The 144179-nt window shown below is 38.5% G+C and overlaps 8 protein-coding genes across 12 annotated transcripts in view; 5 read left to right on the top strand and 3 right to left on the bottom strand.

Annotated features, from left to right (window-relative positions):
• The window catches only part of LOC131348962 (putative C-type lectin domain family 20 member A), a 6038-nt gene extending 2365 nt beyond the window's left edge, over nt 1-3673 (top strand). Inside the window, exons 3-6 of the mRNA XM_058384221.1 lie at nt 742-1107; nt 2101-2433; nt 2550-2638; nt 2826-3673. Coding sequence (XP_058240204.1) covers nt 742-1107; nt 2101-2433; nt 2550-2638; nt 2826-2939 — 902 coding nt within the window. The 3' untranslated portion in view covers nt 2940-3673. The remainder of the gene's footprint in view (nt 1-741; nt 1108-2100; nt 2434-2549; nt 2639-2825) is intronic.
• Nucleotides 3674-37318: 33645 nt separating this feature from the next.
• LOC131349331 (putative C-type lectin domain family 20 member A) lies at nt 37319-41281 on the top strand. The gene is made up of 6 exons (XM_058384934.1): nt 37319-37375; nt 37591-37640; nt 38502-38867; nt 39776-40108; nt 40186-40274; nt 40456-41281. The coding sequence occupies exons 2-6, from the start codon at nt 37604-37606 to the stop codon at nt 40555-40557; spliced, it is 927 nt and encodes a 308-aa protein (XP_058240917.1). The 5' UTR covers nt 37319-37375; nt 37591-37603; the 3' UTR covers nt 40558-41281.
• Nucleotides 41282-68264: 26983 nt separating this feature from the next.
• On the top strand, nt 68265-73169 carry LOC131349116 (putative C-type lectin domain family 20 member A). The gene is made up of 6 exons (XM_058384510.1): nt 68265-68368; nt 69075-69124; nt 70291-70656; nt 71566-71898; nt 71976-72064; nt 72246-73169. Exons 2-6 carry the CDS (start codon nt 69088-69090, stop codon nt 72357-72359), a joined length of 939 nt encoding a protein of 312 aa, XP_058240493.1. The 5' UTR covers nt 68265-68368; nt 69075-69087; the 3' UTR covers nt 72360-73169.
• Nucleotides 73170-82467: 9298 nt separating this feature from the next.
• Nucleotides 82468-88763, bottom strand: ripk3 (receptor-interacting serine-threonine kinase 3). Of its 2 annotated transcripts, XM_058384507.1 has the most exons (13): nt 88232-88745; nt 87137-87292; nt 86185-86506; nt 85930-86081; nt 85781-85830; nt 85518-85673; nt 85007-85089; nt 84748-84808; nt 84289-84344; nt 84121-84154; nt 83336-83397; nt 83224-83242; nt 82468-83093 (listed from the first exon to the last, which is right to left on the bottom strand). In XM_058384507.1, the coding sequence occupies exons 2-13, from the start codon at nt 87286-87288 to the stop codon at nt 82924-82926; spliced, it is 1317 nt and encodes a 438-aa protein (XP_058240490.1). In that variant the 5' UTR covers nt 87289-87292; nt 88232-88745; the 3' UTR covers nt 82468-82923. The 2 variants fall into 2 exon arrangements, with proteins under 2 accessions (XP_058240490.1, XP_058240491.1); XM_058384508.1 differs by lacking the exons at nt 84121-84154; nt 84289-84344 and having other exon boundaries at nt 88232-88763.
• Nucleotides 88764-88968: 205 nt separating this feature from the next.
• LOC131349114 (protein KHNYN-like) lies at nt 88969-95501 on the top strand. 4 transcript variants are annotated; one of them, XM_058384506.1, is made up of 10 exons: nt 88969-89237; nt 89668-89715; nt 89849-90125; nt 90224-90358; nt 90467-92064; nt 92459-92589; nt 92675-92771; nt 93251-93358; nt 93800-93901; nt 94090-95501. In XM_058384506.1, exons 3-10 carry the CDS (start codon nt 89889-89891, stop codon nt 94415-94417), a joined length of 2736 nt encoding a protein of 911 aa, XP_058240489.1. In that variant the 5' UTR covers nt 88969-89237; nt 89668-89715; nt 89849-89888; the 3' UTR covers nt 94418-95501. The 4 variants fall into 4 exon arrangements, with proteins under 4 accessions (XP_058240489.1, XP_058240488.1, XP_058240486.1 ...); XM_058384505.1 differs by having other exon boundaries at nt 88969-89244; XM_058384503.1 differs by having other exon boundaries at nt 88969-89275.
• Nucleotides 95502-104839: 9338 nt separating this feature from the next.
• Nucleotides 104840-108895, top strand: LOC131349117 (putative C-type lectin domain family 20 member A). The gene is made up of 6 exons (XM_058384511.1): nt 104840-104919; nt 105311-105360; nt 106273-106638; nt 107509-107841; nt 107932-108020; nt 108177-108895. Exons 2-6 carry the CDS (start codon nt 105324-105326, stop codon nt 108258-108260), a joined length of 909 nt encoding a protein of 302 aa, XP_058240494.1. The 5' UTR covers nt 104840-104919; nt 105311-105323; the 3' UTR covers nt 108261-108895.
• Nucleotides 108896-110467: 1572 nt separating this feature from the next.
• Nucleotides 110468-117414, bottom strand: LOC131349349 (putative C-type lectin domain family 20 member A). The gene is made up of 6 exons (XM_058384958.1): nt 117369-117414; nt 116933-116982; nt 112230-112594; nt 111042-111374; nt 110863-110951; nt 110468-110706 (listed from the first exon to the last, which is right to left on the bottom strand). The coding sequence occupies exons 3-6, from the start codon at nt 112345-112347 to the stop codon at nt 110623-110625; spliced, it is 624 nt and encodes a 207-aa protein (XP_058240941.1). The 5' UTR covers nt 112348-112594; nt 116933-116982; nt 117369-117414; the 3' UTR covers nt 110468-110622.
• An 18095-nt stretch (nt 117415-135509) lies between these two features.
• Nucleotides 135510-137286, bottom strand: LOC131349315 (NEDD4-binding protein 1-like). The gene is made up of 3 exons (XM_058384912.1): nt 136969-137286; nt 136419-136520; nt 135510-136238 (listed from the first exon to the last, which is right to left on the bottom strand). Exons 1-3 carry the CDS (start codon nt 137070-137072, stop codon nt 135911-135913), a joined length of 534 nt encoding a protein of 177 aa, XP_058240895.1. The 5' UTR covers nt 137073-137286; the 3' UTR covers nt 135510-135910.
• Nucleotides 137287-144179: the final 6893 nt, after the last annotated feature.

The following is a 144179-nucleotide window of genomic DNA, read 5'->3' as shown; positions in this document are numbered from 1 at the left end:
TCATAACGGCTCTAATCTGAGGTGCTGTTAATTGGTGATTTCTGAGGCTGGTAACTCTAAATGAACTTCTCCTCTGCAGCAGAGGTCAGTTTTGGTCTTGCTTTACTGGGATGGTCTTCATGTGAGCCAGTTTCATCATGGTGCTTGATGGGTTTTGCAAATGCACTTGACAATACTGTTCTTGCAAGAACTATTCCAGAACACCTGACCTTCGTGTCTTAAAATAACAACTGACTGTTTTTTATGGTCATTACATATGGATTACTTAAGTCCATGTGTGGTATTTCATAGTTTTGAAATCTCCAGTATTCTTCTAGAGTGTAGAAAATAAATCCCTAAACAAAAAACATTGAATTAAAAGGTGTCCAAACTTTTGACTGGTAGTGTACACTACATGCAAGTACGAAGTGTTTCTGAAACCTTTGTAAAACTGACAAAGATCTTTGGTTCAGCCTGGCTTACACATATTTACACACTATTTTAATTAAAGATTGATAAAAAAAGATTGATACCTGACCTAATGCCACAGGCAAAATTATCCGTAATTTTTCTAGTAAAATAAAATTGTGTTTCATATTTCTTTGTAAAAGAAAGAAAGAAAGAAAGAAAGAAAGAAAGAAAGAAAGAAAGAAAGAAAGAAAGAAAATCATCTTCCACAATGAAAAGCACAGATTAAATAAAGAAGCTAACAGATCTCTTTTTAACAGAACTAGTGTTGTTCTTCTAATCTGTCATCTACAGAAGTCTTCCTTTTCGTCTTGTCTGTACCGTATGAGTACATCCTAGTCCAACAGGGGAAAAATTGGAATGATGCTCGGACTTACTGCCAAGTCAAATACATTGACTTGGCTATTGCTGGAGTCAGTGATGACATGGTCAAGCTTCAAAATGAGGCACAGAAGCAACAATTGACTTCCAATGCTTGGATTGGCCTATACAATGCTATTAATAGCTGGCACTGGTCCCTGGGAAACCAGCCACTCGGAAATGTGACAGATTGGTGTGCCGGTGAGCCGACCTATGCAATGGAAGCTTGTGGTGGGATAAAGCCAAGCTGTTGGTTTGACTATTTTTGTACAGCAGCATTTCCCTTTGTGTGCTTTGATGGTGAGGAGCAATAATTCACTTTTATTCACATTTATTAGGAAATTAAGGATGTATTTACAAAAAAATGAATGTGCTTAGTGAACTTGTTATAAGGTGCCAAAAACGTTAACCATCTTAAAAACAGCTGGGCCTGTACGTCAAAAGGAGACACTAGACAAAATACTGCTGGATTAATAAAATTCAGACAGGAAATTTCACCTACATACACTCAGTCTGAGACCTTCCAATAGCGGGTACTAAGTATCATATACTTAACATCATTGTAGAAAATTAGAAAGTTTAATACAACTTAAAAGTTTTGATGCATTGGCAGATGGCTGTGATTGGTGGTATTGATTTAAAAGTGTCCATAGGAATCTAAGAGGATTCATTTTTGACCTATTTTACATAAAATCTGTATTTTTGAGATTTTAATGTTTGAAATTTGTATTTATTGTTCTGAAATTTTAAGTTCTAAAATACAAATAGACAAAATGGAAAAGATAGCTTCATGTTAGCAGTATTTATTGCAAACTGTGTCAAATATCAATTTCTGACTTATATATATCAAAAGCCCTCATCTTGTGTGTACACATGCATAGGAATATATCCAGGTGAATTTCACCACCCCTTGTTGTCAAGCAAGGAAATTAGAAACAACAATGAGCCTCAAAAACAGCAAACAGAATGATCTCTGTGAAACTGTATATCTGAAAATATAATTTTCATTTTCAATATCAAAGTTCTTTTTTTTAATTCCATAAAAAATAATAATCAGTTGTGCAATTCAAATATCAATATATACCATGATGCACTTTATTGCATTAGTCCTGATTATACACAAAATACTCTGATCCTTGAGTAAGTTGAAGAATTAGAACATTCAAGGATTAACATGTATAATGTCTGACAAATTAAAAAATGTCAATAAAATGTGAATGTTTTTAATTAAGCAACCTGTTTACATTTTAATTTTTGAATCAATAATTAATCGTGTGTTTTTCATTTTGACAGACAGGAACACTGGGTCCAGCAGATACATTGTTATTTCTACTTCTAAGTCTTTTTCTAATGCTCAGAGTTACTGCAGGCAATATCACACAGACCTGGCCAGTGTTACAACCATAGAGGAAAATACACTGATAAAAGGAAAAGTCTCTGGTGATGCTTGGATTGGTCTGTCCAGAGACACCTGGAAGTGGGTAGACCAGAGTACATTCTCTACCTTTAGTTGGGTGACAGGAAAACCAAACAATATAGGTTCATATGATAATTGTGGTAATTTTCTTAAAGGCCTTGTTGATGCTGCACCATGCTCTGATATAAAGCCTTTCTTCTGTCTCAGAGGTAAGCTAAAATACAATTCAGGCCCATATATTTTTTGCCCATATGTTTTTTCCAGACTTTTATAATGCAAGTTTACTTTTGTCTATGTTTATGTTTATATGCATTTCTGCCTTCAGATTTTACAAAAAAACAAACCATAAGAATGAAGATTAGATCGAATCAGGATATGAATGATCCTGCAGTGAATGCAGCAATCTCACAGATGGTGAGACAAATCCTCAGTCCTCTAATATACAATCCCCTCTTACAGCACGTGCAACATGAGGCACATGGTCTTTGTTGTAATTAGAATCTTTATGTTCAATTCAGTCTGAGTAGCATACAAATCTCACAAGTTTTTAATGTCTATATTCTGAATTATATAGTAATAAATGTCATATTTTGTTTTTCAGGTAAAGCAAAAACTGGAGGAACATGGGATATCAAATAACACCACAATAAAATGGATTGTGCAACCAGATGGCATGGTCTTTCAAAAGTTAAACGTAAATAATAATATTTTATAAATCAGTTAATTTGAGCATTCTGTTCTAGTGCTTTTTTGACTAAATTGCTACATGAACATCAGTTTCAACTTGTAAACATAGATAAGCATTAATATGCATTTTTTAATGACCATAAATGTTTAATGTGCATACAGAGGCCTGTAGGTCAAATGAGTTATCTCTTTGGTTTTACTTTATATTTCTGACCATGGACTGAATTTGATGGGACACCCACTCCTGGGAAAATGAGCAACTCTCTGGGGAACTGTCTTGTAGGCTCTTCATTTGTAAACAATCCTTTTAACTCAGTATGTTAAATAATCTGTTTGTAATCAGATGGAAAAGTCTTCATGTAAATACCTCAAAAAATACCTTGAATTTTAAATTGTTAGGAGAGGTTTTTCTAACCCTTCCCAGAGCGATGAACAGCAACAATTGCTTCTCAGAGATCTTTGCTGATGTCCTTTTTTTCTTGCCATGATGTAGACATGTATCTCAATGCTTCAGAATACAACACTGCTTTTATAGAGGTAGTTACACTTATTTATGATTAACTAAACTTCTGTATTTCTTATTAACACCTAGCCATTAACTCTCTTAATGATTGAGGATGTAGGAAGGGTGCAAATCTTTTTTCACTGGATTCTAAATGTTGATTTAGTTTTTGGGAAAAATTACTACATATTGAAGTCTCTGTTTTTTCTTTATTTTTTAGTTGGTGAGGGCTACACAATTGTTATTTAATCTGTGTAAGAAGTATAGTTTTGCTGTATGAAAATTGTTCATAAGTAGTTAATGGTTGTAAACATGTGTATCTTTCAATGAATATACACTTTTGATGTTGATGCAATGTTAAATGAATAAATATGGTTATATCTGTTTTTAGGTATGTGCTTGCATTATATACAGTCATGTATGACTAGGCATCTCTATACAGTACAGCAAGCTCATGACAAAAAAAACTCATGCTTGCCAGGATGAAGCGAACTCTGAAAATGAAATAATGAGAAAATGAAATAATTATGAACATACCATTAAAAACACCTAAACTAAGGCTGAAATTAATCAAAAGTGCAATGTGTGGAATCCAATATAAATATTAATATCACACAAATTCAAATTACAGAATACTCCAAAATGGCCCATAAGTGATGTGAACCAACCTTTATTATACTTACAAAATAATGTTTAAGAACATATTCAACCCCCAGTTCCACCATTTAATTAAATTAAAGTGTACTCTTTAAAAATGGCTGATAGTTTAAAATACATGGATAGTGCTATAATTACAAAGCACAAATATACACTACTCACAAAAAGTTAAGGATATTCGGCTCTTTATCATGCTGTTCACATTTTGACATCATGAGACCAAGATGACACCTAACAATTGATCAACACTACCTCACCATTGCAAGGCTTCAAACAGGATGTTCTCAGAGGGCCACTGAGCTTAGAGTGTCACAGAGTGTCATCAGCAGGTTGTGACAGAGATACAGAGAGACTGGAAGAGTCACAGAAAGGCATAGACGTGGACATCCTTTGGCCACATCCCACAATGATGACCGCTTCATTGTGAACACTTGCAGGTCGTCTAGCACACAGACCACGCTGATGTAAATGGTTTCGAATGGTCTTACTTGACACTTGGGTGCCTCTCACCTCCCTTAAATGTGCCTGGATTTGAGTGGCATTCATCATCTGGTTCCGCAGGGCACTGTTCACAATGAAGCGGACATCATTTTGGGATGTGGCCAAAGGACATCCACGTCTATGGCTTTCTGTGACCACACCACCAGGCACAGGCATCAGGCCAAAGGAAAGATACATTATGCTGAAATTAGCATGCATGCTACTTAAATGTCCATAAAATCCCAGAAGTAACCAGCCCGGAATGTGACTCAATACTCGGGTGAAGGTTCCCTCAGTTGGGTATGAGAGGGCATAGCAGTTTGGGATATTACAAAGCCCCAACCCCCCAGATGCAGAATATCCAGAATATCAGCTGCATTGACCGGGGACCATTCTGCGGGGCCATACCACTCCCAGTCTACCAGGTATTGAAGAATACCTCTCCAGCATCTTGAGCCGATGATAGAGTGCACTAGGTAAGCTAGGGCCCCTTTAGTGTCTAGTGGGATGGTGGGTCAGAGGTTGTGCTTTCTTGGTTGGGTGGGACATTCCTTGTCCTGGTACATGTCCAATCTTATAATTTGGGTGTGGCCATCTTCAACAAGCTGCAACATAGCTTCCATGGCAGTAGGCAGGCCCTTCAGAGGTATAAGACTGCAGGCTTTGGAAAATCTGTTGATGGCTACAAGGATCATGGTGTAACCATTGCAACTAGGGAGGTCTGTGATAAAGTCAACAGAGATGTGCGACCAGGGACATTGAGGCAATGGGAGTGGTTCCAGTAGCCCCACTGGGAGTTTCTGACTGGACTTGGATTGGGCACATGCCTGACATGCTTTGACGTATGTGTCATGAGCTAGAGAGGGCCACCAGAAGGCATTCTTGTGTCTGGATGTGATTCTGTGGATGTCTGGATGGCCTGAACTGCGTGCTGCATGAGCCGAGTGAATAACCCAGAGACGTAAATCAGGGGGTACAAATTGTTTAGAAGGGGGACACTCCGGTGGTGGGGGTTAAATCATTGAGCTTCATCCTGGGGTGGTATGTCACAGTAAATTTAAAGCATGTGAAGAACAGAGCCCATCAGGCCTGGCAGGGGTGGAATCACTTGCCATTTCTAATGTATTCAAGATTCTTGTGGTCAGTGATCACCCTGAATGGGTGTTTTGCCCCCTTTAGCCAATAATGCTATTTCTCTGAGGCCTCCTTAATGGACAATAGCTCATGGTTGCCAGTGGCATAGTTGGCTTCAGCAGGAGTTAACTTGCATTAGTAGAAGGCACAAAGGAAGAGTGGTTAGCTATGCCGCTGGGAGAGGATTGCCCCAATTTCTCAGCTAGAGGTATCCACTTCCACTAAGATTGGTGTGCTTCGGTCTGGGTGTTTCAGGATGAAGCTGTTGTAAAGCAGGTTTTTAGTTTTTAAAAACATTGGAATTTTTTGTCCACTGCAGTTTCTAGGGATTGCACCAAAGGAGTTGAATGATTGGGGAGGCCACTGAAATGTAATTTCAGATGAACTGGCAATAAAAGTTCCCGGGACATGCTGTAATTCTTTGACTGTGGTAGTTAGGGCTCATGCCTTACTTAAATCCATTTCTACTCCACCTTTCTACTCCAAAATGTGATGGAGTTCCCATGAAATTCGCACATCTCAGCCTTAACTTAGAGTTTGTGCTGCAGGTGGCATGAGAGTACTGTGCTTACAAGACACACATGGTTGTTCAGAGAGTTGTCATCCATATAGACAATCACATTGCAGTTGAGCAAGTCTCTAAAAATCTCATTTATGAAAGCTTGAAAAATGGCTGGTGCATTAGTTAGTCCATACCGCATTACTAAATACTCATAGTGTCATCTTGTGGTGTGGAAGGCTGTTTTCCATTCATCACCCTCCTTGATTCTGATAAGGTTGTATGTGCTCCTTAAGTCCAGTTTAGTGAATATTTGTGCCTCCCGTAGTTGTTCAAATGGGTAATGTACTGTGAGGGAGTTGAGACCTCTGCAATCAATATATGATCGGAGACCTCCATCCTTCTTCTCAACAAAAAAGAAGCCTGCGGCAGCAGGGGAGATGGCCAGACAGATGTATCTAGCTGCGAGAGCCTTCTCAATGTACTCCTCAAAAGCTTGGATTTTGGGTTTAATAGAGAGTATATCGGCATTTTGGGGGCATGGCATTAGGCAATATGTCGATAGAACAGTTTTATGGCCGGTGAGGTGGAAGATTGATGGCTTTTTCTTTGCTAAAATCGTCCTTTAGCTCAGTGTACTCTATGGAAACCAGAGTTTGTGCATGAAGTTCAGGCCTTTCCACAGAGATAGTTAGGCATGGATGGGTTAAATGGTTGTGGAAGCATTGGTTTAGGCAGTAAGGGGACCACTAGACAAGTTCTTTGTTCTTTCATGCAATTACATGGTTGTGTACCTAGAGCCATGGGAACCACAAGATGATTGGTTTGGCAGGAGAGGAAGTGACATACAGAGAAAGCTGTTCTTGGTGAAAAAAGTCTGACATGGAGAATGATGGGGACGGTTTGGCAGGTGATGTGCACAGCAAAAACACAATTGGAGTTGGCTGTGATGTTAATGTTCTTCAGGGGAGACACATTTATGATGTAACTGCATGGGTAACTGCACCTGCCAGGTGGTGTTTAACTTTACTCTGAACCTGGTGGGAAACTGGATGTCCCCACTGAAGCATTGTTGGCACATCAGGTTGTCGAGTTTAGTGGCCATGGTGATGTACTTAGACAGAGGAGTGTTGAAGTCCTGGCAGGCTAGTTCAGCTTGTAAGGCTGGACATAGTCCTTTGCAGAAGACAGTGTGGACAGAGAGTACATTCCACCTGCTTTGGGCTGCAAAGGTGTGGAACTTCAGATATAGAACCTTGGTGAAACTGGAGGAGTTGTACAGCAATATATCGGCCACCTGCAGGGTATTCAAACACCTCTTGTATCATGCTAGAGAAGTGAGCAGCAGACACTCTTACCTGTGGGTCATTGTCCCATGCAGCCGAAGCCCAATCCAGTGCTTTTCATATTAGCAATGACATGAGAAAGACACAATTAGTACTTTCATCTTGATAGACATCAGGCTGGTAGGAAAAGAAGATGTCACATTGCCATTGAAATCCTCTGCAATGGACCACTGAGCCAAGTTTCTCAGGAAGAGACATGCCATTTTACTGTGGGGAGAAGTCTGTGGGTGAGGGGGGAGCCTGCTGCTGTGGTTGATTCTGTCAGATCTGGGTGTTTTCTGCTTGTAATGTGGTTATCTATTCCTGTTCCACTGGATCCATTGGAGGCAAAGTATTCTGTAACAATGGCTCAAAGGTGGAGGATATTTAGATCCAAATGCAAAGTTTAATAACCACACATGAAGCAAACAAATATAAAACGAGAATCAAGAGAACAGTGATGGAAAAAACAGGAAAAAACGTCAAAACCCAAGCAACAAATCTAAAAGGAAAACAAATCCAAAAAATGCATAGCAAAATTTTCAGCCTGGGAGGAAGGAATGAGGAGAAGAAGGAAGTCTGTAATTTTCTGACTTAGTGCTTTTGGTTCTTCATTATTTTGAGAGAAAACAGTTATTTTGATGAAATATGGTCTCTGTCACCCCACAAGTATTAGATTTGAGTAACACTTACTTGGATTTGAGAATTGCCAGGAGAGAGAATGAAAGGTTTTAGTCCACCATTGTGTACTATTTGTATGATAGCATATAAATAAATGGACTTGAACCATTTCTGTACTGAGTCTGTGCCATTTGGAGCTGCAACTTCTTAAGGTGAGAGATAACAATACTATTTGTTATTATATCTCTGCTTTGGCACAGGTTTATAAAATGGATTAGTTCCAATACTGGGCACACATTGGCCCTAATTTAGTGTCTTTGGTCCTAATTTTGTGCATTTATGTACATTTGTTGTCTGCAATCAGTAGCCTGGTTCATATTACCTGATCCATTAGGAGTAAGGATGGGACCCATTTCTTAAATCAGACAGCATTAATAGAGCACATACTTTCATTAAAAATAGTTTGTTTAGAGATATTCTTTAGTACGAATTTTAAAAACATAACACAACACATAACTTGTTGACTAACTTATAGTGTTTTTAAATAATTGCATAGCACACAAAAAAAAGGTCAGTATCAGGTCAGTCAGGATTATAAATAGAATAATAAAAATATTACACCAGTCAGATAGTACAAATATTATGCATCTCATAAAAAGTAATTTAATGTCTTATAATAAATAATCATTTAAACAAAGCCCACATATGGCTGTGTGGGTCAGATGTCTTCAGACATAGAGTTGCCATATATCATTAAGGAACTCATTACCATTAAAGGTCCTTCTAAGTGCATGGCTGCAGATGAATATTTAGTAGCCCAGAGCACCATCTGCTGGTCATAGAAGTGCAATAAGTATCACTTCACAAGCAAGTATGAGTGTTTTGAATTAACCTTCGATTACATTCACTTTATTTAAAGATTACAGAACCCATCCTCTTGGGAACTTTTAGTAAATGAAGATCCATTCATCATTGGAACTCCTGCAGATGCTGACTGTAAAATACTGCCATTCATTATTGTAGTAAAAGAACTTCACCTGGCTACAGTATGTATGTAACCCGGTTCCCTGAGAAGGGAACGAGACGCTGCATCTTGGCTGATGCTATAGGAACACTTCTATGTGGAAATTGTGTCTAAAGCTCTGTGTGAAATCACGGCAATTTATCGACTTGGGTAGGCCATGTGGCAAGACCATAAAAGGGCATCTACGTCACATCACTACAGCTTCTACTTGTCTGAAGGAAGCATGAGTGGATGCCTGTGGTGTGGCTAGCGACACAGCATTTCATTCCCTTCTCAGGGAACCAGGTTACATACATAACCTGATGTAGTTCCCTTTTGAGGGAACTCAACGCTCCGTCACAGCTGGTGCTATGGGAATGCCGATACCAATGCCGCTACATGCGGGGAGATGTCTGTCTCGGAGGTCATGAAAGAGCACAAACAAGCCAGGAGCATAGCATCATTAGCCCTGTAAGACGCAGGACACAGGAGTGGGGTCCAGGTCTAGGTTATAGAACCTGATAAAGGTGTGCGGAGAGGATCAACTGGCCACAGCACAAACATCCTGGGGGGATTTCCCCTGGACAAGGTGATACACCTAGTGGAGTGAGCTGTAAACCCTAAAGGTGAAGCCACATAGCACACCTCATAGGCCTAGGAGATAGCTACCACTACCCAGCACAAGGTGCTGCTTGGTGACCAGATTGCTTTTGTTGCGGCCGCCAAAGCAGTCAAAAAGGGAGAGGACCTATGCCTTACACTTGAGCAATAGGTGTAAGTCCCAAGAACATGAACTGGGCACAGCAGGTGCAGTCTCTCCTGCTCTGCCTACTTGTGGGGCGGAGGGCAGAAGGCCTGCAGAAAGGCTGGATGACTGGCTTATAGCAGAGCCATTTCCAGGGTCAGAAACTCCTCAAACCCCATTGTCTCAAAGGGGGCTTGGAGAAGCCCCCCCAGGAACACTTAGAGGTCCTAGGAGGGGAGACACAGTCTAAGCCACCACAAGCCTCAGCCACCTGGCTTTGTGCAGGAGTTGAGAGACCAGAGAACAGGCATGTGACTCGCAGCAATGGTTGGCATGTCTGCAGGAACTCTAGCACTGTACTAATAGGGCTGTGAACTAGATCCTGATCACGACAATTACACCAAAAGTTCTAAATAGTCTCCACAACCTCCATTGGGAGAACAGAGTCTAGGAACTGGTCCACCTCAGGGGCCAGACCAGCGGTTCTAAATCTCAGGGCGGGGGTGGAGAATCACCCATGCACCAGAGAGAGGAGGCTCCTCCTGATGTGAATCTCCCAAGGAGCACAATCCAGAAGGGAAAAGAGAAAATCACAGGGCACAGTGGGTCGACTCCTCAGATGCGAACATAGCCACTTCTGGCCAAAAATTGCCATATGCATTCCACCACCTGGGTGGAAATGCCATTTCCAGACCTCAGCCCCTGCCTCAGCAGGAAGCCTGCTTCCCGAAGCTCTCAGTGAGAGAAATATGGTCTCTACCCAGGGCCAGACCCAACCTGAACAGGGGCCACAAACACAGATCGACCTAATGATTGAATAAGGGAAACCTAAGGGAAACCTCCAAAGGTAGCCCCTGGCCATGAGCAGGGTGGCCATCTAGGGCCAATCCCCAGCTTGAGAGGGGGGCACCTGTCGAAGGATTCCTGTGTCAAGGACACGCCGAGGACCAGAGTGGGACCTAAGGTGAGAAACCAGGGTCTGTCCACATAAGAAGGGTATGAAGCTCTTGGCACTTGAGACACTGAAAAGGGTGTCTGTGGATGTGAAAACCCCTGCACCTGAGCCAGAGTTGAAACAGTCTCATGTGTAGCAGATCCAAAGGAATAGCTTTTGGACAGTCATGAGCTGAGCACCCTCTAAGCCTGAGAGGCAGAAAGGCATTGGCCTAGTCAGATTTTAAAGTCAGATCTTTATGGCAGAAAGGATGGAATTCCCCAGAGCGGGAGACAGACGTCCCTGCATCATGACTGAGTCCCAAACTATCCCCAAGAAGATGGTTTTGAGAAAGGGAGAAAGTACACACTTCATTGGGTTGAGGCCTAGGGACCTCATGTGGGCCAGCACAGCATCTCAAATTGAGTACATGGATGCTCTGGGGTGCAGTAATGCCAGAGCAGTTTCTAAAAAGACTAGGCCTAAAAGGAGAACCCAGCACTGGTATGCTTCACCCCAAAAGCAAACCAGGGGGTTCTCCTTTGCTCTGGCGAGATGCATATGTGAAGGAGGAATGAGGTTCTGTCTATGCCATCAACAGTAGCACACCCTTAAAGAAGGAGAATGGGAGGCAAACTGGATTCTGTAGACTTTTCCCACAGAACCTATTTTGGTGCACCTGGCAGAAGCTTATAATTAAATATAATTAATTAAATTATTAAATATAATAATATAATAATTTAAAATAAACAGAAAAAGCTGTTTTTACAGCATAAAATTTTCAGTTATGTTCTTGACTACAGCCCTATGTTCCAATTCTCAATGGCTAGAAATTATCTTTATTCCAAAATCATCAATATTTTTATTGCAAAAACATTTACTTTTTTATATTGTGCTGTAAAAAATATTGAATTGTAAAATTACAGGAAAAAAACTATAAAATGTTGAAATGATATTGATGTTGTGTTAAACATAATCAAAGGATTTTGCCTTTCAAATGATAGTAGGAAGAGTCAAGACAAATTTACATATGATCTCTCTTCTTTTTTGTTCACTTAGTAAACCTGAACTCCATTGACCTCTTATTAAGATAATAAGACAAAGAGCTTGTCTTTTATGAGAGAACACAGACTGGCTCCCACCTCAATGTCCTCCAACAATACTTTTTGCAATATTTCAAGATCCAACAAGATTTCATATGATTTTATTTCAATAATGTCTTGCTTCTCAACACTCTTTTATAAAGACATGCTAACAGCAAACTTCCATAAAGTCTGCTATTTCTACACTGAGGAACCATCACTATGAGCTAACAGTCACATTCTATAATAAATGACCATATCTTTATCCAATATCTTTATCTTTCAGAAAAATTTGTTCATATCAGGGGTCAATGATTATTTGCATTGCTTAAATATTTGCATTGCTGCTTTGGCTCACTAAATATTAGAACCAAGCTGGTTTAATGGGGAAACATGGGTGAAATGGATTACCCAAATACAAGCAATCTACTGTATTTTCAATATTAATAAAATATAATAATTTAAAATAAACAGAAAAAGCTATTTTTTAACAGCATAAAATTTAAATTTTTATAGTACTACCAAGGGTTGGGCTCAAAAGCTCTTACTCTCTAGCTAGCTCAGAACTGTGTCATTTTGGATAGAAGACATAGAAATTGGTTAATTTGGATCATTGTATTCCACATGGTCTCCTTCCATAAAAGACTATCGAAGTAAAATAGCAACAGATGTATTTAAAGCAAAAAAAAAGGTGTTGAAGAGCATTAACTGAAAAAAAAATGCATCGTATTAACAGTGCTTGGATTTTAAGCTTCTGAAATTCAATATGGCTGCATAATTAAGCTGTGAATTTTTCAAGTGGAGACACAATATTGTTTAAAATTTCAATATTAAATATTCAATTATTGTAAAATACAACTTTCTCAATTTCATTGTTCAAAATTTCAATACTAAATATTCTGATTTTTAAAATACAAAAGTGAATAATTAACATGACATTTTGGTGTGTATTATTTTGCTTCTACAAATTTGATTGATTCAAAGTGATTCAAATTCGCCAATAAATTCAATGTTGCACATCCGGGTATCGCAGGAAGAGCAATCGAACATGGATGCATAATCAACACCTGCTGCTCTTCTGCTTCACTGGCAGGTGGTGCAAGCGACTTTGATGGGATAATAGCAACAGGTGGACTGAGGCTATCACATCACACTCAGGGATTTGTCAAAATGGGCCAATTGGTGTAAGTACTGTACCTTAAGCAATGAAATGAAGAAATGAAAAACCATGGTAATTTTTAGTAACAATGGTTGTACTACAGCAACCATGTTTTTTTGTTTGTTTCAACTGTAGGCAAACCATGTTCTTTGTTTGTAAACCATTGTAAACCATTGTTAGCAATGTTTCCATTTGTTGTTAATAGACATATGTTAATAATAACTGCTTATAAAAACAAATACAGTTAAACAATGCTTTCGTGTCTTCATTGGCTTAAGGTACAGTACTTACATCTTGGTGCATTTTGGCAAAACCCTGAGTGTGATGTGATAGCCTCGGTCCACCTGTTGCTATCTCATCAAACTCACTTGCACCACCTTCTGGTGAAGCGGACAAGCAGCAGCTTTTTTTTGCTTCAAATACTTGGCTCTATTTTACTTCCATAGTCTTCTTTTCAAAACAGCCTCAATTTTCAATGTTGGAAACCTTCATTGTGACTGAATTTAGAACTTATTTAGACTCGGTCTTAGCTTGATCTCAACTATTTCTGTTCTTGACTACAGCCCTATGTTCCAATTCTCAATGGCTAGAAATTGTATTTATTCCAAATTCATCATTATAAAAAACATTTATTTTTTTAAATTGTGCTGTAAAAATATTGGATTGTAAAAACACAGGGGAAAAAATGCTGACATGATGTTGTGTAAAACAAAGGATTTTTTCTTTTAAATGATAGTAGGAAGAGTCAAAAGACAAATTTACATATGATCTATCCTCCTTTTTGTTCACTTAAGTAAACCTGAACTCCATCCATCCATCCATCCATCCATTGTTTATACCTGCTTTATTCCTAATTAGGGTTACGAGAATCTGCTGGAGCCTATCCCAGCACACATTGGGCGAAAGGCAGGGATACACCCTGGACAGGTTGCCAGTCCATCACAGGGCCACATATAGACAGACAACCACACACACTCACTCATTTAGAATTACCAATCAACCTACATGTTATTGGGCTGTCGGAGGAAACCGGAGTACCCGGAGTAAACCCACACAGGCTCAGGGAGAACATGCAAACTCCACACAGAGAGTCCCCTGCCTGTTCGAACCCGGGATTCGAACCTAGGACCTTCTTGCTGTGAGGCAACATTTGTTCATTTTTTTTTTTTTTACTTTTAAAAAATGGATAGTGTTATTTATTTTTCAAATAATTTATTTAAAAAAATTTGGATATTGTGACCAAATTAGCCATGCATGACCCAACCTGGATGAGTAATATGATATTGCTCAATATGAATACATTCTCACCCTTTTCACACGTGTGGTGAACACATCCATCAACCAAACACACACAAACACACACACACACAAACTTTTCCTTTGCTTCATCCTATGTATGCTTTCTATACATGCTACTTCTAAATCACCAGTGATCCAGACCATTTCTGCTCTCTTTGGCTGGCTTGGGATTGCAATAGCCAAATGTGTTGCACTCAAACTCCATCAGCAAGCTATGAATTTCAACAAAATAGACTTCACGTTAAAATTAGAATGATTTGACAATTGCACTTTTTGACTATATAGTATAATTTTATAGTTGTTCTTTCAGCTGCTGCCTGTTCGGGGTTGCCACAGCATATTATCTGGTCCACATATTTGATTTGGATGGCCTTCCTGATGCATCCCTGCCCGGGAATCAAACCCAGTCCATGGCAACAAGAGCACTGGATCCTGCTGCTGTACCATGTGGAAAATATTTTTATCCGATACTATAACACTCTATTTAATACTACTCAATTAATACTTTGCTGTTATCTGACTCCAACTCCACATTGACCCGACAGCTCAGTCAAGCAAGGCTCTAACTAAAAAAAAGCCAAACTGCCCAGACTGGATGAATGCAGATACAGTGCTGGTTACAAGAATTGAGCTGCTCATGAGTGAACATCCCAACAACCTCCATAATAATCATCACAAAACATAGCCTTTTTATTCTTTTCTCTTATCTTTTCATAATATTCAAACCAAACCCTCTTTACAGAGAAAATCCCACCTATTTTCTTCCTGAAATATCAGGTTCTTTTTTGGACACCATTATCTCTTACTTTTTAACTCTTACACGTTCCATTATAATCAGACTTCCAAGGTCAGTTATAAAAATAGTGGGCATCTGTGCACTTATCAGTAGGACTCTTCCAGCTTGATTTCATTAAACAGTTCATTTTGACCTCTGACGACAGCATGGGTATGCTTCAGGCCACTGCTCTGTCTTAAATTGCTTAGCTTTAATTCATTGCAAACAATGCACTTCTACACCTGTTGTAGTGTTAGTCGCAGTTTTCTCCCAATTATCCCTAACTCTATCTCCTGCCACCCTTGGCTTCCTATGGTGCACTGCGCTTCTGCTCAGTACCTTGGGCACAGCTCCAACCCCGGCCATACCCAGATTGAAACTCCGTCCAAGTCTCATCTACTGTCAACAAAGTCTGCCAGACGGACATTACTCCCACTGCTACTGATTCTACACAGGCCGTACAATCTCGCACCCAAACATCGTAGTGTTAAACCCTTTGTTGTTAAAACTAAATAGAGGTGTCCAATAAATTAAAGTGGTGCCTGACAACCCAAAGCATACTGTCCTCTGATTATTTTACACAAACACAAACAAGAATGCTTTCAAAAACACTTTAAATGCTCTGAACCATTCAAAAATCACTCCCACAACCATCAGAAGGATATAGTACACAGTTATAGAAGGGAAATTGTTTATAATCATACTGTACCATCAGGTGTCACCCAGAGGTTCTTTCCCCATCATGCTGTGTACATGTTAGAACTGGCTCAAATGTTTTCTGGAGAAGCAGAAGATGGATAGGTTTTTTCTAAAACGTTTTTAAAATTGTGCTGTAAAAATTCTAAAAAGATGGGAAAACATCATAGTAAAAACATCATCAAAGGATTTTGCCTTTCAAATGATGGTAGGAAACGTCAAGACAAATGTAAATATGATCTATCCTCCTTTTTATTTACTTAAGTAAACCTGAACTCCTTTAACCTCATATTGAAATGATTACATAAAGATAGTCATTTATGAGTGAACACAGACTGGCTCCCACCTCAGTGCCCAGCTTATTCTCCCTCAGCTGTTGTTATTTCTATGGGTGCAATTTATTTAAACATTTGTTCTTTTCTTTCTTTCTTTGTTTTTAGGATAGTGTTATTTATTTTTCAAATAATTTGGTCAAATTATTTGGATATTGTGACCAAATATATTAGCTATAATAGCCATGCAAGACCCAACCTGGATGAGTAATATGATATTGCTCAATATGAATACATTCTCACCCTTTTTACACATGTGGTGAACACATCCATAAACCAAACGAACACACACACACCCAAAGACTTTTCCTTTGCTTCATCCTATGTATGGTGGATCTCAACTAGTTCTGTTCTTGACTACAGCCCTATGTTCCAATTCTCAATGGCTATTTATTTATTATATTTATTGCTAAAACATCTTTTAAATTGTGCTGTAAAAATATTGGATTGTAAAAATACATGAAAAAACTATAAAATGCTGACATGATGTTGTGTTAACCATCATCAAAGGATTTTGCCTTCCAAATGATAGTAGGAAGAGTCAAGACAAATTTACATATGATCTATACCCTCCTTTATGTTCACTTGAAAACCTGAACTCCTTTGACCTCTTATTAAGATGATTATATAAAGATATTGTCATTTATGAAAGAATACAGACTGGCTCCCACCTCAATGCCCATCTTATTCTCCTTATTTCTGTGGCCCCAATGTGTCTGAAACACCATGATCTAGAGGGTTCTCAGAGTCTGCCAAATGCCATAAATGTAGTGTTTACCACGTTTGTTTGTACAGACTCCAACATTCCTTTTTGCAATATTTTGAGATCCAAGCAAGATTTCATATGATTTAATTTCAATAATGTCTTGCTTCTCAACATTTTTTTTTTATAAAGACATGCTTCTAGCAAACTTCCATAAAATCTGGTATTTCTACACTGAGGAACCATCACTATAAGGTAACAGTCAGTACACATTCTATAATAAATGGTAATCTACTGTAAAAAGGTAATCTACTGTATTTTCAATATAAATAAAATATAATAATTTAAAATAAACAGAAAAAAGCTAAAAAAAAAAAAAAAAACAGCTTTTTTACATTATAAAAGTTTCAATTTATGTAGTAGTACCAAGGGTTGGGCTCAAAAGCTCTTACTCTCTAGCTAGCTCAGAACTGTGTCATTTTGGATAGAAGACAGATCTAAAATCCTTTAATAAAATCATCCAATCTGATTGTGGACGCATTTTCTTTCCAAGGGTGATCAACAGGAATGTTAACAATTCCACCGCTAAATCTGAACCAATCGCATTCACAGCCTGACCAGATAGCAACCCCGCTATCCAGTCTGGTGTAGTCATGCGCAGAAGAATCACGTCAATGTTCGCTCTAATCTCGCAGCAACTGCAGTAGACTCCCGCAAACATCCGTCCACCCATCATGCGTGTTGCTCGCCCATGGGGCTCCACGAACCGATAACCCTTCTGGCATTACTCACAACATTACACCTTCACACAGCCATAGGCCACCACGCTGTATACAGAGCACTCCTTACTGGAAACACTGGCGCAGAATCTCTTCTTCTTCTCGCTTCTCGTTAAGCCAGTTCCAATTTCGCACACACCGTGCTGCCATTGCACACATAGTGCTGCCACTTCACATGATGCTGCCCTTCACACCTGTGCCCAGTCACAGCTGCTCTTTTAAAGAAACGAGCGCTAATCTATCGCTAATCCATCATCCATCCCATCGCTAGTCCAATTAACCTGAATACGCATGGGGCTTGGAATACTGCCTACAACAAGAAAAGAAAACACAGCAACCCACTCAAAAGCAAAACACCCAAAGCAAGCACAATGCACAAAAAAAGAAAATACACACATATATACACAAAACAAACACCATGCAACACAACCAATTCTCTCCTTATCACACATGCATGCAACTGTAATTAGCAATAACAATTTACTGCTGATTAATTTCACTTGCATTTACCTTTACTATTAGTGCCATGTGAATTGAAAAAAAATAATACTTCTTCTGCATCTTCAAAAAAGGTTTGAGCCAATCTTAACATGATGTACAGTGCACAACATGATGAGGAAAGCCTATCTCAACATAAATTGTTGTGATTCCTATTAAACCAACTTGTAAATATTTGGTTAAGCTATCTTACGGAAACCTTAAGTTTTACAGCCTGCTTTGGGGTATAGCCCTCGACTAAGGAGTTGCGATTATCAGTTAGCAGTCTTACACTATTTAAGTTGGATTGCCTGGTAATCTCAAAATATTTATATTTTATTTTCCTTATTTCCTCAGTGCCAATTCAGTGATGGGGAATCACGTGTTTCAACTTCATTTCGTCTCTGACAGGTGAGACGAAATTAATTCCTCTTTTTTCAAAGACTAAAACTATGTCAAATATTTTGTCAAATCATATTCTTTTAATGCTGTGCAACAGTTTAAGAGACCTACACCAGGTTACATTTGTAACCCAGTTCCCTGAGAAGGGAACAAGATGCTGTGTCATGACTGACACTATCGAGGACTATGTCGAGGAAGTTGTGTCTGAAGCTCTGTGTGCACACACAGCAATTTACTGGCTCAGATAGGACATGTGACGGAGGAATATGTGCCAGCAAGTCCATATAAGGGTATCTACGTCACATCAGTCCAATGGCCATAAGTTGTCAGGGCCCTTACCAGGGCAAAGCAAGTGCAGCCTATCCTGTTCCACCAACTCATGGGGCAGAGGACAGAAGGCCTGCAGGATGACTGGACGACCGCCCATCCTGGGTACCTTGGGAACATATCCCACCCTGGTGTGCAGGAAAGCCTTGGACATGCCAGGGGTAAATTCCAGGCAGATGGAGGCGACTGATAAAGTCTGCAGACCTCCTACCCTTCAAAAGGAGGACAAGGCTAAGAGCAGAGCCGTTTTCAGGGTCTGAAACTTCTCAGAGGCTGACTCCATGGGCTCAAAGAGGGCTTGCAGCAGCCCCTCCAGGACCATAGAGAGGTCCCAGGAGGGGTGGAGTGGTCTGCAGGAAGGCCTCAGCTGCCTGGTACTGCGCAGAAAACGATAGACCAGAGGGTGCCTACCCAAGGAGGCCCCAAGGATAAGGATATAATGGCGGCCAGGTACACTTTTAAAGTAGAGGGGGACAGGCCCTGAAAAAGGCGAGACTGCAGACTGAATTCCAGCACTGTACTGACCAGGCAGTGCACCGGGTCCTGATCGCACTGACCGCACCAGAGACTAAAAAGCCTCCACTTCAGAGCATACAGCTTCCTAGTGGAGGGAGCCCTAGCATTCAACCGAGTCTCCACTATCTCAGATGAGAGGCCTGGTCTAGCAGGGAGACAAGGTTCGCAAACCAAACTCAAGCAGGCCAGTGGGGAGCCACTAGAAGAAGGTGGACCCGATCATGGCACACTCTGGCTAGGACTTCTGGGAGCAGAGCTACTGGAGGAAATGCATATAGATGCAGCCTTGGCCAGATCTGTACCAGAGCATCCAGGCCCAGAGGGGAGAGGGAATACCACAGCAAACAATGGGTCGACTCCTTGGAGGTGAACAGATCCACTTCCGCACTGCTGAAAATCTGCCAGTTGCTCTCCACCACCTGTGGATGGAGCGGCCACTACCCGGGCCTCAGTACCTGCCTCGACAGGAAGTCTGCCTCACAATTTATGCACAATTTATGTTAAATCACCCTCAGTGAAAGAAGCCTGGTCTCTGCCCAGAGCAGGATCTGCTGTGTCAACCTGAACAGAGGGCATGAACACAGACCGCCCTGATGGTTGATATTAGAACTACTGTGGTGCTGTCTGTGCTCACCAACACATGGAAGCCCCTGGGGTGTGGGAGAAAGTGTTTCAATGCTAGAAACATGGTCCTCATGGCAATTTATGTGCCATGAGAGTTGCGGGCCTTTCCAGAAACCCTTAGCAGGATGGCCATCCAAGACCGCTCCCTAGCCAGAAAGTGAGGCATCTATCAAAAGAGTCCTGCAGTGATGACATACCCATAGAGTGGGACCCAAGGTCAGAAACCGGGGTCTTCTCCACATAAGAAGGGTACGAAGCCGGCACCGTGTCACCCTTATGGCACCGATGGGATGTCTGTGGGAATGAAAGCCCAAATGTCTGTGCCAGAACTGGAATGGCCTCATGTGAAGCAGACCCAAAGGGATAACATTGGCTGCTGCCGCCATGAGGCTGAGCACTCTCTGCAGCGAGGATTCGGTCTAGCCGAATAGCATTCACTGCTAACAGTATGGAAGCCACCTGAGCAGGAGGTAGACATGCCTGCATCATGGTGGAATCCCAAACAACCCCCAAAAAGGTGGTTCTCTGAGAAGGAGAAAGTACACACTTCTCTGGGCCCTGAGGCAAAAATGGGGCTTCGAGGAGAAAGGACTTATCTTTGTCCTTAATCTGTGTTAAATTAAGCCACAGGTGCCTCTCCATGGCAACTAGGCCACCTGCTTTGTGGCATGGAGCGCAAGATCTGTGTCACAACATAGCTCAGAGACTGTCTCAGGGTTAAGTCCCTTGCCACAGTCAAGCTCTCTCAGCAGGTCAGCCTGGTAGGCCTCCAAAACTGCCATGGTGTGCAGAGACGCACCAGCTTGGCCTGTTTCTATGTAGGCCTTCCCCACAAGGGCTATTGTGGCTCTACATGGTTAGAAGGGAGCGCCGGCCTCCTCCATGCCGGTGATGTAGGGGAGAGATAGCTTGCAAGCGTCTCTCTTCAACCCTGGGCATGGCTGCGTAACCATAATTTTAAGCCTCATAATGGCTGAATAATTAGAGAAGGCCGGGGAAAAAAGGCGTGCAGAATAAGGATTCTTCCAGGACCTCGATACCTCAGCATTTGCCGACAGCTTGCGTTAAAACATCAATAAAGCTCCTCGAAAACCACTGACTGTGGTGGCAAATCAATTGAGAAATCCTCCTCAGAGCCCGACATGGACAATGAAATGTCCACTTCTAGGTCAGGAGAAATCGCAGCCCGAGCTCCTGAAACTGAAGCGGGGATATCGGAGTCAGGAGTCAAGAGTACAGGAACCCCATGATTTAAGCTATCATGCCGCCTCAGAGGATGCAGGACCTAAGGTATGAGTAGCAGAAGCCTAGCTGGAAAATGCAGCCAAGTGGGATCAGAGCTTGCAGAGAGGAAACCTGCCACAATGCATGCAGCCGGCTACCTCGAGAGCTGACCGGGCATACTCTTCTCCCAAAAAAATTCAAAGAGCGTGTGTGTCATCCTCAATCATAAAATGGGGGCACGGATGCACACATGAATTTCTTGTCTTGTTTCTCATCTAGAAAGACAGGACAAACAATTGACACATACACAGAGAGCTTCCTGAAAACAAAAAAAGCTGGAGTGATGTGATGTAGATGCCCTTATATGGACTAGCTGGCACGTATTCCTCCATCACGTGTCCTATCCAAGCCAATAAATTGGGAGTGTGGGCACAGACACAACTTCCTCGACAAAGCATTCCCATAGCATCAGTCATGACGCAGCATTGAGTTCCCTCGAAAGGGAACCTCTCCCTTTCCCTCCCACTGTTCATGGGACACTTAAAAATAGTTGAAAAACAGTTTCCCAATATGCGTTTTGTGCCCCTGAATACCTGCCTAGTTTTCTTCTAGTTTTCTGCACTATTTACATGCAATTTTATGACTTGAAATTAAATAAACACAAATGAACTATCTACGGACTCGGAACATGCTCTGCACTTTAAAGGTGAGTAAAATTTACCAATATACACATGCAAGTGTGAAGTGTTTCTGAAACCTTTATATAACTGGCAAAGATCTTTGGTTCAGCCTGGCTTATGCAACTATTTACAGATTGATAAAAAAGACTGATAAAAAAGATTGATAAAATTACTGATATATGACCTAATCCCACAGGCATAATTAAGTGTAATTTTTATAGTAAAATAAAATTGTTTTTCATATTTTTTTGCTTTAGTAAAAAAAATGAAAAATATCTTTCACAATGAAAAGCACATATTAAATAAAAATCTAACAGATCTCTTTTTAACAGAACTAGTGTTGTTCTTCTAATATGTCATCTACAGAAGTCTTCCTTTTCGTCTTGTCTGTACCTTATGAGTACATCCTAGACCAACAGGGGAAAAATTCGAGTGATGCTCGGACTTACTGCCAAGCCAAATACATTGACTTGGCTATTGCTGGAGACAGTGATGACATGGTCAAGCTTCAGAATGAGGCACAGAGGCAACAATTGACTTCCAATGCTTGGACTGGTGCCTGGGAAACCAGTCACTTGGAAATGTGACAGATTGGTGTGCCGGAGAGCCTACCAATGCAATGGAAATTTGTTGTGGTATAAATACAAAGTGTTGGTTTGATTATTTTTGTGTAGGATCATTTCCCTTTGTGTGCTTTGATGGTGAGTATATAAATTCACTTTTCCATTTATTAAGAATTGAAGGATGTATGAAAAAACCTGTATGTGCTTAACAAACTTAAATTATAAGACGTTAACCAGCTTAAAAAACAACTGCACCACTGTTTCAAATGGAAACAATAGACAAAATACTGTTGGTTTAATAAAATCCAGCCATAAAAAGAAAATCACCTAAATACATTGTGTGTGACATGCATTCTGAGACCTTCCAATGGCATGAACTAAGCATCAAGTGCTTAATGTCACTGTAGAAAATCAGACATTTGAGTACAACATAAATGTTTTGATGCACTGGCAGATGGCTGTGGTTGGTGATATTGAGTTTGACCACTTAAAATTATCTACTACTTCCTAGAAATTTAGGATGATTCTTCTTTTATTTAATTTACATAAAATGTGTATTTTTATATCTGTATGTTTGGAATTTGTATTTATGTTTATAATATTTTAAAATCTGAAATGCAAAAGATGGCTTCATGTCAGCAGTATTTATTGCAAACTGTGTCAAATATCAATTTCTGACTTATGAAAAGCTCTCATCTTGTGTACACACATGCATCTATGTAAATTTCACCACCCCTGGTGGTCAAGCAAGGAAATTTGAAACAATAGTGAGCCTTGAAAAACTGCAAATAGTATGATCTCTGTAAAACTGTATATCTGAAAATAATTTAGTTCATTTTATTTTATTCCATAGACATGTGGAAATAATATACATTTGTGCAATTGGTCTGTCTAGAGACCGCTGGAAGTGGGCAGACCAGAGTACGTTCTTTACCTTTAGTTGGGTGACAGGAAAATGGTGCAGGTTCATCTCATAATTGTGGTAATTTTATTAAAGGCCTGGTTGATGCTGCAGCATGCTCTGATCCACAGCGCTACTTGAATACCCCAATCCTCACAAGCAGAACCCGGCTGGAGATGGTCCATCTCCGGATGCCACTGGAGCCGGCACAATCTCTGTATGCCTCGGGATGGGTAGAAGAAGGGAAACAATGGAACAGCATTAGCGTAGCTGCTGTTCACAATATTAGCAGCACTAGATGATAATGTGCATTTAATCAGATGTACTTGGGCACAAGGTTATGGGAAGTGTTAGATGTATGCCAGGCTGAAGAGATAAGTCTTTAGTCTACATTTAAACTGGGAGACTGTGTCTGAGCCCCGAACACTGTCAGGAAGACTATTCCAAAGTTCTGGAGCTAAATATGAAAATGCTCTACCCCCTTTTGTGGACTTTGATATTCTGGGAACTACTAGAAGTCCGGAATTTTGCGATCTTAAAGAGTGTGGTGGATTGTAGTGTGTTAGAAGACTGGAGAGATAGGTGGGAGCTAAACCAATTAAAGCCTTGTACGTAAGTAGAGCTAAGTCAATTCTAAACTTAACAGGTAGCCAGTGCAGGGATGATAATATTGGGGTTATATGATCAAAATAACAGATGCTACAATCAGATGCTACACCCCTGGTGGGGTGGGTCCTGATAACAAGAGGCAAGGTCACTTTGGGCACCGCCCAAAAGAATGGGCTATAGCATCTACAACTCAAAGAGATGATGTGCTGATAGGTGACAGGGATCTGAGATCTGCCATGGCAGTTAGGGAAGGGTTGCTAGCACAGCAAGAAGGTTTCAGGTATGGCGCAAGTTGGTTTATGTGATATCCACAACACTAACCATGAACCATCAGAAATGAGCAACTGGACAATGACTATTAACTTTGAACAGATCAATTCAACTCAACTCAACTCAATTCAACTCAATTCAGTTCAATTCAATTCAATTAAATTCAATTCAATTATATTATATTATATTATATTATATTATATTATATTATATTATATTATATTATATTATATTATATTATATTATATTATTAACAGTCACATACTCTGCACATAAATAAAAGTCAATAAAGGGCAAAGTTCACACAGCTGAAAATGTAAAGGACAAAAAAAAACAATTTAGAAGTTAGACTGACATTTATGCCAAGAAAAATCAGCATAACATCTGAATTTTTTATTTATTTTTTTTAGAAATTGTTTCAGTAACTCAACAGCTTACAATATATTCATTACATTTCTGTGTGTAACTCAAATAGTTACAATTATGTGATTTGAAGCCAGTCACTTAAAGTTGACATTAGTTGGGTGTAACTGGTCAAGTGTCCAGACAGATTTGACAGTGTAGTGTAGATTTAGATCCCAAATGAGTGGCAAGAGTGGAAGTAAAATCTCCTTGAGATAACCCAAAAAAAGGCCATTTAGGCTTTCTTTGGCGCTCCTAGGTAACGCCTATATGGCAGCAGGTCAGACTGGTGCTTATCTGCACACCACAACAGGGTGGCAGTCCTACCACGCTGACCTGCTGATGGAGCTCTGCCAGGCCATAGATTTAGCCTTCTGTTCCACCAAGCTGTCTCACTCCATCAGCTGTCTATGGCAGCCATTTTAGACATAAAAAGGCATTTGTGGCTCAACCTCCCTGGGATTAAGGACAAGGAGAAATAATTTTTTCTGTATGCCCCAATTTCTCATCAGGGCCTGTTCAGCAATGCTGAGGGCATTATTGTCAACAGGTAGCAGCGGGTCAAGCATCAGTCAGTGACGTTCAAGGGGCTTTTCCATCACTGTCCCCAGGAGCTGAGGGCTTCTAGCAGCTGTTTCAGGCTCTAGGCTGCAGACAGGAGCAGAAGGCTAGTGTGGCCCATCATCTCCTCTAGACGGGCCAACAAAAGAACCCCCTCCTTCGGGTAGCACCAACAGCAATTCCTTAGCACCCAAGAAAGTCCTGTTTTTAGATCTGCTTTCAGTGCTCTGAGGTTGTATGGGCCTAAAATTGATGCTTATACTCATCAAGTTTCAAACCAGGTCCAATGATAGGTTTGTCACCAGGGGCCTAATGGGTGCATACTTCCATATCAAAGTACAGCCTTAACACAGGAAGTCCCTTGGGTTTACTTTCGTGGATGAAGCCTACCTACACAGGGTCCTTCCTTTCAGTCGAGCTCACTCTCCCATGTTTTTTTTTGCATCGAGCATTGGTTCTAGCCTAGGCCCAGTGATGGCCTCAGGGCATCCATGCACAAATGTGCATCAGTGTAAATAACCTCAAGCTGGATCAGCACCAAGAGCCCCATAAGGTGTCCTTATCTTCCAGATGAGAAAGGGAAATATGGAGGGCAGCAGCAATGGCATCTGAGGTGGACCTGTTGGGCCAGTATGCATACTGCAGGGGGTCTAATGTGTCTGATATGCTGCTCTGAATGTTGGCCAGCACCACTCTCTCCAAACACTTCATGATGATTCGAGTGAGTGCTACTGGGCTGTAATTGTTCAGGCAGGTCAGGGGGCCCTTCTTGGGAAGGGGGGCGATGGTTGTGGTCTTGAAGCAGGTGGGTACGGTGCTCTGACTGAGGGAGAGGTTGAAGATTGAGGTAAGTACATCAGCCATCTGCAGGGTATTCAAACACGTCTCGTATCATGCAAGAGAAGTCTCATACTCAGCCGAAGCCCAATCCAGTGCTTTTCTCATTAGCACTGACATGAGAAATACGCTTTTAGTACCTTTATCCTGGTAGACATTGGGCTGGTAAGAAAAGAAGATATCACATTGCCATAGAAATCCTCTGCAATGGTATGCTGAGCTGTCAAATTTCTCAAGAAGAGACCTGCAGACCATTTCACCACGAGGAGAAGACCGTGGGGGAGGGGGAGCCTGCTGCAGTCATTGATTCTGTCAGAGCTGTGTGTTTTCTGCTTGTTACACGGTTATCTGTTCCTGGCATACACGTAGCAGTTCCCCTTGTTGTGCTAAGACGGCTTGGAACTGTCGAATCTCCACTGGATCCATCAGATGCAAAGTATTCTGTAATGACGGCACAAAGGCATAGGATATTGGATCCAAATGCAGAGTTTAATATCCACACACACAAAGCAAACAAATACAAAACAATAATATGGAGAACAGAGTTGGAAAAAAAACAGGAAAAAAGGTAAACACCGAAGGAGCAAACATGAATCTGAAACATGTGTAGCAAAATTTCGGATGAGGTCAAGATTGAATACAAACAGAGGTCATTCACTCATATTAACTGCTTTGTTGCGTGTAGGGATGGGACCCATTTCCTAAAACGGACAGTTTTAATAGAGCGCATATGTTCATTAAAAAGGGTTTGTCTTAAGATATTCTTTAGTAAGAAATTGAAAACATAACAACACAACTTATTTTTCTAATTTTTAATGTCTTTAAAGAATTGCATAGCACACTAAAAAAATGTCAGTATCGGTCAGTCATGTTTATATAAATAAATAAATAAATAAATAAATAATACACCAGTCAGGTAATACAAACATTATACATCGCAAAAACAGTAATTTAATGTCTTATAATAAATAATCATTTATTCTTTGAGGGTCAGATGTCCACAGACTTAGAGTGGCCATAAGTGCATGGCTGGAGATGAATAATGAGTATCCCAATGCGCCATCTGCTGGTCATAGAAGCGCAACAGGTTTCACTTCACAAGCCAGTATGAGTGTTTTGAATTAAGCTTCGAGTACATTCACTCTGTTTAAAGATTACAGAACCCATCCTCTTGGGAACTTTTAATAAATGAAGATATATTCATCACTGGAACTCCTGCAGACACTGACTGTGTAATATTGTCATTCTGTAAAATTTTGTAAAATAACTAAAAAAAAAAAAAAGCAAGAGAAAACAGTGGGGCCATTACCTGCCTAAATCCAGCCACAATATTTCTTTTTTGTAAATTTACTTTAATTTTCTCGATCTATATTTAATGATCTTTATCAAGTAACACAGAGGTTAGTTCTGTAATATCTTTTAATATCATGCAATAACATTTGCAGCTCAAACATAAGGTTCATATCTGTGACTTGAAATGAATTAGAGTGAGTTTAAAGAAGCAGTGCAAAAACGGTTATAAACCTTGTGTGAAATGTAAATGTAGAAGTACACAGACAGATTCTTTTTTTCTAATATATTCAGACTTTTATATATTGGCAGTAGAGTTAGGATTTCAAGATCCAAGCAAGTTTTAATATGATTTTTTTTTAGTAATATCTGTCTCAGCACTCTTTCATTTGTTAAATTTGTAAGAAAAGTTTACAGCAGAACGCTGTAAATGATTCATGCAAATTTGATTGGAAAATGTCAAATGCATTTTACTGGGCTCAAGTCTCAGTAATTTTCACTGCGCCCAAGTCTCAGTTAGGTGAATATTCATAAGCCTAGACTGCCATTTCAGCTCAACCCAAAACTGTCAATCCCTTTATCAACTACATCCTTTTATTTAAATCATTTTAGATTTTTTTTTTAAAATATAAGAAAGTTTTATATTTCTATTTTATCTAAATCTCTACATTTTTATGTCTATACTAAATGTAATCTATTTTAATCTAATCTATTCTTTCTCTTGAAACAAGGACAGTCGTTAAAAAAAGCATTTCACTACATGTCGTACTGTGTATGATTTTGTATGTTAAAATAATACTGTAGCCAGCCACTAGAGGACCATTCAGGTTCACTTTTAAACCCTTGTTACAACATCCAACTCTATTTCCACAAAGCAAACATGAATGGTTAAACAAGCATTCAAATTCTGAATTCTGAGCATTTTCTCATTTTAAATTTCAAATATACTTTTCACAATAGAAAATTATTTTAAAAGCAACATTTGTAACTCTGTTTTCAATATATCTCCAGCGATTGGAGATATTACAAATTGAACAAGGTATTATGCCATATCTAACATTACTTTCTCCTCCCCACTGGTAGGTGCTGTTTGACATAGTTATAATCCAGTCTGAATAGTTAAATCCAGTTTGACTTTAACTTTATTTCTTTATAAACTTTAAAACTTTATTTCTTATGTGTGATAGTGTAAAAGCATGCAATGCACAGCAGCCATTTTGCAGCAGAGAGATTGCATTTGTCTTTCATCTTCCTCCATCTGTTGTGTAAATTCCCGAAGAAGCTTTGCTTCTAAGTTTAATCATCTATATTTGTTATTTTATATACCTTGTGTTTGCATCTTGTTAAGACTTATATACACTACTGACAACAAGTTAAGGATATCTGGCTTTTGGGTGAAATTTATGGAAAATGTAAAAAGTTCAGGCTACAGTGATGTTATATCATGAAAGTAGGGCATTTAAGTAGAAGCATGCAATGGTGATTTCCTCATCTCAGACAATTTATTGAAACAAAAGCCAACAACAGTGGTCAACAAAAAATGTCAATGTCTCAATAATTTGTCATGTGCCCTTGACTATCAATTACAGCTTGACAACATCTCATGATGTTCACGAATCGACTTATTGCATGGCATTCCACTCTTCTTGAAGGGAGGCCCTCAGTTCATTGAGATTCTGGGGTCCAGGGTTACGAGCCTCTACACAGCGACTCAGCTGATCCTATAGGTTTTCTATGGGATTCAGGTCTGGAGAAAGTGCAAGCCACTCTATTTGAGGTACCCCAGCCTCCAGCAGCTGTTCCCTAATGATGTGACCTCGATGAGCTGGAGTATTGTCGTCCATGAAGATGAAATTAGGCCTGTGTTGCTCATGCAGGGGCACAATGACTGGATTAATGATGTTATTCAGGTAGTATTGGCTTGTCACTGTACCATTCACAAGATGTAGGGCAGTTCTGTATTGAGTAGACACACTTGCCCAGACTGTAACACCACCACAACAGTCGCTCTCCTTGACGGCTCCAACATCGTTGGCGGCCATCATTTCTGCTCAACGTGAATTGACTTTCATCAGAGAACAGCACTGAGGCCCACTGGTCCCTTGTCCAGTGTGAATGTTCCCTGGCCCGACGCCTGTGCCTGGTGGTGTGGTCAGGTACCCTTGCAGGTCGGCTAGCATGCAGACCACGCTGATGTAAACTGTTTCGAATGGTCTGACATGACACTTGGGTGCCTCTCACCTCCCTTAAATGTGCCTGGAGTTGAGTGGCATTCATCATCTAGTTCTGCAGGGCACTGTTCACAATGAAGCTGTCATCAATGTGGGATGTGGCCAAAGGACGTCCACTTCTATGCCTTTCTGTAACTCTTACAGTCTCTCTGTATCTCTGTCGCAACCTGCTGATGACACTCTGTGACACTCTAAGCTCAGTGGGAGAACATCCTGTTTGAAGCCTTGCAATGGCGAGGTACTGTTGATCAATTATTAGGTGTCATCTTGGTCTCATGATGTCAAAATGTGAACAGTATGATGAAGAGGACTGTTTAAATACCAATTCTAATTGAACCAGAAAATTTATTGGTCGATTCATGGATCAAACACCAGTCATGAATTTTGCCGTTAAGCACCTTGTTAGAGAACAGCAAGTTATGCAAAAAAGTACTGAAACATTGAACAGTTGGACATGTGCATTCAAAAGAGTAGAGAAGGTCAAATTAAGTTCACCTGTAAAGGCTACAGTGCATTTTAGGTGCATCCTGAAATTTCACCCAAAAGCCAGGTATCCTTAACTTTTTGTGAGTAGTGTATGTTAGAAGTATGTTTGCGTTTTCACATGTATTATATTCACTTTCAAAAGGTCACCATAACTAACGATACTGTAATTCACCAATGCTAATGTAAACATTGTATAACAAGTTACTGTATTTGTTTGCTTTTATTTAAGTACTGTAAGCATTTTTGTATTATTTTGCAGTTTCACAAAGAATGTAATGGAGATTGAATTACATGATTGCACTCGATCAAATCAAGTAAAGAGGAAAATCCTTACGTCATCTCCTTACAATGTTTAGTTATCTGTATGTGCATACTTGACACATATGCATGCAACGGAGAGAATACAAGGAGAAAATAGTGAAATGACATGAACTGGCTTCACTGGTAACATACTGACGGTCTCCAACTTGTGAACAAGTTACATTCCGAACAGCTGTTTGTAACCTGAAATGTTTGTAAGTCATTATTCAACATCATTTTAAGGGTACGGTGCTGTTATTCAAATCTACACTATATTGCCAAAAGTATTCGCTCACCTGCCTTGACTCACATATGAACTTAAGTGACATCCCATTCCTAATCCATAGGGTTCAATATGACGTCGGTCCACCCTTTGCAGCTATAACAGCTTCAACTCTTCTGGGAAGGCTGTCCACAAGGTTTAGGAGTGTGTTTATGGGAATTTTTGACCATTCTTCCAGAAGCGCATTTGTGAGGTCACACACTGATGTTGGACGAGAAGGCCTGGCTCTCAGTCTCCGCTCTAATTCATCCCAAAGGTGTTCTATCGGGTTGAGGTCAGGACTCTGTGCAGGCCAGTCAAGTTCATCCACACCAGACTCTGTCATCCATGTCTTTATGGACCTTGCTTTGTGCACTGGTGCACAGTCATGTTGGAAGAGGAAGGGGCCAGCTCCAAACTGTTCCCACAAAGTTGGGAGCATGGAATTGTCCAAAATGTCTTGGTATGCTGAAGCATTCAGAGTTCCTTTCACTGGAACTAAGGGGCCAAGCCCAGCTCCTGAAAAACAACCCCACACCATAATCCCCCCTCCACCAAACTTTACACTTGGCACAATGCAGTCAGACAAGTACCGTTCTCCTGGCAACCGCCAAACCCAGACTCGTCCATCAGATTGCCAGATGGAGAAGCGCGATTCGTCACTCCAGAGAACGCGTCTCCACTGCTCTAGAGTCCAGTGGCGGCGTGCTTTACACCACTGCATCCGACGCTTTGCATTGCACTTGGTGATGTATGGCTTGGATGCAGCTGCTCAGCCATGGAAACCCATTCCATGAAGCTCTCTGCGCACTGTTCTTGAGCTAATCTGAAGGCCACATGAAGTTTGGAGGTCTGTAGCGATTGACTCTGCAGAAAGTTGGTGACCTCTTCGCACTATGCGCCTCAGCATCAGCTGACCCCGCTCCGTCAGTTTACGTGGCCTACCACTTCGTGGCTGAGTTGCTGTCGTTCCCAAACACTTCCACGTTCTTATAATACAGCTGACAGTTGACTGTGGAATATTTAGGAGCGAGGAAATTTCACGACTGGATTTGTTGCACAGGTGGCATCCTATCACAGTTCCACGCTGGAATTCACTGAGCTCCTGAGAGCGACCCATTCTTTCACAAATGTTTGTAAAAACTGTCTGCATGCCTAGGTGCTTGATTTTATACACCTGTGGCCATGGAAGTGATTGGAACACCTGATTCTGATTATTTGGATGGGTGAGCGAATACTTTTGGCAATATAGTGTACATGGATAGGTAAGTATGAATACTGTATCAAAGTCAATGAATGTTTTCTTATCCTAAAACACATTAGTAATGATAAATAAAACAAAAATTATTTATAAATATAATACTTTAACATTGGTTTTCTTACCTTTGAAACTGGTAAAGTAGGCTTGAGGTGATGGATGAGAGGAGGAGGAAAGAGGGTGGGGAGTTAACATCTTCTTCTTCTTCGGGCAGGTTTTCTTCAGCAATGGTTTCAACAATGATTTCTTCTTCTTCATCATCTGAGGAGAAAGAGGCAGCAAGCAATGGAGGAGGGGAGGCTCCTGAAGTTGAAGGCATTGGTCTGAGAAATCTGTCTAAGGAAGTTTGTACTGATTTTCTCTTCTTTTCATCATAGATTACATGATAATACTGCATTGTGTCGTTGATGCTTGCTGCTACTTTTGAGAATCTCTCAGCATTGGGGTCCTGATTTTCAAAAATAGTGAGACATTTTTTTAAGAGAGAAAAACCCTCAGCCATCAATTTTGTTTCAAACTTCTTTAGAAGGAGAGGTTCTTCTTCTTCCTCTTGTTCTTTTCTTCGTTTCATTTCCTCCAGCTCCATCAAATCCTCACTTGTTAACTCCTCCAAGTGTGAGTCAAACAGCTCTTCGAGGTCCTCCTCCTTTAAGTCAAGGTCTAGACTTTTGACTTAGGCCAACGAGACTTTCGAGGATTTTTTTGTCTCCTCCTCCTGGTCAAATCCTCTAAAATCGTGCACAAAGCCTTTCATGCTCCATTCATGTTAGTCTCGCTAACTTCACACCATGCCGCATCAATATCCTTTATACAATTGTATATGTTGTATCCCTTCCAAAAGTCGTGTAAGGTCACATTAGTAGATTCATTATCATCATTCAGTGCTTGTCTGTATGAGTGTAATATTTTTTGAAATTGGCTATTACACCTTGATCCATTGGCTGAAGAAGTGAAGTCATGTTAGGTGGCAGATACACAACTTGTACATCCAGGTGGAAATCATCCAAGTAGGGTGGGTGGCCAGGGGCATTGTCTAAGATTAATAGAATCTTAAAACGGATTCCATTCTCATGGCAATACAGCTTCATTTCGGGGATGAAATGGTGGAAATAAAAGTGCTCGAAAATTGCCAGTGTCACCCAGGCCTTGAGATTGGACATTCATATTACGGGTAGCGAGCTCTTGATGATATTCTTAAGTGACCTTGGATTCTCAGCTCGGTACACTAACAGCGGTTTGAGCTTGAAGTCTCTGGAAGCATTGCCACCCACCATCAATGTTAGCCTATCCTTCGCCACCTTAGATTTACTTTTATATTTCTGGCATTTGGCAGATGCTCTTATCCAGAGCAACAAACAAAAGTGCTTTAAGTCTCTATCATTGAAAACATTAACACTGGTTCAATAGGTTACAGACTTAGGATACAATTAGCCTATAATTGCATTTTTTTATTTTTTTTTTTATTTTTTATTAAACAGATCCTGGCATCGTCTTCTCTTCTCTTCTCTTTTTTCTGGCATTTTTTTCCAGAAAAGGCCATTTTTGTTGATGTTGAAAACTTGCTGCAGGAGATAACCTTCTTTTTTAATTAATTCCTTCAGCGTGACAAGAAATTTTTTGGCAGCCTCTTTGTCCGTGCTCGCTGCCTCCAACTGAAATGTGAGGAAGGTTTGCACATTTCTTAAAGTGATGAAACCACCCGTGACTTGCAGAAAAAGTTTCTTCTGCAGCACTTTCTCTGGCCTTAGCCTTTAAGTCCTTGAAGATGGACTTAGCCCTTTCTTGAATCAACATGAGGCTAAGCGGTACCCTTCTTTGTCTCTGGTGTTCCAGCCACATTGCAAGAAGTTTTTCCATCTCCTCAATTATCTTCCCCTTCTCTTGCTAATTATTGTCGATTGTATAGGCACGGCACTTTTCACATGTTCCATAATTCTGTCTTTGTTTTTGTATATCGCTCCGATTGTAGAACGATTCATTCACCATTTTCTGTCCACCATCGAGTCCTTTAATTATTACCAACTTCGTTTCCTTCAAGATGGTTTGCCTTTTTACCACTACTACCACTGCCACTACCATCACTAGCCTTACGCTTTTCACCAACCATGATGGGTAACAGTAAGCACAAATTCTCTTAGAAATGACAATATCTTTATCTCTCAGAAGAAAGATATTTTCTGCAAGGCTGACAATGTTACTCTGAAACAAGTCATACAGTATTACACACCTTGTATAGATGATACTATACCTCCCTCTGTGCAACATTGCAGGTTTACAAACTTTTATTTGAATTTTTGTGACAGAGACAGCTGTAACCCTGTAACCTTCTCTCTCTCTTTCTCTTTTTGTAAATAATTTGCTCACCAGTGTAATTTTTCTCTGTCTCTCCCTGTGAAGAGAATACTTGCTGTGTGCTATTACTATGTACATTTACATTTAGGCTTCTCTTTTAAGCTCCTCTTAAGCCATCCAACAAAATGTACAGTCAGTGGCAGGGTCTTACAACCCCTAGAATGAAGACAATGTGTTCTTGGATGAATTTGACAAAATAATAACACATGAGGGAGAATGAGGTAGCAATCAGCACACATTCTCTCATAAATGACAATATCTTGCTTCTCAACAGTTATATAAAGACATACATCCAGCGAACTTCAATAAAGTCTGGAATTTCTACATTATGAGCTAACAGTCAGCACACATTCTCTAATAAATGACAATATCTTTATCCAATATCTTTATCTCTCAGAAAAATGAGTTTACATCAGGGGTCAATGAGAGCTAAGAAAGAACTGGGTTCAGGTTTACTGACATGAAAGCAAAACAGGACAAAACAAAGAATCATTTGCTAGTCCACTAGAGTATTTGCCTTGCTTAAACACTTTGCATTGCTGTCTTGCCTCACTGCATATTAGAACCAGGCTGGTTTAATAGGGTAACATTGGTGAAAAGGTTCACCCAAATACAGGCAGTCTACTGTATTTTCAATATTAATAAAATATGCTAAAAAAAAAACACAGAAAAAGCTATTTTTAACAGCATAACTTTTTTGATTTTTGTAGAAATTGGTTAGTTTGGATCATTGTAGTCTACATGATCTTTGTAAATAAGGGTAACTAAAATATCCTCACTGAACACTTCATTAGGAACATTAGTCTAATATTGAGTAAGGTCGCCCTTTCTTTTCAAAACAGCCTCAATTTTCAATGTTAGAAACCTTCCTTTGTGACTGAATTTAGAACTTATTTGAACTCTGTCTTGGCTTGATCTTGACTAGTACTGTTCTTGACTAGAGCCCTATGTTCTCAATGGCTAGAAATTATATTTATTCTAAAAACGTAATTATATTTATTGCAAAAACATTTTTTAAATTGTGCTGTACAAAATATTGGATTGTAAAATTACAGGGAAAAAACTATAAAATGCTGAGATGATGTAATGTAAAAGATCATCAAAGAATTTTGCCTTTCAAATGATGGTAGGAAGAGTCAAGACAAATTTACATATGATCTACCCTCCTTTATGTTCACTTAGAAAACCTGAACTGCTTTGACCTCTTTTTAAGATGATTAGATAAAGAGATATTTGAGAGTCATTTATGAGAGAACACAGACTGGCTCCCACCTCAATGCCCATCTCATTCTCCCTCAGCTGTCGTTATTTCTAAGGCCGCACTTTATTTGATCATTATTATTTATTTGTTGTTTCATTTGTTCATTTATTTGTTTGTTTGTTTTTTTTTAAAAAAAAAAATGATAGTGTTATTTATTATTGAAATAATTTGTTCAAAATATTGGATATTTGGACATTGGATATTGGAGATTTGTGACCAAATATATTAGCTATAATAGCCATGCATGACCTGACCTCGATGGTGGTGCTGCAGTAGTCCTCACATTTCCAGGGTCTTGAATTCTGTCCTGAGATCTGTCTGGGATTCTCCCACATCCTAAACACATGCGTTTTTACATACATTTTTAATTTGCTTAATTAAATATAAGAATAAAAAATTTCATAATTCCAAAGTGTTAAATTTCTGATTTTCAGTGTAGTCACAGATTTCTGGACTGCACCGTATATGATCCAGATTTGGCCAAGGCTGTGCTCATATTTTGAACAAGTGTTTTAACTATAATAGCCATGCATGACCCAACATGGATGGGTGATATGATATTGCTCAGTATGAATACATTCTCACCCTTTTAACACATGGTGAACACACACACACACACACACACACAGCCTTTTCCTTGGCTTCATCTGATGTTTGCTTTCTATACATGCTATTTATAAAACACCTTGTGGTGTTACTTTTTCCTTGTAACACCAAAATATGCTGCAGTTAAATAAAGCATTGATGTGAAACATCGCATATTACTCACTGGTCTGGCAAATTATGTTCAGATTTAAAATTATAATTAAATACTGTACTATTACTGTAGTTTCTCACCTGTGTCAACATTGCAACCATATGGGCTTTTCTTTTATTTTCATTTTGTTGATCCTTTTATTTTCCTCACAACTCCATTAACAAGGTTTGGGCCAATGATTTATGATGTTCAGTTCACTGTCTGTACTAAAGGTCAATGCAAAGCATCAATGCAAAGTCTAAACAAAAAATCCATAGACAAAGCAAAGCAAATTTCTCACTGGACTAACAAATTGTGTTTAGATAAATATTGATGATTTGTGCACTTTTTCTTTCACTTGAGTACAATGAATTCTTTATTACCTCTTTTTATCTGTCTTTGCTCATTGGGTACTTGCTAAAAAAAAACTGCTAAAATGCATTCTGAATATGTGCATTATTTGGATATAAAAATTAATTAATATAAGAAAATACTATGCTTCTGTACATCAAAATAATTCTAATCAAAATTAGTCAAATCAAGATCAGTTACCACAAATGCCATTGTAATGTGATGAGTGTTATTTACTTCACAGTGCAGTGATTTTGTTATTGCTGATCAGTGTATATGCAATTTATATGTAGTCACTTAATAGTCCATGCAAAATAGAACAGTATTAATGCTATTATTCCCATTCAGACAGATTAAAAACATTGATTTCTGTTTTTTATGACTGCCTTTCCATAGCCTCACTAGAGATTATTTACTTTGCTGTTTCATGTTTAGATACACTATCAAAAATCTTGAATTCAACTCAAGATCTAATAAACCCTACAAAAATGAAATTGCAGAATTAAAAAAAAAAAAAAAAAAAAAAAGTTTTTTCATTTTTGAAGCTGGTATGAAACACATTAAGATCTGGCCACATGAAATTAGGATTAGAATCATTGGGACATTTTCTCAATCAGAAAAAGCTCCAGCTGTGCTACTTAACAATTTAGCATTTAAACTACTGTTGGCCAATCAGATTGAAGCTCCAAACTGTCATATGGGGAGGAATGGAAGATGTTTTGCATGAGAGCTGTCTTATATAATGCCAGCTAAACTTGTCAGAATTAGTAGTACTGATGATTCAGAGGTCCTTTTTTATTTTCTCTAGAGTACTTCAGAGTAAGTGACTATATTTTATAATTTTTGTATTTAGTGGATTCATTTGACCAGTACAGACAATTGTTATCTTTAACAGTTTACGCTAGTACATTCCTGTTTCTCTGTGTTATGTTAAACTTACTTAAGTGATGTTTGATGCCATCACATTCTTGCTTAAATGAGACTATGCTATGGCATCTCAAAATATTTATATTTCATTTTCCTTATTTCCTCAGTGCCACATCAGTTATGGGGAATCGCATGTTTCAACTTTTGTCTCTCACAGGTGAGGGGGAAATCTCTGTAACTATTGAGAATAGCCAACTCATGCTTTTTTGCTACACAGACAAAAATGCTTAGATGGCTAGTGTGTTGATTTAAATTTTATAATTTTAAGTGCAAAAGGTCTGCTGTGGCTGCAGGGTTTTATTCCAAACCAAGCAGATTGGTTAAATCAGCCAACTAATACTAGTCATTCAACTAAGTCAAAAAAAGCCATCAAATAAAAGAAGGACATACTGGTATGTGCATAGCTGTAACTAATTGACTATTTTTGTGAAGACTAATACTACCTTATTAATGAATTCCTATTGTCAAATCATCTACTTTTAATGCTGTGCAAGAATTTGAGAGACTTCTAGCCTTTGTTCCTGGGACACTTAAAAATAGTTGTAAAACATTTCCCCTGTATGCGTTTGGTGTCCATGAATACCTGCTTAGCTTTCTCCTCCTTTTATTTCACTATTTACATGCAATATGAAGTTGAAATTCAAATAAACACAAATGAACTATCATGGGAACATGCTCTGTACTTTAAAGGTGATTAACATTTACCAATATACACATGAAAGTATGAAGTGTTTCCTTTATAAAAACTGACAAAGATCTTTGGTTCAGCCTGGTTTACACAACTATTTACACACCAAGATTCATAAAATGATTGATACATGACCTAATGCCACAGGCAAAATAAACCGTAATTTTTATAGGAAAATAAAATTGTTTCATATTTTTTTTTCTCTTTAGTAAAAAAAAAAAGTCAAACATCTTCCACACTGAAAAACACAGATTAAATAAAGAAGCTAACAGATTTATTTTTAACAGACCTAATGTTAAAAAAAATATTATTCTAATCTGTCATCTACAGAAGTCTTCCTTTTCGTCTTGTCTGTACCGTATGAGTACATCCTAGTCCAACAGGGGAAAAATTGGAATGATGCTCGGACTTACTGCCAAGCCAAATACATTGACCTGGCTATTGCTGGAGTCAGTGATGACATGGTCAAGCTTCAAAATGAGGTACAGAAGCAACAATTGACTTCCAGTGCTTGGATTGGCTATTACAATGATGTTAATAGCTGGCGCTGGTCCCTGGGAAACCAGCCACTCGGAAATGTGACAAATTGGTGTGCCGGTGAGCCGACCTATGCAATGGAAGCTTGTGGTGGGATAAAGCCAAGCTGTTGGTTTGATTATTTTTGTACAGCAGCATTTCCCTTTGTGTGCTTTGATGGTGAGAAACAATAAATTCACTTTTTCATTTATTAGGAAAGGAAGGATGTATTAAAAAAAAAACCTGAATGTGCTTAAATGTTAACTAGCTTAAAAAACAGCTGGACCTGTACTTCAAAAGGAGACACTAGACAAAATACTGTTAGTTTAATAAAATCCAGACAGCAAATATCACCTAGCTACCTTTTGTGACACACATTCTGAGACCTTCCAATGGCATGTACTAAGTATCATGTGTTTAACATCACTGTAGAAAATCAGAAAGTTTAGTACAACATAAAAGTTTTGATGCATTGGCAGATAACTGTGATTGGTGATATTGATTTAAAAGTGTCCAAAAGAGTCTAGGAGGATTGAAGTTTGACCTAATTTACATAAAATCTGATATTTTAATGTTTTAAATTTGTATTTATTGTTCAGAAATTTTAAATTCTGAAATACAAATAGACAAAATGGAAAAGGTGGCTTTATGTCAGCAGTATTTACTGCAAACTGTGTCAAACATTAATTTCTGACTTTATCAAAAGCTCTCAGCTTGTGTGCACACGTGCATAAGATATCCAGGTGAATTTCACCACCCTTGGTGGTCAGGCAAGGGAATTTGAAACAATAATGCTTTCAAAAACAGCAAATAGTATGATCTCTGTGAAACTGCAGATCTGAAAATATTTTTTCAATTCCATAGACACATAGAAAAAAATATACATTTGTTCAGTTCAAATATCAATATATACCATGATCTACACTTTATTTCATTAGTCCTGATTATATATAAAATACAGGGATTAACATGTATAATGCCTGACCAATTAAAAAATGTCAGTAAAATGTGAATGCTTTTAATTAAACAACCTGTTTACATTTTAATTTTTGAATCAATAATTAATCGTGTGTTTTTAATTTTGACAGACAGGAACACTGGGTCCAGCAGATACATTGTTATTTCTACTTCTAAGTCTTTTTCTAATGCTCAGAGTTACTGCAGGCAATATCACACAGACCTGGCCAGTGTTACAACCATAGAGGAAAATACACTGATAAAAGGAAAAGTCTCTGGTAATGCTTGGATTGGTCTGTCCAGAGACACCTGGAAGTGGGTAGACCAGAGTACATTCTCTACCTTTAGTTGGGTGACAGGAAAACCAGGTGGTGCAGGTACATATGATAATTGTGGTCATTTTTTTAATGGCCTGGTTAATGCTGCAGCATGCTCTCAAATAAAGCCTTTCTTCTGTCTCAGAGGTAAGCTAACAACCAAATTGGGCCCATATTTTTCACCAGTTTCAATGTTTAATGTTTATATGCATTTCTGCCTTCAGATTTTACAAAAAAACAAACCATAAGAATGAAGATTAAATCGAATCAGGATGTGAATGATTCTGCAATGAAGGCAACAATCTTACAGATGGTGAGACAAATCCTCAGTCCTCTAGTACACAATCCCCACTTACATCATGTGCAACATGAGGCACATGGTCTTTGTTGCAGTTAGAATGTTGTATACAGTCTCAGTACCATGCAAATCTCACAAGATTTTAATGTCTATATTCTGGATTATACATTAATAAATTGCATATCTTGTTTTTCAGATCAAGCTAAAACTGGAGGAACATGGGATATCAAATAACACCACAATAAAAATGGATAGAGCAACCAGATGGCATAGTCTTTCAAAAGTTAAATGTAAATAATGATGATCTCTAACAGTTAATTTGAGCATTCTGTTCTTAAGATAGAAATTGAACAGACCCTGTACTTTTTTTTTGACTGCATTGCTACATAAACAGCAGCTTTAACTTCTAAACATAGCTAAGTGTTAAATATGCAATTTTTAATGAACGTAAATGTTTAATGTCTGACCATGGACTGAATTTGCCGAAACACCCACTCCTGGGAAAATGAGCATTGTTTTGTAGGCTGTAAATAATCCTTTTCACTCAGTATGTTAAATAATTTGTTGGTAATCAGATGGAAAAGTCTTCATGTAAATACCTCAATACAGAGCTGAGCTCAATCCCAGTTAGAAAGGGGTGGTGTAGATCTGAAATGATCCAGTAAATAGGAAACAAATTGGATTAAAATAATACCTTGAATTTTAAATTGCTGTGAGAGAGTTTTTCTAATCCTTACCAGAGTGATGAACAGCAACAATTACTTCTCAGAGACCTTGGCTGATGTCCTTTCTTCTTGCCCTGATGTAAACACACATCTCAATGCTCCAAGCTGCTTTTATAGAGGTAGTTGCATATACTGATGATTAACTCAACCTCTGTATTTATTAGTAAAACCTGGATATTAAGTCTCTTAATGACTGTGAATGTAGAAAGGGTCTAAATCTTTTTCCCCTGGATTCTAAATATTGGTTTACTTTTGGGGAAAAATTATTACATGTTGAAATTTGTTGTTATTTATTTATTTATTTATTTATTTATTTATTTAATAATTTTTATTTTTGTCACCTGACAGGTTATTTGTTTTTACTTGGTGAGGGCTACACAATTGTTATTTAGGCTTTTAAACAAATGTGTGTAAGAAATTAATTAAATAGTTTTTTTGCAGTATGTACAATGAAAATTGTTCATATGTAGTTAATGGTTATATACATTTGTACCTATCAATGAATATACACTTCTGCATGTTGATGCAATATTAAATGAATATATATGATCACTTCCATTTTTGGCCATGTGCCTGCATTGTATGCAGTCATGTATGACTAGGCATACAGTACAGCAAACTTATGACCAAAAAATTCAAGCTTGCCAGGATGAAGTGAACTCTGAAATAATAATAATAAAAAAAATAATTTATTATAAACATACCATTAAAAAATACCTAAACTAAAGCTGAAATTAATCAAAATTGGTTAAGTTAAATGTGTGCAAACCAATAAAAATATTAATATCACAAATATACAAATCATACAATCATCCAATACTCCAAACAGGCCATAACTGATGTGACTCAACCTTTATTGGTTGATAATAATATTTATATTAATATTTATTAATCTATAATAATATTTTATCGCACAACATAAATATTACAAAAAAACAACAACATAAAAATACAAGTTTATTGTAGTTTGTAGTTTATTGTATTGTTTATTGTAATTTATTGTTTAAATTACAAATTTTAATATCAAAATATTAATATTTTAAATATTAAAATCATTAATCTATTTCGCAATATTTTCTACAATTACCAAAACAAAATAATGTTTAAAAAATATTTAACAACCCCTAAAACGTTCCACCATGTAATTAAATTAATGTGTACTCTTTAAAAATGGCTGACAGTTACATAAAATGCATGGATAGTGCTAAAATTACAAAGCACACACACACATACATATGTATTGTTATGGACTGTGTAATAGACAGATGGCTTCACATGTCTGCATGTTTGTGTACATATGTCCTTGATTTTCGTTGCCAAGCATATCATCACTTGCACACTGTCATTTATTTTTTCCTTTCACGTTTGTTCCAGACTGTTCTTCTAGTTTCTTTTTTTGCTTTTAAATAACCAGGGTCACATGATTATCACATGTCCATCATATCTCTCAATCCTGATTAATCTGTTTTTGTGAAGAATCTGATGGAAGCCAGATGGAATGTCTCTAAAATTGGAAATGAATGAACAGCAGGGAATGGCTGAGAGAATATATGGGAATCAGTCATAGAAAATTGAAAAATTAGCTTAATAATAGTAGATATATCCAATAATTTGAGGCTCTGGTAGAGACTATAGCATTATTTACAATAGACTATAATAATATTTTATCGCACAACATAAATATTACAAAAAAACAACAACATAAAAATACAAGTTTATACATCTTGGATAAGCGTTTACAAATTTTAAATATTTTTAAATATTTTTTTTTAAATATTAATATTTTAAAAATATTAATATTTTAAATATTAAAATCATTAATCTATTTCGCAATATTTTCTACAATTACCATCAAAGAAAGCAAAATAATCAAATACATAAGATCAGAATATGGAGATTTATGGTCCAGCATTAGGCCACCTCCTTCTCTCTCTCTGTTAGATCTTCCTTCTGTGTCTTCTTGTGGTGAAAACTTAGAATGACACAGAGCCTTTTTACTGAAGGGGAATTGTGTTTAGTAGTGTGTGACTCCACCTCAGCTGTGGAACCAGGAGGTAATGCACTGGAAATGTCAATTCACTCAGGTACAGTGGGGGTTGCTTTTTCTGCTATCCGCAACACTAACCATGAACCATGAACCATCATAAATGAGTAACCAGACAATGCCTACAAACTTTAAACAGGTGAGTACTTTAAATTCAATTCAATTATTATATTATATTATATTATATTATATTATATTATATTATATTATATTATATTATATTATATTATATTATATTATATTATATTATATTATTTAACGATGCATAAGATTTAAAAAAGATTCAGTAACACTGATTTTCTTCATACTCATAAGCATGTGTTGATGAATGACCCATAATTTAACAGTCACATAGTACTTAGAGTACTTAGGTGACTGTAAGCATATCTTATATGTATAAAATTCTGTGCCACCAAGCTGATGGCTCACTCCATTGGCTGTCTATGGCAGCCATTTTAGACACAGAAAGGCATCTGTGGCTCAACCTCCCTGGGATTAGGGACAAGGAGAAGCCCTTTCTTGTTTCCCCCCCTTAATTTCACCTCAGGGTCTTTTCAGCAACGCTGTAAGCATTGTTGTCAACAGGTACCAGGGGGTCAAGCTTCAGCCAGCGACGTGCAAGGGTCTTTTCCATCACTGTCCTGTCATCGTGTCCTCGTCTCCCTCCCCCACAATTTCAAGGGGCACTCCTGCCAATCCCGCCATCTATGACTTTTCAACCTGTCTACGATCTTTCTGCCAGTGTGCAGCTTCAAGGTTTCAAACGCGTCTGGCCTGCCATATAAGCCATACTGCATCAAATCAATTGGCAGTGTTACAGTTACTGCCAAGCATATTTCAATGGGTTCTACATATCCTATCAGACAGGTACAAAACCCACACACCACCAGCCTTCTGAAATGTCCAGCCCACTGCAGAGTCCAGAACCATTTTCTCTCGTTGTTCCCTGATTATGCATTCATTCCTTCCCGCAACATTCCTTAGCACCCAAGAAGGTCAGGTGGGCAGTGTCCTACCTGTTTGGTTACAGGCCAAAATTGATGCTCATGCTCATCAAATTCAAGCTAGGTCCAAGGATAGGTTTTTCACCAGGGGTCTAAGAGGTGCATCCCTTACGTTTATTTCGTTCATCTCATTGGGTTGTAGATGCTATAGCCCATTCTTTTGGGCATTGCCCACCAGGGGTGTAGCATCTTCCACTGCCTAATGCTGATGTAGATGTTAATTTAAGGCCCTGCTGACATGCGCTGCTACATCACCTGACCCCTCGGCCAATTAAACACTGGCATGTGTTCACACATGCTTCAGACACCAGTTCAACGAAGGTGGTTACCATAGCATCAAGCCATGATGCATCATCTCATTCCCTTCTCAGGCAACAGGGACAGACATAGTTAACCTGAGACATTTGTTTTGGAGTTTTTGCTCTGGGGACCTCTTCAAATGCCTATAAAATACTTACAACAGAGAGTAAGCTATGAGTCATTAACATTATGGAACCCATTTTTCTCTTGGAGTATAGAATTTCCACTTTACATTATAGTCTCTGCAGTAAGTCTCTAACAGTTATATCTATTGTCCTATTATCATGCATTGACTAACTATTCAGAGTTGACATTATTTGCAGCTTGACATATTCTCTTGTCCAACACCCTATTCACAACTTTCTTTACTGATTTCTCCCCTCAGGTAAGCTTGGTGTTGAATAGTTAGCCAGTGATCGCAGCCTTTGTGTGGACCAGGATGTCACACATGAGGTGGCAAACAATGCCAGAGGGGTTCCCCTTAGAACAGGAGACAAGGCCTACCTCAAACTTGAGCAACAAAACCTGATAGGTGGCTAGAAGTAGTCAATATTTTCAAGATTTTGTTTTCTTTTTATAGAAGTTTTAAAACTGCTCTTGTACCCTAATTTCATTTATTTGTTTATTTGGAATTGGTGAACAGCTGTTTTTTTTTTCTTTTTTTGCATGGCTAACATATATCGATAACAAATGAAACATTTCATATGATGACAGTGAAACAAATGAGGAGTATCTGGATGTAGGGATTTTATTTAAGATCAAAGTGCAAATGGTTACAGATGGATACATGGCTGCATTCCCATTTCTATTTACTATCACCAGTGTCATCTGTTAATCTGGGAAAACAGGTCAGTATGGGGACAAATAACAAATTGATCTTTGTGCCAAGAGACTACAAATCCCATTGGAAACCTTGATTGATCATACATTTAAAGCATGGTGTATATATATATATATATATATATATATATATATATATATATATATATATATATATATATATATATATATTTTATTGCTGTACCACATCAATGAAATTCCAGTGACTCATGAAGTTGGTGGATATTTACTTGAGATTGCTGGTGCTATAGCTGCTAAAATGTAAGTCATAATGAGAAATTGTGTCATGGGCATTTCATAATGTGGCAGTACTAAATAGGGTCTGGGTTTAGATAACCTAACAACCTTTCTCCCTACAATTACATTTGAACCATTATTCAAGATAACCGACTACGCCACCCCGGGGGCCTTTTCCCCAATATCGCGAGCTAGAGCGGAAGATAAGAATTACATCGAACTCAAGGCACAGATCCAGCGGCAACTCTCCTAAATACTGCCGCACTGATGGCCTGGTCCAGTAGGTCAACCACACCAGCCAAGATCACATTGTCTGGAAGATCGGTTACAACTATAAGGTAAATCTTTTTTCAAACAGTCCAGCGTCCTAATAGTCACACAAGCAGACGTGGAAGCAACTCTAACAGATGTTCATACAAACACGAAAGCCCAAAGCCTGCTGCAACATTGCTTAGCCAACCGTTAGCTGGGTAGCTAAACGGTTAAAGATTAAAAGATTGCTAATTAAAGGATTTAAACAAACCTTTATTAAGAATAATAAAGTACCTGATAACCATCGGTTTAACCCACACAAGGATGCCCTTTAACGATGACCAATACAAGCATCCAGTTCGGCTCCTCAGTCCACACTAAAAATAAAGCAGTCTCGAGTAATTCTGCATAACAACTAGTCCGCTATGCAAATGTAACAACTCTTACCTCACAGGCATTCACACGGAACTCCAGAAATGAGGCAATGCTAGGTAGCGGTGCTTCCCAATGATGTCACTATTGCAAATTTTATACCCTCGGAGCAAAAGCCCAATCAAGTCCTGGCCTAAACACTCTTAAAGTGACAGTCCTGCTACAATAACTTGAAATGAATATTAACATACAGCAGGTCATTGTGATACAAGAAAACAATACATTTAGAGGTGGTAATGGTGGTATCACATTACGCATGCATAGATTATTTTTCTATAGCAAGACTTATTGCATGTTACTGCTTACATAAAACATGGCTTGTTACCATCAAGGGTTTACCACAAACAGATAAGAGGTGGTGTAACAGTGGCACCAATGTGGATGATGTTGGATTCAAATGTGGAGTTTAATAATTACACACATGAAGCAACCAAATCCAAGATGATAATCCAAAGAACAGAGGCAAAAGGTCAAAACTGAAGCAGCAAATCAAACAGATGAACAAATCCGAAAAAACGCATAGCAAAATCAAAGTCAAGAATGAATACAAACAGAGGTCATACACAAGGCAAACTATGAACAAAGAAATGGCTTGATGTGAACACAAAGGAACGATACTTCATGCTAAAATGGCTCAATACTTGGGTGAGGGTTCCCTCTGTCGGTTATGAGAGGGCATAGCAGTTTGGGATATTGCAGAGCCCACCTCTCTAAGAACACATCCAGGTGTTCTTCAGCGAGGTCGGCCGATCTGTCTGGGTGTTAGCTGAGGAGCTCATCAATTAATGCTGGATCCAGAATATTGACCGCCATGACCATCCTTCAGGGCCCTACCCCTCCCAGTTTACTAGGTATTGAAGTATACCTCTCCAGCATCTAGAGACAAGGATAGAGTGCACTAGCTAAGCTGGGGCCCCTTCAGTGTCTAGAGTCGGGGTTGTTCAGAGTTTGTGCTTTCTTGGTTGGGTGGGACATGTGCTGGGTTGAGGAGGGAGACATGAAATGTCGGGGAGATGTGGTAGGAGGAGGGGAGTTGAAGCCAGTAAGTGACTGGGTTAACTTGTCTAGTAACCAGAAAAGGGCCAATGTAATGACTAAGCTTGCGGCAGGGGAGCTTGATATTGTGTGTGGAAAGCCATACTCTTTGACCAACCTTACATTGGGGGTGTGGCCATCTTCTACGAGCTGCATGGAGGTGTCTGTGAATAGCTCTGTGAAGATGCACATGGGCGCTCTCAATGATGGTCTGACTACAATGAATGCAGTCATCCACAGCCAGGACATTGGAGGGTTCACCAGACCAGGGGAACAAGGGGGGGTTGTAACCCAAGATACATTGAAAGGGTCTTAGTCCTATGGAGGAGTGGGTGAGTGAGTTCTGATCATATTCCTCCCAGGGGAGGAACTCACTCCACCACTGTTGTTCGTTACTACAGTAAATTCTGAGATATCAGCTGATGACTTGGTTTAATCTTTCTGCCTGTCCATTGGATTGAGGGTGATAACTCACAGTCGGACTCACATTAATATCCAATTGGGAGCAGAATGGCAGGGAGACTGTAAACTCAGAAGACCTGATGGAACAAGGCTTTGGAGGTTTCCATGGCAGTGTGCACACCCTTTAGAAGTACAGGGGTTGGACAATGAAACTGAAACACTGGCCAATTTAGTGTTGCTTACAGTTTTGTTTAAAATATTGCAATGCACACAACATTATGGGTGACATATCAGAGTTCAAAAGAGGACAAATTGTTGGTGCACGTCTCGCTGGCGCATCTGTGACTAAGACAGCAAGTCTTTGTACCCAGATAGATACCCAGCCCACCTTATAATTCAGGGACATGGGTTTCTTTGAACAGATGCCACAAAGAAGACCCTACTTTCCACAATAAAAACACAATTGGAGTGGTCACATTGGCATTCTTCAGGGGAGGCACAAATACATTCTAACTGCATGGGTATATTGCCTTCCTCCTGGGTGGTGTTGAACTCCTCTCTGAACTTGGTGGGAGACTGGTTGACCCCACTGAGGCATTGTTGGCACATAATGTTGTCGAGTTTAATGGCCATGGTGATGCACTCAGATAGTGAAGTGACGGAGTCCTGGCAGGACAGTTCAGCTTGTAAGGCTAGACACAATCCTTCACGGAAGACAGCACGGCGAGAGGTCTCATTCCACCTGCTTTGGGATGCAAAGGTGCAGAACCTCATGGCATAGTCTGTGGCAGATTTAGAACCTTGCCACCTGAAAGGGTATTCAAAGACCTCTCATGTCATACTAGAGAAGACCCATACAGCTGAAGCTCAATCCAGTGCTTTTCTCACTAGCAGTGACATGAGAAAGATGCATTTAGTACCTTTATCCTGGTAGACATCAAGCTGGTGGGAAAACAAGATGTTGCATTGCCGTGGAAAGCCTCTGCAATGGTATGCTGAGCTGTCGAATTCTCAAGAAGAGAAGTTTTCTGCTTGTAATGTGTTTATCTGTTCTTGCACACACTTTGGCCATAATTAAATATCTTTGGTCCTAATTTAGTGAAATGTACACTTGTCTGCAATCAGTAGCCTGGTTCATTATACCTGCTCTGTTGTGCGCTGGGATGGGACCCATTTCCTTAAACAGACAGTTTTAATAGAGCACATATGTTCATTAAAAAGGGTTTGTCTTAAGATATTCTTTAGTAAGAATTTGAAAACATAACACAACACATAACTTGTTTTTGTAATTTATAGTGTCTTTAAGGAATTACGCTGAAAAATGTCAGTATCTGGTCAGTCAGGTTTATAAAAAGAATAGTAAAAATAGTACACCAGTCAGGTAATACAAATATTACACATCTCAAAGAAGGTAATTTAATGTCTTATAATAAATTGTCATTGAAACAAAGCCGGCATACGGCGTCGAGGCTCAGATGTCCACAGACTTAGAGTGGCCATATACCATTAAGGTACTCTCATTACCATTAAAAGTCCTTTTAAGTGTATGGCTGCATATGAATAATTAGTAACACAGAGCTCCTTCTGCTGGTCATAGAAGCACAACAGGTTTCACTTCACAAGCCAGTATAAATGTTTTGAATTAAGCTTCGAGTACATTCACTCTGTTTAAAGATTACAGAACCCATCTTCTTGGGAAGTTTTGAAAAATGAAGATACATTCATCATTGGAACGCCTGCAGACACTGAATGTGAAATATTGCCATTCTGTATGTACTAAAAGAACTTAAAATGCAGTGAGTAAAACAGTGGGACCATTACCTGCCTAAATCCAGCCACAGTATTTCTTTTTTTGTAAAATTACTTTCATTTTCTTGATCCACATGTAATGAACAGGAGTCTTTTTCAAGTAATACAGAGTTCATTTCTCTAATATCTTTTAATTTAATGTAATATAATTTGCAAGGTTCATAGCTGTGACTTGACATGAAATACAGTTTAAAGAAGCAGTGCAATAAGGGTTATAAACCTGAGATGAAGTGAAATGTAAATGTAAAGGTACACAGACAGATTGTTTTTATAACATATTCATTTTTTTATATATTGGCAGCAAGTTTTAATATGATTTAATATGATTTTAATGTTTTTTTTTTTTTTTTTTTACTAATGTCTGTCTTAACAATCTTTCATTTGTTAAATTAGTTAGAACAGTTTACAGCAGAACAAGACACTCTAAATTATTCATGCAAATTTTGATTTGAAAATGTCAAATGAATTTCAGTTGGCTCAAGTCTCAGTCATTTTCACTGGGTGCAAGTCTCAGTTAGGTATATATTCATAAGCCTGACAGTCATTTCAGCTCAACCCAAAACTGTCAATCACCTTATCAACCACATCCTTCTATTTAACTCATATGAAATATTTTATTAAGAAAATATATTGAGGAATTCATCGGTGTCAACTGAACCTGTAACCTTGTACAGAATTTCTCTGGAATGTCTCCCATTTACTAGCATGGGAAGGGGTTGAGTTCGGTATTCTACTGTAGCCAGCCACTAGAGGGCCATTTAGGTTCACTTTTAAACCCTTGTTACACCATCCAACTCTATTTCCACAAAGCAAACATGAATGGTTAAAAAATTTTTGAATTCCTATCATTTTATATTTCAAATATTCTTTTCGCAATAGAAAATTATCTTAAAAGTTATAAAACATTTATAACTCTGTTTTCATCCACAGATGCAAGTGTCTCCAGCCAAGAGAGGTATTAAAAAAAGAACAGGGAAAACAAGGTATTATGCCTTATCTATCATTACTTTCATCTTCTTCCATCTGATGTGTAAATTCCCGAAGAAGCTTCTAAGTTTTATTATCTATATTCATTATTTTATATACCTTTTGTAACAGGTCATATATACACATGTAGAATTACACAGTATACCTGATATGCCTATCTGTGTGTGTGTCTTCCCCTTTAAATTTCTTCGGCAATGTTAATTTTAATTTCCTGTCCTTGCACCTCCTCTTTGTCAGAGTACACACACACACACACACACACACACACTGGAAGCAGAGAGCAGGTTTAGCGCCACTTTAATTGAACACAGGTAGGCAGAAGGCAAAATTATGTATGCAAAATTAAACGGAGCTGGCAAAAAAGGCAAGTAGAAGAAACACGCAGAAATAATGCGCTATGGCAAGAGAAGAGACAAGTGGCTGTCACTATCACAGTCTTAATACACGCCGTTGTCCCTGCCAAGTGAGCGCTTTAAATAGGCGCTGGGTAAATTAAGGGCAGGTGAAGTAATTACAACGCAGGTGACAGTGAGCGAGGTAGTGTTGGGACCGGCGTGCCCGTGACACTCTTCCCTTTCTGTATTGCCTCCACATGGGAGAGGTGGGTTTTTGTTAAGTTCTTATTAATTTAAAGTCATCTATCCTTTAAAAGTTAGTTTTCCTGTTTAAATCATATTCATAACTTCATGTATGTTTCATTATTTTCATGTTTTCATTTTAACTGAGACTGTGATTAATTTTGATGTCTCATCAATGCACTTGAAGCATGTGCTTAATGCATTCCACGTTTCCTTTAACAGAAAATATATTTTCTGCAAGGCTGACAATGTTACTCTGAAACAAGTTGTACAATATTGCATACCTTGTATTGATGATACTATACCGCCCTCTGTGCCTCATAGCAGGTTTACACACATTCACTTGAATTTTTACGACAGAGACAGCTGTAACCTGGTATCCTTCTCTCTTTCTCTTTTAGTAAATAATTTGCTTACCACTGTAATTTTTCTCTGTCTCTCCCTGTGAAGAGAATACTTGCTGTGTTTGGTTGAAATTATTACTATGTATTTTTACATTTAGGCTTCTCTTTTAAACCCCTGTTTCCAACAAAATGTACAGTCAGTGGCAGGGTTTTGCAACCCCTAGAATGAAAACAGTGTGTTCTTGGATTTTTGATGAATTTGACAAAATAATTACAGATAAGGTAGAATGAGAGAGGAGAATTAGGTAGCAATCAGCAAAGATTTTCTCAGAAATGACACTATCCTTATTCAAAATCTTTATCTCTCAGAAGAAAGAGTCCATATATGTGGTCAGTGAGAGCACTATAGCAAGCACTGGGTTCAGGTTTACTAAAGTGACATTAAAACAGGACAAATTATAGAATCATTTGCTAGTCCACTGAGTATTTGCTTTCCTTAAATGCTTTGCATTGCTGCTTTGGCTCACTGCATATTAGAACTAGCCTGTGTAAGAAGGCAATGCTGGGTGAAATGTTTTAAAAACTTGTTAAATACAGGCAATCTACTGTATTTTCAACATTAAAAACTATAATATTTAAAATTAGAAAAGTTTTTTTTTTTCTTTTTAATAATATACAATTTTAACTAGTACAAAGTGTTGGGCTCAATCCCTGTAACTAGCTCAGAACTGTGTCATTTTGGATAGAAGAAATATAAATGATTTGATTAGTTTGGATCTTTGTAAATAAAAGTATTTCTAAAAATATGCTCACTGAACACTTTTCTTAAGACGACTACACTAACACTGGGTAGGGTCTCCCTTTCCTCTTAAAACAGACCCAATTCCCAATGTTAGAAACCTTTGAGATTCTAATCCATCTTGACATGTCTGAATTATGAAGCTTTTTCAGGTGCACTGTCATGCTGCAAATCATGCATAAATCAAGTTTAGATTATAATACACCTTTTCATACTTTCATCTTTATTTTTGTGTTACAGGTGTTATGAATTCACCAAAGCAGACCAGGGGACTCAGATGTAGTGTTCAGCAGGAATCTTTTATTGGAGATCAGAACACACTGAAGTGGCACTGTAGTCATCAAGATCAGTGAAAAGGCACATTAAAGGCCTTGAGTGGGCAGCCCTTGAAGGGCTGACAATACAAAGCCTAGAGGTGATGCTCTTAAACAAAACAGTGAAATCTCTGGTGTAGCGAATCTAGCTCAACATTTAAATATTTAAGTGTAATTATAACTGGTTATAATTAATTATAAATATTCAAATGGGGGTTCTTAGAACTAATTGTCAGAGAATCAATAACACAATTATTTGATTTGTTCGTCCAGCGAAGAGACGGTATAATTATGTATTAATTCCAGGGAAAGTTATCTTCCTGGCCAAGAAAGAATAACTACTTTATAAAGTACTAGTTTTAATTTAGCACGTAGCAAGAGCAATGTTCAGGGACCCCGAAATTGTGAGCAAAGCACAGAGACAATCACTCGTGAATAAAATGCATTTAATAAAACACAAACACACAACACATACTAACTACGACACACATACATAAAAGACAGGGTAAGGATTATAGAGAGGGGATAAGTAGGCGAAGAGAGATTGAGATTAAGGAAGAGAATATGGAGGAAATCAGAACGAGAGGAAGAGAGAGAGAGAGAGATAAGGAAACAGATAAGAGATCAGATATGGCAAGTTTCAGATCGAGTTTTGGTTACCACGTGTGAGAATCGTCAAGGTAATTTCGCCTTAATAAAGGGGCTTCAGTTAAAATTGCGGATCTAAAATAATTGGTAGTTTTTACTTGCATTGGTTCGTTGACAAAGCGTCTTGATGTAGTGGATCAAGGAGGTTCGGAGATTCGAAGTCCTCGGAGTAAGCGAGAGATTCTGTTGGAACGAAAAGGTTTCGGTGGTGCAAAGTTCCTCGATTGAAGCTGCTGGCAAAGTCTCAAGAGAAAGTGAAAGTCTTGTCCCGAAGAGAGATCGGCGTCGAGTCGGGCGACGATAGAAGAGATCGTGCCGGGAAGAAAAGGCGCACAGGGGCCCCCCCGACCGCAGAGCGGCAAGGGGGTTAGCCCCCGTGGGGCCAAGCCGAGCTGAGCCGAGCAAAAAGCTACGCAAAAAGCCAAAGCTAAAAAAAAGCCCCGATAGATGGGTGCTTAGGGTTTTTATTGATCCCTTGGTTGCGCCCAGTTTTCAGAGTGACCAATCCAATACCTGAAACTTTTGGAGGGAAAAGTCCGTCACTCATTTGCATACTTTATGGTGAAGTCAGGAATGGATAAAGTTTCAATTAAAGTAACGTAGGCTCATATTATGTACTTGAATAACCACATGGCTTACACTATTGCTTATAAAAGTAAAAGCGGATCATTTTGATAGTAGACACGAAAGAAACAGTATGAGAGGAAAGGAAACTGAGTATAGGCAATTAAAACATAGATTCTTATATTATAAAACATGTTCTATTTCATGAAAACACAGAACAACAGGTCATGAGTGGTAATACAACCATAAAAATATAAAGGCAAAAGGGGAATACATATACAGGTGTGTTAGGCATGGGTCAGGTAGGGTTTTACTGTTGTTTTATTGAAACTTGAATCAAGGAACTCTCCTTATGTGTGTGCGTGTGGGGGTCAGGATGAGCGTTTCCAGACGCTGTGGGTGTGTGTATGTATGCATGTATGTGTGTGTGTGTGTGTCTGTCTTCAGTCAGAACTTTGGTCATCCCCCGGTCAAGGCATTGATTTGGTTTAGATTAGGGAATTCTTGTAGACTTTTAACAGCAGTAAAACTGCTAGGCGCAGGGTGATTTGCATGTTAAGGTCACAAGTTGATGGGAAGTTCCAGAGGTGTGAAGCTGGGCTATCAGTACTGATGGTCTGCAGAACTCCAACATTCATGGAGGCAGGATTCCTCCTTTGTCTCCAGTCTCATTGGGGGGGGGGGTCATTGGTTATCCAGAGCCATCAGACATCCCGGAGCCTGGCTCCCATGAGTTACAGCATGTCGGTTGAGGTATAATGAAATGACTATAAGTAGTGATAGCTCAGTTGTGAGCTGTGTAATAGTTAATTGAGTTTTTGAGAAGGATGCAATGGACCCCATGAGCAAGTGAGCCAACCTGGAGACGCTACACTGGAGTCAACCCCCAACTGTCAGCTAGTTCACGGTTCCTGAGTACCTTCTGCTTTTATCACCATTTGGTGGGGAATATGTAAATAATTATTCAAAAAACAATATAAGTTACACTAGATTTTAGAGTGACCTCAAAATATGTTTTCCTACAATCCTCCCTTCAGTGCTTTGTTTAAGAGTATCACCTCTAGATAGATGTGCAAACCGGAGTGTATGGTGCGTAGTGTATAGTTTGTTGTACAGTCCAGGACAGATCACAGTGTCAGCACCGACTCTACCCCCCACCCCACCCTGAATGGAGTTGAAGAGTCGCATGGCATGTGAGAGGAACAACCTCCTCAGTCTGTCAGTGGAGCAGGGCAGTGACAGCAACCTGTCATTGAAGCTGATCTTCTGACTGGATATGATGCTGTACAGTGGATGAAGTGGATTGCCCATGATGGACAGGAGCCTGCTCAGCACTGTCACTGATGTCAGGCTGTCCAGTTCTAAGCCGACAATCGAGCCCGCCTTCCTCAGCAGCTTATCCAGACATGAGGCATCCATCTTCTTGATGCTGCCTCTCCAGCACACTGGCACATAGAAAAGAGCACTTGCCACAACAGTCTGATAGAACATCTGCAGCAGCTTTTTGCAGATGTTTAAGGATGCCAGCCTTCTAAGGAAGTACAGCCGGCTCTGTCCTCTCCTGCACAGTGTGTCTGTGTTGGCAGTCCAGTCCATTTTATCATCCAGCTGTACAAAGGTATTTGTAGGTCTTGGCAAACTCCACACAGTCACTATTGATGGTCACAGGCTCCAGTAAAGGCCTTGGCTTCCTGAAGTCCACCACCACCTCCCTGGTCTTTGTGGTGTTGAGGTGCAAATGGTTACATTCGCACCATGCAACTAAGTCCTGTATCAGTTTTCTGTACTCCTCCTACTGTCCCTTCCTGATACAGCCCACGATTGCAGTGTCGTCCACGAGCTTTTGCATGTGACAGAACTCTGAGTTATCCTGAAAGTCCGATGTGTACAGGGTGAACAGTCCCTTGTGGTGCTCTCGTACTGCTGACCACAGTGTCAGCTCTGCAATCCCCCAGTCGCATGTACTGCGGTCTGCCTGTCAGGTAGTCTGTGATCCACGCGACCAGGTGTGAGCTTACTCCCATGTCTGTTAATTTATCTCTGAGGAACAGCGGCTGCATGGTGGTGAATGCACTGGAGAAGTACAAAAATTTAATTCTCACAGCCCTGCTGCCACTTTCCAGGTGAGTGAGGGATCTGTGTAGCATGTGGGTAATGGCATCCTCCACTCCCACCTTCTCCTGGTGTGCAAACTGCAGAGGATCGAGGGCATGGCAGACCTGTGGCCTAATGTGATGTAGCAGCACCCACTTCATGGTCTTCCTTATGTGATTCATTAGGGCGACTGGCCTGAAGTCATTCAGCTCTCCAGGGCATGGATTCCTTGGGAATGATGCAGGATGTTTTCCACTGCTGAGGTACCCTCTCCTGCTTCAGGCTCAGATTAAAGATGCGCTGTAGTGGGTCTCCCAGCTCCAGTGTCCAGGCCTTCAGGGGTCATGGAGATACTCCATCTAGGCCAGCGGTTTTGCTAGGACAAAGCCTCTGCACAACTGGGCTGCTATGATTGTGGATGGAGGGATATTCTCCTCCTCTTTGCTACAGTTGGTCTCAGTGGGTGAAAGCAGAAGTGTGGGTGTTGGGGTGAAGTGTACTGAGGTGTGAATGAGTTGGGGTCATCAAACCTGTTGAAGAAATTGTTCAGCTGGTTCACTATTCCCACACCTCCTTGTGTTATTATCCAGTTATTTTCATCTCGTTCCACATGCTCTTATTCTGCAACATTTGCTCCAGCTTCCTCCTGTACTGCTCCTTCGCTTCCCTAAGCTGGACTTTTAGTTCCATCTGCACACGCTTAAGCTCCTGCTGATCACCATCTATAAAGGCCCTCTTCTTCTGGGGCAGAAGTCCCTTGATGTCACTTGTGATCCAGGGCTTGTTGTTTGCATAGCAGCATACAGTTCTTACTGAAACAACAATGTCCATACAGAAGTTGATGTAGTCAGTAGTGCAGTCGACAACTTCTTCAATGTTCCCACTGCGCGACCCCTGGAGTACATCCCAGTCTGTGTCCCCAAAGCAGTCTCTCAGGATGCTCTGCCTCAGGAGACCACTTCCTGAATGGATGTGTGGTTGTGGGTAGTCTCCTCACTCTCTTTTTTTATTTGTGGTGTACAAAATATTGGAATCCAGCCATGGGGGTCACAGTCCAGTGACTTCTGTGCCAGTCCCAAGCCCGGATAAATAGAAAGGTTTGTGTCAGGAAGGGCATCCGGTGTAAAACATTGCCAAATTAAATCATGCGAATCGTCAGTGCACTGAATTTCATACTCTGGGTGGTGAGGTATTGCTGCCAGATGACTGGGAAACTACAGCAGAAGTAATCAGAGAGACAGGAAGATAGGTGCTGGGTATGTCATCTGCAAGGAGGAAAGAAGATAAGGACTTGGTGGTGGAATGAGGAAGTTCAGGATAGTATTCAGAGGAAGAGGTTAGCCAAGAAGAAGTGGGACATGAACAGGACTGAAGAGAATAGACATGAATACAAGGAGTTACAGCGCAGAGTGAAGAGGGAGGTGTCTAAGGCCAAGCAGATGTCATATGACGAGTTGTACACTAGGTTAGATGCTAGAGAAGGAGAGAAGGACTTGTACAGGTTAGCTAGGCAGAGGGATCGAGATGGGAAGGATGTTCAGCAAGTTAGAGTTTTTAAGGATAGAGATGGAAAGGTGCTCATAAGTGAGGAGAGTGTACAGAGGAGATGGAAGGAGTACTTTGAGGAGCTGATGAATGAGGAAAATGAGAAGGAAAAAAGAGTAGAAGGGGTGAACTCTGTGGAACAGAAAGTAGATAAGATTAGAAAGGATGAAGTCAGGAAGGCTTGGAAGAGGATGAAAAGTGGAAAGGCAGTTGTTCCTGATGACATCCCAGTGCAGGTCTGGAAGTGTCTAGGAGCAGCAGTGGAATTTTTAACTAGTTTGTTTAACAGGGTTTTTAGAGAGTGAGAAGATGCCTGAAGAATAGAGAAGAAGTGTATTAGTGCTGATCTTTAAGAATAAGCGTGACATGCAGAGTTGCAGCATCTATAGGGAGATAAAGTTGATGAGCCACATGATGAAGCTATGGGAAAGAGTAGTGGAAGCTAGGTTAAGGAAGGTAGTGGACATTTGTGAGCAGCAGTATTGCTTCATCCCCAGAAAGAGCACAACAGGTGCAATTTTTGCTCTGAGAATTTTTATGGAGAAGTATAGGGATGGTCAGAGAGAGTTACACTGTGTATTTGTAGACTTGGAGAAAGCGTATGACAGGGTGCCAAGAGAAGAGCTGTGGTACTGTATGAGGAAGTCAGGAGTAGCAGAGAATTATGTCAGAGTGGTGCAGGACATGTATGAGAGGAGCAGTGGTGATGTGTGCTATAGGTCAGACAGAGGAGTTCAAAGTTCAGGTGGGACTGCATCAGGGATCGGCTCTTAGCCCCTTACTGTTTGCTATGGTGATGAACCAGTTGTCAGAGGAGGTCAGACAGGAGTGTCCTTGGACAATGATGTTTGCAGATGACATTGCGATCTGTAGTGAGAGCAGAGAGCAGGTGGAGGAAAACCTGGAGAGGTGGAGGTTTGCACTGGAGAGAAGAGGAATGAAAGTCAGTCATAGTAAGACTGAGTACTTGTGTGTGAATGAAAGGGAGGAAAGTGGAACAGTAAGATTACAGGGTGAAGAGGTGAAGAAGGTACAGGAGTTTAAGTACTTGGGGTCAACAGTCCAGAGTAATGGAGAGTGTGGGAAAGAGGTAAAGAAGTGAGTGCAGGCAGGTTGGAATGGGTGGAGAAAGGTGTCGGGAGTTCTGTGTGATAGAAAAATATCGGCGAGAATCAAGGGGAGGGTGTACAGGACAGTGGTGAGACCAGCCATACTGTATGGTTTAGAGACAGTGTCACTGAGGAAGAGACAGGAGTCAGAGCTGGAGGTAGCAAAACTGAAGATGTTGAGGTTCTCTTTGGGAGTGACCAGGTTGGACAGGATTAGGAACGAGTACATCAGCAGGTCAGCTCATGTTGGACTTTATGGGGACAAAGTTAGGGAGGACAGATTAAGATGGTTTGGACATGTTCAGAGGAGGGAGAGTGAGTATATTGGTAGGAGAATGTTGGACATGGAGCTGCCAGGCAGGAGGCAAAGAGGAAGGCCAAAGAAGAGGTATATAGATGTAATAAATGAGGATATGAAGTTAGTGGGTGCAAGTGTTGAGGGTGCAGAAGATAGGGATAGGTGGAGGGAGATGATTTCTCTGTGGCAACCCCTGAAGGGAAAAGCCAAAAGAAGAAGAAGAAGCTGTACAAAATATTGGATTGGATTGTAAAAATACAGGGAAAAAAACTATAAAATGCTGACTTGATGTAGTGTAAAAGATCATCATAGGATTTTGCCTTTCAAATGATGGTAGAAAGAGTCAAGACAAATTTACATATGAACTATCCTCATTTTTTGTTCATTTAGAAAACCTGAACTCCTTTGACCTCTTATTAAGATGATTAGATCAAGATATTGTCATTTATGAGAGAACACTGACTGGCTCCCACCTCAATGCCCATCTTATTCTCCTTATTTCTGTGGCCCTAATGTGTCTGAAACACCATGATCTAGAGGGTTACTCAGAGTCTGCCAAATGCCATTAATGTAGTGTTTACCACATGTTTGTTTGTACAGATCCGAACATTCCTTTTTGCAATATTTTGAGATGCAAACGAGATTTCTTATGATTTTAATTCAATAATGTCTTCCTTATCAACACTGTTTTATAAAGACATGCTTCCAGCAAACTTTGATAAAGTTTGTTATTTCTACACTGAGGAACCATCATTATGAGTAACAGTCAGCACACATTCTCTAATAAATAACAGTATCTTTATCCAATATCTTTCTCTCAGAAAAATTTGTTCACATCAGGGGTTGTTCTTAACCTTTTTCTCCCCTGCGGTGAACACATCCTTCAACCAAACACACACACTTGAACAAACACGCAGCTGTTTTCTTTGCTTCATCTAATGTATGCTTTCTATACATGCTACTTATAAAACACAAGTGATCCAGACCATTTCTGCTCTCTTTGGCTGGTTTTGAACTGCAATAGCAATGAAAAAAAGAGTTCACATCAGGGGTCAATGAGAGCTAAGAAAGAATTGGATTCAGGTTTACTGATGTGAAAGCAAAACAGGACAAATCAAAAGAATCTACTGTATTTTCAATATTAATAAAATATAATAATTAAAAAAACAGACACTTTATTAGGAACATTATTCAAATATTGAGTAGGTTCTCCCTTTCTTTTCAAAACAGCCTCAATTTTCAATGTTAGAAACCTTCCTTTGTGACTGAATTTAGAACATATTTGGACTCGGTCTTGGCTTAATCTCTAATAACTAGTAACTAGTAATAGTTACTAATAACTAGTTCTGTTCTTGACTACAGCCCTATGTTCCAATACTCAATGGCTAGAAATAATATTTGTTCCAAAATCATCATTATACACTATATTGCCAAAAGTATTCGCTCACCTGCCTTGACTCGCATATGAACTTAAGTGACATCCCATTCCTAATCCATAGGGTTCAATATGATGTCGGTCCACCCTTTGCAGCTATAACAGCTTCAACTCTTCTGGGAAGGCTGTCCACAAGGTTTAGGAGTGTGTTTATGGGAATTTTTGACCATTCTTCCAGAAGCGCATTTGTGAGGTCACACACTGATGTTGGACGAGAAGGCCTGGCTCTCAGTCTCCGCTCTAATTCATCCCAAAGGTTGAGGTCAGGACTCTGTGCACGCCAGTCAAGTTCATCCACACCAGACTCTGTCATCCATGTCTTTATGGACCTTGCTTTGTGCACTGGTGCACAGTCATGTTGGAAGAGGAAGGGGCCAGCTCCAAACTGTTCCCACAAAGTTGGGAGCATGGAATTGTCCAAAATGTCTTGGTATGCTGAAGCATTCAGAGTTCCTTTCACTGGAACTAAGGGGCCAAGCCCAGCTCCTGAAAAACAACCCCACACCATAATCCCCCCTCCACCAAACTTTACACTTGGCACAATGCAGTCAGACAAGTACTGTTCTCCTGGCAACCGCCAAACCCAGACTCGTCCATCAGATTGCCAGATGGAGAAGCGTGATTCGTCACTCCAGAGAACGTGTCTCCACTGCTCTAGAGTCCAGTGGTGGCGTGCTTTACACCACTGCATCCGACGCTTTGCATTGCACTTGGTGATGTATGGCTTGGATGCAGCTGCTCGGCCATGGAAACCCATTCCATGAAGCTCTCTGCGAACTGTTCTTGAGCTAATCTGAAGGCCACATGAAGTTTGGAGGTCTGTAGCGATTGACTCTGCAGAAAGTTGGCGACCTCTTCGCACTATGCGCCTCAGCATCCGCTGACCCCGCTCCGTCAGTTTACGTGGCCTACCACTTCGTGGCTGAGTTGCTGTCGTTCCCAAACACTTCCACGTTCTTATAATACAGCTGACAGTTGACTGTGGAATATTTAGGAGCGAGGAAATTTCACGACTGGATTTGTTGCACAGGTGGCATCCTATCACAGTTCCACGCTGGAATTCACTGAGCTCCTGAGAGCGACCCATTCTTTCACAAATGTTTGTAAAAACAGTCTGCATGCCTAGGTGCTTGATTTTATACACCTGTGGCCATGGAAGTGATTGGAACACCTGATTCTGATTATTTGGATGGGTGAGCGAATACTTTTGGCAATATAGTGTATTTATTGCAAAAACTTTTTTTTTTTTTATTATGCTTTAAACAAATATTGGATTGTAAAATTAAAAAAAAAAACTATAAAATACTGGCATGATTTAGTGTAAAACATCATCAAAGGATTTTGCCTTTCAAATGATGGTAGGAAAAGTCAAGACAAATTTACATATGATCTATCCTCCTTTTTGCTCACTTAGAAAACTGAACTCCTTTTGACCTTGTATTAAGATGATTATATAAAGAGATTGGTGTCTATGAGAGAACACAGACAGCTCCCACCTCAATGGTCAACTCATTCTCCCTCAGCTCTTGTTATTTCTATGGCCACAATTTATTTATACATTTATTGGTTTCTTTGTTTGTTTGTTTTTTCAAAAATGGATAGTGTTATTTATTGTTCACATTTTGTCAAATAATTTGTATATTGTGACCAATTGTATTAGCTATAATAGCCATGCATGACCAAACCTGGATGAGTAATATGATATTGTTCAATATGAATACATTCTTAGCCTTTTTCTCCCCTGTGGTGAACACATCCATCAACCACACACAGACACACACACACACACACTTGAACAAGCATGCAGCCTTTTTCCTTGCTTTTTCTTTTCTTAGCAAAAAAAATCAAAGACAAATCAAAGAATCATTTGCTGAGTATTTGCCTTGCTTAAATGCTTTGCATTGCTGCTTTGGCTCACTGCATATTAGAACCAGGCTGGTTTAATGGGGCAACATGGGTGAAATGGATCACCCAAATACAGGTAATCTACTGTATTTTCAATATTAATAAAATATAATAATTTAAAATAAACACAAAGCTTTTTTACAGCAATTTTTGTAGTAGTACCAAGGGTTGGGCTCAAAAGTTCTTACTCTCTAGCTAGCTCAGAACTGTCATTTTTTATAGAAGAACTAGAAATTGGTTAGTTTGGATCATTTTCAAAACAGCCTCAATTTTCAATGTTAGAAACTAGTTCTGTTCTTGACTACAGCCCTATGGTACAATTCTGAATGGCTAGAAATTATATTTATTCCAAAATAATCATGATATTTATTTCAAAAACATTTAAAAAAAATTTATTGTGTGGTAAAAGCATATTGGATTATAAAAATACAGGGGAAAAAACCTGTAAAATACTGACATGATGTAGTGTAAAACATCATCATTTTGCCTTTGATAGTAAGATAGAGTCAAGATAAATTTACATATGAGCTATTCTTATTTTTGTTCACTTTAGAAAACCTGAATTCCTCTAACCTCTTATTAAGATGATCATATAAGGATATTGTTATTTATGAGAGAACACAGACTGGCTCCCACCTCAATGTCCATCTCATTTTCCCTCAGCTCTTGTTATTTCTGTGGCCCCAATGTGTCTGACACACCATGATCTAGAGAACTACTCAGAGTCTGGCAAATGCCATAAATGTAGTGTTTACCACATTTTTTATAGACTCCAACATTCCTTTTTGCAATATTTCGAGATCCAAGCAAGTTTTCTTTTGATTTTAATTCAATAGTCTTGCTTATCAACACTGTTTTAAAAAGACATGCTTCCAGCAAACTTTGATAATGTCTATTATTTCTGCACTGAGTAACCATCACTATGAGTAACAGTCAGCACACATTCTGTAATAAATGACAGTATCTTTATCCAATATCTTTATATCTCTAAAAAATTTGTTCACACCACGGGTCAATGAGAGCTCAGAAAGAATTGGGTTCAGGTTTACTGATGTAAAAGCAAAGCAGGACAAAACAAAGAATCATTTGCTAGTCCACTACTGCGTCATTTTTCATAGAAGAACTAGAAATTGGTTAGTTTGGATCATTGTAATCTACATGGTCATCTTTTCAAAACAGCCTCAATTTTCAGTGTTAGAAACTAGTTCTGTTCTTTACTACAGCCCTATGTTCCAATTGTCAGTGGCTAGAAATTATATTTATTCCAAAAATAATCATTACATTTATTGCATTTTTTTTTATTGTGCTGTAAAAAAAATATTGGATTGTAAAAATACAGGGGAAAAAAAACAATAAAATACTGACATGATGTAGTGTATATCATTTTGCCTTTCAAATGATAGTAAAAAATATATTTACATATGATCTATCCTCCTTTTTGTTCATTTAAGAAAACCTGAACACCTTACTGCCATTTATGAGAGAACACAGACTGGCTCCCACCTCAATGCCCATCTCATTCTCCCTCAGCTGTTATTTTTTAATGCCGCAATTTATACATTCTCACCCTTATCACATGTGTGGTGAATCTATCAACCATCCATACATCAACCAACAAAACACACACACACACACAGCCTTTTCCTTTGCTTCAGACTCTAGATACTAGTACAGTATAATTATATACTGTACTATAATTGTAGTTTCTCACCTGTGTCAACATTTCAACTATATGGGCTTTTCTTTTTAATCCGTGTCTGTTCTTTTATTAGGGCCCAAGCACTAGCAGTGCGAAGGGCCCTCTTGTTCTTCTAAGGATTTTGTTTTTTTTCCCCCAATCATCCAGGCACTTTTGGGGGTCTTAACATGCTCAAAAACTCATGAAAATCAGCAGACAGGTTGGAATCTGCAGCCATTAGGAGGTCACTGTGGCTCGGCCCTGGGCGTGGCACACACCCGTGACAGCGCCCCCTGGAAAATCTTGCTGCATAGCTGATACACACTTGCATGTATCCATGTAGAATTTGGTACACACTTAGATCTCATTGAGATGAACAACTTTCACATTGCATGTCATTAAGTCTAATCCACAGGAAGTGAGTTATTTTCTGTTGTTTGCAAAACGCACCCAATGGAATTTGAAATACTCCTCCTAATAGGCTAATATGATCTCAAGACATTGATAATGCAAAATTGATGAGGGATTTTTGATATCTCAAACGGTTCAGCCGTGAGAAGCCCTTAAACTTATGGCGAATAAAATGAAACAGGAAGTGGCTAATAACTTCTGTGTACATTAAGTGATCTACATGAAACCTTAGGATTATGTTAAGCATTGAAAGCTGATCACAAAGAAATGACAAATATGATTGTCGGTCATAGCGCCACCAACTGGCAGCAGGAAGTGTGTCACTTTTTGAAATCTCTAATATTTTGTCCCTTACTTTCACCTGATTTGGTTTAAAATCAGTCAGAATAATGTCAAGACATGGCTGATGTGAAACTGTAAACAAATTTTTGATATCTTGAATCGTGTTACTATGGCGACGATTTACATGAGAACATAATAGAAGAAAATGAATCTTCTCATATCTTACGAGTGGAAAGGCCTAATGTTCCAAAATATTTCACATAGAGTGTGTAATTGTTTATGAGAAAGTCCAGTGTGGCTGGTCACCGGGCGTGGCACAGGGCAGTCACAGCGCCCCCTGGAACTTTGTCAGAAATATAGCTGCACAGCTCATATTCACTTGCATGTATATGCATGAGACCCGGTATACATTTAGATCTCATTGAGCTAAATGACGTTCATCCATCTGTCATGGGATCTGCTTAACAGGAAGTCAGTTATTTTGGGATGTTTGAAAAACTCACCCAATGGAATTTGATATACTCCTCCTAGGGGATTTGTATGATTTTGACCAAACAGGGTCCAATATGATCTGAAGACATTGAGGATCTAAAATTAGCAAGGGATTTTTGATATCTCAAACGGTTCAGCCGTGAGGAGACCTTTAACTTATGGCGAATAAAAGGAAAAAGGAAGTGACTAATAACTTCGGTGTATATTGAGTGATGTACATCAAACCACAACGTTATGTTAAGAGAAGAAAGCTGAACACAGATACATGACTACTCTGAGTGTCAGTCATAGCGCCACCAACTGGCAGCAGGAAGTGTGTCACTTTTAGAAAAACGAATGTTTTGTCTCTTCCTTTCATGTGATTTGGCTGAAAATCAGTCAGAATAATAGCAAGACATTGCTGATGTGAAACTGTGGAGGAATTTGTGATATTGTAAATGATGTTGCTATTGTGAGGACATAATAGAAGAAAATCAATGTTCTTATATCTAACAGTGGAAGGTCCTAATGTTTCAAAACATTTTACACAGAAAGAACAACTGGTTGTGAGTAAGTTTGCTTAGTTTCATGATTTTGTGATGTTCTAACGGCTCACAACAAATTTTTACATTCATCAGTCCATTGACTAGACATGGTTTTGGCCTGACTCCTGCAGTACTAGACTATGTCCACTACAGGCTCTATCCCCATTATTTTTATTTTTTTTTTAAACATGGCTTAATGTTCACAATTTATATATACGGAGTCAGCCAAAAAATGTATATACACTTCAGGAAAAGAAAAAAAGTATGATGTATATTATGTTAGTATAATATTGATAATATTATCATAATATCATCATATGTATCAATCTATAATGTATAGCAATAAATTTAGTAATAAAATATTTCTACAAATTTTTCTTTTCCTGAAAAGTGAGTACAGACCTCTAATTACAGCAAACATTTTAGTATATCTTCTCAAGAGACAATACTATGAAAATGAAACTTGGATATATTTTAGAGTAGCCAATGTGCAGCCTGTATAGCAGTATAGATTTACTGTCCTGTGAAAATAACTCAAAATACAGCCATTATTGTCAATATAGCTGGCAACAAAAGTGAGTACACCCTAATTGTTAAAAGCTTTGTATCGTTTAACCGTGCAAAGTCACATGTCCTATTTATCATGTTCATGTGTTTGTCAGCTTGAAAGGACCATACAAATTTGTGTATCTTATATTAGAGCATTTAAAATTTGGTACTTTGAGCACAAGTCACTCATACTAGGTGGTTAGCTTGTCAGTGCTCAGGCCATATGCCGTACACTGCAACAAGTTGGTTTCCATGGCTGTCATCCCAGAAGGAAGCCTCTTCTGAAGCTGGCTCACAAGAAAGCCCACAAACAGTTTGCTGAAGACAACTTGTCCAAGAGCATGAATTACTGGAACCATGTCCTGTGGTCTGATGAGACTTATTGGGGTCAGATGGTGTTCAGCATGTGTGGTGACACCCTGGTGAGGAGTACCAAGAAAATTGTCTCTTGCCTACAATTAAGCATGGTGATGGTAGCATCATGGTCTGGGGCTACATGCGTGCTGCTGGTACTGGGGGGCTGCGGTTCATTGAGGGAGACATGGATTCCAGCATTCTGAAGCAGAACATGATGCCCTCCCTTAAAAACTGGGCCAAACGGCAATTTTCCAACATGATAATGACCCCAAACGCACCGCCAAGATGACAACAGCTTTGCTGAGGAAGCTGAAGGTGAAGGCGATGGAGTGGGCAAGTATGTCTCCAGACCTGAACCCTACTGAGCACCTGAGGGGCATCCTCATGCAGAAGGGGGAGAAGTGCCATGTGTCCAGCAGCTCTGTGATTTCATTATGGAGGAGTAGAAGAGGATCCCAGCAACAACATGTGCAGCTCTGGTGAATTCCATGGCCAGGGGGATTAAGGCTGTGCTAGATAACAATGCTGCTCATACAAAATATTGACACTTTGGACACAGTTTTGACATGTTCACTTAGGGTGTACTCATTTTCATTGCCAGTTATTTACACAATAAAGTCTTCATGTTGAATTATTGTTTAAGGACAGTAAATCTGTACTGCTATACAAGCTGCACACTGACTACTCTAAAGTATATCCAATTTTCATTTCTATAGTATTGTCCCTTGAGAGCATATAATAAAATGGTTGCTGAAATGTGAGGCGTGTACTCACTTTTGTGAAATACTGTAGATTAGCGGGAGAGTCATTGTCCCTTTTCACATCACTGGACATTGCTATGATCCGTTTCATTACACCCAAACTGTCACTTTTGTCCTTATATAGTTTAGACGCAGAGTCAGTTTTCTTTTTGCCATCAGTGTACTTTGCTGTGATCACTTTCATTAGACCCAAATTGTCACTCTTGTCCTTTTGGTATTTCCCCTTTAAATGCATGTACCCACTGTGCCCACTGTGTCTGGTGTGCCTGGTCGGCGATGGTGCCGTGGCTTGGGCCCGATCATCGTTGCTTGCAACTATATTTTTCATTTTGTCACCGCTTCATTTTCATAAAGAACCCCTTTATTTTCCTCACAACTCTGTTAACAGGGTTTATTTATCATGTTCAGCGATGTTCTAAGCTTTAGTAAGCTTTAGAATAAAAGGTCAATGCAAAGCATCAGTGCAAAATCTAAGCAAAAAATCCATAGTCAAAGCAAATGACTCACTGGACTAACAAATTATGTCCAGATTAATATTAATGATTTGTGCACCCTTTCTTTCACTTGACTAAAATGAATTCTTTATAACCTCTTTTTATCTGTCTTTGCTCATTGGGTGCTATGTGTATTATTTGGATATAAAATTGAATTAATATCAGAAAATGTTATACTTCTTTATATCAAAATAATTAAAATCAAAATCAGTCATCACAAATGCCATTGTAATGTGATAATGAGTGTTATTTACTTTACAGGAAGGTAATTTTAATGTTATTGCTGATTGGTCTATATTCCCAAATCTATTATTCCCATTCAGTCAGATTAAAAACCATTTAATTTCATTGACGTTTTCTGTGTGTGTGTGTGTGTGTGTGTGTGTGTGTGTGTGTGCGTGTGTGTGTGTTTTATTTTTTTACGACTGCCTTTCCTTAGTTGACATAACCTCACTAGAGATTATTTACTTTGCTGCTTCATGTTAAGGCACACTATCAAAAATCTTGAATTCAACTAAAGATCTAATAAACCCTTAGCCTACAAAAATGAAACTGTAGAATTTTAAAAAAAAAGTTTTTCATTTATGAAGCCTTTATAAAAGACATTAAGATCTGGCTACATAAGAATAGATCTGCAATTTTCTCATCCAGAAAAAGCTCCTGATGTGCTACTTAACAATTCAGCATTAAAAATACTGTTGGCCAATCAGATTGAAGCTCCAAAGATTTCTTCACTGTCATATGGGGAAGAATGGAATGTTTTGCATGAGAGCTCTCTTATATAATGCCAGCTAAACTTGTCAAAATTAGAAGTGCCGATGAATCAGAGGTCCTTTTTCATTTTCTCTAGAGTACTTCAGAGTAAGTGAATATATTTTCTAATTTTTGTATTTGGTCAGTGGATTCATTTGGCCAGTACAGACTTGTGTCTGTATCTGATTGTTATCTTTAACAATTTATGCTAGTACAATTTTGTTTTTCTCTCTTGGGTTAAAAATCTTTGAGTGGTGTTTAATATCATTGCATTCTTGCTTAAAGGTGACTGAGCTATGGTATGGGATCGCCTATACAACTGTAACATGGCACAATTGAAACAAGTTTGTTTTCTCTACATGCATGCAACTGTGATGTCTTTACAATGTAATCTGCATTGCAGTTGAAACTAGCAATAACAATTTACTGCTGATTATTTCACTTGCATTTACTTTTACTTTAAGTGCCATGTGAATTGAAAAGAAAATAACCTATTCATATCCTGCTTCTCCAGAAAAATGTTTGAGCCAGTCTTAACATGTACACATCATGATGAGGAAAGTCTTGCTCAATAAAAAATGTTGTGATTTTCAATAAACCAACTTGCAAATATTTGGTTAAGCTACCTTAAGAAAACCATAAGTTTTAGAGCTTGCTTTGGGATATGGTCCTCACTGTGAACCCCATGACGATGCAGTTGAAATTACCAGTTAGCCGTCTTACACTGTTTAAGTTGGATTGCTTGGAGATTTCTCACTTGATTTCTTGCAGGTCATCTCAAAATATTTATATTTCATTTTCCTTATTTCCTCAGTGCCACATCAGTGATGGGGAATCGCATGTTTCAGCTTTTGTCTCTCACAGGTGAGAGGAAAATAACTATTGTGAATAACCAACTCATGCTTTTTGCTACACAGACAGGCTAGTGTGTTGATTTAAACTTTAATAATTTTATCTGCAAAAGGCTGCTGTGGCTGCAGGCTTTTATTCCAAACCAAGCAGGTTTGTTAAATCAGACAACTAGTCATTCAACTAAGTCAAAAAAAAGCCATCAAATAAAAGAAGGGCATACTGGTCTGTGTGTTACAGGCCTCAGGCATGAGCGACCTGTTCACAGTTCTAATGTTCTGTCTGTTTAAGACAGTAAGAAGCAGAGACATGAGACGGTAGGTGTTTTCGTTCCGCAGGCTGTTCTCTGTCTGAGAAACGGAGGCCTGGCGGCTACACTCCAACACTCACTTTGGTGGATACTCCCCCTTGCGGTGTAATTTAGTAACTACACTAAAAAAAAACAGCACTAGAATTGCCATAATTGAAACACATAAATCCGGCCTTTCTGTACACAGAAATAAAATAATATATAAACACAATTGTGACAATACATTTGTGGGTGTCGCATGTGCATAGCTGTAACTAATTGAATCGTTTTGTGAAGACTAATACTACCTTTATTAATGAATTAATTTTGTCAAATCATCTACTTTTAATGCTGTGCAAGAATTTGAGAGACTTCTAGCCTTTGTTCCTGGGACACTTAAAAATAGTTTTAAAACATTTCCCCTGTATGCGTTTGGTGTCCATGATTACCTGCTTAGCTTTCTCCTGCTTTATTTCACTATTTACATGCAATATGAAGTTGAAAGTAAAGAAACACAAATGAACTATCATGGGAACATGCTCTGTACTTTAAAGGTGATTAACATTTACCAATATACACATGAAAGTATGAAGTGTTTCCTTTATAAAACTGACAAAGATCTTTGGTTCAGCCTGGTTTACACAACTATTTACACACCAAGATTCATAAAATGATTGATACATGACCTAATGCCACAGGCAAAATTAACTGTATTTTATTTTATAGGAAAAAAATAAAATTGTGTTTCATATTTTTTTTCTCTTTAGTAAAAAAAAAAAAAGTCAAACATCTTCCCCACTGAAAAACACAGATTAAATAAAGAAGCTAACAGATTTATTTTTAACAGACCTAATGTTAAAAAAAATATATTATTCTAATCTGTCATCTACAGAAGTCTTCCTTTTCGTCTTGTCTGTACCGTATGAGTACATCCTAGTCCAACAGGGGAAAAATTGGAATGATGCTCGGACTTACTGCCAAGCCAAATACATTGACCTGGCTATTGCTGGAGACAGTGATGACATGGTCAAGCTTCAAAATGAGGCACAGAAGCAACAATTGACTTCCAGTGCTTGGACTGGCTATTACAATGATGTTAATAGCTGGCGCTGGTCCCTGGGAAACCAGCCACTCGGAAATGTGACAGATTGGTGTGCCGGTGAGCCGACCTATGCAATGGAAGCTTGTGGTGGGATAAAGCCAAGCTGTTGGTTTGACTATTTTTGTACAGCAGCATTTCCCTTTGTGTGCTTTGATGGTGAGAAACAATAAATTCACTTTTTCATTTATTAGGAAAGGAAGGATGTATTTAAAAAAAAAACCTGAATGTGCTTAAATGTTAACTAGCTTAAAAAACAGCTGGACCTGTACTTCAAAAGGAGACACTAGACAAAATACTGTTAGTTTAATAAAATCCAGACAGCAAATATCACCTAGCTACCTTTTGTGACACACATTCTGAGACCTTCCAATGGCATGTACTAAGTATCATGTGTTTAACATCACTGTAGAAAATCAGAAAGTTTAGTACAACATAAAAGTTTTGATGCATTGGCAGATAACTGTGATTGGTGATATTGATTTAAAAGTGTCCAAAAGAGTCTAGGAGGATTGAAGTTTGACCTAATTTACATAAAATCTGATATTTTAATGTTTTAAATTTGTATTTATTGTTCAGAAATTTTAAATTCTGAAATACAAATAGACAAAATGGAAAAGGTGGCTTTATGTCAGCAGTATTTACTGCAAACTGTGTCAAACATTAATTTCTGACTTTATCAAAAGCTCTCAGCTTGTGTGCACACGTGCATAAGATATCCAGGTGAATTTCACCACCCTTGGTGGTCAGGCAAGGGAATTTGAAACAATAATGCTTTCAAAAACAGCAAATAGTATGATCTCTGTGAAACTGCAGATCTGAAAATATTTTTTCAATTCCATAGACACATAGAAAAAAATATACATTTGTTCAGTTCAAATATCAATATATACCATGATCTACACTTTATTTCATTAGTCCTGATTATATATAAAATACAGGGATTAACATGTATAATGCCTGACCAATTAAAAAATGTCAATAAAATGTGAATGCTTTTAATTAAACAACCTGTTTACATTTTAATTTTTGAATCAATAATTAATCGTGTGTTTTTCATTTTGACAGACAGGAACACTGGGTCCAGCAGATACATTGTTATTTCTACTTCTAAGTCTTTTTCTAATGCTCAGAGTTACTGCAGGCAATATCACACAGACCTGGCCAGTGTTACAACCATAGAGGAAAATACACTGATAAAAGGAAAAGTCTCTGGTAATGCTTGGATTGGTCTGTCCAGAGACACCTGGAAGTGGGTAGACCAGAGTACATTCTCTACCTTTAGTTGGGTGACAGGAAAACCAGGTGGTGCAGGTACATATGATAATTGTGGTCATTTTTTTAATGGCCTGGTTGATGCTGCACCATGCTCTCAAATAAAGCCTTTCTTCTGTCTCAGAGGTAAGCTAACAACCAAATTGGGCCCATATTTTTCACCAGTTTCAATGTTTAATGTTTATATGCATTTCTGCCTTCAGATTTTACAAAAAAACAAACCATAAGAATGAAGATTAAATCGAATCAGGATGTGAATGATTCTGCAATGAAGGCAACAATCTTACAGATGGTGAGACAAATCCTCAGTCCTCTAGTACACAATCCCCACTTACATCATGTGCAACATGAGGCACATGGTCTTTGTTGCAGTTAGAATGTTGTATACAGTCTCAGTACCATGCAAATCTCACAAGATTTTAATGTCTATATTCTGGATTATACATTAATAAATTGCATATCTTGTTTTTCAGATCAAGCTAAAACTGGAGGAACATGGGATATCAAATAACACCACAATAAAATGGATAGAGCAACCAGATGGCATAGTCTTTCAAAAGTTAATCATAAATAATGATGATCTCTAACAGTTAATTTGAGCATTCTGTTCTTAAGATAGAAATTGAACAGACCCTGTACTTTTTTTTTTCATTGCTACATAAACAGCAGCTTTAACTTCTAAACATAGCTAAGTGTTAAATATGCAATTTTTAATGACCGTAAATGTTTAATGTCTGACCATGGACTGAATTTGCTGGGACACCCACTCCTGGGAAAATGAGCATTGTTTTGTAGGCTCTCCAATTATAAACGATCCTTTTCACTCAGTATGTTAAATAATTTGTTGGTAATCAGATGGAAAAGTCTTCATGTAAATACCTCAATACAGAGCTGAGCTCAATCCCAGTTAGAAAGGGGTGGTGTAGATCTGAAATGATCCAGTAAATAGGAAACAAATTGGATTTGAAAATACCTTGAATTTTAAATTGCTATGAGAGGGTTTTTCTAATCCTTACCAGAGTGATGAACAGCAACAATTGCTTCTCAGAGACCTTGGCTGATGTCCTTTCTTCTTGCCCTGATGTAAACACACATCTCAATGCTCCAAATCGCTTTTATAGAGGTAGTTACATTTATTGATGATTAACTAAACTTCTGTATTTATTAGTAACACCTAGATATTAAGTCTCTTAATCATTATGGATGTAGAAAGGGTGTAAATCTTTTTCCACTGGATTCTAAATATTGGTTTACTTTTGGGGAAAAATTATTACATGTTGAAATCTGTTGTGGTGGTTCTATTCATTCACTCATTCATTCATTCATTCATTCATTCATTTATATTTGTCACCTGAGGTTATTTGTTTTTATTTGGTGAGGGCTACAGAATTGTTATTTAGGCTATTAAACAAATGTGTGTAAGAAATTAATTCAATATTTATACATTTTTATGCAGTTTGTACAATTTAATTTGTTCATATGTAGTTGGTTGGTTGTAAACATTTGTATCTATCACAAAATATAACTTCTGTATGTTGATGTAATATTAAATGAATAAATATGATTATATCCATTTTTGGCTATGTGCTTGCATTATATGCGGTCATGTATGACTAGGTATCTCTATATAGTAGAGCAAACTTATGACAAAAAAATTTATGCTTGTGAGGATGAAGCTCCCGCTCACTGAGTGTGTGGAGTTTGCATGTTCTCCCCGTGCTTGGTGGGTTTCCTCTGGGTGCTCCCGTTTCCTTCCACAGTCTAAAGACATGCTTCTAGGCTGATTGGAGTCTCTAAATTGCCCATAGTGTGTGACTGCATGAGTGAATGAGTGTGTGTGTGTGTGCCCTGCAATGGGTTGGCACTCCATCCAGGGTGTATCCTGCCTTGGTGCCCGATGACGCCTGAGATAGGCACAGGCGCCCCGTGACCCAAGTATAGCAGTACAGACATATACAAATCATACAATACTCCAAAACTCTAAACTGGCCCATAACTGATGTGAATCAACTTTTATTGTACAGTACTTACAAAATAATATTTAAAACATATTCAACAACCCCCAAAAAGTTCCACCATGTAATTGAATTAATGTGCACTCTTTAAAAATGGCTGACCATTTAAAATGTATGGATAGTTGCTCAAAATTACAAACCATATATACAGTGCATCCAGAAAGTATTCACAGTGCTTCACTTTTTCCAAATTTTATGTTACAGCCTTATTCTAAAATGGATTAATTTTTTTTTTTTTCAAAATTCTACAAATAATACCCCATAATGACAACGTGAAAGAAGTTTGTTTAAAATCTTTGCAAATTTATTAAAAATAAATGAAAAAAAATCACATGTACATAAGTATTAACAGCCCCACAACATGATGCTGCCACCACCATGCTTCACTGTAGGGATGGTATTGGCCAGGTGATGAGCGGTGCCTGGTTTCCTCCAGAAATGGCGCTTGCCAATTCAGGTCAAAGAGTTAAATCTTTGTTTTATCAGACCAGAAAATTTTGTTTATCATAGTCTGAGAGTCATTCAGGTGCCTTTTGGCAAACTCCAGGTGGGCTGTCATGTGCATTTACTGAGGAGTGGCTTCCGCCTGGCCAATCTAACATACAGGTCCGATTGGTGGAGTGCTGCAGAGATAGTTGTTCTTCTGAAAGGTTCTCCACAAAGAAATGTTGGAGCTCTTTCAGTGACCATCAGGTACCATCAGGTCACCTACCTGACTAAGGTGGTTCCAAACATCAGATGATGGAGGCCACTGTGCTCATTGGGACCTTCAGTGCTGCTGTACCCTTCCCCAGATCTGTGCCTCGCCTGTGTCCATGCTTTGATGGGTCAGGACTGTTTTGGCAGCAAAAGGGGGACCAACACCATATTAGGCAGGGAAACACTGTGGAACAGTTCATATTTGCCTACTCTCAGAATCCTAGTCTCTTGCCCAATCCTAAGCTCTACAATAAATTGTGGACAGGCAAAGAGTGGTAAGCTTTTCTTATTCCTCTTACAACTGTGTGTTTTTGTCCTTAGGTTTTTGAATCTAAAAAGAGTGACAAAAAAACATAAGCTCAGTGTTTTTAGTAGGAAAATGTACCATAAGTGTCTTGTGTGAGTAACTAAAAGTACAAAGTACTGATGTCTTATTTAACCTGTGTTTTATAGTAAAATGAACAGAAAAGAACAGAAAAGAAATACATCAAAACTATTAATGTCTGTATGTGATACATAGACTTTATGATCCCTTTTTGGTCACTTTTTTATAAGATTGTGTAATGGGTGAGTTTTCACGATTTCCTATGTATTTGAAGGTTCACTTTGTATTTCTTCATACACTATATTGCCAAAAGTATTCGCTCACCTGCCTTGACTCGCATATGAACTTAAGTGACATCCCACTCCTAATCCATAGGGTTCAATATGACGTCGGTCCACCCTTTGCAGCTATAACAGCTTCAACTCTTCTGGGAAGGCTGTCCACAAGGTTTAGGAGTGTGTTTATGGGAATTTTTGACCATTCTTCCAGAAGTGCATTTGTGAGGTCACACACTGATGTTGGACGAGAAGGCCTGGCTCTCAGTCTCCGCTCTAATTCATCCCAAAGGTGTTCTATCGGGTTGAGGTCAGGACTCTGTGCAGGCCAGTCAAGTTCATCCACACCAGACTCTGTCATCCATGTCTTTATGGACCTTGCTTTGTGCACTGGTACACAGTCATGTTGGAAGAGGAAGGGGCCAGCTCCAAACTGTTCCCACAAAGTTGGGAGCATGGAATTGTCCAAAATGTCTTGGTATGCTGAAGCATTCAGAGTTCCTTTCACTGGAACTAAGGGGCCAAGCCCAGCTCCTGAAAAACAACCCCACACCATAATCCCCCCTCCACCAGACTTTACACTTGGCACAATGCAGTCAGACAAGTACCGTTCTCCTGGCAACCGCCAAACCCAGACTCGTCCATCAGATTGCCAGATGGAGAAGCGTGATTCGTCACTCCAGAGAACGCGTCTCCACTGCTCTAGAGTCCCGTGGCGGCGTGCTTTACACCACTGCATCCGACGCTTTGCATTGCACTTGGTGATGTATGGCTTGGATGCAGCTGCTCGGCCATGGAAACCCATTCCATGAAGCTCTCTGCGAACTGTTCTTGAGCTAATCTGAAGGCCACATGAAGTTTGGAGGTCTGTAGCGATTGACTCTGCAGAAAGTTGGCGACCACTTCGCACTATGCGCCTCAGCATCCGCTGACCCCGCTCCGTCAGTTTACGTGGCCTACCACTTCGTGGCTGAGTTGCTGTCGTTCCCAAACACTTCCACGTTCTTATAATACAGCTGACAGTTGACTGTGGAATATTTAGGAGCGAGGAAATTTCACGACTGGATTTGTTGCACAGGTGGCATACTATCACAGTTCCACGCTGGAATTCACTGAGCTCCTGAGAGCGACCCATTCTTTCACAAATGTTTGTAGAAGCAGTCTGCATGCCTAGGTGCTTGATTTTATACACCTGTGGCCATGGAAGTGATTGGAACACCTGATTCTGATTATTTGGATGGGTGAGCGAATACTTTTGGCAATATAGTGTATATTTTATTGGTGCATTTTCAAAGTATCTGAAGTTGGTGTGTGCTAAGGAATGTTAGGGATTGTGTAGTAGTCAGATGGTTTCATTGATGATTTTCATTCCAAGCATGATATTATCATCTTGTGCCCTCTGTGACATTTTTTTCCCTTTCAGGTTAGTTCCAGACTGGTCTTGGTCCATGGTCATGGAATTTGTTCTTCATCTGATGGAAGTCTGATGGAATGTCTCTAAAATTGGAAACCAAAGAACAGCAGGGAATGGCTGGGAGAATATATGGGAATAAGCCTTAGAATGAAATATGGAGAAAACTGAAAAATTAGCTAACTAATTAGCTATAATTAACAGAACTAGATATATCCAATGGCTCAGGTAGAGACTATAATATAATTTATAATAGACTATAATAATATTTTGACACATTTATAAATCTTTTATAAGCATTTACAAATTTCTGACTATTAATCTATTTCACATTATGTTTTACAATCAACATCAGAGAAAGCAAAATAATCAGAATAAGGAGGTTGATGGTCCAGCATTAGGCCACCTCCTTCTATCTCTCTCTGTGGGATCTACCTTCTGTGTCCTCTTGTGGTGAAAACTCAGAATGACAAGGAGCCCTTATACTGAAGGGGAACTGTGTCAACTATGTCAATTTGCTTGAGTATGACAAAGGTTGATTTTTCTGCTATCCGGAACATTAACCATGAACCATCAGAAGTGAGCAACCGGACAATGACTATTAACGTTGAACAGGTCTGTACCTGTAAGTAAATGTTTGTGTAAGCCAAACTGAAGAATTTCCATAAGAATTAAAAAAAGATTCAGCAACACTCATAAGTGTTTGTTGATGAATGACACATAAATTAACAGTTGCATACTCTGCACATATCTGTGAAAGTCAATGAAGGGCAAAGCTCACACAGCAGAAAATGTAAAGGACAAAAAAAACATTTCAGAAGTTAGACTCACATTTATGCCAATAAAAAGTGATATTAGTTATCTGCATAACAGGACCTGAAAAGTTTAAAATCTTTCCCAAATTAGGGAAAATGTAAATTAGATTTCAATTAAGTGAAATCTAGAAAATTGTTTCAGTAACTCCTGGAAAGAATATGAAACAACTCAATTTCTGTTTCAATAATTTCTGTGTGCAACTGAATTAGGCACAATTATGTGATTTGAAGCCAGTCATTCAAGGTTTACATTAGTTGGGTGTAATAGGTTTAGTGTCCAGATAGGTTTGACAGTGTAGTATAGATTTAGATCCCAAATGAGTAGCAAAAGTGGCAAGACAAATCCCCTTGAGATATCATGAAAAAAAGGCCATGCTCAGCCATGTATTGTAGGCTTACTTCAGCCCTCCTAGGTAAAGCCTACGTGGCAGCAGGTCAGACTGGCTCTTCTCTACACACCAGGGAAGCAGCCCTACCAGGCTGACCTGCTAATGGAGCTCCGCCAGGCCATGGATTTAGCCTTCTGTGTCACCAAGCTGATGGCTCACTGATCGGCCATCTATGGCAGCCACTTTAGACACAGAAAAGTATCTGTCCTTTCTTCTGTACACCCCAATTTCTCCTTATGGCCTGTTCAGCAATTCTGTAAGCATTGCTGTCAACAGGTACTGGAGGTCAAGCATCAGTCAGCGACATTCAAGGGGCTTTTCCATCACTCTCCCCAGGAGCTGAGGACTTCTAGCATCTGCTCCAGGCTGCAGCCTAGCTCCTACAGAGAGGAGCAGAAGGCTAGTGTGGCCCATCATCTCTTCTAGATGGTTCAACAAGAGAGCCTACTTCTTGCCCACCCCACCAGGGGTGTAGCATTTTCCACTGCCCTGTGGTGATGTACATGCCCATTTATGGTCTTGCTGACATGCACTGCTACATCACCTGACCCCTCGGCCAAATAAATATTGGCATGCGTTCACACAAGCTTCAGACACCAGTTCAATGAAGGCGGTTACCATAGCATCAAGCCATGATGCAGCATCTCGTTCCCTTCTCAGGGAACAGGGTTACATACATAACCTGAGACGTTGGTTTTGGAGTTTTTGCTCTGGGGGACCTCTTCAAAGGCCTATAAAATCCTTACAGCAGAGTGTAAAGCAGAGTGTAAGCTATGAGTCATTAACATTAAGGAATCCATTTTTCCCTTGGAGTATAGAATTCCATGTTACATTTCCACCTCACATCATATTCACATTCACATCATATTTTTTCATTCAATTCCTCTTCTTTTTATCATAGCTGAGGAACTCAACTCTAAATCTTCATAGTTGACATTATTTGCAGCTTGACATATTCTCTTGTTCAGAACCCTATTCACAACTTCCTTTACCGATTTCTCCCCTCAGGTAAGCTTGTTGTTGAATGGTTGGCCAGTAATCTCAGCCTTTGAGGGGACCAGGATGTGACACATGAGGTGGCAAACAATGCCAGATGGGTTACCCTGGGAACAGGAGACAAACGTGAGCAACGAAACCTTATGGGTTTGATTAATGAAACCGTATTTCATTCATTTATCCATTTTGTATTGGTGAACAGCTGTTTTTCTTTATCATATTTCTTTACATTTACATGGCTATATCAATAACAACTGAAACAGATAATATTAAGACAGGAGAACAAATGAGCACTGTCCTGATATGGGCATTTTATTTAAGATCAAAGTGTAAATTCAATTCAATTTATTTTTGTCTCAAAGCAGCTTTACAAAAGAAGAGAAATGGAGAAAGGGGAGGGGAAAAAAAAATAAAACTAAATAACTAGAAATAAGAATAAATGATTAAATTAAATTATTAACTATTTTATATTATCCCTAATGAGCAAGGCTGTGGTGATGGTGGCAAGGAAAAACAGATCCATCCACAGCATCAGTGGGCATAACCAAGCGACGAGACTCCAAGAACGGGTAGGGCAGTGGTCACACTGGAAACTGGCAAACACTGGGAACTCAGGAGTGGGGTGTATAGCTCGACAGAGAAAGATAGAGAGAGAAAGAGAAAGATATTAAGTATGATTCTGATCATGTGATGTTTAAGGACAATGTAGATTATGTGGAAAGTGCATGCAGGGACTCCGGCAAGACTAGCTATGACAGCATATCTAAAAGGGAGAGCCAGAAGGTGACAGACATGAAGGCTTCCCGGGACATTCCCCGTCCAACCACCTCACAGTCAGCAAACCTGAGCGACTTGCGAGGGTGGTAAGGCAACAGCATCCAAACATCCCAGTACACCAAACACTCTATGCCCATGAACCTTCCAGATCTGCTCCTTTACCTAAGAAAACTATATATTAAAAGCTTGACTAAACAAATGTGTCTTCAGCCTAGACTTAAACATTGAGACTGTGTCTGAATCCCGAACACTAATTGGAAGGCTGTTCCATAACTTTGGGGCTTTGAAAGAAAAAGCTCTGCCCCCTGCTGTAGCCTTTGCTACATGAGGTACTACCAAATAACCTGCACCCTTTGATCGGAGTAGGCGTGGCGGATCATAAAAGACTAAAATATCGCTCAAGTACTGTGGCACGAGACCATTTAGTGCTTTATAGGTCATTAACAGAATTTTATAATCAATGCGAAATTTGACTGGGAGCCAATATAGTGTGGCTACAATTGGAGTGATGTGCTCATATCTTCTGGTTCTAGTTAGGACTCTAGTTGCTGCGTTCGGGACTAACTTGAGCTTGTTTATGCTCCTACTGGAACATCCAGACATAAGGCATTACAATAATCCAACCTAGAGGTAACAAAAGCATGAACTAATTTTTCTGCATCATGAAGTGACATCATATTTCTTATCTTGGCAATATTTCTGAGATGAAAGAAGACTACCCTAGTGATATTATCTACATGAGCTTCAAATGAAAGACCAGAGTCGATAATCACACCAAGATCTTTTACTGCTGGACAACATTAAACCGAAAGACCATCCACCGTTACTCTGTAATCAGAAAGCTTACTTCTAGCTGCATGTGGTCCTAGTACTAGAACCTCTGTCTTGTCTTGAGTTAAGCAGGAGGAAGTTAGTGGCCATCCAATGTCTAATGTCCTTTACACATTCTTCTATCTTAATAAGCTGGTGTCTCTCATCTGACTTAGCTGAAACATATAGCTGTGTGTCGTCGGCATAACAGTGGAAGCTCATACCATGTTTACGAATAACTGCACCAAGGGGTAGCATATATAGGGAGAAAAGCAGTGGGCCTAAAACTGAACCTTGTGGAACACTGAACATAACTTTGGTATGCATGGAGAAGTCACCATCTAGATCTACAAACTGATAACGGTCAGTCAAATAAGACCTGAGCCAGCAGAGGGCTGTTCCCTTAACACCAACATGTTCTAGACTATCAAGTAGAACAGTGTGGTCAATGGTGTCAAAAGCTGCACTAAGATCCAGTAGCACCAGTAAGGAGACACAACCCTGATCAGAAGCCAGTAACAGGTGGCAACTTTAACCAGTGCTGTCTCTGTGCTGTGATGAGGTCTAAATCCTGACTGATACATTTCATAAATGTTATTTCTATGCAGGTATGAACATAACTGCTGTGCTATAGCCTTTTCTAGGATATAAAGGGCAGGTTTGATATCGGTCTATAGTTAGACAGCTGACAGGGGTCGAGGTCTGTTTTTTTTAATCAAGGGTGTGATAACTGCTAGCTTAAAAGATTTAGGCACATAGCCAGTGCTATGATATAATGATTTTTAGAAGGGGTTCGGTAGCTACTGGTAATATCTGTTTAAGGAAAGACGTGGGTAAAGGATCTAGAATGCAGGTTGAAAGTTGAAAGAGGAAATTAGTGAAATTAGATCAGGCTCTTGAAGTGGAGTGAAGCATTCTACGATCTGATCAGAAATAGTTATATTATCTAAAGAATTATCTATCAAATAATTTGGTTTTAAATTAATAGTCTGAATTTTTTTGCCTGATATTGGCAATTTTTTCATTGAAAAAATTCATGAAGTCATTGCTGCTACATATAGATGGTGTGCGCTTTTCTACAGTGGTTTTACTCCTATTTAGTTTTGCTACAGTACTAAATAAAAATTTAGGATTGTTTTTGTTATCTTCAATTAGGGCAGAGAGATACGATGATCTAGCAGTACTAAGAGACTTTTTGCATCTCAGAAGGCTTTACTTCCATGCTAACTGAAATACTGCCAATTTAGTTTGACGCCATTTACAGATGGATACATGGCTGCATACTCTTTTCTATTTATCATCACCAGTGCCTGTTAATCTGGCAAAACAGGTCAGTACATAGCCAAATAACAAACTGATCTTTTAGCCAGGAGACTGCAGATCTCAGTGAAAAACCTGACTGTGATCATACATTTAAAGCATGTCATTTGTCCTTGCTGTGTATTTTATATATCCACTTGTTTATTTATAGAATTTATGGGTACTATCAGCTAAATGAAATGTTTGGAAATGTGTATTTATGTAGAGAATTGTATATTATCATGTTCTATATAACCCTTTTATTTGCATGGTAGCATGTATTTGTAAGCTTCAATATACTTCCAGCTATTCCTTTCTGCTTAATCAGAAAGAGCCCCCTTTCCTAACCTTCAAATGATTGTAATTGCTGTATTACATCCACGAAACGAGTTGGTGGATATTTACTTGAGGTTGCCAGAATCCTGGTGATTACACCATGTATGCTTTCGTTGTTCATGATAAATGATAAATCAATATGAAATTGCCTGTTCTTATACGTTCTAGTAACAGTTCATTGACAGTGACTTGTATGGCTGGTGCTACACATAATATATTACTTAAAAGAATCTTAGTACAGAAGAGATTGGGTTTACTCATTTTTTGGCAAAATGGCAAGCTCCATTTTTGGTTGCCTTATTAATTTCCAAAGAGAAAGAAATAGAAGCTGGTGTGGGAGCTAAAATAGCTGCTAAAATATAAATGATAATGAGAACTTGTTTCATATGGCTTGTTACCAATCAAGAGTTTGCCACACACAGATAAAAGGTGGGGACAGGTATTATATTTTAGTATATTCTTTAAAAAGAAATATACAAAAGCTAAAATAATAAAAAATTAAAAATTAAAGTTATGTACTTGAAAAATAAAAAAAATTCACAGTGCCATAGCAGCAGTACCATGGTATAATTTAAAAAAAAAAAAAAAAAAACAGTCTTGGTTGCTATGAACACAACTTATTCCAAAGTAACACACTAGGCAGGAACACATCCTGGATGAGATGCCAATTCATCACAGGGCACCACACAAACAATGACACTCTTATACGAAGTTATAGGTTTTATGGACATATAAACCTTAAAACATATAACAGAGACATGGAACATGGAACATCCAACTACAACATGCATTTTTATATTAGACAAACCACACAGACCAAAGTAAAAAAAGAAACTGAGTTAAAGAACAAGCAATAGGTAGAAAGTAAAATATAGAATTTGTCTCTATAATTATTTGACAACAATTGCAATTGCCTTCTGAATGAAGGACTTCGAGATTTTACTGAGTTTCAGGATCTGTGTAATATACAAGACAGCCAAAAAAAATCAACACAACAGCCAAGGTTAAGGTTTGATATTGGGGGGATTCTGATGACGTTTGGAAGGCTGACGTGTAGCTGGGGGTGCTGTTGGGTGTCTCTGGCGGTGTCTCCCTGCTGATATATTTACATGCATGTTGTTGTTATTGCCAATCTGTACTCCTGTGACATTGGATAAACAGATGCTCACATTACCTGGAAGGAAGAAGAGAGGAGAAAAAGGAAATCTGTAATTTTCTGACTTAGTGTTATTGGTTCCTCTTTATTTCAAGAGATGAAATAATGAAATATAGTTTGTCACTCCACAAGTTGGAGTAACACTTACTTGGAGTTGAGAATTGCCGCTGACAGGAGAGAATAAAAGGTTTCAGATTACCAATGTGTAATATTTGTATGACAGCATATAAATCAATTGTAAATAAGAGTTCTTTCCAAACCTGCATATTTGGAGGCTTACAGCTGGGGGTTGGAGCTCTTGTAGCTGGCCTACAGTACATTCCTGGAAATGTTGGATAACATAAATCAAAATTAATCCAGCACAAGAAGACAAAAAAGCAGTAGAATACAACTCTGTAATAGTTGTAGATTAAACATCCCAGCACACAAGTTTGGAGAAAACAACAGGAGTCATGAGTTAATCTTGGCAATTGCCACCTGACACAGACTTGCATGGAATTTATTTTATTTCATGATATTAAATGTAAAATTTGATTTATTTATTTATCACATTAGCTTGAACAGCTTCAACTCAGCCATTCACCAGATTTGAGTTATCCACTTTGAAGTAGCACCCATAAGTACAAGTATTCTGTTTTATGTCAACAGTGACAGTTGAAAACAGGAACAAATGATATCAAAACGTTTAAGTCAGCAGCAGATCAGTAGGACAATCAGTAGGATTAACAACTTTCTGTTATGCCATGAGAGAGCCATATTTACACTTTAATTTTTAGAAACCAGATATTTTTTCCCCAGAAGAGGTTTAAACCATTTCTGAACTGAGTCTGTGCCACATTTGGACCTGCACCTGCTTAGGGCAAGACATAACAATACTATTTATTATACCGTTGCTTTGGCATAGGTCCATAAAATGGATTAATTGAAATACTGGACCACTGTGCACAAAGACATGGGCCAATCTGCTATGCAAATCCAGACAGGATGCAACAATTTAGTGCAATGAACATTTGTTGTCTGCAATCAATAGCCTGATTCACATTACCTGCTCCGTTGGGTATAGAGCTGGGTCCAGTTTCCTGAAAAAGGCAGTTTTAATAGTGTACACGTTCATTTGAAGGGGTTTGTCTAAAGATATATTTTATTTAAAATATTGTTAACATTACACAACACATATAATAATACTTTTCTGAAGTTGTTTAGAAATGAACACCTGCGTAGGAGTTGCCTGAGTCTTCATAGTAGGCTCAGTATGTTGTTTCAGTCCCACTGGACAAAAATATGAAAAATACTGTTAATGGATAGAATTAAGAAATGGAGGGTTTATGCACTAAACTGGGGAAAAATCCTTATTTAAAAAAATCTGTTTCACTCCAATGATCAGATATAATATTTTCCATTTTGGAGATATTAAGACTTTCTAACTTATTGTGACTTTAAAGAATATCATAGCACACGGGGAAAAACAAAACAAAAGATGATTTCATTTCTTATAATAAATAATAATTTAAATAATTTCTAATTACTAAACTAAATGATGTACAGAAAGTGTGATCAAATCTTATAATCAATAATATTAATATAAACCAAGAACAATGTAAAATTTCACAAGCCACAAATCAATTACAGCCCATTAAAAGTTAGGAACATGAATGTATAGAATAAGATGTACCATTCTTTGTCTGAGATTTCCAGAGTGGGGCAGAACTGGAACTGCTTTTGTCTTTACTGTCCTATAAGGAAGAAATAAGAAAAGCAGAATATAATGAATAAGTTAATATTAAGTAATAAGTAATATTACACAATATTTAAAGATCATGAGGAATAAATGCAGTACACAATGAAATTAACTATATAAACTAATTAATTTCAGATTGATGAGGAAAAATTTTGTGGTATAATAATTTAACTGTAACTGCAAAGTTTAGTACCAGCTGTTTTAGAATGGTGTGAACAGCATCAGGAACATGTTGTCTGTGTAACCCGTACACATTCTTTGTGACCTCAGTACAATCTGAAAATAATATGGAATGAATACATGAAAAGCAAATCAGTCAGAAATGCATTCGAAGAAAGCTCTAAAAAGAAAAATCCTATATCAGTATTTTGTATGTTAGGATGCATGAATGCAGATCCATTCTACTGTTTTCAAATAAGAACGATTCAGACACACACTCAGATTAATGCTGTGAATTTCTACAAAATTCCTTCTCCAAAGAAGACAAACTTGCAAAATATTTTGCAAGTCACCGTCAGCCATTTGCTTGACAAGATGGGATGGTTAAACCTGGTTGTGCTGAATTCAGTGAAAAATATTCATTCACTGCGTAAATTGCCATGTAAACATTGACACTATGACAGTAACTGACTTTAATGCCCTCTAGTACAAAAAGTTAATGGAGGTGGAAGATAAGAGGTGCACACTAACACATAGGGGCTCACCAATAAAGTTGGGTCTCATGTTGGGCTCAGGGTTCCAACAGCGCTTCATCAGCTCAATCACATTGCTGAGTCCATCTGCCTGACTGATGTCTAGAGATGTCAGATCAGGCCTGTCACCTTCACGGACACGAAACCGCAAATAACTAGAGATTTGAGCTGGTAGAGAAGTGAAAGGACAGAGAGAATGAGACAGCGAGACTGTAAGGGAGCAAATAAAGACCTTTGTAATTGATTTGCAGTTTGAGAAAGCACTGCAGACTCACAGGGGTATGGCTGCTTTCCAGTGATAACTGACCACAACAGTATGCCGTAGCTAAGACAACATTTGGAAAGAGATCAATGTCATTAAAAGCACAGAACGTGTAACCCTCTCAAGGTTAGTCACAAAGATTATATCAAACAGTCTTTTTACCTGTAAACATCAGAGGAAAAATTAGGAACATATGGTGTTGACAGAAATGCCTCTGGGGGCATGTAGCTTGTGGTCCCAGCAGCCTCCTCATCTTTCTCTTCTGATACTTTGGAAAAACTTTTAGCTATTTTGGCCAGACCAAAATCTGTGAGCTGGAGTGAAAAAGACATATAAACAGAGGGACTACTGAGAGGTGTCAGACTCATTTTAGCTCCTTAACCAGTTGGTTATAGCAATCAGTAAAGTTTGTCTGACCTTGGCATTGAGACTGTCATCAAGTAGCACATTGCTGGGTTTCAGGTCCAGGTGCAGAATAGGTGGATTCAGCTGGTGGAGAAAGTTCATTCCCAGGGCAATCTGGTTAATAATTCGGAAGGCAAGCGGCCATAGTGGGGGTCCTTTTAAAACCTCCTGGAGGTCTGCCAGAGATCCTCTCTCCATGTATTCCATGACTAAACCCACTTTAATGGCAGACCTGTCTCCTTGAGCTTGACTTTTGTAAACACCCAGAATTCTCAACACGTTGGGGTTCCCACCATGACGCATCAAGTCTGCCTCTCGGAGGAGACAGCCGGTGCTAGGGAAAAAAACAGGCAAGGGATAACATGCCCTATTTATGGCTATATGCTGGGGTTGTTTGGCAGGTTCACCTAGATATTTGTGTAATTTTGTATGTATACTCTTACTAATTGATACTAATTGGATAGTTTTTGTTTTTAAAATGAATCACAGAACATAAGATGTTAAAATTAAACATTAGGACATGACAAAAATCCTCTCAGAGAGGCAGGAATAGACAGTCAGGTACAAAACATGCAGAACAATGGAAAGCCGTGTTAATTAACATGTATTTTTCTCTACCTTAACCTCCATGCATCAGTTAAAAGGGACCACCATATACTCGCCAATGTCCAAACTATTTTACATGTTGCACCTTTAGCAAAATAGTGGCACTGACATATTTGTGTTGTGCTGGTATGAGTGTACCTGGAACAGCAGGGTCATTGGGATGTTAAAACACCTCAATGCCACTGGTGGCTTGAGAACAGGCCAAATATGACACTTGGTGTTAAATTGACTGCTCTTTATTTTTTATTTAGATATGTTAGTTGTTTTCATTTATTTCATGTAAGTATTAATCAAAAGCAAAGCTGGCAGTCCTACGAAGCAATAGGTCATAACCATGAGACACATATTGTATATTTACCTATCATGTAATAACTTTATGGCAACATCCAGTCCCCATTTTTTATGTCTTGCCCTATGGATCTCTCCAAATCCACCACAGCCAATCTGCTCCCAGGTCTCCAGACAGTCATCATAAACGAAAGTGGGCGGAAAGCAGCTGGGCAGGTCCATGTATCTGTATTCATATAAAACATACTTTTAAAACATCATTTCCTAGTGTTGCAATCTCAGAAACTTTGGTGCTAGGTCTGGAAATGCTTGAGCATCACTAAGAATCTTTATTTAAAAAAGGGGCCTAGAAAAATATCTAGTAAATATTTCATCACAGCTGCTAGTTATTCGAGTTGAAAGAGGATTCGTGAGACCGAACTAAACTACATTCGCAAAAATCCAAAGACCAATAACTGATCACCATTGTTTCACTGAGCACCACTGTTTATCCATTAACATTAATCCTTCCAAAACCACTCTCTTTCATGTTTATTTCCTACTTCATTTTGTTTGCTTTTTCATGTCTACTCTGCAGATAGCTAGAAATGCATTTCCACAAAGTCAATACGTTTCATTTGTGGACATACTTACATATACAGAGAATCAAATATCTATACTTCTTAATTTCTTGTATAAATTGTACATAAATAGTTTTGTGGTGTCAAAATCGTATATAAATACTTTTTGTGGTGTTTTTTTCTACAAAAAAAAAAAAAAAAAAAGAAGTCACCATTTTCTATTCTGATTAAAACTATATTCTAATCTAATCTACTCTAGGCTGATGTTGTCTTCGGATGAAGTTTGTAACTGCAGCTTAGAAAAACCCTGAAAAATGTCTTACAATGTAAGACAACGTCTACAAGGAACTCCATATGACGTCATGTCAACGCTATGGTCAAGAGCCAACTGCCATTTTAAATGAGAAAACCTTGTTTCTTCTTCTAACATCAGGCTTTCATGTTTTTGGTATACATTTGTTTTTGTGCCAATAATCATGACCGCGCTAAGATTGCGCAGATTGATTTATGACGCCATAACAAAGCTGCTATTACGATAAATTGCTTGAGTTTACGCCAAGAAAGATTTGTTATATAGCCAACATCGTTGAACAAGTTCAACTCACCATATACTAGCACTCAGTAAAGCTGTTCGTGGAGACTCAAAGCGCGCAAGATCATCGCAAAGCGGCTGCTGTGTTGGTGCAATTGAACATGCTGAAATGGCGACGTTCGACAACACACAGCGACCATATATGTGCATTTCTTTCACTTCCTCATATGAAGAGAGGGAAGAAAAGGTGCAGTGCCAAAGACCGTCTTCAGAGGGCTGTCTGACACGCCTAATCTACCTGCTTAACAGAAAAACAATGCCCTTTGCATACAAGGGGATTTTATTTTAAAATGTCACCTAGAATAAAATGTCTCGTTTAAAACCATCAAGACAGGGGAACTGTTACAAAGTTGTGTTGTTATTTGCAAAATAAATAAATAAATAACGTTAGCTGTATATCAAAATAACGCATGCTTTAAAAAAAAAAAAAAACCCGGAGCTTCCGAACGCACGCATTCCGCGCATCCTGCCTCGTGCCGTTTCTGTTAACCTAAAGCGGAAATTTTGGTGTGACGTCACTGGAATTTCCCACATAACCTATCTACAATATGTGCGCAGCGGATTTGCAACAGGTTGCCTGCTTCCTTTCTGAGGAGGCTATCGACCTTGTTATAGTCCTGTGGTTAAATCGTGGTCCAGCAATAAGAGTCTCGAAGTATCAGAATATCAAAGGTAGCTTAAGGAAGACATCCTTCGGGCGACATCACATACATGCATTACGGTAGTTAGTGCAAACACGCCTACTCTGTATTTCCCCAAGTTTCACTTTATCAACAACAACAGGCTGCGCACATACTGAGGACTCTTTTTTTTTTTAGACGCAAGCAATCAAAGAGTTATAAAAAAAAAAACCGTTCTGTATTTAAAACAATGGTAACAATGTTTTTTTAGCAATATTAACATCTTCGGTAAGAATTAGACGCTGAACCCTGGACCAATATCGCCTTTTAAATAATTCCGGAAGACAGAATCTAGATCTAGATATGCTGTAATCGAAACCTAAACCTGGAAACCAAAAGGTGAAAGGTGCGCTTTAAACTCCTGAAAAGTGGCCATGGTAAATAAAAAAAAAAAAAAAATTCTTAAATAACATTGAATGCTTAAGAATTGTTTTTATTCTTATATTTTCCCGTAACTTTCTTGGATAGATTGTGCATCTGTAACCTTTCCTTTTTCTATGATCACACAAAAACTGAAGATGAAAGTCATGTAACTGTCATTCAGAATGTCTATTTTATCTGTCTAAGCAGAAACCAGGCTTATCTATTTATATTGTTCATAATATGTAAGGTAGTTGTCCACATGCCAGGATGGTGTGCTGAAAGAAAGTCAATGATGTAACATATGAACTGACATCTTGCACTCTTGATAAAAAAATCTTCCTGACCATTTTTCTAACCAATTCATTAAATATTCTTCTACACACGCGCATGATGAATGTCTTTTCAGACATAGGTTATTTCCCATAAGTATGGAGAATTACTACACCCTTGTCTAGTAAGTGCAAGCATCACCCTTGTCTGTTAACTATATTAAGTTGATTTTTCATATAATGCAACTGAACTTTTTGACATATATTTGTGATTTCTGTCTGTTTCTCTCTCCCCTATATGCACAAATGTACATACAGACAAGTACATCATAACTATTACCTGCACTTCAACCACATTATGGCTCTCTCAGCCATCCCAGAATGGAGGGATAAGATGGTAGGAGAGCAGCAAGTAGAGGATGAGTTTACCTGCCCAGGTGTGTTGCAGGGCTCTTTGCTATCCCTGAAACCCACAGTGGAGCGAGTGTTTGCTTTGACTTTGAGAATTGGTGGGGAAGACGACTCATATAGCTCTCAGGATGGACAAATTTGGCTACAACTTAAGGGAAGAAAACAAGAAGTTGAGGCAGCAAAAGTGAGTTTGTTTTCTTACACATATTAGTGTGGTTTCTTAAAGTAACTAAAGCATAGTTTTGCCTTATTATATGTCTTGTTGTGTTTCTTTTTTGTCAGCTTTTTATAAAAGGTTTTGTGAACCAGGAGGCTCAAAAGGAAGTTCAATATCCACCTGTCCTTCAGTGTGTGTTCTGCGGTGCCAAGGGGTTGTTTATTGACTGCCTGGTTAGAAATACCTCAGCGCATATAGTGGTAAGTAGGATTAGAATGGTGAAGTGGCTCTGCTTTGTCTTTTTTACTATTAGTATTTACTATTAGAGTATTAGTAACCCCATTTATGTTTGGGTTAACTTTCCTCAGGTTGGCTCAGTAGGTTGTCTTCTCATCTTTGGGCTGGCTGAGTCTGTTGTGAGGGCCTACTCTCTTGTCATAGACCTGGTAGACAAGTACAGTTCTAGCCAAGTGCAACCCTCTGAGGCAAAAAATGAGTCCATGGATTCTCGTCGGGCCTTCAAATCCCTGGTGGAAAGACTGGAGGACAGTCACACTCTAGAACTGTTGGTCCTGCCAGTGACCGTTAAAGAAGTTCTTCTGGACTTAGTTAAGCAGTCAGGACTAGAGCCAAACACTTTGGACAGTGGTGTAATTTCAGCTGGAGCCACATATCCTCTAAACCTTCAGGATAGGATGGACAGACTGATGCTAAGAGAATCTAAGGAGGGCCAGAACCATGACATTTTACAGACTGCCACCATTTCGCCCAAAGCAAATGGGACACCTTATTTTAATTTTACAGAGTACAGAATATCAGATACAGGAAAGCAAGTTAATCAAGTAGAGTCTCCTAGTCACTTCTTCCACTCTTTGGTAGCACCTGGTGCTGCAAGTTCAGATATAAAGAAACAGGACAGAGAAATACAAAAGTGGTCTGAAAGTGTATCCCATAGTATAGAAAAAGAAGGAGAGTCAAATCAGGAGGATCAACAGGGAGAAAACTTGTTGTCCACAGCAAGCAAACAAGAAAATGAACACCTACTTAAATTCTTCACTGCTATGGGCTTCAATGATGAGGTGGTATGCAGGGTTTTAGCACGTACTGGACCCAGAGAACCCTCTGAGGTTCTTGACCTGATCCAGCAAGAGCAAGATAAGGCCATGATCAGGATCGTAAAGCAAGAGGTGAATGGGGCTAAAGAGGCCAAAGCTGAGGATTTTGTCCTTGGTGTGATGAAGAAAGCAGCAGCCAGCTGTGGGTACACAGAGGATAAGGTGACTGAGATTTACAGCAACCTCCCTGAATTGAAACCACATGACCTGATCCTGGAACTACAGAGAAAGGGCATGGGAGAACAAAGTGGAGAGAAAGAGAGCAACATAAAGAAAGCAGAAGAAACAGAGGAACCAAAGAGAAACACACACATTCTTCAAGGAGCCAAAGAAAATCCTTTAATGGAAGAGAAAAAAACTAAGAGAATTAATGAGAAGACTGGAATGACAAATATAGAAATGACTGACAATGATATAAGAGTAAGTTTAGAAGGAGTAAATAAAAAGAAGCAGGACATCCAAGCACGTGGAAGAGGAAGGTCAAGTGTAGGAATGAGGTTGCCAGCACACTTAACAGAGCCAGACTTGGCAAGCACTAAACCAGATATTTTTTCATCTTCTCAAAATCAGCCCCCATTCCATACCATTTCAACTTCTGTTTGTGGGCCACCTCAGCCTACTTACCATTCTCCACTGCACACCAACATCTCAGAAGAAAAAAATGCACCAGTAGAGCAATCTTTCCTCAGGCCTAAGCACAAACCTCAATCAAGCAAACCAGGAGCAGTCATAACCGGACAGCAACGCTTCTTGGAAGGCTTACAGACACCATTTGTCCTCCAGCTGAAGGATGACCAGGCTGACCCTGGGCTGCGGCAGATCATTATTGATGGAAGCAATGTTGCCATGACGTAAGAAAAGAGTTAAGATGGAAAGTAGTTTAAACAAGCAATTTAGCTTAAGAAAAAGGATAAAGTAAAGACAGTAAAGTGGAACAGATTTGACCAAAAATCACAGACAAACCTAATGACAAATTTTAAGTTGTGAATAGGTTTTTAGTCAATGCTTTTGTCTACCTTGTACATCATAACATTTGACATAACTTAAATGATAGGGTAAATGTCTCCTATCACTATTACATATTTATTCCACTAGCAACATTCAGTCACTACCTAAAAACATGGCACCAGGCCTCAATAATTTTTGCAAGATGTATAAAAGGAGAAGACATGATGCAGATTATATAACACTGCATCATATGGGGTATCATTATGAATATTGATTCTATATTGTACCTGTCCCAAGGCATGGTTTGGGTATATTTTTCTCCTGTCGAGGCATTGCGCTGGCTGTGGAATACTTCTGGAACCAAGGCCATCGCAAAATCACAGCACTTGTTCCCCAGTGGAGGCAGAAGAAAGACCCAAAGATAAAAGGTAATTACTATGAAATTTATGCATACGTCTATTAAGACTTTATCAGGTTAGCTTGTCTGTATTCATAACATATTCTCTTTTAAAGAGCAGCACTTTATGGCACAACTGCAGGATCTTGGTCTCCTCTCATTTACACCATCTAGAGAGTTTAAAGGACAGAGGATAAATTCCTATGATGACAGGTATATCCACAGATTACTGTTCCTAATTTTGACCTCTTTCTAAACGATGTTCAGGTTGTCAACTTACTGATGTTAGAATATTGTTTCCTTATAAGATATTCACTTTTATAACTTTTAAGTGGTAAGATATGAACCTTACAGTTATTTCTGCCACTATATAAAATATTGCAGGCAGGTACTGTACAATTAAAAATGCTTTAGTAATTAAAAAAATCTCTAGTTGAGACCAGTTATAAACGAAGGCTGAGTAACTGTCAGGGCCAGACCATGCTGACAGTGATGGTGTTTCTACATCAGATTTTGTTTTCCACAAAGTTGTCCAGTGTTGTGATCCACAGCATTGTGAGTTTAAATCTAAATACAGATACAGACAGCAGCACTTGTCAGTGTAATCATAAAAACATTTACATTACATTTTTGTAAGACTTTTGCTGTTTTTCCTGATACCATACTAAACTATATGCATAATATGCTTTTAGATTTATGCTACATCTTGCAAGGCAGACAGATGGAGTGATTGTAACAAATGACAACATGAGAGACCTTGTGGATGAATCATTTGGATGGAAAGAAATAATCAAGACAAGGTGAACTAGAGCTTTTAAGGGCCAAAGACTTAAAAATAGATTGGCCCTTGTGGTAGTTGTTATAGGGATATGGGAATATCTGGCATTTTTTTAGCATTCATCTTTTGTTTTACCCTGTGAATCAATTATATTATTTATTTTTAATTGTAACACTTGATTTTATGGCACTTGAGCTACCACATGTATGTTGATGATGATTATAATAATAATAATAATAATAATAATAATAATAATAATAATAATAATTATTATTATTATTATTATTATTATTATTATTAGGCAGGAACATGTAAAGTGCCAGACTGTATATTAACTCACTATTAAACAAAAAAACAAAATAAAAAAAGTAACAATTCTGTAATAACAATATTGTAAATATTCATTAATGTCTGTGTGAAATACAAATAGTTCTAATAGAAATATTTAACAATGTCTCTGCAGATTGCTCCAGTACGTGTTTGCTGGGGACCTCTTTATGGTGCCGGATGATCCTCTAGGCCGAAGTGGACCTCATATTAAGGACTTCTTACGGTCACAAAACAGGTTTGTGTAGATGTATAGATGTACAGCTGCATGCATACATTCAAACATATCATTACTGATTAGTGATGATTAGTGGAAGTCTAACACATACATACATACACACATACATACATACATACACACATACATACATACATACATACATACATACACACAAGCAGTGTCACACTCTTGTTATCTTTATTCAGGCCCCCTGTTCCAGGCAATCACACATTTGCTGGTACGGCCTCAAATTTCCCCCAACTTGCCTCTCAGCCCAGACCTCAGACAGAAGTGCTGAACTACCGTGAACGGACACCTGGGGGCATCAGTAGACCTCAAGGGGCAGTCAGAGGTCATTCCCAGAGCAGAAAGGAGAGGTCAGCAGAGGAGACACTTAGGTTGAAGCAGGATTTGCTGCAGATTTTTCCAGGGCAGGAGAGTGTGATCATAATGACCCTACAGTGCTACCCAGGTGATACAGATATTAACCGACTGTCATATTACATTCTGGAACAAGTAAGTTCAGAGGAGTAGACTTTGATATGAGAGAAACTGGCTCAAAAATATAAAACTTTGAAAGCAGACTATGCGTAAATCTATGGGCTTGTATTCACAAAGTGTTTAAAAATAACAAGGAAAGCCAGAAACTCTTGATATTAAAACATAAAAACTATCAGTCCTTAAATTTTAGATGTGAAGTGTTAGTTATTTGCAGTGCTACAAAAAATGTTCATTGGCTTGGAATTTGATCTGTTTCATCTGTTGCTAAAAAAGTTCAGAAAATACAGTAGGTATATTTTGGACCAGCTCTGTGTAAACATAATCCTCATTTAGTCTTGTGCATTCCTATTTAAAATGATTTACTGATCAAAACAGCGATTCCTTCATTTTTTCATATCAGATATTTACATAAATTACTCTTTCTTTTGATTTTGCAATGCTGCATATTGTGGTCATTTTAATTGAATTGAACATTTTAATTGATGCAATTTTACCAAATAATATGGTGTCACTGGCTATATTATCTTGTAAAATATCAATTTCATAATGAATTTTGTGAATTGTGAATGATTTTGAAAATCTGACAATAAATTCTTTTTCATCAGGAATGTTGGAATATCTGTGTACCAAATATGTTGTGTGTTAAATTGGTGGGTATCCAAAGCATCATGGGCCAAGTAGTCATTATCTGTGCTCTCTTATATATCTGTCAAAAAGCTGTTAATTTTGTTATTGCTAGTAAGCAGAATACAATTTAAAAAAATCATTTATATGTGGTAACATTTTTAAGACACTTAATTCATAAAGCACAAAGCCTTATTTGTTTTACACTGTCCTTTAAGCAATATTAGAGATTTAGTGCATTAATTATCCAGCAATGTGGTAGAGAAGGTGTTCCCTTTCAAATGTCATGAATTGATGCTATGGGAATGCCGTTGTGAAAACGGTGTCTGAAGCATGTGTGAACACATGCCAGTTTCATTGGCTGATAGAGGTCAGGTAACATCAGCGCACACCAACAAGACCATAAAAGGACATCTACATCACATATCCCCAGCATCTTTGTCTTCAGGAAGCCATTTGTCTGTCTGTGTGAATTGTCTGTCTGTTTTGTTCATTAAAAATTGATTTAGAAGATCTGTTGCCATGCCCTGCTTTTTAATAGAGGACAAATTTCACACTCTGGTTTGTTTCTTTGGGAGCAGATTATGCACAGTTAGAATAGTTGCCAATCTTAATTTAGATGAGCAAGAAAAGGTCATCCACTCTCAGCTTGAGGACCACTTCTTGACATCAGGCTGCATGTTACCTCCTCGTCCTAATCTCCCATTGTTCCAGGACCCTCACACTGAGGTGTTGAATCCAGCTTCCACTTTCCTGCCACATCTAATTATTCAGGTGTTGTAGGGCTTATTGAACATGGGTATGGAGCACTGCCAAGGGTGGAAGAGACACTGTCCCTCTCTCCCCCTCATCATCAGTGTCTTGGAGAAAACTCATTTTGCCTTCTAGTCTGGGGCTACCTCTGGAGTGAGTCCCTACACACCATGGCAGTTTTGCAGGTCTACCAGGTTGACCTGCTGAGGGACCTGATCAGGGCAAGAGATTAGACCCCTTAGGTGGTTGCAGTGCACTGGATTCAGGTAGTGCTGTTTGCACCATGATAGAAAGAACCTTACTTGTGACTTAAACTGTATCAACTGAATATAAAGACTTTTGATCATTATTAAATGATCAAAGCATAGTAAGAAAAGTAGATCATGGAAAAAAAGAAAATTAAATGCATTTAAATGCATCCATAGATCATTTGTTGTGAAATAAAAAAGAATAAAAATAATAATTCTGAATTATCATCAATTTCTCTATTTAAATTTCAATTTTTCTTTCTTAACAGTAAAACAGGAAATGTTAAAAAATATTTTAAAAAGGCATATCTGTCCAGCCAGGAGAGATATTACAATGTGAACAGGGAACACCAAGGAGTAAATTGCAAATTGACATCAGAAAGACATCATGAACACAAAATGTTAAGGCATTATTGGACTTTACCTCTTAGAAGAATGAGTCCACATTGCCTTTACTGAAGGTTTCAAAGATTAATTTGCTACTCCATTGAGTATTTGCTTTGCTTAAATGCTTTGCATTCTCTCTCTCTCTCTCTCTCTCTCTCTCTCTCTTTCTCTATCTCTATCTTGGTAAAGAATTTCCTTACTACTGTACCCTGTCTCTGCCTTTCAAAGTCAAAGTCAAAGTCAAAGAAGCTTTATTGTCACGTCAACCATATATAGCTGATGCAGTACACAGTGAAGTGAAACAACGTTCCTCCTAGACCAAAGGTGCTACACATAACAAAGACAAACACAGAGCTAAACATAGAGATAAAACTAAACTATACTTAAGGTGCAATCTTTAGTAAATAAAAAAAAAACTAGACATACAACAGAAGTGCACAGAATTACAAGACAAGACAGTGCAGACAAACAACATATAGACCGACTCTGTGCAAAAGAATAGTGTTGACAGTGAGTGCAAATATTAAAGTTAACATGTAAACAGGATCAATATAAAGTGTAAAGTGTAATGTAAAGTGACATATGCATGCAAACAGGACAATTTGTGTGTGTGTGAGTCTGTGTCCAGCACAGTATAGTTCTCTGTTGAAGCAGTTCTCAGTTGTGTGTGTGTCTGTGTCCAGCACAGTTCCCTACAAAGGTTTTAAATTTCAAAGTTTTATGGTTTTTGTCTTAGCTTGATTATTGCTAGTCCCAGTCTTGGACTAGGTTTAAACTCAATAATTATGTATGACAATTTTGGTGTAATAATATATAAATACAGGGAAAACTCTAAATAACAAACCTTTCGTTTAAAATGCTGCCCTGTTACATCATTAAAGCATTTTGTTTGTCAAATGATGCTTAGAGAAGAGTCAATAAAAATTTGCAATTCATGATGTAGCCTATTTTTTATTCACTTACGTAAACCTGAACTCATTTCACCCCTTTAATCTACTCATATCCAGAGTAAAAATTAAAGTGAAATATTTTTTTAATAAGTTAGTTATTCCAATATTTTGTTAAGTTTCATTCAGAGCTTTTGGTGAAATGTGGTTTGGTGGTGCTGCATGTAGTTCTGCATCAGGTTACTGGTTGGGATCCTCCATCATCCTAAAAATGTGCTAGTAGTTGTACTGGTTAGGCTAAATTGGCCATAGGTGTAAGTGATTGGTCCATGTTAGCCTGTCACCGACTGGTATCTCACTCATGGTGTGTTTGTCGGAACTCAGAGCCCCCTCCGAGTGGACATATCACAGGGTGGAATTTTAGATTGTATCTTTTCTCTTAGCTTTCCATAATCTTGCCCAATGAACTCAACAAACTATAAAACTTAGCCAAAATAAAAGAGATCTCAGTCAACAGATGAGAAGAAGCGGGTTTCTTTATTCAGCAATGCAGTCAACAACATGCATATCTGAAGAGAGCAGCTGGTCTCCCAAAAACCCCGAAAAAGTCCCCTCTACTTATACCCCAGGCGCCCCGTGGCACCTCCTTTTCTCTAATTTAAATATTTCCAGCAATTTCCCATTATATTCAGTGTATGGCTACTTTAGTCCCTCCTTCCTTATTTTACATACGTTTCCCAGTTCCCATTATTTTCGTATTTGTCCCAATACCGCCCCTAAATTAATACCATCCTCCCCTTGATGACGCCTTGATTTTCTCCTCCCTAATTCCCCTTATTTTTAGGCTAAGTCACCAATTTTAGAAAAAAATTGGCGCTTACTTATAGGCGCCACTTCCTTATTGACTTCATTTGACCGTCACCTCTCAAAGGTGCTTCCTCGGCTCATCCTGACCTCGCGCGTTGCCCTCCACAACAACGTGTAAGTACCTTGCTCTCTTCCTCTATGTCATGATGATTTTTCCCTCTACTTACTTGATCTAAGTTTTATTTACTATTTTTAAAATAAGCTGTGCCATTAAGCTGCCTCATATCCTTTTTCTCTTTTCATCACTGTTGGTTGCTGGTATTCCAATGCTATTGTCTCCTCTACCCGCCTATCACTGTCATGTCACAGTGACCTGGCCTAATCCCCACACTGTGTTCCTTTTGCCTTAGTACACGCTCTCTTTTGCTAATTACATAGTCACGCAATATGCACTTCACTCATCTTCACTCATCTCTCCCCATTTCCCATTTTTCCTTCCAGCTCAGTCAGCCCGCCGCGCTATCTTCCGGAGAAGTCCCAGGGGTGCTCTGCGACGCTATCGCCAGTATCAGCTATCCTGTCTGGCCATTGAACTTACTGGTTTACTGGAACACCTATCTGAATCCTCTATTCCTGAGTCTCCCTACCTCGCTCACCATATCGTGAGAGATACCGTCTGTCTTGATCAGAGCACCCAATGTCACCCCACAACCTGTGATCAGTCTACTCAGACCTTCTACTGGCACTGGACACGCACCACCTCTCAAGGCGTCCAGACTGAGGATGTCCCTGTTGAGATCTCCTCTAATGATTCTTCCTCTGACTCTTCTTCATCTCCTAATTCCCCTGACATTCCCCAGCTTTCTCCTGAATTTGTGCCTATGCCTTACAGTGTTCATGATATTCCTCAGTCTTCTCCTGACTATTCGCCCCCAATTTCTCCCACTGATTACTCTCCAATTTCTCCTCAGGATCCCGAGATCCCGTCTTCTACAACTGACCCTCCGGTCCCACTGATCCCATTGGATAGGCTGGCTGACTGAGTTGTAACTCCTAATGTTCCAATAAATCTCTCCTCTTTTCTGTTTCTTCAGTCCCAGTGTGGTTATTACGCTAGCATGCTGCCATTAATAATTCTGCATGATTATTATAAAGACTATGATTGCCATAAAGGCTATATCTGATTATTATAGCTATTATTAATCAAAGCTAACTACTTAATCAATGGCTAAATAATTCTTGATAGATACACACTACTCTTAGGCAGAATATTGCTAAGTCAGAGCTTAGAGCATTGAGTACATTTCTTAAGCTACTTTTAAAGCTATGTATATAATTCAAAGCTGGGTATATTATTTTTCTCCGACATGTTCCCATGATCCATCATGACCACCATTAAGCGGATACCAAAAATGAATAACTATCATTCCTGTTTAGCATTTGAATAGAATCTTTAAAAGCAGTTTTCTTCCTTTTCACTTTTGGAGGAATGAGACTTTATAATGCTTTTGAATCCTACTGCAAACCCCTTAACAGTAATTATATCAGTATTTATTTTTTTTTAGTTAAGAACTGCCATATGATTCCTACAATCAGGTACAGGCTTACCAAAGGTCAGTCCAGCCCGCACAAAAACTCTTCAGAAAAACACCATGTTCTAATATTTTTTTTATATATACTTCAATGCCTGTGGTGAGCCAAATAAGAATTTTCTGCCATTGTGTACATGGTGATATCTACTGCAATAACAGTTTTTACAGGTTTGTGAAAAACCCAATGATTAGATCAAATCCATCTAAACACTGTAAATGATTAAATCTTATTTCCTTTATTCAAAGGACTTAACATTGTCAATATCTCAAATTTGCTTATTAAATAGAGTACTGTGCAAAGGTTTTAAACAGGTGTGAAGTAATGGTATAAAGTTAAAATGCTTTCAAAAATATATTTTTTAATTTATAAAATGCAAAGTGAGCAAACAAATGAAAAACCTAAATTAAATCAATATCTGGTGTGACTACCTTTGGCTTCAGACAAGCATATTGCACACTTTGTTTTCCCAAAGTTAGGGATTTTGTAGGATCAGAGTCAGGTGTATGATTAACTTGTTATACCAAGCAGGTTCTAATGATAATCAATTTCATATGTAGGTTGAAACATAGTCATTAACTGAAACAGTGTAGGAAGCTTACAACTGGGAGAGAAAGAGATTAAATCTGCTACTAAGCTGAGGTTGTGGAAGACAGTTTCATGTCACAGTTCATACACCATGGCAAGACTGAGCACAATAACAAGACACAAGGTAGTTATACTGCATCAGCAAGGTCTCTCTCAAGCAAAGATTCCAAAGCACACTGGGGTTTCAAGATGTGCTGTTCAAGCTATTTTGAAGGAGCACAAAGAAACTGGCAATGTTGAGGGCTGAAGACGCAGTGTGCTCAGTCCATTGCTGTTCATTCTGCTGACTCACGACTGTGCAGCAATGCACAGATCCAACCATATCGTCAAGTTCGCCGATGACACGACCGTGGTGGGTCTCATCAGTAAGAACAATGAGTCAGCATACAGAGAGGAGGTGCAACATCTAACAGCCTGCTGCAGAGCCAACAACCTGTCTCTGAACGTCAACAAGACTAAAGAGATGGTTGTTGACTTCAGGAGAGCACAGAGTGACCATTCTCCGCTGTTCATCGACGGATCCTCGGTGGAGATCATCAAGAGCACCAAATTCCTTGGTGTCCATCTGGCGGAGAACTTCACCTGGTCACTCAACACCAGCTCCATCACCAAGAAAGCCCAGCAGCGCCTCTACTTCCTGAGGAGGCTGAGGAAAGCCCATCTCCCTTCCCCCATCCTGACTGTGTTCTACAGAGGGACCATCGAGAGCATCCTAAGCAGCTGCATCACTGCCTGGTTTGGGAACTGCACCGTCTCGGATCGCAAGACCCTTCAGCGGATAATGAGGACAGCTGAAAAGATCATCTGAGTCTCTCTTCCCTCTATCACAGACATTTACACCGCACGCTGCATCCGCAAAGCTAACAGCATTGTGGCTGACCCCACACACCCCTCACACACACTCTTCACCCTCCTGCCATCTGGAAAGAGGTACCGGAGCATTCGGGTCCTCACAACCAGACTGTGTAACAGTTTCTTTCCTCAAGCCATCAGGCTCCTTAACACCCAGGACTGAACTGTTCTACACTCTCACACACACACACACACTCTCACTCAGGACTGAACTGTTCTACACTCTCTCACACACACACACACACACTCTCACTCAGGACTGAACTGTTCTACACTCTCTCACACACACACACTCTCACTCAGGACTGAACTGTTCTACACTCTCACACACACTCTCACTCAGGACTGAACTGTTCTACACTCTCTCACACACACACTCTCACTCAGGACTGAACTGTTCTACACTCTCTCACACACACACACACACTCTCACTCAGGACTGAACTGTACATAACTCTCTGTCTCTTTCACACACATATACACACACACTCTCTCTTGACTATGTGGACATGCACACACAATTTATATTGTTCATTACTTATTGCACTACCTCTACCTGTCATCTGCTGCTATAGTCATATTTATGTTTATTTCTATTTGCACTACCTCAACCGCTGCTGTGTATTTTTGCACAATATTTTTATCTCATATCATTTCATTTTATCTTATTTTATTTCACTTACATTCCATTACACATGTTCTTTTCTTTCTTTTTCGGCACTAAGTGTCCTGTGTTTTTTGTGTTGTCTTTTGTTTTTTGTGTCGTCTATTTATTGTCTTTTGCACTTTATTATTGTCTTGTCTATGCTCTGTTTGCACCTAGCTGCACACTGTGCACTTTACGTGGCTAAGACAAACTTCTGTCCTAGCTCTGTGGTGTTGTTTTTTTTTGTGTTGAACTCTTTGTTGTTGTATGTTTATGTAGCACCAGATCCTGGAGAAACGGTGTTTCATTTCACTATGTACTGCGTCAGCTATAGGTGGTTGGAATGACAATAAAGCTTCTTGAATTTTGAATCTTGAAGTGGTCAGCCATGGAAAAATGCAGTAGATGAAAGACATCAGACATCTTCCCTTCGACATCCGAAGATGTCCAGCTGTGCCATTACCAGAACTGGTAGAAACCAGTGGGACCCAGGAACACCCATCTACTGTCCATAAAATTTTGTCCATAAGTGGACTCCATAAAAGAAGACCACTGCGGCCTAAAATACATACCTCTGACATGGAAATAAGGCTAAGCAACTCAACTATCCACAAAAACATAGGAACTGGGGTGCAGAAAAATAGCAAATATGTGGCCGTACATATTACAGCATAATGGATACTTATCCATTATGCTGTACCATCATGGGTGGTGTCTGATTGGCCGTAAATGTATTCTGCAGCAGGACAACAACCAATGCCATTAAGAACTATCTTCAGGATATAGAAGAACAAGGAGTCCTGAAAGTGATGGTTTGGCCCTTGATCTTAATATCATCAAATCTGTCTGGGATTACATGAAGAGACAGAACGATATGAGGCATCTTATATCCACAGAAGATCTGTGGTTAGTTCTCCAAGATGTTTGGAACAACCTACCTGCTGAGTTCCTTGAAAAACTGTGTGCAAGTGTACCTAGAAAAATTTGGATTTCTCTTCTGTCCATTTACTTTACATTTTGTTAATTAATAAACATAAACTTTTGTTACTTCTAATTTTGAAAGCATTCTTACTTTACAGCATTTTTCACACCTGCCTTAAACTTTTGCATAGTTCTGTATATGCAAACATGTCGGCCCTATGATCCAGTTCTCTATGGTTAGGAATTTATCAGGCTTTGAGCCAACCCTTTATGATTGTACTTATTCAAAAACAATTGATTGTTTTGTGTTGTAATAATAAATTGTAGAAATACAGAAAAAAACTCTTTAACATAATTTCAAACCTTTTGTTTAAAATGTTGCCATGTTACACCTGCCTTGTTTTAAGATATGGTGCAGAGAAAAACATCATCCAAGCATTTGCCTGTCAAATGATGCTTAGAGGAGAGTTAGGACAAATTTTCAATTCAAGGTCAAACAGACACACCTTTGATTCAAGCTACATATTCCTCTACACATGGTAACAGGAATTGAGCCAACCATTTATCATGTTCAGCCATGTTTTAAGTAGCAACCACAGTGATCTTTTTCAAAGTGTTTAAACATTATTTAAACTCGGAATGATTTTCGAAATATTTGACGTCAACTCTGAATAATTATACCAAAGTTTATTTTTGCCATACAACGAAACGGGAAAAGCATTTGACTGCTCATTTTTTTCTCTGATTAATAAGCCTAATTTAATTTTGCATAAATCAATAAACAGTATGCGTATTGTGAATGGAAAATACCCTTCAAACCCGTGTCCGTGAGAGAGCCGGTTACAACATCGGTAAAAAAAAAAAATTATTTAAACACAACCTACACCATTTGAAAGATAATTTTATTAGATTTTCAACATATTTGTTTGAGTACATTTTATTTTACGAATGAAGCAATTCATTTACACCATCAATGGAAATTTTGACCTATTACAATAGGCTTATCAGATATAGTGCAGTTTAATTAAAGGTCAATGCAAAACATCAATGCAAAGTCTAAGCAAAAATCTAAAGTCAAAGCAATGCAAATTATTCACTGGGCTTTTGAATGTTCAGATTAAGAGTCATGATTTGTCCACTTTTTATTTCACTTTAGTTTCGCTAGTAATATTCCATCAGGGATTATATTACATCTTCTTGTATATCTTTGCTCAGTGTGTACTTGTTAACAGCTGTTAAAAATAAAACTTTTAAATGCATTCTGAATGTTTGTATAATTTGGATTTAAAAATGGATTAATTAACAGAAAATGCTATACTACTATACATCAAATTAATTTAAATCAAAATCAGCCATAATATTAAATTCATCTGTTTAACCACCAAACAACTCATTGAAGAATGGACTCCACAACACTGCTGTAGGTGTGTGACTGGCACCACAACATCAGCATTCTGTAAGTTTCAAGATCCTGACATCACACATGCACATCTCAGAGATGCCCTATCTGATTGAGATCTGAGGTATTTGGAGTCCAAGTCAACATGTTAAACTCTTTATCATGGTCCTCAAACCATTCCTAAACAATGTTTCCAGTGTGGCAGGGTGCATTGTCCTGCTGAAAGAGGCCACTACCAAAAAGTAGAAGTGTTGTTATTATATTAGCAGAATATTGTCCAGAGCATCAAACTGCCTCTGCCGACTTGTCTTCTGCCCATAGTGCATCCTGCTGCCATTTCTTTAGGTTAGCAACACACATGAGGCCAGTCATATGCCATAGAAGCCATAGAAGGCCGTGTGGCGTTGTGTGTTCTGACACCTTTTTATCAAAGCCAGGACATTATTTACTTTGCCGCTTTAGAGTGCACCCACTGACAGAGATCTTAAATTCCCCAAAAGATCTAATAACTCCTTAGACTACATAAATGAAACTGCAGAGGTTTCATTTATGAAGCTGGTATAATGCACATTAAGATCTGGCCATTTAAGATTTTTGCAGTAACTGCATGAAATCCATCATTAGGAAATTCATTCACTTACTAGCTAAGCTATTTAGCTATTTAATTGAGATAGACATTTAAATTACTTGTGGCACTGTCACATGGTGAAGAATGGAAGATGTTTTGCATGAGAGACTTCTCCCTTATATAATACAAGCTAAACTTGTCAATGACTGTAAGAAGTGCTGACGATTCAGAGGTCTATTTTAAATTTTCCTTAGAAGACTTCGCAGTAAGTGAACATATTTTATACTTTTCATTTTTTTTAAACTATAATATTTTATCCGTCAGTGGATTCATTTGACCAATACAGACATTTGTTATCTTTAATGAAAACAGAGCAAAGGTGCTGGAAACAACTTAGAACATTTTTGTTATTCTGTCTTATGTGAAACCCATTTCAGTGGTGTTTGGTATCATTGTATTATAGCTTAAAAAGAGATTGAGCTAAGGTATGGGATAGCCCATACAAATTTAACATGGTACAGCTGAAACATACTTGTTTTGTCTAAATGCATACATGCAACTATGGTGTCTTCACATTGCCATCTGCACTGCAGTTACTACTTTTTCTCAAAACTACGATTTCTCACAGATTTATTTCCTTTACCTTATTTCCTCAGTACCACATCAGGCATGGGGAATCGCGTGTTTCAGCTTCTGTCTCTCACAGGTTTGAACTCATACCATTTTGCTAGACAGACAACACAACCAAACAGGTTTATTAAATCTGACTTGTCATTTAACTAAGTTTAAAAAAAACATCAAAAATAGAAAGACATGCTTGTCTGTGATCAGCTGTAATTAATTGGCTCAACATTAACAACAAGCCTTGCTTATGTGAAAACATATATAAAGCCCAATATGTTTTGAAAAGACTAAAACTGTCTCATTTATCAGCAACTTTTGCCAAATCATCTTCTTTTAATGCTGTGCAACAATTTAGCCAGCACATGAGAGGTTTTCAGCCTCAGTCCCTGGGACACTTAAAAACAGTATCCCTGTATTTGTTTGGTGTCCATGATTTCCTGGGTATCTTTCCCCTCTGTTGTCCTGTCAAACTAATTTCTTTCACTTCATTTAATTCACACTTAAATTCTTAAATTGTAATTTGTCGCCATATTTTAGCCATTTTAGCTGCTGTTGCACTGCTAAATCTATATTTGTGGCCTAGACACGAGTAATAAATAAATAAATAACACATCATTTAATTACTTTACGGCTCTCTTGGGAGCTTTACCTTTTATGGGATTTTGTGTGCATCAGTAAATGAAAATGAGCTATGCTGGGAGCATGCTTTACATTATGGGTGATACAAAAGCAAGTATGAAGGAAATTGACATTTCTGAAAATTTGTAAATCTGGTTCAGCCTGGCTTATGCAACCATACAGTATATACAGAATTTTAATAAAACATTGGTAAAATGATTGATAAATGGCCCAATGCCACAAGTAAAACTGTGTTTAATATTTGTGTCACTTTAATATAAAAGTTAAAATTCTTCCACATTGAATAAAGAAGTTGACAGATCTCTTTTTAACAGATTTAGTGTAACTAAATCTTCATCTAATTTGTCATCTACAGAAGTCTTCCTTCTCGTCTTGTCTGTGCCTTATAAATACACCCTAGTCCGTCAGGGGAAAAATTGGAATGATGCTCGGACTTACTGCCAAGCCAATTACATTGACCTGGCTATTGCTGGAGACACTAAAGACATTGTCAAGCTTCAAAATGAGGCACAGAAGCAACAATTCACTTCCAGTGCTTGGATTGGCTATTACAATGATGTTAATAGCTGGCGCTGGTCCCTGGGAAACCAGTCACTTGGAGACATGACAGATTGGTGTGCCAGTGAGCCTACCTATAAAGTGGAAGATTGTGCTGCTCTGCATTCTCAGTGTTGGTTTGATATTTCATGTTCAGCAACACTTGCCGCTGTGTGCTTTGATGGTGAGAACCAATATTTTCACACTTAGTAGATCATTTAGTAGGAAATTGTGGCTGTAATCAGGTGTTTTAGTACCAAAAATGTTAAATAAATTAAAAAAAAATTCCTGAAATTTCTCATTGCAGGGTAGACATTCTTCATAGTAACCATAGTATGGCCTATGGTCTATAGTGATGATGGCCAAGGTCTAGCAGAGGTCATGGTTTAGCCTAACTGGCTGGAAATTACCTAAATAGTTAGACTTGGCATGGACTAAGCATCAAGTGCTTAATATCACTGTAGAAAATGAGACATTTGAGTAGAACATAAAAGTTTTGATGCTTTGGCAGATGACCATGATTGGTGATATTGAGTTTGACCACTTTGTGTTTATTGTTGCCTAGGAATCTATGATTCATCTTTGACATAATTTACATAAAGCCTGTATTTCTCAGATTTTAATGTTTGGAATTTGTATTAGGGTTCTAAAATTTATAGATGTAAAATCCAAAAAGATGAAAGGGAAAAGATGGCTTTATGTCAGCAGTATTTATTGCAAACTGTGTTAAAAACATTAATTTCTGACTTTATCTAAATCCTCTCAGATTGTATGCACAAATGCATAAGAAAAAAATTCTGAAAATCTCACAGTTCATAAGAAAAATTATACATTTGTGTAATTCAGATGTGCTGATAATGTACAAAATACTCTCATTTTAAAATCTTCACATGTATGTGTAAAACATGAGTTAAATAATCATAATGTAAAGGGTTTAACCTGTATGATGTCTGGCAAATTAATAAATGTCAATAAAATGTTTTTTAATTAAGCAACCTGTATATTATTTTTATTTTTAAAGCATTAATTAATCATGTGATCTTAATTTTGACAGCCAAGAACACTGGGTCTAGCAGATACATTGTTATTTCTACTACTATGACATTTAATGATGCTCAGAGTTACTGCAGACAACATTACACAGACCTGACCAATGTTACAACGGTAGAGGAAAATACAATTATAAAAGGAAAAGTTACTGGAAGTTCTTGGATTGGTCTGTTCAGAGACATCTGGATGTGGGTAGACAAGAGTAACTTCTCTGCCTTTGGTTGGTTGAGAGGATCACCGTGGGATGTTGGGCGAAATGATAATTGTGGTACTATTGTTAATGGCCTTGTTGATGCTGCACTATGCTCTGATATACTGCCTTTCTACTGCCTCCGAGGTAAGCTAAAGTCTTATTCAGAGCCATATAATTCACCAATTTAATGGCTTTTACATACAAGTTTATGTACATGTGCATTTCTGTCCTTAGAATTTACAAAAAAACAAATCATAAGAATAAAGATTAGATCAAATCAGGATGTGAACGATCCTGCAGTGAAGGCAGCAATCTTACAGAAGGTGTGACAAATCCTCAGTCCTCTAATATACAAGCTTAAAGCATGTGCAATGCAGTGCTTTGTTGTAATTGTAATAATTTGTTGTATTCAGTCTCATAAGACTTTAGTGTCCATATCCTGCTTTATATAGTAATAAATGCCACATTTTGTTTTTCAGATCAAGCAAAAACTGGAGGAACATGGGATATCAAATAACTCCACAATAAAATGGAGAGAGCAACCAGATGGCATGGTGTTTTAAAAGATAAAAGTATCTAAGGCCAATCAAATATGTATAAACTAATTTAGCATTAACTAAGCATTCTTTTTTAAAGATAGAATTGAACAGACCTTAAACTTCAGTGCTTTTTAGACTGCAATTCTACATAAAACAATCATAATCATCTTTAATTAGTAGATTTAAGCTTTAAACAAGCATTTTATCTTTCATGAGAATCAATGTTTAATGTGCTTTCATAGAGATGTTACATTTACTGATGATTAACTAAACTTGTATATATTATTTAATAACACCTGCTGTTAATTACCCTCTTAATAATTGTGGAAGAAAGATGGGTGTAATTCTTTTTTCCCACCTGGATTCTGAATGTTAGTTTAATTTTTGGGATTGAAATCTGTTATGTTTTTTTGTTTTTAACACAATTGTTATTTAGGCTCTGAAAATCTTAATATACAAATATGTTTTTTCATTTTCATTTCATTGTCTGTACTGCTTATCCAATCTATCTTCTGGTCATGGGGAGCCTGTGCCTCAGGCGTTATACAAATATGTGTTAGGTATAAGTTTAATAAGTTGGGGTTTTTTTTGCAGTACCTAACAGTAACTACAGAGAAAATTGTGTATATGTACACTACCAGTCAAAAGTTTGGACACACCTTTTTATTCAATGTTTCTTGTTTAGGGATTTATTTTAAATATGTATGTATATGTATGTATATCTGATACACAATTGGCTTTACATAAATATTGGTGTTTTTCATAATTTATCATGTCTTTAATGTCTATTATGTTAGTTTTTATTTTTCCTTTATATATATATATATATATATATGTACACACTTTAAATTCTTTCTTCAAATGTAGGACAGTCGTAAAAAGCATTTCACTGCATTTCGTACTGTGTATGATTTTGTATGTGACAAATAAAATTTGAATTTGAATTATCGGATGCCCAGATTTCACCCCCGGTCTATACGGCGAAGAATTTAACACGTCGTCATCAGGTATTAGTTAGTCAGCAGTGTTCAAGCAACTGGTCCCTCGTAGCATTTAGGAGACAGTGGCTTCCACCAGCCATTCCTGGCCAGGCCCTAGCTTCCACAGGGAGGAGCAGAACATAAACATGGCCTGTGCACACAAACCCAGCCGTGTAAGGGAAGGTCTGATCTGAAGAGTGCAGAGGACTTCATAATAATTTTACATAACGACTTTCCCTTCTACTGCTGACAAAATCTTTCTTTTGTCCTTCATACTTTTAAATGTCTGAGCTGTGGTAATAATTTGTGGAGTCACACACTACTAAACACTTCTCTAGTACAATGGGCTCTGTGTCATTTTGTGTTTTCACCACCAGAGGACACAGAAGGAAGATCCCTCAGAGAGAAAGAAGGAAGTGCCTTAATGCTGGATCATCCATCACCTTATTGAAATGATTTATAATATTTCACTATTTATATAAAATATTTATAATATTTTTCACTATTTATAAATATTTGACTATTTTGGTTTTCTCTGATTCTTTGGTGATTGTAGATAATAATGTGAAATAGGATAATAGTCAGAAATTTGTAACCCCATATCAAATATTTATAAACTTATCAAAGTGTATAGTCTCTGCTTGAGCCTCAAATCATTGGATATATCCAGTGCTGTTAAGCTAATTGTTCAATTTTCTCCATAAACCATTCACTATAAGCATAGAGATGCTTGGTCATGTATGACTGCATATAATGCAAGCACATAGCCAAAGATGGATATACACATATTTATTGAATTAAGATTGCATCAATATTCCGAAGTGTAAATTCACTGATAGATAAAAGTGTTTATAACCATAAACTACATATACACAATTTTCACTGTAGTTACTGCAAAATAAGATCTCCACACACATTTAATTATTAAATTTATACCTAACACATATTTGTATATTAAGATTTTCAGAGCCTAAATAACAATTGTGTTAAAAACAACAACAAAAAAACATAACAGATTTCAATATGTAGTCAATTTTCCCAAAAAGTAAACTAACATTCAGAATCCAGGTGGGAAAAAAGAATTACATCCATCTTACTTCCACAATTACTAAGAGAGTAATTAACAGCAGGTGTTATTAAATAATATATACAAGTTTAGTTAATCATCAATAAATGTAACATCTCTATAAAAGCACATTAAACATTGATGCTCATGAAAAATAAAATGTGTGTTTAAAGCTTAGCTAAATCTACTAATTAAAGATGATTATGATTGTTTTATGTAGAATTGCAGTCTAAAAAGCACTGAAGTTTAAGGTCTGTTCAATTTCTATCTTTAAAAAAGAATGCTTAAATTAATAGAATTAGTTTATACATATTTGATTGGCCTTAGATACTTTTATCTTTTAAAACACCATGCCATCTGGTTGCTCTCTCCATTTTATTGTGGAGTTATTTGATATCCCATGTTCCTCCAGTTTTTGCTTGATCTGAAAAACAAAATGTGGCATTTATTACTATATAAAGCGGGATATAGACACTAAAATCTTATGAGACTGAATACAACAAATTATTATAATTACAACAAAGCACTGCATTGCACATGCTTTAAGCTTGTATATTAGAGGACTGAGGATTTGTCACACCTTCTGTAAGATTGCTGCCTTCACTGCAGGATCGTTCACATCCTGATTTGATCTAATCTTTATTCTTATGATTTGTTTTTTTGTAAATTCTAAGGACAGAAATGCACATGTACATAAACTTGTATGTAAAAGCCATTAAATTGGTGAATTATATGGCTCTGAATAGGACTTTAGCTTACCTCTGAGGCAGTAGAAAGGCAGTATATCAGAGCATAGTGCAGCATCAACAAGGCCATTAACAATAGAACCACAATTATCATTTTGCCCAACACCCCACGGTGATCCTCTCAACCAACCAAAGGCAGAGAAGTTACTCTTGTCTACCCACATCCAGATGTCTCTGAACAGACCAATCCAAGAACTTCCAGTAACTTTTCCTTTTATAATTGTATTTTCCTCTACCGTTGTAACATTGGTCAGGTCTGTGTAATGTTGTCTGCAGTAACTCTGAGCATCATTAAATGTCATAGTAGTAGAAATAACAATGTATCTGCTAGACCCAGTGTTCTTGGCTGTCAAAATTAAGATCACATGATTAATCAATGCTTTAAAAATAAAAAAAATATACAGGTTGCTTAATTAAAAATCATTTCATTGACATTTATTAATTTGCCAGACATCATACAGGTTAAACCCTTTACATTATGATTATTTAACTCATGTTTTACACATACATGTGAAGATTTTAAAATGAGAGTATTTTGTACATTATCAGCACATCTGAATTACACAAATGTATAATTTTTGAACTATGAGATTTTCAGAATTTTTTTCTTATGCATTTGTGCATACAATCTGAGAGGATTTAGATAAAGTCAGAAATTAATGTTTAACACAGTTTGCAATAAATACTGCTGACATAAAGCCATCTTTTCCCTTTCATCTTTTACATCTATAAATTTTAGAACCCTAATACAAATTCCAAACATTAAAATCTGAGAAATACAGGCTTTATGTAAATTATGTCAAAGATGAATCATAGATTCCTAGGGAACAATAAACACAAAGTGGTCAAACTCAATATCACCAATCATGGTCATCTGCCAAAGCATCAAAACTTTTATGTTCTACTCAAATGTCTCATTTTTTACAATGATATTAATCACTTGATGCTTAGTCCATGCCAAGTCTAACTATTTAGGTAATTTCCAGCCAGTTAGGCTAAACCATGACCTCTGCTAGACCTTGGCCATCATCACTATAGACCATAGGCCATACTATGGTTACTATGAAGAATGTCTACCCTGCAATGAGAAATTTCAGGAAATTTTTTTTTATTTATTTAACATTTTTGGTACTAAAACACCTGATTACAGCCACAATTTCCTACTAAATGATCTACTAAGTGTGAAAATATTGGTTCTCACCATCAAAGCACACAGCGGCAAGTGTTGCTGAACATGAAATATCAAACCAACACTGAGAATGCAGAGCAGCACAATCTTCCACTTTATAGGTAGGGTCACCGGCATACCAATCTGTCATATCTCCTGTGACTGGTTTCCCAGGGACCAGCGCCAGCTATTAACATCATTGTAATAGCCAATCCAAGCACTGGAAGTGAATTGTTGCTTCTGTGCCCCGTTTTGAAGCTTGACCATGTCTTTAGTGTCTCCAGCAATAGCCAGGTCAATGTAATTGGCTTGGCAGTAAGTCCGAGCATCATTCCAATTTTTCCCCTGACGGACTAGGGTGTACTTATAGGGTACAGACAAGACGAGAAGGATGACTTCTGTAGATGACAAATTAGATGAAGATTTAGTTATACTAAATCTGTTAAAAAGAGATCTGTCAACTTCTTTATTCAGTGTGGAAGAATTTTAACTTTTATATTAAAGTGACACAAATATTAAACACAGTTTTACTTGTGGCATTGGGCCATTTATCAATCATTTTACCAATGTTTTATTAAAATTCTGTATATACTGTATGGTTGCATAAGCCAGGCTGAACCAGATTTACAAATTTTCAGAAATGTCAATTTCCTTCATACTTGCTTTTGTATCACCCATAATGTAAAGCATGCTCCCAGCATAGCTCATTTTCATTTACTGATGCACACAAAATCCCATAAAAGGTAAAGCTCCCAAGAGAGCCATAAAGTAATTAAATGATGCGTTATCTATTTATTTATTTATTTATTACTCATGTCTAGGCCACAAATATAGATTTAGCAGTGCAACAGCAGCTACACTGAAAAAAAGGAATTTTGCTGGCTGTTGCATTTACTTAAGTGCAACGTATGTTTTATACTATATAATTTAATGTTTACAAAATTAACATGAAAAAATCACGTAAGATTTGCTTGAAATTCAACTGCTTAGCTTTCACTTGATTCGATTTTGTCAAAATAACAAGAAACAATCAAGTACCCACGCGCTTCCTGGAAAATGATTAACTTTATTGCGATAACACGTCCCAAGATGAGGATTTGAAATAACGTAAAGAAGACACCTGAGGCAAGCCATTGATGAGCGCGCACATGGAAAGGTAAGATCAAATCCTTTATCATCTAATTGTGAAATTAATCAAAATGCAAATTAAAGTACTGTGCCTTAATAATATCAACTTATAGGTGGCATATTTCTCCGGCAGTTTTATGTTTTATGTAGGTCTGGATTGTGCTAGGGATGAAACGATTTATTCAGTATGTACAGTCATTTTGGCGCAAATTAACATCATTGCTAAATGAGATGCACGCTTGTTTTTTGTTTTCTGTAATTAACATTTGCAACATCTGCCGATGTGTGTGTGATATGCTAGTTAACTAACATGTAGCTGATGCTAACAATTAGCTAGCTAGCAAGTTTAGACTTAGGTTAACAAACAGGCTGCTAATGTTAAGGGTGCTTAAATATACTCGCAGCCTAAGCAGAGCAGCCATCGCTCGGCCTCCTTAATGTGTAAGTACATGGGAAACTGACCGTCGTCCCTGTTGGAGTGCGGATATGCAGCTAGATTCAAGCTGATGCTTATGGTTGTGTGAACCGAGTCTGAAGCATGAGTTTGAGTGAAGCAGACTAGACTTCAGTGTGCCATTGAGGTTGATGATGGCCACAGTGCAGAATGTACTTCAATGTCTGTTGCATCTTTGTTGTTATATTTGCGAGTGGTCTTCAGTTTATTGAGGTAAATCACTGAGCTCACCTCAATGATAATATTTTTTCTTTCACAGATCCATCTTGCTATTTGCACAGTAAACACATTCAAAGGCATAGTGGTAAGTACTGTTGCTTTTCTTATGCATCTGCACTTTGTGACTTTTGGACATTTAAATACTTGAGCTATGGATGCAGTCGGATTGAGTCGGATGCAGTGGTGTAAAGCACGCCGCCACTGGACTCTAGAGCAGTGGAGACGCATTCTCTGGAGTGACGAATCGCGCTTCTCCATCTGGCAATCTGATGGACGAGTCTGGGTTTGGCGGTTGCCAGGAGAACGGTACTTGTCTGACTGCATTGTGCCAAGTGTAAAGTTTGGTGGAGGGGGGATTATGGTGTGGGGTTGTTTTTCAGGAGCTGGGCTTGGCCCCTTAGTTCCAGTGAAAGGAACTCTGAATGCTTCAGCATACCAAGACATTTTGGACAATTCCATGCTCCTAACTTTGTGGGAACAGTTTGGAGCTGGCCCCTTCCTCTTCCAACATGACTGTGCACCAGTGCACAAAGCAAGGTCCATAAAGACATGGATGACAGAGTCTGGTGTGGATGAACTTGACTGGCCTGCACAGAGTCCTGACCTCAACCCGATAGAACACCTTTGGGATGAATTAGAGCGGAGACTGAGAGCCAGGCCTTCTCGTCCAACATCAGTGTGTGACCTCACAAATGCGTTTCTGGAAGAATGGTCAAAAATTCCCATAAACACACTCCTAAACCTTGTGGACAGCCTTCCCAGAAGAGTTGAAGCTGTTATAGCTGCAAAGGGTGGACCGACGTCATATTGAACCCTATGGGTTAGGAACGGGATGTCACTTAAGTTCATATGCGAGTCAAGGCAGGTGAGTGAATACTTTTGGCAATATAGTGTATGTTACATACTTTATGTATGTTTTACACCTTGCAAAATCAGTATTGTTTATTGGTTGCCGGTTAAAATGGCTTAATAAATTTGAAACATTACTTTCAATTGGCTGGTTGAGAAGGACAAGTACTTTATTTATAATTACTTTCAATAAAGAAGGTGCTCCTGTCACACTTTGTTTTACATATGGACCTTAAATGTCCTCACAAAGAACAAAGCAGTCTAATGCACTTGTTGCACCATCACATCACACAGTCTCCAGTCTTCTTCCAATTGTCCAGTAGGCCCTTTTAAATTTTCAGTGGACCTACTTACTTGAGACATCTCTTCTTCTTTTTTTTCTCCACACTGCTCTCACAACAGATTGCTGCATAAAAAGTAAGTCTGCCATGTATGATATATAAAATTTCACAATAGGTCACTTTGATTTGGTGCTGCTTAATCTGAGACAGGTTTTTGGACTCCATTGAGTTTTACATGAAATCTTGTCTGTTTTGTACAGGGCATGGATGAAGATGCCATCAAGGAGGCCATTGAAGACACCACTGTTGGAATTTATGTTCTCAAAGAATATGCTTCAAATGATGAACCAAATGACATTGGAATTGTACTTGAAGGCATCAAGGTGTTGCAGTGTCTCGATAATGCATCATTAGCTGTGGCTATTCTGTTCGGACTGATGTATGCTCTAAATCTCAGCTACCCTGCCAAACTTCGCTACACCTTTGAGGTTGTCCAAAAGATTTTTATGGAACTGGATGGAGGTAAACTTCTAACAAAACACAAACTCTCAAAAACAGACTAGTTCAATAAAAGAGTTACAGAGTCTGAACTTTAACACAACTTGATGGAGGTAAACATTTCATAAACCCTTAAACTGTTCTTAAAGGCATTGCTATATGATTTGCACTTTTTTGTGAATTCCCTGTAAGTTTACAATGTTTTCTTTTTTGAAGTCATTGAGTTCTAATGTAACCTTTATAACAGTGCCCCTTTTTTGCCATATTCACTTGTGATGCCATGTTTGGTTTATTTCAGTGAAATAATTTTTCTTCAGAATTCACTTTGTAACACTTCACACTTGCATTTGGCTGTGACATTACGTTATACTTGGCCTGACGGAAATGTATGATTTGCAAACTTAATGCTCAATATAGCTTGTTTGTATAAAGCCCTGGTTCTTTTTTGTCAGAGCTCCTTAGTATTTTCCATTGATTATTTTCTATTTGCACACACTAAAACCTGAAACCTATATATTGTTTACTATGTGTCAGGGACATAATGAACTTACTGTTAATTTACATTATACATTTGAATAATGTTGCCATTAAGAAATTATGTTAGACTTGTCAGTGATAATAGAGTATCATGGACATGATTAAAATACATTAAAATTACAGAATTAATTGCTATTACAGTAAATTATAAAAATTATCTTAAGTCGACATGATTCTTTTACACTAGTCTAACATGAATTAAATATTTTGGTTTAACAAGCAAAAATTGTGTAATTTGGCCACAATTTGATAATGTGGGACCGATGTACACATAAAATCAAGTAAATTCAAAGGATTATTTTTTTCAGTGTAAAATGGCTAAAATATGGTGACAAATTACAGAAGAATTTAAGTGTGAATTAAATGAAGTGAAAGAAATTAGTTTGACAGGACAACAGAGGGGAAAGATACCCAGGAAATCATGGACACCAAACAAATACAGGGATACTGTTTTTAAGTGTCCCAGGGACTGAGGCTGAGAACCTCTCATGTGCTGGCTAAATTGTTGTACAGCATTAAAAGAAGATGATTTGGCAAAAGTTGCTGATAAATGAGACAGTTTTAGTCTTTTCAAAACATATTGGGCTTTATATATGTTTTCACATAAGCAAGGCTTGTTGTTAATGTTGAGCCAATTAATTACAGCTGATCACAGACAAGCATGTCTTTCTATTTTTGATGTTTTTTTTAAACTTAGTTAAATGACAAGTCAGATTTAATAAACCTGTTTGGTTGTGTTGTCTGTCTAGCAAAATGGTATGAGTTCCAACCTGTGAGAGACAGAAGCTGAAACACGTGATTCCCCATGCCTGATGTGGTACTGAGGAAATAAGGTAAAGGAAATAAATCTGTGAGAAATCGTAGTATTGAGAAAAAGTAGTACCAGCAATGCAGATGGTAATTTTAAAACATCACAGTTGCATGTATGCATTTAGACAAAACAAGTATGTTTCAGCTGTACCATGTTAAATTTGTATGGGCCCATACCATAGCTCAATCTCTTTTTAAGCTATAATACAATGATACCAAACACCACTCAAATGGGTTTCACATAAGACAGAATAACAAAAATGTTCTAAGTTGTTTCCAGCACCTTTGCTCTGTTTTCATTAAAGATAACAATTGTCTGTATTGGTCAAATGAATCCACTGACTGATAAAATATTACAGTTTAAAAAAAGGAAAAGTATAAAATATGTTCACTTACTGCGAAGTGTTCTAAGGAAAATTTAAACTGGACCCCTGAATCGTCAGCACTTCTTACAGTCATTGACAAGTTTAGCTCATCTTATATAAGGGAGAAGTCTCTCATGCAAAACATCTTCCATGTGACAGTGCCGAAATTTAATTATATATATAATTTAAATGTCCAACTGAATTAAATAGCTAAATAGCCTAGCTAGTAAGTGAATGAATTTCCTAATGTCTTAAATTTTTTGTGATGCATTTCATGCAGATACTGCCAAAATCTTAAGTGGCCAGATCTTAATGTGCATTATACAAGCTTCATAAATGAAATCTTTTTCAAATCTCTGCAGTTTCATTTATGTAGTCTAAGGAGTTATTAGATCTTTTGGTGAATTTAAGATCTCTGTCAGTGGGTGCACTCTAAAGCAGCAAAGTAAATAATGTCCTGGCTTTGATAAAAAGGTGTCAGAACACACAACGCCACATTGCCTCTGTGTATGGCAAGGTATGACTGGGCTCATGTGTGTTGCTAACCTAAAGAAATGGCAGCAGGATGCACTATGGGCAGAAGGCAAGTCGGCAGAGGCAGTTTGATGCTCTGGGCAATATTCTGCTAATATAATAACAACACTTTATGGTAATAGTATTGGACTTTTTGGTAGTGGCCTCTTTCAGCAGGACAATGCACCCTGCCACACTGGAAACATTGTTTAGGAATGGTTTGAGGACCATGATAAAGAGTTTAACATGTTGACTTGGACTCCAAATACCTCAGATCTCAATCAGATAGGGCATCTCTGAGATGTGCATGTGTGATGTTAGGATCTTGAAACTTACAGAATGCTGATGTTGTGGTGCCAGTCACACACCTACAGCGGTGTTGTGGAGTCCATTCTTCAATGAGTTGTTTGGTGGTTAAACAGATGAATTTAATATTATGGCTGATTTTGATTTAAATTAATTTGATGTATAGTAGTATAGCATTTTCTGTTAATTAATCCATTTTTAAATCCAAATTATACACACATTCAGAATGCATTTAAAAGTTTTATTTTTAACAGATATTAGCAAGTACACACTGAGCAAAGATATACAAGAAGATGTAATATAATCCCTAATGGAATATTACTAGCGAAATTAAAGTGAAATAAAAAGTGGACAAATCATGACTCTTGATCTGAACATTCAAAAGCCCAGTGAATAATTTGCATTGCTTTGACTTTAGATTTTTGCTTAGACTTTGTATTGATGTTTTGCATTGACCTTTCATTAAATTGCACTATATCTGATAAGCCTATTGTAATAGGTCAAAATTTCCATAGATGGTGTAAATGAATTGCTTCTTTCAGAAAGTACATTAAATGAAATGTACTCAAACATATATGTTGAAAACCTAATAAAATTATCTTTCAAATGGTGTAGGTTGTGTTTGAATACATTTTACACAGCCAAAAATATGATTTGCTAAATGTGATATGCCATGCTTTTTTTACTAATGTTGTAACCGGCTCACTCACGGACACGGGTTTGAAGGTTTTAATAATCAGAGAAAAGAACAAGCTTTCAAATGCTGTTTGAGTTGACGTCAAATATTTCAAAAACCATTCCGAGTTTAAATAATGTTTAAACACTTTGAAAAAGATCACTGTGGTTGCTACTTAAAACATGGCTGAACATGATAAATGGTTGGCTCAATTCCTGTTACCATGTGTAGAGGAATATGTAGCTTGAATCAAAGGTGTGTCTGTGTCTGTTTGACCTTGAATTGAAAATTTGTCCTAACTCTCCTCTAAGCATCATTTGACAGGCAAATGCTTGGACGAAGCAGGTGTAACATGGCAACATTTTAAATTCAAAAGGTTGAAATTATGTTAAAGAGTTTTTTTCTGTATTTCTACAATTTATTATTACAACACAAAACAATCAATTGTTTTTGAATAAGTACAATCATAAAGGGTTGGCTCAAAGCCTGTTAAATTCCTAACCATAGAGAACTGGATCATAGGGCCGACATGTTTGCATATACAGAACTATGCAAAAGTTTAAGGCAGGTGTGAAAAATGCTGTAAAGTAAGAATGCTTTCAAAATTAGAAGTAACAAAAGTTTATGTTTATTAATTAACAAAATGTAAAGTAAATGGACAGAAGAGAAATCCAAATTTTTCTAGGTACACTTGCACACAGTTTTTCAAGGAACTCAGCAGGTAGGTTGTTCCAAACATCTTGGAGAACTAACCACAGATCTTCTGTGGATATAAGATGCCTCATATCGTTCTGTCTCTTCATGTAATCCCAGACAGATTTGATGATATTAAGATCAAGGGCTCTGTTGGGGCCAAACCATCACTTTCAGGACTCCTTGCTCTTCTATATGCTGAAGATAGTTCTTAATGGCATTGGTTGTTGTCCTGCTGCAAAATACATTTATGGCCAATCAGACACCTCCCATGATGGTACTGCATAATGGAAGTATCTGCCTGTATTTCTCAGCATTGAGGACACCATCAAGAAATGCAGCCCCATACTTGCAAGGAATCTTCACCATGCTTCACTGTTGCCTACAGACACTTGTACTGATCTCCATCCCTTCAGTGAAAAACCTGCCTCATGCTATGGCCACATATTTGCTATTTTTCTGCACCCCAGTTCCTGTTTTTGTGGATAGTTGAGTTGCTTAGCCTTATTTCCATGTCAGAGGTATGTATTTTAGGCCGCAGTGGTCTTCTTTTACGGAGTCCACTTATGGACAAAATTTTATGGACAGTAGATGGGTGTCCCTGGGTGAACCGCTGCTGTGTATTTTTGCACAATTTTTTTGCCAATCTTCTGTCCTAGCTCTGTGGTGTTGTTTTTATGTTGAACTTTGTTGTTGTATGTTTATGTAGCACCAGGTCCTGGAGAAACGTTGTTTCATTTCATTATGTACTGCGTCAGCTATATGTGGTTGAAATGACAATAAAGCTTCTTGAATCTTGAATCTTGAATCTTGAATCTTGATCTTATTAAGAAAATATTTCACTTAAATTTTTACTCTGGATCTGAGTAGATTAAAGGGGTGAAATGAGTTCAGGTTTACGTAAGTGAACAAAAAAGTAGGCTACATCATGAATTGTAAATTTGTATTGACTCTTCTCTAAGCATCATTTGACAAACAAAATGCTTTGATGATGTAACAGGGCAGCATTTTAAACAAAATGTTTGTTATTTAGGGTTTTCCCTGTATTTATATGACCTAATATTATTACACCACAATTGTTTTTTTTTTGTTTTTGGAATATGTTCAATGATAAAGTGTTGGCTCAAAGCCTGGTGAGTTCTAACCATGGACATTGGTCTTTAGTTTAGACCATCATTATTGAGTTTAAACCTAGTCCAAGACTGGGACTAGCAATAATCAAGTTAAATTAACAAAAAAAAAACACAGGGTTTTGAAAGTCATAGGTCATGACTTGAATGCATAACGTCTTAAACCAGGAAAAAAGCAAACAAAACAGTAGCTTCTAAAACTGAACCATATATACAGTGGCCTCTAAAAGACCACACTAAAAATTTGAAATATAAAAACCTTTGTAGGGAACTGTGCTGGACACAGACACACACACAACTGAGAACTGCTTCAACAGAGAACTATACTGTGCTGGACACATACACACACACACACAAATTGTCCTGTTTGCACGCATATGTCACTTTACATTACACTTTACATTTTATATTGATCCTGTTTACATGTTTGCACTCACTGTCAACACTATTCTTTTGCACAGAGTCGGTCTATATGTTGTTTGTCTGCACTGTCTTGTCTTGTAATTCTGTGCACTTCTGTTGTATGTCTAGTTTTTTTTTTTTTTTTTACTAAAGATTGCACCTTAAGTATAGTTTTATCTCTATGTTTAGCTCTATGTTTGTCTGCGTCACTGTACTTTGTCTTTGTAATGTGTAGCACCTTTGGTCTAGGAGGAACGTTGTTTCACTTCACTGTGTACTGCATCAGCTATATATGGTTGACATGACAATAAAGCTTCTTTGACTTTGACTTTGACTTTGAAAGGCAGAGACAGGCTACAGTAGTAAGTAAGTAGTAGTACAGTTTACCAAGAGAGAGATAGAGAAAGAGAGAGAGAGAGAGAGAGAGAGAGAGAGAGAGAGAGAGAATGCAAAGCATTTAAGCAAAGCATATACTCAATGGAGTAGCAAATTAATCTTTGAAACCTTCAGTAAAGGCAATGTGGACTCATTCTTCTAAGAGGTAAAGTCCAATAATGCCTTAACATTTTGTGTTCATGATGTCTTTCTGATGTCAATTTGCAATTTACTCCTTGGTGTTCCCTGTTCACATTCTAATATCTCTCCTGGCTGGACAGATATGCCTTTTTAAAATATTTTTTAACATTTCCTGTTTTACTGTTAAGAAAGAAAAATTGAAATTTAAATAGAGAAATTGATGATAATTCAGAATTATTATTTTTATTCTTTTTTTATTTCACAACAAATGATCTATGGATGCATTTAAATGCATTTAATTTTCTTTTTTTCCTTGATCTACTTTTCTTACTATGCTATGCTTTCATTTAATAATGATATGTAAAAATAATAATGAAATAAAGTCTTTATATTCAATTGATACAGTTTGAGTCACATCTTCCTATTCTTTCTTAGAGTCTAATATCTGTAGATGCTCCTTTTCATTTGGCTCTTGAGATGCTCTTTTGAAGCAGCAGGAGAGATGTTTCATAACCTCACCAATAGGCACATGGAGGAAAAAATAGTAAATTGTTAGAAACCTGTTGGTAGAAAGTCTGGGAAGAAAATTAATGTGTCATATTCTAGGGGTGTGAGACCCAGACAGTGACTGTACATATTGTTGGTTGGTATAACAGGGGTTTAAAAATGAACCCATATGTCTATGAGGCCCTTTAATGGCTGGTTGCAGTATAATATTGAATGCTGCTCATTCCCATGCTAGTAAGACAGAGTTTTGGACTCTGAGGAGCAAACCAATGATGACCAAATGACAACCTTATGCCGACCGCATCAAGTACTGAGGAGCTCAATGAATTGAGGGTTGAATTGTGGGTTGCAGCTGAGCAGCCTTGCTACTCATCTTCTTTGAGTAGCTGCTCAATGTAGTGAGCTGTGCAGTCACCAAACGTAATCTAGATTGGCACAACGAGCAAGACATGGTCGTCCTTTCTAAGCTTGATGACAACTTCTTAACACCAGACCACGTGTTACCTCCTTGCCATAATCTCCTGTTCCCGAGGTGGCAAGGTCAAAGGCTCCATATTTGGCTCTCCTCCATTCCACCACCATATTTACACCTGTCTTCCAATAGCTCTGTTATTGGGAGTCCAAGCCAGGGTGCGCCAGGACAGAGTCACCTATTATTGCTGGGTCCACGCTGGCCCACCCGAATTTGGTTCTCAGACCTAAACTCTGTCCTAGATGACATGGGAGATTCATGTCTAGAGGAAACTTCTTGTTGGTCTTGTTGGTGTGCGCTGCTATGTTACCTGACCTCTATCAGCCAATGAAACCGGCACGTGTTCACACATGCTTCAGACACCGTTTTCACAACGGCATTCCCATATCATCAATTCACGACATTTGAAAGGGAACACCTTCTCTACCACATTGCTGGATAATTAATGCACTAAATCTCTAATATTGCTTAAAGGACAGTGTAAAGCAAATAAAGCTTTGTGCTTTATGAATTAAGTGTCTTAAAAATGTTACCACATATAAATGATTTTTTAAAATTGTATTCTGCTTACTACACAGTAAATTTGCCTGAGTAAAATTTACTCAAATTGAAGAAAATTTTACTCTATGCCAGATAACATTTGGTCCCTCTCTGAAAAGAGTAAAAGTTATTCTTTTGATAGTCATTTTTCCAGAGAGAATTATGCTCAATGTAGTCTTAATATTTTACTCTTTCCTTTGATATTTGACTCTATTTAGTGTTTTTTGAAATCAACTCTCATAGTATTTTACTCCTTTCAGAGCTACAAGAAAATTACTCTGCTACTTATTAACTCTGTTCTGAGGAACTTCAAATTTGCTCTACCACAATATACTTCCCCTCCAGAGTTGTTTATCCTCAATTATGAGTGAACTACAAAGAATAACTAACTCTATCCAGAGCTATTCTGAATTATACCATTCATGATTTACCCCTAAAATGAACTTGTTTTTCAGTCTGAAAAAAGAACCAACAACATTCTGTATACTCATGTCTCAATTTTATTTTTCAAGCTCCTCTTCAAACATTAAACATAATTCACTTGTCATTGTGAATATGTCATCGTGTTGTGGTTGTGAAAAAAATAAAAATGAAATGAAAACAATAATACTAAAATCATTTTAAAAAAATAGTGATAATATAATGGAGGAGATGGAGGAATTACATGAAACTATATGGTACAATAAACAAATCAGAATCACAACCATAAGACATCAGAATGTCAAACAACTTGTGGTGCAAAATATTCCTAATCTCCAAAACATAAGGTGCATCTATGGCATGTGCAACTTTGTAAGCATGGATATGTTCATCTAAACAGAACGTTTTCAGTGCATTTGTTATTAAAAGGATGTGCTCATCTTTAATAACAATATTCTGGATTACATGAAATACAGGCATGTCATTTTGAACTTGAACACAAACTGCCAACCCTGACCGATAAGTGTTTCCACAGTGCTTGACCCATTTCACATTTAGGACTTTAGTCCACATAGGCACATTAAGTTTCTCAGCCATCTCAACACCAACTTCCATTTCATTCAATGAGACCAATTTCCCGGGACCAAATTTAAATTCATTTGGATCAAATGTTTGCCAAATGTAAGCCATTTGACACTGGTGTTTCTTTGCTAATGTTTTCGTTATGTTCTTAAAGCTTTTCAGCTGCTTTTTAAAAATGTTATGCTTCGCTTCGTAACGCTTGCACCAACAATGTATCAGTGGTCCAATTTTCCGCATACAACTGGGGTAATGCACCATAAAATGATGCTTTGGCAACAAGTTCTTATCAGGAAACAAATGCTTAAACAAACTGTGGTGTTCTTCAATCAGATGTTTCAAATAAATTGTGATACCAGTGGATATGACTGAAGAAAACACAATATTGACAATCTGAAGCAATAAAATGAACAAATACCAGTGCTGATCATTAGGACACACAAGATCTCCAAACATGATGGGCAGATACCACAGTAAACACCAGCTCTGAGAGGCATTTAAGCCCTTGTCATTGGAACCCTCTCTTAATTCTACACCAGGAGGTTTGTTGTTTTGTTCCATGAAGCCATAGTTGAAACTCTGAATTCTTCTGTGTACTTCTGCTGATGTGGTGTAATTTTCAATCAGATGCTGAATGAGTAATTTCATCTCATATTGAGCAACCCCCTCCAATATGTCATGCATAATATCAACCGAAAAATTTGCAGTGGTGTGGAAATATTGCAACGAATTTAAAAGGCAAGACTTTTTTACTCCCATTACATAAGGTAGACTGGGATTGCTCTGCATTCTCTGGCAGTGTTCAGCATGAAGTTCTTTAGTTCGCACTGACATCTTTGGACTATCTTCACTGAACACTGTCTGAAAGTCCTCTTTCTCTAGTAGGCAAAAGCAGTGTCAGGCATGCATTTCAACCCTCTTCCTTCCCATCAGACCGCTCCAAGGTAGCCTTTGTCATCTCCCTGTTGTCAGGCAAGGCCAAGCTCTGGGCAACCGCCTCAGCTCCTCAGCAGGATGCGGCACGCTCCCTCTTTGAAGCCTCACAAGGGAGCCTAACCGTGGCGGAATATGCGGTGGATTTCCGCACATTTGCCATCGACAGCGGGTGGAATGCCACCGCACTCTACGATGCCTTCTATCGCGGGCTGGCTTCTGAGATTAAGGATGAGCTCGCTGCCCGGGAGCTACCAGCCGACCTCGATGACCTGATCGCCCTGGCTACCCACATCAATCGACGCATTCGGGAACGCCAAACTGAAAGGTCAGCCCGACGTCTTGGACAACCCAACTACTGACCCACTGTCTCTCGCCCCCCGCCTTCTCCTACCCTCCCTGTCTCTGCATCCAGGAGCCTTCCTCTCTCCCATGCCATGGAGATCGGTCGTCGTCACTTATCCTCTGCTGAGAAGGACAGGCGTCGGGCCTCAGGACTATGCCTGTACTGTGGAGAGGCTGGACATTTTGCCGCTTCCTGTCCAGTAAAAGGCCGGGCTCGTCGCTGAAAGAGGGGCCAGCGGCGAGTCTACGACCATCAGTCCCTTCCAAGCCACTGCTCAAGATCCGCATCTCAGTTGACCAGCGGGGCTACGACCTATCTGCCTTTGTGGACTCCGGAGCCGACTCTGAATTTATGGATCAAGACCTGGCTAAACAACTAGGCCTTGAGACGGTGCCTCTGTTCTCGCCCCTCCAAGTTCGGGCCTTGGACGGCCACATGCCTCCCAACGCACAAAACCCTTGCTTGTCACCATCTCTGAACATCACCAAGAGTGGTTGTCTTTTCTTCTGATCCCTTCACCATTTGCCCCTGTTATGTTGGGCTTTCCATGGCTCCTGAAGCCATGGAAATCCTCACGTGGACTGGACCAGCGGCCGTATCCTGGATTGGGGGACCTACTGCCTAGCCCATTGCCTCGGATCTGTACCTCCTACCAAGGTGTCTGACATGGACGAACCACCCCCTGACCTCAGCTCAGTACCCTCCGATTATCATGACCTGGGGATGGCATTCAGTAAGGTCAGAGCCTCCTCTTTACCCCCTCATCGCCCATATGACTGTGCTATTGACCTCCTGCCTGGCACTACCCCTCCTCGGGGTCGGCTCTACCAGCTTTCGGGACCCGAAAGAGAGGCTATGACCCAATATATTCAAGATTCCCTCACGGCCGGGATCATTCGTCCATCTTCCTCACCTGCTGGGGCTGGGTTCTTCTTTGTAGGGAAGAAGGATGGGTCCTTGCGTCCATGCATCGACTACCGTGGGCTTAATGCCATTACCACCAAGAACCGTTATCAATTACCCCTCATGTCTACCGCTTTCGAACTCCTCCAACGCCTATCATCTGGTGCGTATTCGAGAGGGTGACGAATGGAAGACTGCATTTAACACCCCAACAGGCCATTATGAATATCTGGTAATGCTGTTCAGGCTCACTAATGCCCCTGCTGTTTTTCAAGCCCTGGTCAACGACATCCTCCGGGACTTCCTAAACCAGTTTGTCTTTGTGTACTTGGATGACATCCTCATCTTCTCCCACTCCCTAGAGGAGCATGTTCACCACGTCCGGTCGGTGCTCCATCGCCTGCTTCAGAACCGTCTGTATGTGAAAGCCGAGAAGTGTGAATTCCACACCTCCAGCACCACGTTTTTGGGTTTCGTACTCTCGGCCGGTAGCATACAGATGGATCCCAGGCGGGTGGAGGCTGTGAGGGACTGGCAGTGCCCTGAAAGCCGTAAGCAGCTCCAGCGTTTCCTGGGGTTCGCTAATTTCTACCGGAAGTTCATCAGAGGTTACAGTGCCGTTGCGGCACCCCTGCACCAACTCACTTCCTCGCTACACCCCTTTTCATGGACTCCAGAGGCTGAGCTAGCCTTTGCCCAACTTAAGAAGCTCTTCACTACTGCTCCTGTCCTGATTCTTCCAGACCCATCGCGAAAGTTTGTGGTGGAGGTGGATGCATCTGACTGTGGGGTGGGGGCCGTCCTGTCTCAAAGGGCTTCTAAGGACAATCGTCTCCACCCCTGTGTTTTTCTCTCACCGCCTTTCCCCAGCTGAACAGAAGTATGCCATCGGTGAACGGGAGCTTCTGGCTGTGAAACTGGCCCTGGAGGAGTGGCGCCACTGGTTGGAGGGCACTGAGCAGCCTTTCATTGTATGGACTGACCACAGAAATCTTGAATACCTTCAGACAGCCAAACGACTCAATCCTCGACAGGCTCATTGGGGGCTGTTCTTTGGGCATTTTAACTTCACCCTCTCATTCCGCCCTGGTTCTAAGAATGGTAAACCGGACGCCCTTTCACGACTATTCACCCCCGATGAGGATGACCCAGCTCCCGAACACATCCTCCCTTCGTCGGTAACCATCCGTGCTCTTCATCTGGGGATCGAAAGGAGAGTGCAGCAGGCCATCGCAGGGATACAGATTTCAGGCAACTTCCCCAGGAACAGACTCTTTGTCCCTGATCACCTTAGGTCTAAGGTCATCCAGTGGTGCCACAGCAGCCGCCTCTTTTGTCATCCCGGGGTTTCCCGTACCTTATCTACTCTCCAACAGCGTTTCTGGTGGCCATCACTCAAGCACGATATCCAGAGATTTGTGGCAGCCTGCCCCACCTGTGCTCAGCAGAAATCATCCAGGACCCCACAAGCCGGGCTCCTGCGCCCCCTTCCGACCCCCAGACGACCTTGGTCCCATATCTCCCTGGACTTTGTCAACGGACTACCTCCTTCTGCCGGCCACACTACCATCCTTACGGTGGTGGACCGATTCTCGAAAATGGTCCATTTCGTGCCCTTGGCCAAGCTTCCCTCCGCCAAGGAGACTGCCCAGATGCTACTATTACATGTCTTCCGCTTACATGGGTTGCCTCGCAATATTGTGTCTGACCGGGGGCCACAGTTCACCTCGAGATTCTGGAAGGAGTCCTGTAACCTCCTGGGTACCTCCATTAGCCTTTCATCTGGCTTCCACCCGCAGACCAACGGCCAGACGGAGCGTTTAAACCAAGAGTTGGAGACTGGGCTCAGAATCCTCTGTTCTGAAGACCCTACATCCTGGTCATCCAACCTCATTTGGGTCGAATATGCCCACAACTCTCTTCCCTCGGCAGCCACAGGCCTCTCCCCTTTCCAGGCCGCTTACGGCTATCAACCACCTCTGTTCTCTTCCCAAGAATTAGAGGCCTCGGTTTCCTCTGCCCTCGCTCTGGTTAAACGGTGTCGACAGGTCTGGAGGAGGTCTGGAGAGGTCTGCCCCTGAAAGTCGCCTGTCGGAAGCTCGCTCCTCGCTTTGTTGGTCCGTTCCCAATCTCTAAAGTGCTCAATCCAGTATCCGTCCGACTCAAGCTTCCCCGGGCCCTTCGCATCCACCCTACGTTCCATGTCTCCAGACTCAAGCCTGTCCGAGCCTGTTTGCTGGTTCCCTCCACCAGACCCCCTCCTCCCGCCCGGGTCATTGATGGAGGCCCTGTTTATACAGTTCGCCGCCTTCTACGCTCCAGACGTCGGGGTAGAGGTCTCCAGTATCTTGTCGACTGGGAGGGCTACGGCCCTGAAGAACGCTCCTGGGTGCCCGCACGTCACATCCTTGATCCCGACCTTGTTTCCCAGTTCCACCGTGAGCACCCTGATCAACCAGGATGGGCGTCGTGAGACGCCCCGTGGAGGGAGGGGTACTGTCAGGCATGCATTTCCAGGTTCCATGTTGCTACTTCCGGTTCCGGGACGCAACTTCTGGTTTCGCGATCTCATTTACGGTTTCCGCCATTTTATGCTCCTCTGTCCTATATAAGCTAGCGAGCAGTCCATGCTCCTTGCCAGATGGTCTCTTCAGTCAGCCTTGAGCTTCTGAGACAGCATCCTGCCTTTTCTTCAGTTCCTGTCTGCCTGGTTTGTCTCTGCCTTCCTTCAATCAATGACTCTGCCTGTCCTACGTTTAACCTGTTCTCTGTATTTGGATTATTGGACTGTATGCTGCTTATGACTCTGCCTGTCCTACGTTTAACCTGCTTTCTGGAATTTGGATTATTGGACTGTATGCTGCTTATGACTCTGCCTATCCTACGTTTAACCTGCTTTCTGGATTTTGGATTATTGGATTGTATGCTGTTAATGACTCTGCCTGTCCTACGTTTAACCTGTTCTCTGGATTGTGGATTATTGGATTGTAGGTGGTTGTTTCCTTTACCGATTCTACCAGCCTGCTGTATCCTGGTTTTTTCAGTTTCTTTTGAGAACTCTGCCATTTTTTGTGCCGTTCTTAATAAAGACTCTAAGTTTTGAACTCGGACTGTGTTCTGCATTTGGGTCCTCACCTGCCACCCCTGACAAGCAGCGACAATACCTAGCACTAAATGATTCCACAAAACCAAACAAGGAATGGACACCAAGGTTGTCATCAGTAACTTGGACAATGGTTCCATAAACTGTATGATCAAATAAAGGAATCTGAATTCCATCGGTTTCCAGTGTTGAGATATCCTGGACAAGCGGCTCTAGTATTTTATCAAACCCATATGTTTTGATATCTTGTGCATGAAATAAAGTGACTAAATGTATATTTAGTAAACTCGAGTTGTATTTAGGGGAAATATTTCTAAGGGTAAAATAGATAGCTCCTAACTTATGTATTCCTTGTTTTGATCCAAAGGGGTTTGAGCATTCAAATTCATCAAAAAAAAGCTGGAGTTGAACTGCATGTGTTTGTTTTGAGAAGAGTGCATGATTGTTAAAGAATTCCCCATCGTGTATATCATTAAGACAATTTGGTCTTTGTTGTGAATCTCTTGCCATCATATCTGTAATGTTAGGGTGCTTATAAATGGACTGTAATGTCTCAAGAATTGGTATATATACAAATTTATCCTTAACAATGGTTTGGGCAAACGTTCCAGTTGTTCTGTTAAGCCGTGTCGCAAATCTTGTTCCAAGAACATATTCAACAGGATCTATTTTTCCCCATTTCTCTGAAAAGTACTGCATTCTCTTGCTCTCAGCGTTTAATACCGCAAAAGGATTTTGCATTTTTTCAAAACACTGATCAATTTGAGACTCAACAACCCTTTTGATGGGCTCCTCTAAAGATAGGCTGTTTTTCACAGATTCTTGAGTTTCACGATGAAGGTCTCCAATCACTTCTTCTAGAGCACCAACAACATAGTTAATAGTTGTTCTGCGACACCAGCAACTTTAAGTTCAGCTACCACTGTTGCACAACTGTTTACTATATTTGTTTTTAGGAGTGCAGACTCACAAGGTGAATTTTGGTTTGGTAAAACACCTACATCATCTAATGAAATGGAGTTGGCGGTGGATGAGCTTTCACCACTATCGAGGCGTGAATAGTCAATTGCAGAGATGCTTGCTGAGATGCTTTCGTAATCCAGAAAAACTATAGTAAACACGTGAACAACCTCTTTGAGCACATTTTAACTTGAGACTCTTTCCTGGACAAAGGCCATGAACTAACTTAAAGTGCCTTATAAGGGCATTGGCATTAGCATGCCCCTTTTTACAAATGAAACAAATCATCTGCTTACTGGAGAATTGTAGCTCTTAACTCAGCCACTCTGGGATTCACCTTGGTGGTTTCAACATCTATATCATAGACAGTGGTTTGCAGAAAGCTATACACATTGGTCAATTCCTGACAGTATGAGGTGCCAAAGACAAAGTGAGCTTTGAAAAGCTCATCAACACAGGCTAGTGAATTAGAAGCCTTACAGGGTAGAGCATATTGGTCAATTACAATAAATGGATCCTACTTCTCTTCGGCCCTACAGCAAGTAGATACGGCTGGAGACTCTCTCCAATGCTATCCAAGTGGCCTTGGATACTGGTACCGGTCTGTGAAAGAATGAAAACACATTAGTGCCAATATGACTTAACAGTTAAAGTCAATATACAGCATGGATAAACATACAGTGATGTCTTCCACCAAAGTTTCTGTATTACATACTTCCAAGAGATTCCAACAGATTGTTACTAGGTATGTGCTAAGTAGAAAAGAATAGCACATGAACAACAATTTGGAGGACAAGTGATTTTTATGAGAAATTAGCAAGTCTCAGAAATAAGCAAGTTCAAGTTCACACAGTGACAGAACATTATGAAATAGTTTCATCTGATCTGTTTAATCAGTAGCTTCACCTTGATGAATTTCACAAGACGATCACATGCTTGTCTAGCTGAGATCTTTCCCGGTCTTTTGTGGCCTTGACTTGAGGGTGGCAAAAGGTGAACCAGCATCAGAATGGAAGACATGTCGCTGTCCCAACCTAGAGACACGGAAAACAAAATAAACACATTTTTTGGTTTTTAGGTAGAAGGGGTTGAGCATACCCTTCTACTCACTTTAACTTGACTCAGCTTCATTCGAAGATGTGCCGGTATAAATACATTAACCACTCTAGTACTTTAGTTAATACTGCACACATGTGTAATGGGTAAAGTTGTGACCACAATTGAAACTCTGTAGATCTGGATAAAGCTACACTTGTCATTAATGCATAACTTCCTCTTAAATAATTTAAGGTATACCACAATATAGTTACCTTCTTCAACTTCAGTGGCTTCAGCATTTTGGATGAGGTATTGGAGCTCACTAGTCTGTGTAAGGCCACGGCTCTGTTCAATAACCTTTGGTTTTTTGTTGGTAGACCACTTCTCCAGCAACTTTGCAGAGGTCGCATCACCAAATAGAAGTGCAAAATCTTGATCAATCTACCAAAGATAAAGTAGATACCACAGTAGGAACTGACTTTGTTTACCTAACGAGTCTGTGTTACTGCAGAACAACAGCAGCATGTTTTTCATGTTTTAAGAACATAAGTCTCACATACCAAGCCTGGTATATCCAGGAATCGCTGAAAAATTGCTAGAATATCAGTTGACTCTTTAGGGTCATGCAGCAGCTTCTGACGATAGGCCAGTGTTAACTTCATCTTTTCCTTTACCACTGCCTCGTCAGCTGTATGGTTCATCAGGGCAACTGCTTCCTGACACTGATGGTCATCAGACAAAAAGCTGTCTTCTTTGTAGGTCTGCTATGTCTGTCAGCAGTTGGCCCACCTGAAAGTGTTTAAGATAATATGAAAACCACATTTGTAGTTCCATTTCTTTCCAAAGCACAACGCATATATACAAAAACTAGATGCATGACAGGAAATAACATGTAAAACATGCACATATCCCAGAGTGACATTTAAATTTGCCCAACATTGATGATTATGCAAACCATTTGCATTTAAAAAGAACAATGATTATATTTTGTAGAGATACTATGTAACAGGAGACCTCATTCACAACATGACTTAATGACAGACCGATTTGGAAAAAAAGAATACTTCAAAGACAAATGTTAAAAGACACAAATGTTAAGATGAGTTTAAAAAGCAAGTTGTATATTCATTTGAAAATAAGAAAAAGTTAATCAAACCTAATAAATATTAGCCAAGCTAATAAAAGCATTGACTTAACATCAAATCTTGCACCTGTTTGTGGTTGCCGTGGGCGCTTCATCTGTCCCTCTGATGCTTCTTTCTGCAGAGTTTTGATTCTCCATGCCAAATATCCACTTCCATCTTCTCCATTGTAATAATGCTCCTATGACCAGAACAATACAAAGACCTAATAGTTATACGTTACCCTATTAAGGCAATAAATGCCACATTAATTATAATGTAGATAGTCTTTACTCTGCAATATACAGAGTGTCTCCTCCTCCTGTAAATCAAAAAGATTGAGAGGCAATAGCTACTTACATAACCAAGCTTGCTCCTGGGGTCAGCCAAGTATGGGAATCGGGAGATGATTCCCATTGCATATTCTTCCTTCAAACGTCGTGAAGGGCTTGTTCTACACACACACAAACCAAAACCAATTATAACCCATATCATCATAAACATCAATTTACAAATTACTGTTTGAACAACCTACCCATGTTCATTTGTCAAATGTGCTACCAAGATTTTCACCATGTCACGTCTTCGGGCATCTGACAGACCGTTGGTGCGAGCGTATTCATTTATGACTTTCTCGCCTCCAGGGCTGCTCTTTAGTATATCTTCGATCATCTGGAGGGGAGAATGATGCAATATTGGGCAAAGATGATAAATTAACAACTGACAAGTGTATATAGTTCCAAATATCTTTAATTTTTAAGTCATTCTAAATAAATGTAATTCAGAGGCAAGATTGGTGATCCTTACTTGGGCAAGACGACATTCCTCAGCTTCATTTTTTTCAGGAGGACTTCTAATCAACACTATTGTGTCATCAGACTCTGACGTGCCCTCAGTATCTCCTAATGAGCTTGAGCTTAAAGTATCTTCAATATAAACCATATCAGTATTAAGAATTTTTCCAATAGCCATATTAGCCTATACAAATCAGTGAATTGGAGAATATTGCTGAGAATAAACACAAAATTTGATAAGCATGTCAAACAATTTACCATCAAAGTTTTGTGCCTGGTATGAAAATTTCTAGGACACCAAGATCTGGTCGTGTCAGCAGATATTCGAATGCTTCCTCATCAACTTCTGTCTTCGAGTCATCAAAGACTTTAACATCCATTGTAGGAAGATCAAATTTCTTGGCAACTGAAGGGAGACAATCAATGGCAAATTGACAAAGGCCAGCAATGCCAATGGAACTACAACAGTTATTTTTTAACCCCATAATATACAATCATACACTTAATATATTACTATTAAAATCATTTTTAAGGGAAAAGTATTAATGATATTAACAATGTTAAAGTTTATCTCTTACCACATTCCAAAAACGATTGAAATGTAAAAGGTTTTGAAGAAAAAATATATTTCTTGCTGTCTTTGAACTTCACTCTGACAACATTGTTGGTTTGCATCCTGAAGGAACCAAAAAGACAAAGTTAAACATAAGGTGAGAACACTCAAAGTCAGATGAAGAAAGGAACATTCATTAGTGCACTACACAACATGAACAACATGACTTTGTTCATGTTGTTCTTTGACATGACTTTGTTCACACATTTTTAATATGTGATAACTGTCCAATAGTTCTTTTAAGGCAGGGTGCTCAACAGCTCTATTCGGACGGTATTTGTTTTTCATGTGAAATAAATCTGCATGGCACCTCAGTGATGAATCTCATGCATTCAGATGGTGATTTATTTACAGAGGAGTGAGTTCTATGAACCTACAACCAGGGAACGCACTGCTCACATGTAATAATCTAATAGGCTATTCATGGAACAATACATATAAATTCATGATGAAATATTGTACTTGTAAATACTTCCCAGCATTTCAGTAATAAAAGTGTACATATTACAAATGCATGCAAATACAATGAAGCAACAGTTATCGTACAGTGTTCAGCAGTGGTCAAAAAGGAGTCAAACAGTGAATTTTTATTTTTTTACTTGATTCAGATGGCAATAAATCGCCGAATAGCCCCTGTAAATGCTGAAAATAGCCTACGTTCCTATGAGAAACAATTATTGTCCAAAAAGGGATAATACACAACAAAATGGCCTCCAGCAATCCAATTAAGTTTAACGTTAACTCTGTACTGAGTCAAGTACATGTGGTGCACAACTCGAGCCGCTCGTCACAAAAGTTTTGTGAACAAACATTTAAAAGGCTGCCAGCTTATTGACTGATGTCAATTAACATTCGTAATTTATATGTTAGCTATTTGCTTTAAAACTTAGTCTAACTTAGATCTAACCTGGCCTAACTTAGTTCTCAAGTTAACATTAGAAAGGGATCTCTGTAATATTCAAAGAAAACGTAGCAAAATGATCTAAGCCAAAAACAGAGGTGAATATTATGAGAATGAATAGTAAGACTTTTAAACTTTACTTACTTTACCATCCAGCAGAAGCACACATTCTCATCTAAACCCACAGCAGCAGCGGTCGATGGCCGTGACTAACATTAATGGCGGATAAACGAATCTTTGGGAGAACAATTAGGGGAGGAGTCACAGTTACTCTTTAATTTTGCTCCCACTCTACTGACACATTTTACTCTGTACACTCAAAATAGAGCAAAAACAACTATTTTTGAGGAAAAAAATTTTAACTCTGGAAAAACTACTCCGCCGTTTTTCCTGTGTAGCAATAACAAAATTAACAGCTTTTTGACAGATATATAAGAGAGCACAGATAATGACTACTTGGCCCATGATGCTTTGAATACCCACCAATTTAACACACAACATATTTGGTACACAGATATTCCAACATTCCTGATGAAAAAGAATTTATTGTCAGATTTTCAAAATCATTCACAATTCACAAAATTCATTATGAAATTGATATTTTACAAGATAATATAGCCAGTGACACCATATTATTTGGTAAAATTGCATCAATTAAAATGTTCAATTCAATTAAAATGACCACAATATGCAGCATTACAAAATCAAAAGAAAGAGTAATTTAGGTAAATATCTGATATGAAAAAATGAAGGAATCGCTGTTTTGATCAGTAAATCATTTTAAATAGGAATGCACAAGACTAAATGAGGATTATGTTTACACAGAGCTGGTCCAAAATATACCTACTGTATTTTCTGAACTTTTTTAGCAACAGATGAAACAGATCAAATTCCAAGCCAATGAACATTTTTTGTAGCACTGCAAATAACTAACACTTCACATCTAAAATTTAAGGACTGATAGTTTTTATGTTTTAATATCAAGAGTTTCTGGCTTTCCCTGTTATTTTTAAACACTTTGTGAATACAAGCCCATAGACCATAGATTTACGCATAGTCTGCTTTCAAAGTTTTATATTTTTGAGCCAGTTTCTCTCATATCAAAGTCTACTCCTCTGAACTTACTTGTTCCAGAATGTAATATGACAGTCGGTTAATATCTGTATCACCTGGGTAGCACTGTAGGGTCATTATGATCACACTCTCCTGCCCTGGAAAAATCTGCAGCAAATCCTGCTTCAACCTAAGTGTCTCCTCTGCTGACCTCTCCTTTCTGCTCTGGGAATGACCTCTGACTGCCCCTTGAGGTCTGCTGATGCCCCCAGGTGTCCGTTCACGGTAGTTCAGCACTTCTGTCTGAGGTCTGGGCTGAGAGGCAAGTTGGGGGAAATTTGAGGCCATACCAGCAAATGTGTGATTGCCTGGAACAGGGGGCCTGAATAAAGATAACAAGAGTGTGACACTGCTTGTGTGTATGTATGTATGTATGTATGTATGTATGTATGTATGTATGTGTGTATGTATGTATGTGTTAGACTTCCACTAATCATCACTAATCAGTAATGATATGTTTGAATGTATGCATGCAGCTGTACATCTATACATCTACACAAACCTGTTTTGTGACCGTAAGAAGTCCTTAATATGAGGTCCACTTCGGCCTAGAGGATCATCCGGCACCATAAAGAGGTCCCCAGCAAACACGTACTGGAGCAATCTGCAGAGACATTGTTAAATATTTCTATTAGAACTATTTGTATTTCACACAGACATTAATGAATATTTACAATATTGTTATTACAGAATTGTTACTTTTTTTGTTTGTTTGTTTGTTTGTTTTTGTTTAATAGTGAGTTAATATACAGTCTGGCACTTTACATGTTCCTGCCTAATAATAATAATTATTATTATTATTATTATTATTATTATTATTATTATTATTATTATTATTATTATTATAATCATCATCATCATCAACATACATGTGGTAGCTCAAGTGCCAAAATAATCAAGTGTTACAATTAAAAATAAATAATATAATTGATTCACAGGGTAAAACAAAAGATGAATGCTAAAAAAATGCCAGATATTCCCATATCCCTATAACAACTACCACAAGGGCCAATCTATTTTTAAGTCTTTGGCCCTTAAAAGCTCTAGTTCACCTTGTCTTGATTATTTCTTTCCATCCAAATGATTCATCCACAAGGTCTCTCATGTTGTCATTTGTTACAATCACTCCATCTGTCTGCCTTGCAAGATGTAGCATAAATCTAAAAGCATATTATGCATATAGTTTAGTATGGTATCAGGAAAAACAGCAAAAGTCTTACAAAAATGTAATGTAAATGTTTTTATGATTACACTGACAAGTGCTGCTGTCTGTATCTGTATTTAGATTTAAACTCACAATGCTGTGGATCACAACACTGGACAACTTTGTGGAAAACAAAATCTGATGTAGAAACACCATCACTGTCAGCATGGTCTGGCCCTGACAGTCACTCAGCCTTCGTTTATAACTGGTCTCAACTAGAGATTTTTTTAATTACTAAAGCATTTTTAATTGTACAGTGAGGGAAAAAAATATTTGATCCCCTGCTGATTTTGTACGTTTTTCCACTGACAAAGAAATGATCAGTCTGTAATTTTAATGGTAGGTTTATCTGAACAGTGAGAGACAGAATAACAACAAAAAAATCCAGAAAAACACATTTCAAAAACGTGATTGATTTGCATTTTATTGAGTGAAATAAGTATTTGACCCCTTTGCAAAACATGACTTAGTACTTGGTGGCAAACCCTTGTTGGCAATCACAGACGTCAGACATTTCTTGTAGTTGGCCACCAGGTTTGCACACATCTCACATCTCAAGGAATTTGGGCCCACTCCTCTTTGCAGATCCTCTCCAAATCATTAAGGTTTTGTGGCTGACCCTTCAGCTATCTTCACAGATTTTTTATGGGATTAAGGTCTGTAGACTGGCTAGGCCACTACAGGACCTTAATGTGCTTCTTTTTGAACCACTCCTTTGTTGCCTTGGCCGTGTGTTTTGGGTCATTGTCAGGCTGGAATATCCATCCACGACCCATTTTCAATGCCCTGGCTGAAGGAGGGTCTTTCTCATCCAAGATTTAACGGTACATGGCTCCATCCATTGTCCCTTTGATGCGGTGCAGTTGTCCTGTCACCTGGGGATGGTGTATTTGGGGCCATAGGCAGCATTCCTCCTCCTCCAAACACGGCGAGTTGAGTTGATGATGAAGAGCTGGATTTTGGTCTCATTTGACCACAACACTTTCACCCAGTTCTTCTCTGAATCATTCAGATGTTCACTGGCAAACTTCAGATGAGCCTGTACATGTGCTTTCTTTAGCGGGGGACCTTGCAGGCGCTACTGGATTTCAGTCTTTCACGGCGTTGTTACCAATTGTTTTCTTGGTGACTATGTTCCTAGCTGCCTTGAGATCATTGACAAAATCCTCCAGTATAATTCTGGGCTGATTCCTCGCTGTTCTCATGATCATTGAAACTCCATGAGGTGAGATCTTGCATGGAGCCCCAGACCGAGGAAGATTGACAGTCCTTTTGTGTTTCTTCCATTTGGGAATAATCGCACCAACTGTTGTCACCTTCACACCAAGCTGCTTGGCGATGGTCTTGTAGCTCATTCCAGCCTTGTGTAGGTCTACAATCTTGTCCCTGACATCCATGGACAGCTCTTTGGTCTTGGCCATGATGGAGAGTTTGGAATCTGATTGATTGCTTCCTTCTGTGGACAGGTTTCTTTCATACAGTTAACGAGCTGAGATTAAGAGCACTCCCCGAGAGTGCTCCTACTGTAATCTCAGCTTGTTACCTGTATAAAAGACACCTGGGAGCCAGAAACTTTCTGATTGATAGGGTATCAAATACTTATTTCACTCATTAAATTCAAATTCAAATTTTATTTGTCACATACATATGCATACAAATCAATGTATAACTTTTCTGAAATGCGTTTTTCTGGATTGTTTGTTGCTATTCTGCCTCTCACTGTTCAAATACACCTACCATTAAAATTACAGACTGATCATTTCTTTGTCAGTGGGCAAATGTACAAAATCAGCAGGGGATCAAATGATTTTTTCTCTCACTGTATAATATCACTGTAACGTGAACTTTTTACATTTTCCATAAATTTGTTTTCCATAAATACTATTTTCCAAAAATAGTATAACGGCTCCTGAATTTTTCTCCGAAAAACCACGCTTCAACTGATGCCTTCGATGCCTTCAATATTTATTCTTTTCAAACATCAAGATGCTCAACATCTCAATCATCAGATGGACACCATGAAAAAACTGAAAATAAATAAAAATTACAGTCAAATTTGTGCTGATTGATGAAGTCAATCTGCCATGACGTAGTTCGATTAATCACAAAACTTAGTAAACTTACATCAATACATGCTGTACCTCAAATTATAAATAAATGACAAACAAGATAAACATACCGTGTGCTTTCCAATCAGGATTCAGGAGACATTAAGAGACATATTCAATCTAGTACTCTCTTCAATCTTGCACCTTTCAATTTGTGTGCAATCTCTTATTTTCCGGAAATGATGCAGCTAGTAAAAATCACATGACTGAACCATCTAACACTACGTATTTTCCTGTGGGTGTCACTATTACCAACAGTAATGCAAATGAAATATACAATAACATTTATATTAAATCAAAAAAAAACTTTCAAAAAATGGCCAAGATATTTAGCACGAAAATATCTAACTGTGACCGCTACAAATAGTATGATGTATATTATATTAGTTTAATATTAATAGTTTCATATTATTATAAGAATATCATCACATATATCAATCTATAATGTATAGCAATAAATTTAGTAATAAAATATTTATGCAAATTTATCTTTTCCTGGAATGTGTATACATTTTTCTGGGTGACTCTCTCTCTCTCTCTCCCTCTCCCTCTCTCCCTCTCCCTCTCCCTCTCCCTCTCCCTCCCTCTCCCTCTCTCTCTCCCTCCCTCTCTCTCTCTCTCTCTCTCTCTCTCTATATATATATATATGTATGTAAGACCCAAATTGTCAATTTTGTCCTTCTGTTATTTCCCCTTTAAATGCATGTACCCACTGTGCCCACTGTGGAAAATCTTGCTGCATATCGGAGAGACACTTGCACTTTTCCCTACAAAGGTTTTAAATGCATGTACCCACTGTGCCCACTTTGTTTGGTGCGCCTGGGTGGCGATGTCGCTGTTGCTTGGGCCCGATCATCGTTCCTTGCAACTATATTTTACTATTTATTCCTCCATGTGTCTATTGGTGAGGTTATGAAACATCTCTCTTGCTGCTTCAAAAGAGAATCTCAAGAACTGAATGAAAAGGAGCATCTACAGATATTAGACTCTAAGAAAGAAGAGGAAGATATGACTTAAACTGTATCAACTGAGTATAAAGACTTTTGATAATTATTAAAATGAAAGCATAGCATAGTAAGAAAAGCCGATCATGGGGATAAAAAGAAAATTAAATGCATTTAAATGAATCCATAGATCATTTGTTATGAAATCACAAGGATAAAAGGATAAAAATAATAATGATCTATTTTACTTCCACGAAGCAAATTCTGAATTATCATCATTTTCTCTATTTAAATTAAACATTTTTTTTCTCAACAGTAAAACAAGAAATGTTAAAAATATCTTAAAAAGGCACATTTAACCAGCCAGGAGAGATATTAGAATGTAAACAGGGAATACAAGAAGTAAATAGCAAATTGACATCAGATAGACCGGTGCCATATATGGATGGGATATTGTACCTAAAATGTTAAGGCATTATTGGACTTTGGATGAATTTTACAAAAAACGTGGATGAGGGGGAATGAGATCAGCATTGATCACACATTCTCATATAAATGATAATATCTTTATCCAGTATCTTTACCTCTGAGAAGAATGAGTTCACATTGCCTTTACTGAAGGTTACTGAAATGAAAGAAAAACAGGACATATCAAAGATTTATTTGCTACTCCACTGAGTATTTGCTTTGCTTAAATGCTTTGCATTCTTTCTCTCTCATGCTCTTTCTTGGTAAAGATTTTCCTTACTAATTTAGCCTGTCTCTGCCTTTCCCTACAAAGTTTCAAATTTTTAGTGTGGTCATGGACTTTCAGAGTCCACTGTATATACAGTTCAGTTTTAGAAGCTACTGTTTTTTATTATAGCAGCTTTTTTCCTAGTTTAAGACATTATACATTTAATTCATGGTGTAAAGAATGTGTAGGGGTTCAACAATGTTTCAAGACCTTCAAAACCCTGTTTTATGGTTTTTGGTTTTTGACTTAGCTTGATCTTTCTCTCAGTCTTGGACTAGGTTTAAACTCAATAATGATGATCTAAAATAAAGATCTATGACCATGGTTAGAACTCACCAGGCTTTGAGCCAACACTTTATCACTGGACATATTCCAAAAAATATTTTTTTAAAAAAACAATTGTGGTGTAATAATATTAGGTCTTATAAATACAGGGAAAATCCTAAATAACAAACATTTTGTTTAAAATGCTGCCCTGTTACATCATCAAAGCATTTTACCTGTCAAATGATGCTTAGAGAAGAGTCAATACAAATTTACAATTCATGATGTAGCCTGAACTCATTTCACCCCTTTAATTTATTCATTAAGCAGATACCAAAAATGAATAACTATCATTCCTGTTTCACATTTGAATAGAATCTTTAAAAGCAGTTTTCTTCCTTTTGCACTTTTGGAGGTAATGAGACTTTATAATGCTTTTGAATCCTACTGCAAACCCCTTAACCAATGACATATAATTTTCAGAAATTATATCAGTATGTACGCATTTAAGAAATAAGGGTTATTGACTTTTTTTTTTTTTTTTGAGTTAAGAACTGCCACATGATTCCCACAATCAGGTACAGGCTTACCAAAGGTCAGTCCAGCCCGCACACTTCCGCAACACTTCAGAAAAACACCATGTTCTAATATTTTTTTATACTGTATATACCTCAATGCCTAGAATGAGCCAAATAAGAATTTCCTGCCATTGTGTACATGGTGATATGTACTGCAATAACACAATTTTTACAGAATTGTGAAAAACCCAATGATCCACATTAGATCAAATCCATCTAAACACTGTAATTGATAAAATCTTATTCCCTTTATTCAAAGGACTTAACATTGTCAATATCTCAGGTCAAAACAGGTGTGAAGAAATGGTGTAAAGTAAAAATTTTATAAAAAAAATTTATAAAATGCAAAGTAAGCAAACAAATGAGAAAACCTAAATTAAATCAATATCTGGTGTGACTACCTTTGGCTTCAGACAAGCATCTTGCACACTTTGTACACTTGCACAAAGTTAGGGATTTTGTAGGATCAGAGTCAGGTGTATGATTAACTTGTTATACCAAGCAGGTTCTAATGATAATCAATTTCATATGTAGGCTGAAACATAGTCATTAACTAGAACAGCTGTGTAGGAAGCTTACAACTGGGAGAGAAAGAGATTAAGTCTGTTACTAAGCTGAGGTTGTGGAAGACAGTTTAATGTCACAGTTCATACACTATGGCAAGACTGAGCACAATAACAAGACACAAGGTAGTTATACTGCATCAGCAAGGTTTCTCCCATGCAAAGATTCCAAAGCACACTGGGGTTTCAATATGTGCTGTTCAAGCTATTTTGAAGAATCACAAAGAAACTGGCAATGTTGAGGGCTGTAGATGCAGTGGTCAGCCATGGAAACTTATCGCAGTAGATGAAAGACATTGACATCGGACATCTTCCCTTCAGCATCGGAAGATGTCCAGCAGTGCCATCAGTAAAGAACTGGTGGAAACCAGTGGGACCCAGGAACACCCATCTACTGTCCATAAAATTTTGGAGATCTTTACCTGCTGAGCTCCTAGAAAACCTGTGCAAGTGTACCTAGGAAGATTTGTGCTGTATTGCAGGCAAAGGCTGGTCACACAATTATTAATTTGGTTTGGATTTCTCTTTGGTTCATTTACTTTCCATTTTGTTAATTGACAAACATAAACTTTTATTACTTCTATTTTTGAAAGCAATCTTACTTTACAGCATTTTTTCACACCTCCCTTAAACTTGTGCAAAGTACAGTATATATAAACATGTCAGCCCTATGATCCAGTTCTCTATGGTTAGGAACTTAATAGACTTTGAGCCAACCCTTTATGATTGTACTTATTCAAAAAGCAATATTTTTTGTGTTGTAATAATAGATTGTAGAAATATAGAAAAAAAACATTGTTTAACATAATTTCAGACCTTTTGTTTAAAATGTTGCCATGTTACGCCTGCCTTGGTTTAAGATATGGTGCAGAGTAAAACATCATCAAAGCATTTGCCTGTCAAATGATCCTTAGAGCGGAGTTACGACAAATTTGCAATTCATGATCTATCCTCCATTTCATTTATTTGATTAAACCTGAACTTTGTTAACTTCTTATTGAGAGGATTAGATAAAGATGTTGTCATTTATGACAAAACACACATTGGCTCCCAAATCAATGCTCATCTTATTCTCCCTCAGCTGTAATTATTTCTGTGGCCCCAATGTAGCTGCCACACTATGATCCAGTGGGACTCCAGATCTTTGAAACTACACAAAGAAACTACAGTCTACTCATATCCACAGTAAGAAATAAAAAAAAAATAAAAATCTTCTTAATAAGAATCGGTGAGTTGTTATTTTTTGGGGATATTGACTCCTCCCACAATTAGGCACAGGTTTGATTTAGCTTACCAAAGGTCAGTCCAGCCCACACATAAACACTTTAGCAAAACACCATATTCTTATCTTGAAGATATATATATACTTTCCTACAACTGTGTGCATGATCAAATCCAGCTGAATATGAACACACACACATACACACACAGACACACCTTTGATTCAAGCTACATATGCCTCTACACATGGTATCTCCTACGATACCAGTGATCATGACCCGTTCTGTTTCCTGGACCTGCCTAAATCATTAAATGATAAGTTAGCCAGAGGTCAACAATTATAATTTTTTTTTCTTCCTGCATCTGGTATCTGTAATTATAAATGAATATGTGTTGCACAATAGTTAAGGTGCAATTTAGTTGTTCACTCTATACTGTGAGTAGGGCAGTGACGTGTCTCCGTATGCGTCTTTGTACGTAGTACGTTACTTGTAATAAAAAGCAGATATCATATTGTATGTGTCTAATACAAATTTCCTTTGGGACAATAAAGTTTATCTTATCTTATCTTATCTTCTTATAAATGAGACTGCAAGCAATAGAAACCATAAAGAGGGCTATGGACTGCTATTGTCACAAAAGTTT

Source organism: Hemibagrus wyckioides, linkage group LG29 (assembly GCF_019097595.1).
Source record: "Hemibagrus wyckioides isolate EC202008001 linkage group LG29, SWU_Hwy_1.0, whole genome shotgun sequence".
NCBI classification, from domain to species: domain Eukaryota; kingdom Metazoa; phylum Chordata; class Actinopteri; order Siluriformes; family Bagridae; genus Hemibagrus; species Hemibagrus wyckioides.
This window is presented reverse-complemented; position numbering and strand designations above follow the sequence as displayed.

Excerpts from the sequence above, each read along its gene's own strand:
- LOC131349349 (XM_058384958.1), bottom strand. The coding sequence starts at position 112,347 with ATGACAGATTGGTATGCCGGTGACCCTACCTATAAAGTGGAAGATTGT. Across the intron at positions 111,375-112,229 it reads TGCCGCTGTGTGCTTTGATG|CCAAGAACACTGGGTCTAGC; the intron begins GTGAGAACCAAT and ends TAATTTTGACAG. Across the intron at positions 110,952-111,041 it reads GCCTTTCTACTGCCTCAGAG|AATTTACAAAAAAACAAATC; the intron begins GTAAGCTAAAGT and ends TTCTGTCCTTAG.
- LOC131349116 (XM_058384510.1), top strand. The coding sequence starts at position 69,088 with ATGGGGAATCGCATGTTTCAGCTTTTGTCTCTCACAG. Across the intron at positions 70,657-71,565 it reads TCCCTTTGTGTGCTTTGATG|ACAGGAACACTGGGTCCAGC; the intron begins GTGAGAAACAAT and ends TCATTTTGACAG. Across the intron at positions 72,065-72,245 it reads AGGCAACAATCTTACAGATG|ATCAAGCTAAAACTGGAGGA; the intron begins GTGAGACAAATC and ends CTTGTTTTTCAG.
- LOC131349331 (XM_058384934.1), top strand. The coding sequence starts at position 37,604 with ATGGGGAATCGCATGTTTCAACTTTTGTCTCTCACAG. Across the intron at positions 37,641-38,501 it reads TCAACTTTTGTCTCTCACAG|AAGTCTTCCTTTTCGTCTTG; the intron begins GTGAGGGGGAAA and ends TGTCATCTACAG. Across the intron at positions 40,275-40,455 it reads AGGCAACAATCTTACAGATG|ATCAAGCTAAAACTGGAGGA; the intron begins GTGAGACAAATC and ends CTTGTTTTTCAG.
- LOC131349315 (XM_058384912.1), bottom strand. The coding sequence starts at position 137,072 with ATGCTACATCTTGCAAGGCAGACAGATGGAGTGATTGTAACAAATGAC. Across the intron at positions 136,521-136,968 it reads AAAGAAATAATCAAGACAAG|ATTGCTCCAGTACGTGTTTG; the intron begins GTGAACTAGAGC and ends ATGTCTCTGCAG. Across the intron at positions 136,239-136,418 it reads TTCTTACGGTCACAAAACAG|GCCCCCTGTTCCAGGCAATC; the intron begins GTTTGTGTAGAT and ends ATCTTTATTCAG.
- LOC131349117 (XM_058384511.1), top strand. The coding sequence starts at position 105,324 with ATGGGGAATCGCGTGTTTCAGCTTCTGTCTCTCACAG. Across the intron at positions 105,361-106,272 it reads TCAGCTTCTGTCTCTCACAG|AAGTCTTCCTTCTCGTCTTG; the intron begins GTTTGAACTCAT and ends TGTCATCTACAG. Across the intron at positions 106,639-107,508 it reads TGCCGCTGTGTGCTTTGATG|CCAAGAACACTGGGTCTAGC; the intron begins GTGAGAACCAAT and ends TAATTTTGACAG.
- ripk3 (XM_058384507.1), bottom strand. The coding sequence starts at position 87,288 with ATGGACCTGCCCAGCTGCTTTCCGCCCACTTTCGTTTATGATGACTGT. Across the intron at positions 86,507-87,136 it reads ATAAAGTTATTACATGATAG|CACCGGCTGTCTCCTCCGAG; the intron begins GTAAATATACAA and ends TTTTTTCCCTAG. Across the intron at positions 84,345-84,747 it reads GAAATCTCAGACAAAGAATG|TGGGACTGAAACAACATACT; the intron begins GTACATCTTATT and ends ATTTTTGTCCAG.
- LOC131349114 (XM_058384506.1), top strand. The coding sequence starts at position 89,889 with ATGGCTCTCTCAGCCATCCCAGAATGGAGGGATAAGATGGTAGGAGAG. Across the intron at positions 92,065-92,458 it reads GGAAGCAATGTTGCCATGAC|GCATGGTTTGGGTATATTTT; the intron begins GTAAGAAAAGAG and ends ACCTGTCCCAAG. Across the intron at positions 92,590-92,674 it reads GAAAGACCCAAAGATAAAAG|AGCAGCACTTTATGGCACAA; the intron begins GTAATTACTATG and ends TCTCTTTTAAAG.